A 138,411-nucleotide genomic window follows, 5' to 3' on the forward strand; every position below is an offset into this window, starting at 1 on the left:
GGGGCTGCCGTCCGTGCCTTACAACCTCCTCGCCGCTTTCCTTCGCCTGGCTCTCTCTCTCTCCCCCCCTCCCCTCTGCCTCCCCCCCTCCCTTTCTCCATCGCCTTTGCCTAAATAAGGGCGCTGCGCCCGCGGGCCGGACTCAGCCCGTCCCGTCGGGCTAGAGACCCCCACCCCGGGCTCGGGGGTCTTGGGGGGGTCTTGGGGGGAGAGCCCCCCTCCTTGCGGACCCCTCCCCTCCTCCGCCCCGGCGCGCCCGGGTTCCGACCGGGCTGCCCCAGAGGAGAGGGGTGGGTGGGGGTGGGGGGCGTCGGGGGGGAGGAGGAGGGGGTCTTGCCTTCCTCCTCCCCTCGGGGTCCCTCGCCCCCCCCTTCCCCTCCTCCTCCTCCTCCTCCCCCTCCCTCCCGCTCGACCTTGCGCTGCCTTGAAGGGCCCCAGCGCTGGGCCGTCCGGGGGTCGCCGCTGTCGGGGGGCCTGGCGGGGAGGGGGCGCCGGGCGACCCTCCCCCATGGGCTGGCAGCATGCCGGTCCGGCGCGGGCACGTGGCCCCCCCGAACACCTTCCTGGACGTCATCATCCGCAAGTTTGAAGGGCAGAGTAAGTGGGGGGGGGACGGGGGTCGGCGGAGGGGGCGGGGCGGGAGACCACCCCCCCCGGAGGAGGAGGAGGAAGGCTGGGGCAGGGGCGCAGGAGGGGCGGGGGCGCCCTCTGGAGGGAGGGGGCCCTGGGGTGAGATAACGGTTCTGGGGTGGGGGTCAGGAGGAGGCCTAAAAGATCAAAGCCGGGAGGGGGGGGTCGGGGGTCCCAGGAGAGGAGGGGAGGCTGAGAAGCCGGGCGTAGGGGGTCTCCTCCGAAAGGGGGGGGGTGAGAGCAGGAAAAGTGAGGAGGGGGGATGTTTGCTTTGGCGAGGGAGGGGCGAATGGCGGGGGGGGGTGAGAGGCTCGGCGGATCCATCCCTTCTTCTCTCGCCCCCCCTCCCGTGGTCATCCGAGGGGCAGGGGGCTGCAAGGGGGGGGGAAGGCAGCCGAGGGAGAGAAGGGGGGCAGGCAGGCTGGGGGGGGGGACGACCACCGACCCTAGACTTGGAGAGGGGGGCTGGCCAGAGAATAGAGGAAGGGGGGGCGGGGGAGCAAGGCGCAGGGGGGGCTAGCCGGCCACTCGGGTTGGGGAGGGGTCTTTTGGCCCAGGGGAGCCCGCTGGGTTGGGGGGGATAGTGGGGGGGGGGAGTATAGGGGAAGGAGTTTGGGATTGAGGCCGTTGAGCTGGGGGCGAAGTAGCCCCTGCCCGCCCTGTCCCCTAAGCCTTCATGGGTTGTGTGTGTGTGTTTGTGTGTCTACGCACCCGCAAACACACACAAGGGGGTCTTAACTCCCCGCCTCATCGCTCCATGACTGGGGTGGGGGTGGGAGAATCAGAAGGGACGGGGGAGCTTGGCTCACCCCTGTGATGGGGGGGGGCTGGGCCAGAACCGGCTCCCCTGCTCGTCCGGACTTTGGGGACGGGGACTCTGCTTCAACCCTTTGGGGGTCAACCCCCCCCAGACTAAGGGGGGTGCAGTTAGGACTTCACAAGGTCCTTTTGATGCCCACCTGCCCAGAGGGAAAGCTGAGAGGAGAGGAAGCTTCCGGAGGAGGAAGCGGCGGTCAGGATTCGAATCCGAGACCGGGGGCCCAAACGTGAGCCTCCACCTGAACGCCTGTCCTCTCTCCATCCTGCCGATCCCAGCGGGAGGGCAGGCGACCCACAGCCGAGGCACCCGTGGGATGGCTCAGGTGGGCGAGGGGAAGCCGGTCCCTGCGGGGAGAGGTAGACTAGATGACCGTCCAGGTCCCTTCCGGCTCTGTGATTCTGTCATCCTGTCAGGGTCTTCTGCTTGAGCGAGGGGGTTACACTAGATGACCTCCAAGGTCCCTTCCTACTGTATCATTCTATGATTTTATAAGCGTCTCCTGCTCAAGCAGGAGGCTGGACTAGATGACCTCCAAAGTCCCTTCCAGCTCAGCCCTTCTGGGATTCTGTAAGGCTCTCCTGCTCGAGCAGGGGGTTGGACTAGATGACTGCTGAGGTACCCTTCAGCTCAGTCATCCTATGAGTCTGTCATGGTCTCCTGCTCGAGCAGGAGGCTGGACTAGATGACCTCCGAGGTCCCATCCAACTCAGTCATTCTATGACTCTGTAAGGCTCTTTTCCTCCGGCAGGGGGCTGGACTAGATGACCTCCGAGGTCCCCTCCAGCTCAGTCATTCTATGACTGTCAGGCTCTCCTGCTCGAGCAAGGGGCTGGAGTAGATGACCTCCGAGGTCCCATCCAACTCAGTCATTCTATGACTCTGTAAGGCTCTTCTCTGGCAGGGGCTGGACTAGATGACCTCCAAGGTCCCGTATAACTCAGTCATTTTATGACTCTGTAAGGCTCTTCTCCTCCGGCAGGGGGCTGGACTAGATGACCTCCGAGGTCCCCTCCAGCTCAGTCATTCTATGACTCTGTAAGGCTCTTCCCCTCCAGCAGGGGGTGAAGAGAAGGGGGGGTCCTTCCAACTGACACCCCCCCTTTTTTTTTTCCCCCGCGGCAGGCCGTAAGTTCATCATCGCCAACGCCCGGGTGGAGAACTGCGCCATCATCTACTGCAATGATGGATTTTGTGATCTCTGCGGCTACAGCCGGGCCGAGGTCATGCAGAAGCCGTGCACCTGTGACTTCCTCTACGGCCCTCGAACGCAGAGCAGCGCCAGCGCTCAGATCGCCCAGGCCCTGCTGGGCTCCGAGGAGCGAAAGGTGGAGATTTCCTTCTACCGGAAGGACGGTGAGTCCGACTCCGGGCGGGGGGGGTGTAGGCCCACCTGGGGGGGTTGGACTAGATGATCTCTGAGGTGGCGTCCAGCTCTTTGATACTGGAAGGGTCTCTTTGATTGAGAAGGGGGTTGGACTAGATGACCTCCGAGGTCCCTTCCAGCTCTGTCATTCTGTAAGGTTGGACTAGATGACCTCCGAGGTCCCTTCCAGCTGTGTGATTCTGTAAGGGTCTCCTGCTTGAGCAGGGGGTTGGACTAGATGACCTCCGAGGTCCCTTCCAGCTGTGTGATTCTGTAAGGGTCTCCTGCTTGAGCAGGGGGTTGGGCTAGATGACCTCCGAGGTCACTTCTAGCTGTGTGATTCTGTAAGGGTCTCCTGCTTGAGCAGGGGGTTGGGCTAGATGACCTCCAAGGTCCCTTCCAGCTGTGTGATTCTGTAAGCAGGGGGTTGGCCTGGATGACCTCCCGAGGTCCCTTCCAGCTGTGTGATTCTGTAAGGGTCTCCTGCTTGAGCAGGGGGTTGGGCTACATGACCTCCGAGGTCTCTTCCCGCTGTGTGATTCTGTAAGGGTCTCCTGCTTGAGCAGGGGGTTGGGCTAGATGACCTCCGAGGTCCCGTCCAACTCTGTCATTCTGTAAATGTTTCCTCCTTGAGCAGGGGGTTGGACTGGATGACCTCCCAGGTCCCTTCCAACTCAGTTTGAGGTAGTTCACTTTGTGACCCTCCAAAGGTACAACGGCCCTGGAAAAAAGTGACTTTTGACTTACGACTAGGAAACTCAGAGGCTCATCCACCGACTCACCTTTACGACGGTCGACGTGTCCAGGGGTCACGTGACCCCCCCACCCCCTTTGACCACCTTCTGGCCCGCAAAGTCCAAGGGGAAGCTGGGTTTGCTTAAGAACGGGGGGGGGGACTAAATTTAACAACGGTGGCGATTCCCTTTGTGACGGTGTGCCGGAACGGTCGTAAAACGGGTCGTAAAATCGCCTGTCAGAAATGTCAGGAATTTGAGGCTCCGTTGTGGTCGCCAATTGATGGCACTCTCTGTACCCCCTTGTCGAGGGCTGTTGTGACACAAATTGCCAGCGTCGAGGGGCGGAGGGTTGGTCTAGATGACCTCGGGTGAGGATGTGGGTCCGTCCTGGCAAGCCCTATGGAACAGACCGCAAAGCCTCCATACAGGAAGTCCTCCATTTACGACCAGAACCGAGCCCATTTTTGATTGCTAACTGAGACATGGGTCACTAAGTGAGACATTTGTCCCCGTGTTTCGACCGGACTTGCCGCCGTGGTTACGTAGTTACATCCCTTGCAGCTGATCAGTTCACAGCGGCCGGCCTCCACTTACGACACCGAGGGAGCCCAGAATTTCGGTCGCGAAGCGAGACACTTTCCCCCCCTCGTGCGACCTTTCTTGCCCCCGTTGCTGCCGTCGTTAAGCGAGTCAGCTGGTTGTGAAGTGAATCTGGCTTCCTCCCCCCTGCCCCCCTTGACTTTGCCGGTCAGACGGCCGCAAAAGAGGGGGATCGTGGGAGCCCCCCTGCCTCCCCCAGGGACACGGCGACCGTCGTAAATACGAGTCGGTTGCCGAGAGCCTCTGAATTTTGGTCGTTAAGTGTGAAAAAAGGGTAATGGGTGACGTCCAAACTTGGGACGGTCACTAAACGAGGCGTCGTTATGTCGAGGACTTGCCTATGTAGGGGAAGATTGTGGGGAAAAGCCGTCATTTTTAGAACGTTTTGGGGTGTTTTCCGCTTTTCTGCCACATTGTTTTCATTTGCAAAATAGCTGAACTTTCTGCAGGCAGCTGAGCGGTGCTTTTTTTTTTTTTTAAACTCTGTCTGTCAATCATTTCTCAATCCCCCCCCCCCCAAAATGTGTCCAACGGGATTTTTTTCAAGGCTGGACCTTCCCCAGTTTTCCCGACAAATGTTTCTTCTCCGGATCCTCTGGCACATTTGCCATATTTCTTTCTTTTTTTTTTTTTTTAAAGCTTTCTACACAATCTGGAAGTTGCAACATTTGTGCAGAAAAGCAACCCTGGGTTTTTCGCCCCCCCCCCCCAATTCTTTAGTGCTTTTTTTGTGTGTGTGTGTGTGTGAGACAATCCAGAATTATTTCGCGTTCGTCCTTGACATTTTATCCGCTGGGATTGCAGAAGCCGGTTTTGAAGGAGGGAAGTTTTGAGAGAAGAGAAGAAGGAAGGAAGGAAGGAAGGAAGGAAGGAAGGAAGGAAGGAAGGAAGGAAAAAGAGGGAGAAGGGGAGAGAGAGAAATAGAAAAAGAGAAAGAGAGAGAGGGTGAGAGAGAAAGAGACAGGGAGAGAAAGAGGGAGAGAGAAAGAGAAAGAAAGAGAGAGAAAAAGAGAGAGAATGAGGGAGAGAAAGAGAAAGGGAGAAAGAGGGAAGAGAGAGAAAGGGAGAGAGAAAGGGAGAGAGAAGGGCAGAGAGAAAGAGAAAAAGAGAAAAAAGAATGAGGAGAGAGAGAATGAGAGAAAGAAAGAGGGAGAGAGAAGGAAGGAGAAAAAGGGAAGAGAAAGAGGGAGAGAGAATGACAGAGAAAAAAGACAGAACTAGAGAAGGAGAAAAAAGAGAAAGAAAAAAAGAAGAAGGAAGGAAGGGGAGAGACAGAGCGAGGGAAGAGAAAGAGACAGGGAAAGAGATAAAAAGAGAAAGAAAGAAAGGCAGAAAAAGAGAGAGAAAAGAGATAGAGAGAAGAAAGAAAGGGAGAGAGTGAAAGAAAGAAAAAAGAGAAAGAAAAAAAGGAGAGAGAGAAAGAGAAAAAAAAGAAAGAAAGAAAGAAGGGAACAGACAGAAAGAGAAAAAGAGATAGAGAAAAAAGAAAGAAAGAAGGGGGGAAAGAAAAAAGAGAGAAAGAGAAAGAAAGGGAGAGAGAGAGAGAAAGAAAAGAAAGAAAGAAAAAAAGAAAAAAGGACAGAGAGAAAGAGAGAGAAAAGAAAAGAAAGAAAGAGAAAGGAGGGGGACAGAGAGAAAGAGAAAAAAAGAAAGAGAAAGAAAGAAAAAAGAGAAAGGAAAGAAAAGAGGGGGAGAGAAAGAGAAAAAAGAGAAAGAAAGAAAGAAAGAAAGAAAGAAAAAAGGACAGAGAGAAAGAGAGAGAAAAGAAAAGAAAGAAAGAGAAAGGATGGAGACAGAGAGAAAGAGAGAAAAGAAAGAAAGGAAAGAAAGAAAGAAAGAAAGGGGGAGAGAGAAAAAGAAAGAAAAAGATAGAGAGAAAGGGAAAGAAAAAAGAAAGAAAGAAAGGAAGGAAGGAAAGAAAGGAGGGAGAGAGAGAGAAAAGAAAGAAAAGAAAGAAAAAGAAAAGGGGACAGAGAGAAAGAAAGAGAAAGAGAGAGAGAGAGAGAAAAGAAAGAAAGCAAGGAGGGGAGAGAGAGAAAAAAGAGAAAGAAAGAAAGAGGAGGACAGAGAAAGAGAGAGAGAAAGAGAGAGAGAGAGAAAAAAGAAGGAAAAAGAAAAAAGGAAAGAAAGGGGGAGAGAAAGGAAGAGAGAGAAAAGAGAAAGAAAAGAAAGAAAGAAAGAAAGAAAGAAAGAAAGAAAGAGGGAGACAGCGAGAAAGAGAGAGAAAGAGATAGAGACAACAGAAAGAAAAAGAAAGGAAAGAAAGCGGGGGAGAGAGAAAAAAGAAAAGAACGAAGGAAAGAAAGAAAGGCGATCCCCTAGAGCGTAACATTTATTTCCGGGGGGGGGGGAGGGCTGTTGCTGCGCTCTGCACGCGACTTGGCGCCAACCGGGACGCCCGGCCTGGAGTCGCGTGCAGACTTTTCCGCAGCCGAAGGAAAATACTTCAAATTCTTCGGCCCCTGCAGAGGAGAGGGTGTGTGTGTGTGTGTGTGTGTGTGTGTGTGTGTGTGTGTGTGTGTGTGTGTGTTTGTGTCACTCAGCCAGGCACAGCAGCTGATGTGCACACGGGGGAACAGCTCAAGGGTGTGTGTGTGTGGGGGGGGAGCCTGGAGCGGCCACACACAGCGTTGTGCAGTGTGTGTTTGTTGTCGTGTCGTCTCCGTGTCTGCCATTAACCTTGGCCCTTTGCAAGAGGGATCCTTCCCTCCGCTGGGAGAGAGAGAGGGGAACGTTCCCTGCCTGGACTCGCTTCGGCTTCCCAAGACGGATTCCCTCCCGGCCTCGGAATAGAGCCGGGAGGGGCCTCGGAGGTCCTCTAGTCCAGCCCCCTACTCAAGCGATCGATCGAAAGAGACCTGGAAGGGACCTCGGAGGTCCTCTAGTCCAGCCCCCTGCTCCAGCAGGAGATACTTGCAGAGTCATAGAATAACAGACTCGGGAGGGACCTCGGAGGTCATCTAGTCTAGCCCCCTGCTCGAGCAGGAGATCCTTACAGAGTCATAGAATAGCAGACTTGGAAGGGACCTCGGAGGTCATCTAGTCCAGCCCCCTGCTCGAGCAGGAGATCCTTACAGAGTCATAGAATAGCAGACTTGGAAGGGACCTCGGAGGTCATCTAGTCCAGCCCCCTGCTCGAGCAGGAGATCCTTACAGAGTCATAGAATAATAGAATGGAATAATATAATAGGATAAAAGAATAATAGAATAATAGAATAGAATAATACAATAAGAATAGAGAATAGAAAATAGAAAAGAATAGAATATAGAATAGAATAGAATAATAGAATAGAATAAGAATAGACAATAGAATAGAAATAGAGAATAGAATAGAATAATAGTATAATAGAATAAAAGAATAATAGAATAGAGAATAGAAGTAGAGAATAGAATAGGATAGGATAATAGAATAATAGAATAAGAATAGAGAATAGAGAGTAGAATAGAAAAGAATACAAAGTGGAATACAATAGAATAATAGAATAGAATAGTAGATTAAGATTAGAGAATAGAGAATAGAATTGAAATAGAGAATAGAATAGAATAGAATGATAGTATAATAGAATAGAGAATAGAACAGAATAGAATAGAATAATAGGATAATAGAATGAGAATAGAGAATAGAACAGAAATAGAGAATAGAATAGAATAGAATGATAGTATAATAGAATAGAGAATAGAACAGAATAGAATAGAATAATAGGATAATAGAATAATAGAATAAGAATAGAGTATAGAGAATAGAATAGAATAGAATAGAATAGAATAGAATAGAACTGGAAGGGACCTTGGAGGTCTTCTAGTCCAACCCCCTGCTCAGGAAGGAACAGACAAATTGTTTTCCATCTCGTTTTTCCTGCCTCACTCCTTTGGGCCTCTCGGTCCTGACGAAGGGGAGGAGATGGGGGGGGAGCTGATAAGACCACCCCAGACTTCTGGCAGCTGTGCCCAGAAAGCGCCTTGCCCAGCCCTTGACCCCGTTGCCTGAGAGACAAGCCGCTTATAGCTGAATCGGAACGCAGGACCTCAAAGGGGGGGGTCACTCTCCCTTGTCCCAATTTTCTCCCCCCCCCCCATAAACCAGTTCCTGTTTGGCTTCCATGGCTAAAGTTTTGAAAGGGGATGAAGCCGGAGAAGAGTTTGGCTGCTTTTCCTAAATACGTTGGTTGCAATACTCAGCACGGCCCTTAGGGGGCGCGGAAAGAGCTCCGGGGCGCTGCCCTCTGGTGGCTGACTGGATTTTGGCAGTCGGCTTGTCAATCCAAATTCAGATCTCAGCTCACTGAAGGTGTTTAAGAAGAGACTGGACGGCCATTTTTTTTTTTCCGGAATGCTGTAGGCCGGGGTCTCCTGCTTGAGCAGAGGGTTGGGCTAGATGACCTCTGAGGTCCTTTCCAACTCTGTGATTCTGTAAGGGTCTCCTGCTTGAGCAGGGGGTTGGGCTAGATGACCTCCAGGGTTCCGTCTGTTGTAGCATGATTCTGTAAGGGTCTTCTGCTTGAGCAGAGGATTGGGTGAGATGACCTCCCGAGGTCCCTTCCAACTCTTGTTCTTCTGTAAGGGTCTCCTGCTTGACCAGGGGTTGGACTAGATGACCTCCGAGGTCCTTTCCAATTCTGTGGTGCTGTGTCTCCTGCTTGAGCAGGGGGTTGGGCTAGATGACCTCCGAGGTCCCTTCCCACTCTGTGATGCTGTAAGTGTCTCTTGATTGAGCCGGGGGTTGGACTAGAGGACCACCGAGGTCCCTTCCCACTCTGTGATTCTGTGTTTCCTGCTTGAGCAGAGGGTTGGGCTAGATGACCTCCAGGGTTCTGTCTGTTCTAGTATGATTCTGTAAGTGTCTCCTGTTTGAGCAGAAGTTTGGGCTAGATGACCTCCGAGGTCCCTTCCAACTCTAGTTCTTCTGTAAGGGTCTCCTGCTTCAGCAGGGGTTGGACTAGATGACCTCCAAGGTCCCTTCCAATTATGTGGTGCTGTAAGTGTCTCCTGCTTGAGCAGAGGGTTGGACTAGATGACCTCCGAGGTCCCTTCCAACTCTGTGATTCTGTAAATGTCTCTTGCTTGAACCGGGGGTTGGACTAGATGACCACTGAGGTCCCTTCCACATCTGTGATGCTGTAAGTGTCTCTTGCTTGAGCCGGGGGTTGGACTAGAAGATCTCCAAGGTCCCTTCCAATTATGTGGTGCTGTAAATGTCTCTTGCTTGAACCGGGGGTTGGACTAGATGACCACTGAGGTCCCTTCCCACTCTGTGATTCTGTGTTTCCTGCTTGAGCAGAGGGTTGGGCTAGATGGCCTCCAAGATCTCTTCCAACTCTGCGATTCTGTAAGGCTCTCCTGCTTGAGCCGGGGGTTGGGCTAGATGGCCTCCGAGGTCCCTTCCCACCCTGCGATTCTGTACGGCTCTCCTGCTCGAGCAGGGGGTTGGGCTAGATGACCTCCCAAGTCTTGTCATTCTCTAAGGCTCTCCTGCTTGAGCGGGGGCGGGAGGGGAGAGGGTTGGACTAGATGACCTCCGAGGTCCCTCCCCGCCCTGTGATTCTAGGAAGGTGGCGCAGGAGTGTCCCTGGGGAGATTCAAGGAGGTGAACTTTACCGTTGTTCTCCAGGGGGGCTCCGGCTGGTGCCTGCTGTCCTCCTCCCTGTGTGCGTGTGTGTTTGTGTGTATGCACGCGTGTGTGTGTGTGTTTGTGCGTGCTTCTTCTGTAGGAGGGATGGAATTTTCTCCCAGGCCTTGCCGGGAGCCCAGGAAGACGATCAGCAGTCAGGCTGGTGGGCAGCTCTGTTTTTCTCGGCTGCAGGAGGAGGTGCTGCCTTCCCACCCTCCTCCCCTTTACACAAGTCAGCGATTGACTTTCTCTGCTCCCCCATCCGTCGCAGGCTGGGATTGTTTACCGGCTGTTCTCGCCTGGCCGTCCCTGGAGACAGGCTGGTGTGTTGCATCCAGCTGCTTTGTGCGGTTGGCATGGCAAGGAGCGTTGCGGCCTCTCGCCTCCCGCCCCGCCATGCCGGCCTCTGTGACTGAGCCCTTTGTCCGTCTTGTCCCGTCCTCGGCGGCGCCCGTCCTCCTCATCCCTGCGAGCAGCTGCTCTTCTCCATCACCGGGGTGAGGACGGGGACGACGTGCGGCTACCTCTTCTCCATTCCCCCCCCCCCCATTTTCTCTGCCCTGGGTCCTGTGGCTGGACCCCCCCTGTCTCGTCCCCACCCCGTCCCGTAAAGCTTCGGGGTCCGTTCACGAGTCCTCCCTAAGGATAGGGAGGGAAATCGGCCTGTGGCCTTTGAGTCGTCTTTTACTTATTTTTTTTCTTCGTCAATCTTTTATTCATTTCTCGATAGTCCCAGATGCTGAATATTTTATCAGCCACGGATTGTCTGGCTTCCGATATTTAGCCTGTTAAGCTCCTTTCTCTCTGCCTCGTTTTTCCCACCGTCGATAAAAGGTATCCCACGTTCGAAAGGCGGGGTCCCCACCGTGGGCCGCAGGCCGGCATTGGGCCTACTGGCCACCGGGTTGCGGAACAGGCTGGCCAGTGTGCGCGCATGCATGTGTGTGCACTCCCCCTCACCACAGGCCGCTGCTCCCACGCTTCAGAGTGTGAAAATGGGCTACCGCCATGCCTCAGCTGCGAAAACGGGCCGCCACCATGCCTCAAGTTGTCAAAACAGGCCACCACCGCCGGGCCTCAGGGTGTGAAAACGGGCTGCCAGTGCCACGCCTGAGGGTGGGAAAAGGAGCTGCCGTCACCACGCCTCAGCCGTGAAAACGGGCCGCCACCACCACGCCTGAAAGTGTGAAAGCAGGCTGCCACCGCAACGCGTCGGGGTGTGAAAACAGGCCGCCACCACCACGCGTCGGGGTGTGAAAATGGACTGCCACTGCCACGCCTCAGGGTGTGAAAACGGGCCGCCACCATGCCTCAAGATGTGAAAACAGGCCCCCACCGCCAGGCCTCGGGGTGTGAAAATGGGCTGCCACCACCACGCCTCAAGGTGTGAAAACGGGCTGCCACCGCCACGCCTGGGGGTGGGAAAATGGGCCGCCGCCACCACGCCTCAGCCGTGAAAACGGGCCACCACCACCATGCCTCAAGGTGTGAAAACAGGCTGCCACCGCAACGTGTCGGGGTGTGAAAACAGGCCGCCACCACCACGCGTCGGGGGTGTGAAAATGGACTGCCACTGCCACGCCTCAGGGTGTGAAAACAGGCCACCACCGCCACGCCTCAGAGTGTGAAAACGGCCCGCCACCGCCACGCCTGGGGGTGGGAAAAAGGGCCGCCGCTGCCACACCTCAGCTGCGAAAATGGACCATCGTGCCTCAGGGTGTGAACACGGGCCATTGCTGCTGCCCCTCAGGGCATGAAAATGGGACACTGCCACACTGCAAGGCACAAAAATGGACATGGTGTGGAAACGGGCCATTGCCGCACCGCGGGGTGCAAAAATGGGCCGCCACCGCGCTGCACGGTGCAAAAGCAGCCGCCGCCGTGGCGCAGTGTCTTTTCCTCAGTCCTTCAACCGACAAACGTTGGTGACCTCTGTTCTAAAGTATTCCGACTCGTCTTTCTCTTTCATTTTCAGCGTCAGTCTGTCCATTTCTGCACAATCTAAAATGTTCTTCATTATTTCTCCCTCCGCTGGTGATTCTTCGTCCTTCCAATGTTGAGTACACAGAATTCTCACTGCATGTAACGTGAAGTATACACCTTCCTTCTCATCCTTTCCTACAAGTATATGTCACAAAAATAATTCCGGCTTAAAATCTATGTGTTTTTTTTTTAAAGTCGTTTTGCTCTAACCGTAGACGTATTCTCGACCAAAATCGTTTGGCTTTAAGACGCGTCCCCCAAAGACGACAAGATGTCCAACAATCATTTCCAATGATTGCTGGACATAGTTTTAAACATTTTGGTTAACCTCACATGTGTTAAGTGCCCTCTGTAAAACATTTTATGTACTGTATTTTCCGGAATATAAGGCGACTCAGCGTATAAGACGACCCTCAACTTCGGCGCCGATTTCCATGCCTAGAAAGTCGTCTTATACACCGGAAACTACCGTAATTTCTGGCGTATAAGACGACTCGGCGTATAAGACGACCCCCGACTTCGGCGCCAATTTCAACGCTTTAGAAAGTCGTCTTATACGCCGGAAAATACGGTAGGTTATCTTTGCAAGCCACCACCTTTGTTATTCTAGAATTTCTTTCCCAAAGGCTTTGCCAGTTTTCTAACGCTTTTTTTTTGCCCGTATTGCCCGTTTCTTTCACTTGTTCCTCTTCCATCTTTAAACTTCACCTATACAGTTTCTTAATCGATTTTTTCATTGGATGCCCATCATATCTGGTGACATTCTGTCTGCTCTTTGTAAAATCCAGACGTTTTAACCTCTTTTTCGTATCTCGTTTGAATTTGCAAGGGTGGCCCCCCGTGATAGATCCGGGCCCTGTTCTTCCACTTCTCGTCTGGTTTTGAGTTTCCCTCAGGAGTCAAAATGTCTTTATAAGTCACAATTTTCTCACAGTTAATTTAAGTTCGGAGTCTTCTGATTACAGGTAGTTCCTAACTGTAGACCGGTATCACTCACGTCTGCAGCCCGGTGGTTGTGAACCCCCGGTCAAACTGACAACCCAAGAAACGAAGGTTGTTTTCCCACATCAAGTGAACATTTCCAAAACGAGTTCGTGCCAGACGAGGCCCCGTAATCCAGGTCATCCTCGGCTTACGACCGCAATGGGGCCCAGAATTTAGGTCGCTAAGCGAGACATTCGTGAAGTGAGGTTTGACCCCATTGGACGACTCTTCTCGCCACCTGGGCTAAACGAATCGCTGCGGACAGCAATGGGGACGTGCCTCGCTTGCCATCGTTAAGTGGCCGCCTCACTTAACAGTGGATATTCCTCTCCCCATCGGCGTCGTAAACCTGAGGATTCCCTCTAATCAGAGGGCTCCTTCGATTAATTGCCTGTAAATAAGATCCCGTGGCGTCTGATCGGCCGATCCTCATCTGCCCCTCCCCTGCCTCAGATAGTCCTCGACATACGATCCCAACCGAGGCCACCCTTTCTGTCCATCAATGCCCCGTTTTACAATTTTCCTCGACCCCTTGGCGAAGTGAATCCCTGCAGAGGTTCGCTTAGCGACGCAGGTTGTAAAGTGAGTCTGGCTTCCCCCCCCCCCGGATTTTTGCTTGTTGGACGGTCGCAAACGGGGGATCCCGTGACTCCGGGGGATGCTGCGACCGTCGTGTGAGTCAGTTGTGGAGCACCCTAGTGCAAATCGAGCGAGCACGGGGATCCTGATCCAGCGCTATTGTAACTTCAAACGGTTGCTAAGTGAATTATTGTAAGTTGAGGACTACGTAAATTCCTTTTGGATCATCAACCAACGTGTCACCTCTGCCTTTGAACCCGCGTCCCTCACCTTAAAGTCACCCCAATATATTAAGGATAACACGGAGGACAGAGGTACGTTTTTCCCGACTGCCAAATTACCACCTGTGGGTGATCTCAGAACAATTTGGGGTGAATTTTGGGGCGGGCCTTGCCCTTCCCTTCTGGAAAACTCCAAGGAGGCCTAGGAAGACCCCCCCTTTTAGAGGCTGCCTCTTTTTTGTCCCCCCCTCCCTGCCCCCCCATGCCTATCTGGGTCAGTCGAGAGGTTAATCCATAGTTTTGTTTCGATCGTCGAGCATCAAAACATACCGAAGGATGTTATGAAAAGTGGGGTGCGGCCGAATCTGCCCTAAGGGCGGCCTTGCCTGGTTCCCATCGGCGGCACCCCAAAATTGCATCCCGGAGATGGGGGGTTGGGGAGAGAATCTGGCTCGGAGGCTGCCCAGGAATCACCTGTTTTCCCCAGGAACGGACGCTGCCGAAGGGCCATGGCGTCCAATCCCAGCATCCGAGGGGCACCCTTTGGAGCCCCCCAAGGACAGGGGGGCTTGCAGTGTGAGGAGGGGGACCACCAACCCGACTTAGCCTGAGAAAAGGGGAGCATGTATGAAAAGACGCCCCAATTAAGAGGATGTCCTTAAATGGGACTCTCTGTGTGTCCGCCAAGGATTCGCAGTCACTGCCCGGCTAACGTCCGTCCGGCGGACCGCAGCAGCCAGAATCAGGGTGGTTCTGGCCCAACTCCCCCCCCCCCAATATGACAGTGGCAGCTTTCTGGTTATATGTTAGGGGGTGTTAGCCATCTCCTCCCCCCCCCGGTCCAGCTTCGCCCTTTTGGCTCTAGAATCGGGGTCCACAACGTCCGCGCTACGACCCAACATCGGGCTGCAGCCCATTCGGAACCAGGCTGCGGAAGTGGAGTGCGCCCTTGTGCGAATGGAGCTGCGCACACGTGTGCTCAACCGCCGCTTGTGTAGAACCATCCACTCCCCCCCCCGCCACACTAGAAAAGTTTGAGGACCCCTGGTCTAGATCCACTGCGGAACCCGCTCGGAGGGGCGCTGAGAGTTGTAGTAGGGCCTGCCAGCTCCCAAGAAGGGGTGGTGGGCTTCCGTGCATGCAATCCTGCGGTGCCCAGTTCCTCTCTGTTGGGAAGGGGGCCAAACTGGCCAGGATTCTGGGTCGGGGGGGGATCCAGGGGGGTTGATCCTTTTGGAAAAACGAGAGATCTGCGGAAAAACGAGGGACCGTATCTGCCGAAAGGAGTGCAGCCGAAGTCCCCCACCCGCCCACAGGATGGGCTGGGCGGGGGTCTTTCAAGGGCTGGGGGTAAGCGGGCTGAGTGGAGGAGCCTAGTGAGGCTTCAGTGGACCCCTTTGTCTACGTATGTGTGTGTGTGTGTTTGTGTGTCTGTGTGTTTTCCTCCCTCCTTTGCCATTTTGGGGGCAGGGCAAGCGGGCAGCCCCCTCCTCAGCCCCAGTCCCAGCCCCCTCCCCAGTTTCCAGGCAGGGCTGCCTCTCCTTGCCACGTTGGGGGGGGGGGGGAACAGAGGCCAGGCGCTGCAGCGTCTTCCAGGGTGTCAGGTGGCTTTTCTCTCTCAGCCAGCGGGTAAACAAAGGCAGCTGCGCAGGAGCAACGACCGCCTCCCCCCCCTTGAGGGAAATCCTTGCCCCTCCCCAGACACGTCCCTGGCCTCCCGCTCACCCCCCCTCCAGATAGCCGGTTGCCAGGGGCAACGGGTGACAGACAACCGCTGGGCTGCTCTCCGAAAAGAGAGCAAGGAGGGGGCCTTCAGCTTCCTCAAAGGATGACGGAGGCAGGGCTGGTTTTGCCCCACAAATGCCCCCCCCATGATGAGGGCTGCTGGGGGGGGGGGTCTGGCCCGCCTGGGGAGGGGGAGCATTCAGTTTCTTTCCTCCCCGTCTGGAACGGTGCCCATCCCTTTGTCGGATGCCCGGCCAGGACAACAAGGGTGTCGGCTGGAGTCCAGACCTTTGATGCAAATGTTGGGAGGGGCTGGTTTGACCTCTTCCCCCCCCCTCCAGATACCCATTGAGACACAAAGACTCCCCCCCTCTTTCAAAAGACACAAAAGAGGATCTGGAAAAGGGGGGGGGGACTCTCCCAGGGGCAAAGGGCCGTTCAACGCAGCAGCAGACTCTGAATCTCCCCCACAGCAAAAGGGGGTCTCAAGCCCAGCTTCCACAGCCGCCTCCCCCTCCCCTCCCTTCTCTCCACCCCCTCCCCCCCCCGTAAATTGGCCTTGTCACTTGATGTGCAGGTGTGGATATGTGTGGATAAATACGAGTCGGTTGCCCAGCGTCTGAATTGTCGTCACGGAACCCCGGGACGCTGCGACCGTCATCGCTACGATGCGGTTGCCGAGTGTCTGAATTTTGATCACGGGACGCGGCGACCATCATAAATGCGAATAGCTGAGCATTTGAATTTTGATCCCGGGACACTGCGACCGTCATAAATACGAGTCGGTTGCCGAGGGTTTGAATTTTGGTCCTGTGAGCCCGGGATGCTGAGACCGTCATAAATACGAGTCGGTTGCCGAGCGTCTGAATTTTGATCCCGTGAGCCCGGGTTGCTGTGACCGTCATCGCTACGATTCGGTTGCCGAGCATCTGAATTTTGATCCCGGGACCCTGGGGAAGGCTGCCACGGTTGTTCGGCGGGAAACGTGCTCCTAAAGTCCCCCGCCGTAACTTGGAACGGCCACTAAACGAACTTTTATAAGTCGAGGACTCTCAGCGTCCGACGGTGGGGAATCGGGACCTTCTCGCTCTTCGTGCGCGCTCAGAGGCTTTTGAAGTGAAAAACCAGACAGGGCAGGGTGCGAGTCTCGCCCGGGACCCCTGGGTGGGCAGTGAGATGGGGACACCCCCCCTTTTCTTGGCTGGGGCCACGAGGATCCCGTTTTGAGGGGGGGCTCCGGGGCCTGACCGGCATGTTGGAGCAGTGGGGAGGGAGTCTGTCCAGGAGTCCTGGGACCCCAGCCCCACACCACGCCCTCCTGGGGAGGGGGACCCCCTCCCCATGCAGGGGTCCCACCCAGCTGGCTTATTTGGGTCAGCTCTGCCCCCGTCTCCTCCAGCCCCCCCATGGCAAGGGACCCTATTTTGGGGGGGGGCACTGCCCTCTTCCATCTTCTGCCCCCTCCATCTGCCCCCCCAGCGCCGTCTTCTTGTAGGGGGCTGTGCTGAGCAGTGGGGGGGCTGAGCTGGGACCCCCCTCCTTTAAGGGAAAGCCCCCCCCTCTCCCCAGCTTGGGCAGATCGGGGGGGGGGAAGAAGGGAGAAAGCACGGCCCATTAAGTTGTTAATAGGTGCTCCTCCGCCCCCCCCCCGTGGGGAGGGAAAGAGTGGGGGCTGTATGCCTGGGAGGGGACTGGAGGGAGGGGGGAGCGGTGCTTCTGGATCAGAGCCCCCCCCTTCACCATTGCCAGGGAGACCCCCCCAAGGGAAGAGATGGCATGGAAAAAACTCATCCTTAAAAAGAGGCCCCAGTTAAAATTGGTGGGAGGGTTTGCAATGGGGGGGAATGTACCAAGCCTGGAACGGGGGGAGACTTGGGGGGGATGTACCAAGCCTGGAAGGGGAGACTTTGGGGGGGAGACGTACCAAGCCTGGAAGGGGGGGAGATGTACTAAGTGTGGAAGGGGGGAGACTTTTGGAGGGGAATGTACCAAGCCTGGAAGGGGGGGGACTTTGGGGGGGATGTACCAAGCCTGGAAGGGGGGAGACTGGGGGGGATGTACCAAGCCTGGGAGACTTTGAGGGAGGGAGATATACCAAGCCTGGAAGGGGGGAAGACTTTGGGTGGAATGTACCAAGCCTGGAAGGGGGGAGACTTTGAGGGGGGAGATGTACCAAGCCTGGAAATGGGGGAGACTTTGGGGTGGAATGTACCAAGCCTGGAAGGGGGGAGACTTTGAGGGGGGAGATATACCAAGCCTGGAAGGGGGGAGATGTACTAAGCCTGGAAGGGGGGGAGACTTTGGGGTGGAATGTACCAAGCCTGGAAGGGGGGGAGACTTTGAGGGGGGAGATATACCAAGCCTGGAAAGGGGGGAGACTTTCGGGGAGGGAGATATACCAAGCCTGGAAGGGGGGAGATGTACTAAGCCTAGAAGGGGGGGGAGACTTTGGGGGCAACGTACCAAGCCTAGAAGGGGGGAGGCTTTGGGGGAACATACCAAGCCTGGAAGGGGGGGAGACTTTGGGGGGGGGGAGATGTACCAAGCAGGGCGGTGAAGATGGCAGCTCTGAGCATGCACAGAGTTCCCTCCCCTGGCACGCAGGGAAGCTGGGCAGTTCAAAAGAGCTGGGAATGGGAGGGGGGAAGGCTGGGGGTGCAGAGATGGGGGGTCCCCATCGCCTTCTCTGGACACGAATGCGAGGTTGTGCCCGCTGGCGGCGGGGCGCACCCTGGCAGGTTGAAAACCCTGGTCCCCCTTTTCCCTCCTGGGAAGAAAACCGGCATTCGGTCCGCCCAGTTTCTCCTCCGCCAGACTCGGAGGGACTCTGGCCCCGAAGTGGGGTGGGATGGATGACCTCAAAGGCGCCCCTTCCCAGGAGGAGTTTGAGACTGGAGAGAGCGGAAAGTCCCAAGGGAAGAAAGGGATTTGTCCGTTAGGCTGTCTTTGTTTCGTTTGGTGAACCGTTCAAAGTCACGCACAAGGGGGTTGAGGGCCGCATTTCAGAGTTACGACTGTCGCAGGATTCCCGCGATCAACATTCGGACGCTCGTATTTATGACGGTCACGGTGTCCGGGCGGGGGGGGATTCACGCAATCCCCTGTTGCGTGACCATCTGACAGACAATGGGGGAAGCCAGGTTCACTTAACGACCGGGTTACAAAGTTATGACCCGGCAGTGATTCACTTAACAACGAGGGCACGGAAGGTCATCAAACGGGGCCAAACTGACAGACGCCTGCCTTAGTGTCGGCTGGCCCAGTTCTCCCCCTCCCTTCTCAGCCGCGAGAACTACGAGACAAGTGCTCCCTCTGCTGGCCAGAGGTCGCATTGCGCCAGGAGAAGAATTGTGACTTTCCCCCTCCCCGTCTGTGGGAGGGATGATGGGCGTTGTAGTCCCGGGGTTTCCATTGGTCACTAGAGAGTGGGAGGCCAAGCACGCAGCTCTCTCTTTTGCTTGCTTGGGGGGGGGGGAATCGGGAAGGGGGTCTCTGAGCATGTGCAGAGTGCTTACTAACTATCCTACCCTGGGATGGGCAGAGAAGTCATGCTGGCCAGCGGGCGCTTCTCTTCGAAAGCCATGAAGGCTTGTAGGAAACCACGATAGCCATGGCTGTTGGGCAGGGACTGTGCTGCCCAGTGGTTAGAGCACAAGATGGAAGGCAAACAGGAGTTCCTCTTTATGACGGTCGCAGCGTCCCGGGGGGGGTGACGTGATCCCCTTTAGTGACCTTCGGATGAGCAGAGTCAATGGGGAAGCTGGGTTCGCTTAATGACGGTGTGACTAACTTAACAACTGGGACCTCGCAGGTCATCTAGGCCAACCCCCTGCTCGAGCAGGAGACTCTTATAGAATTACACAATTGGAAGGGACCTCGGAGGTCATCTAGTCCAACCCCCTGCCCCAGCAGGAGACAGAGAATCATAGAATGACAGAGTTGGAAGGGACCTCGGAGGTCATCTAGTCCAAACCCTTCCCAAGCAGGAGACCCTTACAGAATCATACAATGATAGAGCTGAAAGGGACCTCAGAGGTCATCTAGCCCAACCCCCTGCTTAAGCAGGAGACCCTTAGCGAATCCTAGAGTGACAGAGTTGAAAAGGGGCCTGGAGGTCATCTAGTCCAACCCCCTGCTCGAGCAGGAGACCCTTGGAGAATCACAGCATGCCAGTTGGAAGGGACCCTGGAGGTCATCTAGCCCAACCCCCTGCTTGAGCAGGAGACCTTTACAGAATGATAGAATGTTGGGAGGGACCTCCGAGGTCATCTAGTCCAACCCCCTGCTCGAGCAGGAGACGCTGACAGATTTACAGGATCACAGAGTCAGAAGGGACCCCGGAAGTCATCTAGTCCAGCCCCTTGCTCAAGCAGGAGACCCTTACAGAATCATAGAATGATAGAGCTGAAAGGGACCTCAGAGGTCATCTAGCCCAACCCCCTGCTTAAGCAGGAGACCCTTAGCGAATCCTAGAATGACAGAGTTGAAAGGGAGCCCGGAGGTCATCTAGTCCAACCCCCTGCTTGAGCAGCAGACCTTTACAGAATGATAGAATGTTGGGAGGGACCTCCGAGGTCATCTAGTCCAACCCGCTGCTCAAGCAGGAGATGCTTACAGAATCATAGAAGGACCGAGTTTGGAAGGGATTTTGGAGGTCATCTAGTCCAGCCCTTGCTCAAGCAGGAGACTTTGCACCGTGTCAGAGCAATGGCTGTCCAGTCTCTTCTTATAAAACCTCCAGTGAGGGAGCGCCCATAAGTTCTGGAGGCCAGGAGTTCCACTGGTGAATTGTCCTCACTGTCAGGAAGTTCCCCCTTTGTTCCAGGTTGCTTCTCTCCGTGTTCAGTTTCCATCTGTTGTTCTTCTCCTGCCTTCAGGCGCTTTGGAGAAGAGATGGACCCCCCCTTTTTGGGGAGGCAGCCCCCTAAATACTGGAAGGCTGCTCTCGTGTTCCCCCTCCCTCCCTAGTCTGACATCTGGGGGGGGGGTGTTTGTGTGTGTGTGGCTGCCTCCCCTTCTGCTTTTGCCAGTTGACATGGTGTGGCCAGCTGTGGTGTCAGCAACTGCCCACAGCCTTATTTGGGCATAAAATCCCCAGTCACTTTGGCTCCTGTGCCAAGTTTCCAGGCCGTCTCTCTCTCTCTTCCCCCCCTCTTTTTTTCTCTCTCTCTCCCTCCCTCCCTTTCTCTCCCCCTTTCTTTCTCCCTTTTTTCTCTCTCTCTGTCTTTCTCTCCCACCCTTTCTTTCTCTCTTTCTCCCTCTCCCTCTCTTCCTCCCTCCCTCTTTCTTTCTCCCATTCTTTCTTTCTCTGTTTTTTTCTTTCTCTCTCTCATTCTGTCTGTCTCTCTCTCTCCCTCCTTCTCTCTCTCCCATTCTCTTTCTTTTTCTCTCTCACTTTCTCTCTTCCTGTCTCATTCTCTCTGTCTTTCTCTCCCTCTTTATCTTTCTATCTTCTCTTTCTCTCTCTTTTTCTTATTCTTATTTCTATTCTATTCTATTCTATTATTCCATTCTATTCTGTTCTCTATATTCTATGTTCTATATTCTATAGTTTATACTATTTATTTTATTCTATTTCTATTTTAATTATTCTCTTCTATTCCATTCCATTCCATATTCTATTCTATTCTATTCTATTCTATTCTATTCCATATTCTATTCTATTCTATTCTATTCTATTCTATTCTATTCTATTCTATTCTATTCTTCCATTCTATTCTGTTCTCTATATTCTATGTTCTATATTCTATAGTTTATACTATTTATTTTATTCTATTTCTATTTTAATTATTCTCGTCTCTTCTATTCCATATTCTATTCTATTCTATTCCATTCCATTCCATATTCTATTCTATTCTATTCTATTCTATTCTATTCTATTCTATTCTTCCATTCCATTCCGTTCTGTTCTGTTCTGTTCTCTATATTCTATGTTCTATATTCTATAGTTTATACTATTTATTTTATTCTATTTCTATTTTAATTATCCTCTTCTATTCCATTCCATATTCTATTCTATTCTATTCTATTCCATTCCCATTTGGTTCCGTTCCGTTCTGTTCTCTATATTCTCTATATTCTATTCTGTTCTATATTCTATAGTCTATCCTATATCCTATATTCTATCCTGCCTGGCCTGAAGGGCGAGGAATTGTGCACCTGGCCGGAACTGCCCAAAAGCAACACAGTCTTGCCCGGGGTGTGTGTGTTTAAGTTGGCCCAAGATGGCACCTCCAATGCAAGCCCCCCCCCCCGAATGACCACAGGTTGGCTGGAGGCAGGCACGGGCCGGACCTCTCCTCGGAGTTGTCTTCCCCCCCCCTACCCCTCGCCCCGTCTCCTGTCCTGAGGAGTGGGGAGCGAAAGGGAGCCCCCCTCTTTTTTTCTCTCTTCTGACCCTCTCCCTCCCCCTTCTCCCCTCCCCCTTTGCAGGCAGCTGCTTCCTCTGCCTGGTGGACGTGGTGCCGGTGAAGAACGAGAGCGGTGCCGTCATCATGTTCATCCTCAACTTCGAGGTGGTGGTGGATCGGGCCCGGCTGACCGGCGCCGCCAAGAACACCAACCACTGGGTCTCTCCGGCCGCCTGGTTGCCCACAGGTAGGAAGAGGAAGCAGGGGGGGAGGGAGGGAGCCTTGGGTGTGCGGGAGGTCTCCTCGCCCGGCTTCGAGTTCGGGTTTCGAAACGTTGCCCCTTGGAAACCGCCTGCGCGAGACGGGCCAGTGTCCCTGCCCTCGCCAGTTTCTCTCACTTCTCCTTCCAACTCAACCCCCTTTCGAGGACGGCTGGTGGCGACTCGGAGGCGGGGGGGGGGGCCCTCGTCGTCCAAACGAGACGGCGTTGCTTCTTTCGATCGACCCATTCGTTTCGGGGTACGTGTATGTGTGTGCTCTGTTTGGCGACCACCGAGGCGCCCCAAATGGCTCTTGTTGAGCAAGGGTAGAGGGGGTTTTGCCCCCTCTTTAATGACCTTCCTGCCCCCCCCCCAGTTGTTAAGTGAATCCCCTCCGGAGTGCCGGTCCCACGGAGGTGAAGGGAATCGGGCTCGGCTTCGCAGAAGGTCGCCAAAGGGGGGGGCGATGTGACCGTCACAGTTGTGAGTCAGCAATCAAGCTCAAATCACAGGCGACCCTGGGGAGGCTGCAAGGGACGGGAGGGCGAAAAACAGGTTGTGAGTCGCTTTTTTCCCAGCGGCGTGGGAACCTGGAAACGGTCGCTAACCCACCTGTCGTAACGAACTGTCAATCAGTCCGAATAGAGCTGGAAGGGACCTTGGAGGTCTTCTAGTCCAGCCCCCGGCTCAAGCGGGAGACCCCATGCCATTTCAGACCGGTGGCTGTCCCCAGTGTTGGGCCACGTGCAAGTTCTAGTGGCAAGCAGTTCCGCCGGTTTATTGTCACCACTGTTAAAAAGGGTCTCCTTAGTTCCAGGTTGCTTCTCTCCTTGATGGGTTTCCATCCGTGGCTTCTTGTCCGGCCTTTGGGCGCTTCTTCCCTTCCCTCCCTCCCTCCCTCCCTCCCTCCCTCCCTCCCTCCCTCCCTTTCTCCCTCCCTCTCCTTCCCGCCTCCTTTCTTTCTTCTTTTCCTTGTTTCTTCCTTCCTCTCTCCCTCTTTCTCCCTATCTCCTTCCCTCCTTTTTCTTTCTTTCCTTCTTTCCTTCCTTTCTCCCTTCCTCCTCCCTCCCTCCCTCCCTCCCCCTTCCTTCCTGTCTCCTTCCTTCCCTCCTCCTTTCTTTCTTCTTTTCCTCGTTCCTTCCTTCCTCTCTCCCTCTCTCCTTTTTTCCTCTTTTTCTTTCTTTCATTCCTTCCTTTCTCCCTTCTCCTCCCTCCCTCCCTCCTTCCTTCCTTCTTTCCTCCCTCCCTACCTCCCTCCCTCCCTTCCTTCCTGTCTCCCTCCTTCCCTCCTTCTTTCTTCTTTTCCTCGTTCCTTCCTTCTTTCCGGTCTCTCTCTCTCTCTCTCCCTCCTTCTTCCCTCCTTCTTTCCTCCCTCCCTCCCTCCCTCCCTCCCCCCTTCCTTCCTTCCTGTCTCCCTCCTTCCCTCCTTTCTTTTCCTCATTTCTTCCTTCTTTCCGGTCTCTCTCTCTCTCTCTCTCTCTCCCTCCTTCCTTCCTCTTTCTTTCGTTCCTCCCTTCCTCCCTCCCTTTTTCCCTCCCTCCCTCCGTTCCTTCTTTCCTCCCTCCCTCCCTCCCTTCCTTCCTCTCTCCCTCTCCTTCCTTCCTTTTTATTTCTTTCCTTCTTTCCTCCCTCCCTCCCTCCTTCCTTCCTGTCTCCCTCCTTCCCTCCTCCTTTCTTTCTTCTTTTCCTCGTTCCTTCCTTCTTTCCGGTCTCTCTCTCTCTCTCTCTCTCCTTCCTTTCTTCCTTTTGTCTCTTTCTCCTGACCAGGAGACCCTCAAGCAGGAGACCCTGTACCATTTCAGACAAGCAGGCTGTCCAGTCTCTTTTCCAAAACCTCCAGTGATGGAGCACCCACGATTTCTGGTGGCCAGCTGTTCCACTGGTTAATCTTCCCCACTGTTAGGAAGTTTCTCCTTCATTCCAGGTTGCTTCTCTCCTTGGCCTGCCTTTGGAGGCTTTGGGGAAGAGGTGGAGCCTCTTCCTTCCCTTCCCTTCCCTTCCCTTCCCTTCCCTTCCCTTCCTTCCTTCCTTCCTTCCTTCCTTCCTTCCTTCCTTCCTCCTTTATTTCTGCTTTTCCTCGTTCCTTCCTCCTGCCCTCCCTCCTCCACTCCTTCCTTCCTTCCTTCCTTCCTTCCTCTCTCTCTCTCTCTCTCTCCCCCCCTCCTTCCTCCTTTCTCTTTCTTTCCTTTCCTTCCTTCCTCTCTCCCTCTCTCTCTCCCTCCTTCCTCCTTTCTCTTTGCTTCCTTCCTTCCTCCCTCCCTTCCTCTCCTCTCCTCCCCTCCTTCCAACTCTGTCATTCCATAAATCTGTAAGGGTATTCAAGCAAGGGGTTGGGCTAGATGACGTCCGAGGACCCTTCCAACTCTGTGATTCTGTCAGGGTCTCCTGCCTGAGCAGGGGGTTGGGCTAGATGACCTCCGAGGTCCCTTCCAACTCTGTCATTCTGGGATATTTTAAGGCTCTCCTGCTTGAGCTGGGGGCTGGACTAGATGACCTCCAAGGTCCCTTCCAACTCTGATTCTATTCTATTCTATTCTATTCTATTCTATTCTATTCTATTCTATTCTATTCTATTCTATTCTATTCTATTCTTCATTCCTATATTCTATTTTGTTCTGTTCTGTTCTATTCTTATTCTGCTCTTAAGAAGAGACTGGACAGCCATTTGTCCGAAATGGTGTAGGGTTTCCTGCCTGAGCAAGGGGTTGGACTAGATGACCTCCAAGGTCCCTTCGAACTTTATTATTATTATTATTATTATTATTATTATTATTATTATTGTTGTTGTTGTTGTTGTTGTTGTTGTTGTTGTTTTGTTGTTGTTATCATCATTATTATTATCGTTATTACTACTACTACTACTATTATTATTATTATTATTAATATTATTACTATATGATCCAAAGGCCCAAAGTCTGTAAGAAAGGGTCCTTAGCAACCTTGGGATCCGACCTTAAGAGCTTAAGTGCCAAACCGGCCAGGTTGGCCCAAGCACAATAAAACTTTCTGTGCCCTCCTCCCTCTTTTTCTCCCAGAACATATTCCTCGTGCAGGCTCTGCCAAACGAGCCGATTAGGGGAGAGTGGGAAAAAAGGAAGAGGCTGTCGGCCAGGCTGGGGTGGCTGGTCCCGCCAGGGACTCCGAGGTCGCCTCGGGTGAAGTCATTCCCACAGCTTGGCCGATGGCCCAAGGAAGAGGAGGAGGTGGGGCGTGTGTGTGTGTGTGTGTGTGTGTGTGCAGAGGAGCAGAACGTGGGGCCTGCGTGGGAGGATGGATGGGGATGACAGGCGGAGGTGACTGTCTCTCTTTCTTTCGGGAACAGCCTGTCCCATCGTGGCTTCTTTGCGTCAATGTCAATGTCGGCTATAAAACCAGCTCTGTTTGTGTATGTGTGTGTGTGTGTGTGTGTGTGTGTGTGTGTGTGTGTTCTGTGAAGGTGCCAGGAGGGGAGAGGTTTCCACTTGCAGGGTCCTGCTTTCCCCCCCCCCTCCTCGCAGAGTTCAGGGCGAGGGGTGCCTTTGAACCCTCGCCCGGGCTATCCGGGTCAAGGTCGTAAAGAGGGCTGCTGACCCCTGATGGCCAAATCATGGCTCTCCCCCCTAGCTGTTCCTGTGGGGAGGGGTCTTTTCTTAGATCAGGCCCAGGAGAGAGAAATGGAGGAGCGGGTGGCACAGGGGCGCGAGACAGGGAGTCCTCGACGTACGACCATCATGGGGCTCCGGGTTCCCGTTGCTAAGCGAGACGCTTGCTCAGGGAGTTTCGCCCCAGTTGACGACCCTCCTGGCCACAGTTGCTAAGTGGGTCCCTGCGGTTGTTCACTTAGTGACACGGTCGTTCATTGAATCGGGCTTCCCCCATTGACTTTGCTCGTCGGAACCTCGGAACGCTGAGACTGTCCTAAATACGAGTCGGTTGCTGAGCGTCTGAGCTTCGATCGCGTAACCTCAGGACGCTGTGACCGTCATAAATATGAGTCGGTTGCTGAGCGTCTGAGCTTTGATTGTGTGACCCCGGGATGCTGGGACCGTCATAAATATGAATCGGTTGCCGAGCGTCTGAGCTTCGATTGTGTGACCCCGGGACACTGCGACCGTCATAAATACGAGTCGGTTACTGAGCGTCTGAGCTTCGATTGCGTGAACCCGGGACACTGCGACTGTCATAAATACGAATCGGTTGCCGAGCATCTGAGCTTTGATTGTGTGACCCTGGGCACTGCGACCGTCATAAATACAAGTCGATTGCCGAGCCTCTGAGCTTTGATCGCGTAACCCCGCCTCGCTGCGACCGTGATAAATACGAGTCCATTGCCGAGCGTCTGAATTTTAATCCGCAGGGAAAAATCGTCCGAGGTGACTTTTTCCATGCACGTTGTCGCTTTGAACGGGCGGTTGTAAGTCAAGGACAGCCTGCGGATGGGGAGGGGGCTCTCTGCACAGCTCTCTCGACACACACACCCACACACACGCAAACACACCCACACACACCTTGCCGGTCCGGTTCTGCCTTCCAGGTCGCGGCAAGTCCTTCCGGCTGAAGCTGCCGGCGCTGCTCGCCCTGGCCGGGAGCAAGCAGTCGCTACCGCAGGACGATCCGGATGAGGCGGTGGTGGTGGACCTGTCCAAGCCGAGCAGCGAGTCCGTGGTGCTGGACGAGGTCACCTCCTCGCTGGAGCCCCCTTGTCTGGGCTGCGAGGAAGAGGAGGAGCCCGAGGACCAGCGAGCCCTGATGGAGCGCCGGGCGGAGGCCGGCGAGGACCCCCCGGTCACCCACTCCTCGCCCCGGACTGAGAAGGCCGCCCACCTCCACCTGGAGGCCTCCTTCTCCAACTGCAGCGTCAGCCGCAGCCGCTCGCGCGAGAGCTGCTACAGCGTGCGCCGGGCCTCCTCCGTGGACGACATCGAGGCCATGAAGGGCGACGGGGAGAAGGGCTGGGCCCACAGCCGTCACGCCAGCACCGGTGGGTGGCCCCGCGCGGCCCCGGGAGGGAGGGCTCTGGTGGGGTCCCGGTCCGGCGGAGGAGAGGGAGGGGGGGCCGGGAGGCCCCGCCGAGAGCGTTACGAGGGGCCTGGGAGGTCATCCAGTCCAGCTCCCTTGCTCAAGCTTAGAGTCGGAGAATGGAAAGGGACCTTGGAGGTCGTCTAGTCCAGCCCCCTGCGGGAGCAGGTGATCCTTACAGAATCCTAGAGTGACAGAGTCAGACGGGACCTCAGAGGACATCTAGTCCAGCCTTGGCTCAAGCAGAGGTCATCTAGTCTAGGAGAGGGGGGGCGGGAGGCACCACCGAGAGCGTTAGTGGGGACCTGGGAGGTCATCCAGTCCCGCTCCCTTGCTCAAGCAGGAGACCCTTAGAGAATAACACAGTTGGAAGGGACCCTAGGGGTCATCTAGTCCAACCCCCTGCTCGAGCAGGAGAACTTTGTAGAAGGACGGCGTTGGAAGGGACCCTAGAGGTCATCTAGTCCAACCCCCTGCTCAAGCAGGAGACCCTGCTTGCACAAGCATTGAGTCGGAGAATGGAAAGGGACCTTGGAGGTCGTCTAGTCCAGCCCCCTGCGGGAGCGGGCGAGCCTTACAGAATCCTAGAGTGACAGAGTCGGATGGGACCTCAGAGGTCATCTAGTCTAGGGGGGGGCGGGAGGCACCACCGAGAGCGTTAGTGGGGACCTGGGAGGTCATCCAGTCCAGCTCCCTTCCTCAAGCAGGGGACACTTAACAGAATAACACAGTTGGAAGGGACCCTAGAGGTCATCTAGTCCAACCCCCTGCTCGAGCAGGAGAACGTTGTAGAAGGACGGCGTTGGAAGGGACCCGAGAGGTCATCTAGTCCAAACCCCTGCTCGAGCAGGAAATCCTTACAGAATCCTAGAGTGACAGAGTTGGAAGGCGCCTCAGAGGTCATCTAGTCCAGCCTTGGCTCAAGCAGAAGACCAATACAGAATTACAGAATCACAGAGAATCCATTCCATATATTCTGTTCTGTTCTGTTCTATTCTATTCAGTTTTATTCTATTCTATCCTGTTCTTATTCTATTCTATTCTATTAAGTTTTATTCTACTCTATTCTATTCTATCCTATTCTTAACCTTATTCTATTCTTAATCTTAATCGTAATCTTATTCTATTCTATTCTATTCCACATTCTATTCTATTAAGTTTTATTCTATTCTGTTTTATTCTATTCTATTCCATATTCTATTCTATTAAGTTTTATTCTATTCTGTTTTATTCTATTCTATTCTATTCTATTCCATATTCTATTCTATTCAGTTCTATTCTATTCTATTCTATTCTACTGTTTTATTCTATTCTATTCTATTCCATATTCTATTCTATTAAGTTTTATTCTATTCTGTTTTATTCTATTCTATTCTATTCTATTCCATATTCTATTCTATTCAGTTCTATTCTATTCTATTCTATTCTACTGTTTTATTCTATTCTATTCTATTCCATATTCTATTCTATTCTATTAAGTTTTATTCTATTCTATTCTATCCTATTCTTAACCTTATTCTATTCTTAATCTTAATCGTAATCTTATTCTATTCTATTCCATATTCTATTCTATTCTATTCTATCCTATCCTATTCTTAATCTTATTCTATTCTATTCTGTTTTATTCTATTCTATTCTATTCCATATTCTATTCTATTCTATTAAGTTTTATTCTATTTTATTCTAAAGTTTTATTCTATTCTATTCTATTGTATTCTATCCTATTCTTAATCTTATTCTATTCTATTCTGTTTTATTCTATTCTATTCTATTCCATATTCTATTCTATTCTAAAGTTTTATTCTATTCTATTCTATTGTATTCTATCCTATTCTTAATCTTATTCTATTCTATTCTGTTTTATTCTATTCTATTCTATTCCATATTCTATTCTATTCTAAAGTTTTATTCTATTCTATTCTATTGTATTCTATCCTATTCTTAATCTTATTCTATTCTATTCTGTTTTATTCTATTCTATTCTATTCCATATTCTATTCTATTCTATTAAGTTTTATTCTATTCTATTCTAAAGTTTTATTCTATTCTATTCTATTGTATTCTATCCTATTCTTAATCTTATTCTATTGTATTCTATTAAGCTTTATTCTATTCTATTCTATCCTATTCTTAACCTTATTCTATTCTATCCTATTCTATTCTTAATCTTAATCTTATTCTATTTTATTCTATTCTATTCCTATTCTATTCCTATTCTATTCTATCCTATCCTATTCTTAATCTTATTCTATTCTATTCTATCCCATCCCATCCCTATTCCAATTCCAATTCCCAATTCCTTGCTACTGAGCAAGTCCAACTCTGGAGGGGCTAGCTCGATCATCTTGGCCAGCCAGACCGCTGGCGAGGTCCCAGTCTCGGGGTCTCCTCGTGCGGGCGGGAGGGTGAGACTGAAGCTCCCCCTTTTGCTGAACCATTGGCTTTCCCAACAGGGGCCATGAACAACGTCCGGAGCCACCTGCTCAACTCCACCTCCGATTCGGACCTCATGCGCTACCGGGCCATCAGCAAGATCCCCCAGATCACCCTCAACTTCGTGGACTTCAAGGCGGAGGCCTTCCTCACCTCGCCCTCCAGCGAGAAGGAGATCATCGCCCCCAGCAAGCTGAAGGACCGGACCCACAACGTGACGGAGAAGGTCACCCAGGTGAGCGCCGGCCGAGCGTCTCTGGCCTCGGGGTGGGGTTCGGCGGGGGAGACTGGCGGGAGCGACGTTCATCCGCTCTTCCTGTCCGCCTGTCGGTGGGTTGCAGGGCGATGGGCTCGGCGCCTCGGTGGTCGCCAATTGCTGGCGGACGTGGGCCGCGGCAGACGCTTGTGGAGAAGGGTGGCACGCTGGCTGCCGGGTGGTCCTTGTTCAGGAGGAATTTATTTGGGTTTGTGAGTGGCTCCTTTACGCTTGTGGGGGATGCCGGCCTTGCTGGACCGATGCCCTCCCTCCCTCCCACAGGAAGAGCCTCCTCCCCACGTGCCAGCAGGCCCTGTGTGTGTATGTGTGTGAGAGAGAGAGAGGAAGAGAGAGAAAGAGAGAGGGAGAAAGAGAGGGAGAGAGACAGAGAGAGAGAAAAAGAGAGGGAGAGAGACAAAGAGAGACAGAGAGGAAGAGAGAGGGAGAGAGAGAGGGAGGGGGAGAGAGACAAAGAGAAAGGGAGAGAGGGAGAGAGAGAAAAAGACAAGGAGAGGTACAGAAAGGGTGGGGAGAAGGAGAGAGGAATAGAGAATGAGAGAAAGAAAGGTAGAGAAAGACAAAGAAACAGAGAAAGAGAAAAAGAGAGAAAGAAAAAATGGGAAAAAGAGAAAAAGGGAGAGAGAGGGGGAGAATGGGAGAAAGAGAGAGAGAGAGAAAGAAAGGTGGGAGGGAGGCAGGGAGGAAGGAAAGAGAAAGAAAGAAAGAAAGAAAGAAAGAAAGAAAGAAAGAAAGAAAGAAAGAAAGAAAGGGAGAGAGAAAGAGGGAGAGACAGAGACAAGGAGAGGGACAGAAAGAGGGGAGAGAAAGAGAGAGACGAAGACAAAGAAAGGGTTCAGAAATAGTGTAGGGTCTCCCGCTTGGGCGGGGGGGAGGAGGGTTGGACTAGATGACCTGTAAGGTCCCTTCCAACTCTTGTCATTCTAGGATGCTGTAAAGATCACCTGAGCAGGGGGTTGGTCTAGATGACCTCCGAGGTCCCTTCCAAGTCTGTGATTCTGTAATTGTGTAAGGGTCTCCTGCTTGAGCAGGGGGTAGAGTAGATGACCTCTGAGTGCCTTTCCAACCCTGTCATTCTGCGAGGGTCGACTGCTTGAGTAGAGGGTTGGACTAGATGAGCTCCGGGGTCCCTTCCAACTCTGTGATTTTGTAATTGTGTAAGGCTCTGCTGCTCGAGCAGGGGGCTGGACTAGATGATCTCCAAAGTCCCTTCCAACTCTGTCATACTGCAATTCTATAAGGGTCTCCTGCATGAGCAGGGGGTTGGACTAGATGTCCTCTGAGTGCATTGCCAACTCTGTCATTCTGTGAGGGTCTCCTGCTCGAGCAGGGGGTTGGACTAGATGACCTCCCAGGTCCCTTCAAGTCTGTGATTCTATGACTCTGTAAGGATCTCTTGCTCGAGCAGGGGGCTGGACTAGATGATTTCCCAGGTCCCTTCAAGTCTGTGATTCTGTAATTGTGTAAGGGTCTCCTGCTTGAGCAGGGGGGGTTGGGCTAGATGACCTCTGAGGGCCTTTCCAAGTCTTGTCATTCTGTGATTCTGTAAGGGTCTGCTACTTGAGCAGGGGGGTTGGGCTAGATGACCTCCGAGTGCCTTTCCCACTGTCGTTCTATAAGGATCTCCTGCTGGAGCAGCGGGTTGGACTAGATGACCTCTGAGTTCATTTCCAACTCTGTCATTAGTTGGGGGGGCTCCTGCTCGACCAGAGGGTCGGGCTAGATGACCTCTGAGTGCCTTTCCAACTCGTCATTCTGTGATGCTCTAAGGGTCTTCTGCTCGAGCGGGGTGGGGGGGGGAGGGGATGGCGGGTCGGGCTAGATGACCTCCCGGGCCCCTCCCAGACCAATCCTCCACCCCTTCCCGGAGACTCTGCCGGCTGCTTTGCTGGGGCTGGGGAGGAAAGACCCCCCCCCGCCCCCGCCTGCAGAGGGGACAGTGGAGGGGGCGTGGCCGGAGCCGGGTGGGCGTGGACCTGGCCCCGCCCCGCCCGCTGCTCTCCCCCCCTCCCCTCCTTCTGGGAAGCTTTGAGTAAGGGGCGGGGCCCGGAGGAGCCAGGCGGAGGGAAGGGAGGGGCCGCTAGGGCGGAGCAGAGGGAGGGGGGGAGAGGGAGGGAGGGAAGGAGCCGGCGGCTGTTCCCTCGGCCAGTCGCCCTCCCGCCGGCGAAGAAGAAGAAGAAGAAGGAGGGGTCCGGCCAGATGTGGCGGCCCGGCTGCTGTTTGGGCCTCGCCCCCCTCCCTTCCCCCTTTCGCCCCCCCCTCGGAACAACAGCCGGACCCCCCCTGCTCGCCCCAGCCGGAATGCCCCGGGCCCGAGACGCGCGTCCGCTCGTCCAGACGACCGCGGAGGGCAAGGACACGCGTGTCCGCCGGGCCGTCCGCATCTCCAGCTTGGTGGCTCAGGAGGTACCTGATTTTGGGGGGGGGGGCGGCGGGCGGGGGTGAGAGGGAAGGAGGGGTTTTGTGGGGGAGGGGGCGGTCTGGATCCCAAGCGGGGTGGAAAGGCACTCTGCCCATGCTCAGAGGCTCTGCTGAGGCTCAGGAGAGGACGGGTCGTGCAGCCGTGAGAGGGAGCCCCGGGGGGGAGGTGGAGAGGAAGGGGGAAGCAGGGGTCTTATGGGGAGGGGGGGCCACGGAGGGGCGGAACGGCACTCTGCCCATGCTCAGAGGCTCTGCTGAGGCTCAGGGAAGCGCCCTGCAGAGAGGAGGGGGGGTGGCGTCAGGGAGCCGGGAGAGGGAGCCCCTTCATGGGGCAAGGAAGAGGGAAGACGGGGTCTTGTGGGCAGGGGGGGGCACAGAGGGGCGGAAAGGCACTTTGCCCATGCTCAGAGGCTCTGCTGAGGCTCAGGGAAGCGCCCTGCAGAGGGAGAAGATGGGGGGGGGCTTTGGCCTCGTGCAGCCGGGAGACGGAGCCCCTCAGCTGGTGGGCGGGTGGGGGAGGCAATCACACACAGCACAACATACACACAACTTGGGACCGTCTCACAACGGATGCTTTTGCTGGGGGGGGCGCCACGGGGAGACCCCCAAAACTGAGGCTGAGCAAAGAGAGGGGAGGGGGGCCACCCTCCTCCCAGACATGTCTTTGCCCCCCCCCAAGTTTGTGTATGTGTCTCTGTGTGTGTGTGTGTGTTGCATTGACTTTCTGCCTTTTCTCAAGGGGCTGAAGAAGGAGAAGTGTGTGTTTGTGTGTGATTTTGTTGCATTAGCTTTCTGCCTTTTCTCAAATGGGAGGGTCTGAGGTAGAAGAAGTGTGTGTGTGTGTGTGTGTGTGTGTGTGTGGTTTTGTTGCATTGACTTTCTGCCTTTTCTCAAATGGGGGGGTCTGAAGAATGAGAATGTGTGTGTCTGTGTGTGTGTGTCTGATTTTGTTGCATTAACTTTCCGTCTTTTCTCAAATGGGGGGGGTCTGAAGTAGAAGAAGTGTGTGTGTGTGTGTGTGTGGTTTTGTTGCATTGACTTTCTGCCTTTTCTCAAATGGGGGGGTCTGAAGTAGAAGAAGTCTGTGTGTGTGTGTGGTTTTGTTGCATTGACTTTCTGCCTTTTCTCAAATGGGGTCTGAAGTAGAAGTGTGTGTGTGTGTCTGTGTGTCTGTGTGGTTTTGTTGCATTAACTTCCTACCCCCCAGCAGGTATCTGGTCTAGAGGATCTCCCCCCTCCTCCTTCCCCACAGGTACCTAGTCTAGGGGATCTCTGGGTGCCCCCCTCCTCCTCCCCAACGGGTACCTGGTCTAGAGGATCTCTGGGTGCCCCCTCCTCCTTCCTCCCCCCCAATGGGTACCTGGTCTACAGCAGGCGCCTTCGGGGGCCCCAAACCCTCATTTTAAAATCCGCCCCTCTGTCCCGACTTTTGCCCGGAAACTCCGAAAAGCCTTCTGGGAATTTCCAAACTCCGGAATTCTCCCCAACGGCATTGATGGACGGACGGTTGACGAGCTGTCAAGTTGATGATATATCCCATCCTGGGCCGTTGTCCAGTCTAAAAGAGATCGTCTCCAAGGAAACACTTGAGTTGTCGGTTTTTGTGTGGGTTGTGTGTTTGGATGTGTGTGTGTGTGTGTGTGTGTGTGTGTGTTGTTTTTGTTGTTTTAAACAAAGGAGCTGCTCCTCGCCTCCTCTCCCACCTCCCCCCCCAATTTGGGGAGGGGCTTCTGTGCCCCTCACCCATAAAACGGAGTATAAAGTTTATTGTAAACTAATCGGCCAATTAAAAGCGGCAGGTGGAAGTGGGGTGGGGGTGGGCGGCGGCCAAGCTGGGATCAAGTGGATCGGAATGTGGGGGGGGTGTCTCTGGAACTACCTGCCACTAGATCGTTGGGAAGTCGGGCAGCCTCCCCCCCCCCTTCCGAAGGACCAGTATGGAAATTTGCCAGCTATCCGAGTCTTGGCTTCGGGTTTTTCTCTGGCAAAGAAGAGTGGCGAAGATTGGTGGACTTCAACTCCCAGAATTCCCTAGCCAGCCTTTGATTGGAGGGGGGGCTGCAGAGGCGGGAGCGGGTCGATTCGTGTCTGGGGTCTTTTCCAGGGCTGTCCAGAGGCTCAGGCGGGGTTTGGGGGTCTCCGAGAGATCCACCATCCGGTCCCTTTAAGACTGGGGGGGGGTCTTAAAAGACTTCTGGACTTCAACTCCCAGAATTCCCCCAGTCAGCCATGTTCCCCCTAAGGCGGGATTCTCCAACCTTGGCCACTGAAAAGACTTGTGGACTTCAACTCCCAGAATTCCCCAGCCAGCTGCTTGGGGTGGGGGTGGAAAACACCCAGGAGTCGGGAGTGGGGAATTCTGGGAGTTGAAGTCCAGAAGTCTTTTAAGTGGCCAAGATTGGACAATCCTGCTTTAGGAGGGGGAACATGGCCGACTAAGGAATTCTGGGAGTTGAAGTTCAGCAGTCTTTTAAGTGGCCGGGGTTGGAGAGCCCTGCCTTAAAAGGACCGGATAGTGGATCTCACGGACACCCCGCAACCCGTTTGAGCTGCAGAACAAGCTAGGAAGATGACCCCACCCCATGCACAGCCCCTCCCTCCAGGGCTGGTGGGACCCACGATGCTTTCAGAAGCAGGCTGAGAAAAGACAGACACACACACACACACACACACACACACACACACACACACACAGACACACGGGGCAATGCCAGTTGTGCCCTGTGGGGGGGGCAGGAAGGAGACCCCCTAAAGGTAGACAGGGCTGCTCTCTGCCCACCCTTCCTCCACGGGAATGGGGAAGCGCGCACGCGCACACACATACACACACACAACACACCCACACGGGGCAATGCCAGTTGTGCCCTGCGGGGGGGGGGCAGGAAGGAGATCCCCCCCCCCCAAAGATAGACAGGGATGTTCACTACCCGTCCTTCTTTCCCGGGAACAGGGGAAACACACACACACACACACACACACACACACACAACAATGCCAGCTGTGCCTTGCGGGGGGGGGGGCAGGAAGGAGACCCCCCCAAAGGTAGACAGGGATGTTCTCTACCCGTCCTTCTTTCCTGGGAAAAGGGGAAACACACACACACACACACACACAGCAATGCCAGCTGTGCCCTTTGGGGGGGGCAGGAAGGAGATTTCCCCCCCCCCAAAGATAGACAGGGATGTTCACTACCCGTCCTTCTTTCCTGGGAACAGGGCAAACACACACACACACACACACACACAGAGCAATGCCAGCTGTGCCTTGCGGGGGGGGGGGCAGGAAGGAGACCCCCCCAAAGGTAGACAGGGATGTTCTCTACCCGTCCTTCCCCCCCCCCAACAGGGGAAACACACACACACACACACACACACACACACACACCCCTTTGCAGGGCACAAATCTTGTCAAGGGGGCGGGGCCTGCCCCAAAGAGCCCCTCCCTCTCGGACCCCCTCTCCCACATCTGGAGACATCCCACCCGGAACGGTGGGGGGGGGGACTGAGCCCCAGGGCCCGGCGGCAGCCTTGGGGGGGGGCACCCCGGAAGGCCCAAGTGGGGGGGGGTCTCTCTGCCGGAGGGAATGGGGTAGGGGGTGCTGGTGGGCGGGGCCTGGGGAGGGGAGGGGCTGGCCTGGCTGGAGCTCACAGGATACGAGGGGAGGCCCCCCCCATCCCCGTCCTCTATTAATCTTGGAATTAATCTGGGCATGGGGGGGGTTTCGGAGGAGAGCCCCCTTTTGGGGGGGGTCTGGGGAGGGGTCTCCCACAGGAGACCGCCCTTCCTAACGGGCACAAATCTGGAAGCTCACACACACACACACACACACACAAACCGACAACCCTGGGTTCTTGGGGGGGGGGGCCCACACAACATTCCCAAGGATTCTGATCTGGGTCCAGTTGTTGTTGTTACTGCGGGTTGCTCTAAAAAAAAACGGGGGGGGGCTCGTCTTTCTGTCTCCCAGGCTGCGAGTGCGAAAGAGGGGCCCCCCTCAGCCTGGGGGCGGGGGGGGGGGGAAGAGCTTGCACACAAGACACACAAACACACACACTCTCCCCCGAGGCCGGCAGTTTCTTTTTTTTGACCCAATTTGGTGCCCTGGCGCAAAGTGGCTAATTTTAGCGCGGGGGGGGGGTGGCGGGGGGGGAGTCAGCTGCAGGCAGAGCGCCCTGGGCCCACTTCCTCCGCCGCTGCGGCCCCCCCCAGCTGAAAAGAGGTCCAGATGGAGACACACAAAGACACACACACACACACCCCGTGTCTGCAAAGGCTACTCTCTTTTGGGGGGGGGAGGGACTTTTCCATCTCTTCTTCTGCCCCCCCCCCAAGCTGCCCCCTCCCAGCTTAAAAAGGGACCTGGGGCATTCCCCCCCCCCAGCTTATCCAGACGGACACACACACACACACACACACACACACACACACACCGTGTCCCTTTTTCACACAGTGTCCCTCTTCAGCGGGGAGGATGCCTCTCACTCTCACTCTCTCACTCTCACTTTCTGGCTCCTCCCCCTTTTTCTCCCTTTCTCTTTCTCTCCCTTTCTCTCCCTCCCTCTCGTTCTCTTTCTTTCTCTTTCTCTCGCTCCCCCTCTCTCCCTCCCCCCCTCCCTCTCTCTTTCTCTCCCTCCCTCTTTCTCTCTTTCTCTGGGTCCTTCTCTCTCTTTCTCCCCCTTTTCCCCTTTCACTTTCTTTCTCTCCCTTTCTATTTCTCCTTTTCTCTCTCTTTCACTTTCTTCTTTCTCTCTTTCCCTCTTTCTTTCCCCCTTTCTCTCCCCCTTTCTCTTTCTTTCTCTCTATGTCTCCCTCCCTCTTTCTCTCTCCCCCTTTCTCTCTTTCTTTCCCTCTCTTTCACTCTCATTTTCTCTTTCCCTCTTTCTCTCTCTCTCTCTCTTTCTCTGCCCCCTTTTCTCTCTCTGCCTCTCTTTTTCTCCTTCCCTCTTTCTCTCTCTCTCTCTCCCTTTCTCTCTCTCCCTCTTTCTTTCCCTCTCTTTCTCTTTCTTTCTCTCTGTGTCTCTCTCACTCCCTCTTTCTCTCTCCTCCTTTCTCTCTTTCTTTCCCTCTCTTTCACTCTCCCTCTCTTTCTTTCACTCTCATTTTCTCTCTTTCCCTCTTTCTCTGTCTTTCTGTCTTTCTCTGCCCCTTTCTCTCTCTCTCTCTCTCTCTCTCTCTCTCTCTCTCTCGGCCTCTCTTTCACTCTCTTTTTCTCCTTCCCTCTTTCTTTCACTCCCTCTTTCTCTCCCCCTTTCTCTTTCTCTCTCCCCCTCTTTCTTTCCCTCTCTCTTGCTCCTTCTCTTCCTCCCTCTTTCTCTCTCTCTCTCTTTCTCTCCCTGTCTCTTTCCCTCTGTCTCTCTCCCTTTCTCTCTCTGCCTCTCTCTCTTTCACTCTCTTTTTCTCTCACTCCCTCTTTCTCTCCCCCCTTTCTCTCTCTTTCTCTCCCTCTCTCTTTCTCTCTCTGCCTCTCACTCCCTCTTTCTCTCTCTTTCCCTCTGTCTCTGTCCCTTTCTCTCTCTGCCTCTCTCTCTTTCACTCTCTTTTTCTCTCACTCCCTCTTTCTCTCCCCCCTTTCTCTCCCTCTCTCTTTCTCTCCTTCCCTCTCTCTTCCTCTCACTCCCTCTTTCTCTCTCTCTTTCTCTCCATCTCCCTTTCTCTCTCTGCCTCTCTCTCTTTCACTCTCTTTTTCTCTCACTCCCTCTTTCTCTCCCCCCTTTCTCTCTCTTTCTCTCCTTCCCTCTCTCTCTCTCTCTTCCTCTCACTCCCTCTTTCTCTACCCCCTTTCTCTCTCTCTCTCTCCCTTTCTCTTTCTCTCCCTTTCTATATTTTTCTTTCCCTCCCTCTCTCTCTTTCTCTCCCTCTCTCTTTCTCTCTCTTTTTCTTTCTCTCCCTCTCTCTCTTTCTCTGTCTCTTTCTCTCTGTCCCTCATTCTTTCTGTCTCTTTCTCTCCTTCCCTCTTTCCCTCTCTCTCTCTTCCTCTCACTCCCTCTTTCTCTCTCTTTCTCTCCCTGTCTCCCCTTCTCTCTCTCTCTCTCTCCCTTTCTCTTTCTCCCCCTTTCTATATTTTTCTTTCCCTCCCTCTCTCTCTCTTTCTCTCCCTCTCTTTCTCTCCTTCCCTCTCTCTCTCTCTCTTCCTCTCACTCCCTCTTTCTCTCTCTCTTTCTCTCCATCTCCCTTTCTCTCTCTGCCTCTCTCTCTTTCACTCTCTTTTTCTCTCACTCCTTCTTTCTCTCCCCCCTTTCTCTCTCTCCCTTTCTCTTTCTCCCCCTTTCTATATTTTTCTTTCCCTCCCTCTCTCTCTTTCTCTCCCTCTCTTTCTCTCCTTCCCTCTCTCTCTCTCTCTTCCTCTCACTCCCTCTTTCTCTCTCTCTTTCTCTCCATCTCCCTTTCTCTCTCTGCCTCTCTCTCTTTCACTCTCTTTTTCTCTCACTCCTTCTTTCTCTCCCCCCTTTCTCTCTCTCTCTCTCCCTTTCTCTTTCTCTCCCTTTCTATATTTTTCTTTCCCTCCCTCTCCCTTTCTCTTTCTTTCCTTCTCTTTCTCTCCTTCCCTCCCTCTCTCTTCCTCTCACTCCCTCTTTCTCTCTCTCTCTCCCAATTGGGGGTCTGACCTGGGGGAGGCCATCTTTGGCCTTGGGCTTTGGGACCCTCCCGGCCATGCTCGCCTCCCCCCCCCCCATTCCTGGCGTGTTTTCCCAGCCCGTCTGGCGCCAAAATCACCGGGCCCAGCCGGGCTCTGTTGCTCCAGGAGAGGGAGGGGGGAGTGGGAGGGGGGGCAACTGCCCCCGTGCTCCCTCCCTCTGTCCGACTGGCGGGGAGGGGGGTGAGTTGGGGGGGGCTGCCTCTTTTGAGAGCAGAGCAGGATGGGTAAGATTTCCCCCCCCCTAATAATTTGCTCGCTCCCCACTTCCTGGCCAGTTGCTTCTGGCTCGGGGGGGGGGGGGCCAAACATGGCCGATGGTAAGCGGGGACCCCTGGGAGGAATCGTGAAATAAGAGAGTGGGAAGGGGCCTGGGAGGTCATCTAGCCCAACCCCCTGCTCCAGCAGGAGACCCTGACAGAATCGTTTGGAAGGGGCCTGGGAGGTCATCTAGTCCAACCCCCTGCTCCAGCAGGAGACCCTGACAGAATCATAGAATGACAGAGTTTGAAGGGACCTTGGAGGTCATCTAGTCCAACCCCCTGCTCCAGCAGGAGACCCTGACAGAATCATTTAGAAGGGACCTGGGAGATCATCTAGCCCAACCCCCTGCTTCAGCAGGACACATTTACAGAATCATTTAGAAGGGGCCTGGGAGGTCATCTAGTCCAACCCCCTGCTCCAGCAGGAGACCCTGACAGAGTCATAGAATGACAGAGTTGGAAGGGACCTTGAAGGTCATCTAGTCCAACCCCCAGCTCGAGCATACATCCCTGACAGAATCATAGAATGGCCAAGTTCGAAGGGGCCTCAGAGGTCATCTGGACCAACCCCAAGCTCAAGCATTGGAACGTGACAGAATCACAGAATGACAAGAGTCGGAAGAGGCCTCCGAGGTCATCTAGTCCAACCCCCTGCTCAAGCAGGAGACCCTTACAGAATCATAGAATGACAGAGTTGGAAGGGACCTGGGAGGTCATCTAGTCCAACCCCCTACTCCAGCAGGAGACCCTGACAGAATCGTTTGGAAGGGACTTTGGAGATCATCCAGTCCAACCCCCTGCTCCAGCAGGAGACCCTGACAGAATCATAGAATGACAGAGTTGGAAGGGTCCTCGGAGGTCATCTAGTCCAACCTGAGGGAGGCACATCCAGAAAGGGGAGCTAGCGCAGAGTTGGGGTGTGGCTGGAAAGGACGGGGCTGTGACCCTGGGGGAGGGGGCTGAATTTGAAGTTGCTCACGTTGCCTCCTCCCCCCCCCTCCGCACCAGGTGCTGTCCCTGGGCGCCGATGTGCTCCCCGAGTACAAGCTGCAGGCCCCCCGCATCCATAAGTGGACCATCCTGCACTACAGCCCCTTCAAGGCGGTCTGGGATTGGCTAATCCTGCTGCTGGTCATCTACACGGCCATCTTCACCCCCTACTCGGCCGCCTTCCTGCTGAACAACCAGGATGGGCGGGACCACCGGGCCTGCGGCTACTCCTGCAGCCCACTCAATGTGGTGGACTTGATTGTGGACATCATGTTCATCATTGACATCCTGATCAACTTCCGCACCACGTACGTCAACTCCAACGAGGAGGTGGTCAGCCACCCGGCCAAGATCGCCATCCACTACTTCCAGGGCTGGTTCCTGATCGACATGGTGGCCGCCATCCCCTTCGACCTGCTCATCTTCGGCTCCGGCTCGGAAGAGGTAACCGGGTGTGTGGATGGAGGGATGTGTGTGGACGGGCGGGCGGTGTGTCTACACACTCGGGGCAGCTGAGGGGAGAGGGCCCTACGGCGAGGAAGTCTCAACCTGCTCGGGGTGAGGAGCAACCTTTGATGGCCGGCCACGTTTGCCACTTCTTACAAAAAGCGTACAGTGTACGAACAGTCCTCGACGTACGGCGTAAAGCGGAGCCCTGCTTTTCCGCGGCTAAGCGAAACGTCGGCGAAGCGAATTTGGCCCCCTTGTACGACACTTTCTTACCACAGTGGTTAAGTCGCCCACTTGGTAAGTGAATCTAGCTTCCCCATTGGCTTCGCCGGTCCGGCGGTCACCAAAGGAGGATCGCGTGACCTTAGGATACGGCAACGGTCCGTAACCGAGTTTCCTCCCGTTTTCTTTACGACCTCTCTTTTGCCACTTTTCGGACGGGAATCCACGCAGTTGTTAAGCGAGCGACACGGTCGCTGAGTGACTTCCGGCTTCCCCGTTGACTTTGTCAGAGGGTCGCGGAAGGGGAATCACGTGACCCTCCCGGGACGCCACGACCCGTCATAAAGTGGCTGAATCTTGATCCCGCGGGGATGCTACGACGAAAAACGGTCCTAAATCACTTTTTTCCCAGCGCCGTTGTAACTTTGAACAGTCACGAAATAAGCTGTCGTGAATTGAGCGTTAACTATACGGCGTCAAGTTAGGAAAAATTGAGAAAGTCTTGGCTTTTTAAAAGTTATTTTTAGGATCCTGGAGAGCTTCCGGGCAAGGCTTTGACTTTCAGGGACTCCGAAAGGGCGAAGGCGGCGAGACGGAGGCTGTGGTTTTGGCACGCCAGATGTTCCCTTTTTGTTCTTCCTGACAACAGGTGCTTGGCTTTCCGACGGCAAGCGGTTTTTATATTGATCGAGCCAAAATGGATCGGTTGGATGCCTGCCTGCAACGAGAAAGGGGAGACGAGATTGAAGCTGGCAAGCGAGAGGGCAGGAAGGGGGGGGCGACCTTGTTGGTACGGCTGGCCGTCTAGACCAGGGGTCCACAGCCCCCGGTACCGGGCCGCGGCATGTCAGCAACCGGTCCGCACAAACCAGCAAAGCCCCATCCGTGGGATGCAGGCAACACACGAAGCCGCGCACCCTCCGGTCTGCGGAAAAACCGCTCTCCGCAAAACGGGTCCTTGGCGCCAAACGATTCCTTCGCTGAAGCTGGCATCGCTGCCTCCGCCCCCCCCCCCGCAGGCTCCCCTTGGCTGTGGGGAGAAACTAGGCCAGTCCCAGAGGGAGAACGGAGGAAGCCGTGCTAGTAGAGAGGCGTCACGGTTCCCTCGGGCAGCCTGCACGGAGGAGCCGGGTTGCCCGGAGAGACGGCAAGGATCGGCTGCACTCACGGGCGGTTCGGCTCTTCGCCTGCCTCCCCTTCTGGCCAGCAGCGAGTGGTTTTGCCCTCGGGGGGGGGGATGAGAGAGCCACTGTTGTCAGCTGGAGGGGAGACAGGGGGGGTGGCTGGCGGTGGGAGGAGCTGCATCACCGGTGGGAGAAGCCGCAGATGTCCTGTGGCTCAGACAAGGCTCCCCGGACGAAGGTGTAGCTTCACAATTTGCCTCCTCTTTGCCAGGGGTCCCCAACCCCCCCCCCCCGCGGGTCGTGGCCCACTCCCGGCCCTTGACACATTTGGAACCGGTCTGCAGAAGTGGCAAGTGAGCATGCAGGCACACCTCCGTGCGCTAATGGAGCGGGCGAGCGCGTGAACGCGCTCCGTTTGCACCAGCGGCGGGCGCACGTGTCTGCCGCTCGGGCCAGACCATCCCCACCCCCCACCCCGCCGGTCCACAAAGCCAGAAAACGTGGGGAATTCCCCTCTGTGCAACCTCGGAGAATCCCCCACTTACAGTCTGCTTGCCACCACCACCCCAAACCTAGTGGGGCGGAAACAGCTGCGAAAAAAGGGGTCGAGGACACTGTGGGTGGACCCGTCGAAGACCGGGACCCTGGGAGGGGTCTGTGACAACTCGCCACAGGTTGTTACACTAATCTCAACGAAACTATGGAAAAGAATCATTATGTAAATATATATAAAAGAGAATAGAGCTGGAAGGGACCTTGGAGGTCTTCTAGTCCAGCCCCCTGCTCAAGCGGGAGAACCTATACCATCTCAGACAGGTGACTGTCTAGCCTCTTCTTAAAAACCTCCAGCGATGGAGCGCCCACGATTTCTGGTGGCAAGCTGTTCCACTGGTTAATTGTCCTCATTGTCAAGAAGTTTCTTCTTAATTCTACGTTGCTTCTCTCTTTGGTCAGTTTCTAACCGTTGTTTCTCGTCCTGCCTTCAGGCGCTTTGGAGAATAACATGACCCCCTCTTCTTTGGGGCAGCCCCTCAGATACCAGAACAATGCTATCCTGTCTCCCCTACTTCTTCTTTTCTTTAGACCGGCCAAACCCAAATCCCGCAGCCGTTCTTCGTATGTTTTAGTCTCCGGGCCTCGGATCCTCTTAGTTGCTCTTCTCCGATTTTGTTTTTACAAACGCTCCACATCTTTTTTGTGATGTGGGGACCAACACTGGCTGCGGGATTCCAGGTGTGGCCTTACTAGGGCAGTGGTTCTCAACCTGTGGGTCGGGACCCCATTTGGGGTCGAATGACCATTTCACGGGGGTCGCCAAACAAGGCTGTCCGCCATTTTTTCCCCCTTTTCTTTGGCCACGCCCCTGGCACCCAGTGATGTATAAGTGGTTGGGGGTCACCACAACATGGGGAACTGTATTATGGGGTCGCGGCATTAGAAAGGTTGAGAACCACTGTACTAGGGGGTTTTGCAAAGCGGGACGAAGACTTTGCGCCATCTTGATCCTAGGCCTCTGTTTACACACCCCGGGATTGTGTTGGCTTTTTTTGGGCGGCTGCTGCATGTGGCTGGTTCAGGGTTGAGAGATCGCCCACTAGGACTCCGAGGTTCATCTCCCAGTTGCTGTTTTTAAGCCAGGTCTCGCCCAATCTGCATTATTTGTATCTTTGGGGTTTCCGGCCTAAGTGTAAAAACTTTGCTTTTCTCCACCGTGAAACTCATCGTGTTGGACGGGGCCTGTTGTTCATGTTTGTCGAGTATCTTTTTGGAGCCCGGTGGTACCCCCACTGCTTACTCCTCTCCGTGTGGATGTAGTGCCGTTGAGAGCTACTCGCTGAGTACGGTTTGGCAGCCAGCTACAGATCCATCCGGTGGGATGTTGTCTACTCCACCTTTTTCTAGCTTATCCAGGAGTAGGGTTGCGGTCTACCTTGTCAAAGGCCTTACTTGAAGTCTTACGCCTACTACGTCCACGGCGTTTCGCTGGTCTACTAGTGCAGTCTCTTTCTCGGAGAATGAAATAAGGTCGGTTTTGGCGTGATCTCTTTTTGACAAACCCGTGCCGGCTACCGGTTATGACTTGGTTTGCGTCTCGTCGTTCGGAGGCAGAAGGAAGGACCGAGTGCAGTGTGAACGGTCAACGTTAAAATCGTTTCTTCGCGCGTTTTAAATCATTAAACGGAATTGATAAATTTTCCCGTGGCGAGTTATTATAACAACAACAATATAATCATGATGATGATGATAATAATACTAATAACAAAACAACAATGATAATAATGATAACGATAATAATAATATAATGATAATGATAATAATAACAACAATAATGATGTGAAGATAATATAATGATGATGATGATGATAATACTAATACTAATACTAATACTAATAATAATAAAAGTTGGAAGGGACCTTGGAGGTCATCTAGTCCAACCCCCTGCTCAGGCTGGAAACCCTATCCCATTTTGGATAAATGGCTATCCAGTCTCTTCTTAAGAATAGAGTAAGAATAAGAATAAGAATAAGAATTACAATAGAATAGGAATAGAATAGAATAGAATAGAATAGAATAGAATAGAATAGAATAGAATAGAATAGAATAGAATAGAATAGAAGAATGAAAAATAATAATAGAAGAACAGAATAGAATAGAATAGAAGAATGAAGAATAATAATAGAAGAATAGAATAGAATAGAATCAGAGTTGGAAGGCTTTGGAGGTCATCTAGTCCAACCCCCTGGTCAGGCAGAAAACCCCGTTTCCATTTCAGACAAATGGCTGTCCAGTCTCTTCTTAAAAACCTCCAGTGTGGAAGGTGGAAGGGACCTTGGAGGTCATTTAGTCCAACCCCCTGCTCAGGCAGGAAAGCCTATCCCGTTTCAGACAAATGGCTGTCCAGTCTCTTCTTGAACACTTCCAGTGTTGGAGCATTCACCGCTCCTGGAGGCAAGGAGTTCCACTGGTTAAGTGTTCTCACTGTCAGGGAGTTTATCCTTAGTTCCAGGTTGCTTCTCTCCTTGGTGAGTTTCCATCCGTTGCTTCTCGTCCGGCCTTCAGGCGCTTTGGAGAACAGCTTGACTCCCTCTTCTTTGGGGCAGCCCCTGAGATACTGGAACGCTGCTATCCTGTCCCCCCTCGTCCTTCTCTTCATTAAACTAGACATACCCAATTCCAGCAACCATTCCTTACATGCTTTAGCCTCCATCCCCTAACCATTTTTGTTGCTCTTCTCTGTACTCTTTCTAGAATCTCAACATCTTTTTTACATGGTGGGGACCAAAACTGGATGCCGTATTCCAAGTGTGGCCTTACCAAGGCCTTGTAAAGTGGTAGCAACCCTTCACCTGATCTTGATTCTATCCCTCTGTTAATGCAGCCTAGCACGGTGTTGGCTTTTTGGGCAGCTGCAGCCCACGGCTGGCTCCTATTTACCATGGCCAATTGGCCGCGGTGCGTTCGCCGTGGTGACTTGTCGCGGGAGATTCACACCCTCCCCGCCTCTTCTCCCCACGCAGACCACCACCCTGATTGGGCTGCTGAAGACGGCCCGCCTGCTGCGCCTGGTGCGTGTGGCCCGCAAGCTGGACCGCTACTCGGAGTACGGGGCGGCCGTGCTCTTCCTGCTGATGTGCACCTTCGCTCTGATCGCCCACTGGCTGGCCTGCATCTGGTACGCCATCGGCAACATGGAGGGCAAGACCATCGGTTGGCTCCACTCGCTGGGCGGGCAGATCGGGAAGCCCTTCAACGCGAGCACCTCGCACCTGGGTCCCAGCATCAAGGACAAGTACATCACCGCCCTCTACTTCACCTTCAGCAGCCTGACCAGCGTCGGCTTCGGCAACGTCTCGCCCAACACGAACCCGGAGAAGATCTTCTCCATCTGCGTCATGCTGATTGGCTGTGAGTGCTGCCCGTCGGGAGGGGCGGGGCCCAGTTGGGGAGGCGGCGTCCACTTAAAAATGGGTGCCATCTCTGCTTCGCGTCCGCGGCGGGCGGGACGAGCTGGGATTAAGCGCATACAACGCACAGCCTTCCCGAACCGTGCCCGGGGTTACCGGGCGGCGGGCTGCGTGTCACCCCTTGGATTGGGAAGGAGTGTTCCTACCCCGATGTGCCACGTAGTAGGGAGCTGAGGGGAGCCTGGGAACGGAGAGTAGCAGTGGGCGAGGCAGAACCCGTTCCAGGCACTGGGAGTGTTAGCCACAGACGGGTGTCTCCCTTCCTTCTCGCCAGCCCTGATGTACGCCAGCATCTTTGGGAACGTGTCGGCCATCATCCAGCGGCTGTACTCCGGCACCGCCCGCTACCACACCCAGATGCTGCGGGTGCGAGAGTTCATCCGCTTCCACCAGATCCCCAACCCCCTGCGCCAGCGCCTAGAAGAGTATTTCCAGCACGCCTGGTCTTACACCAACGGCATCGACATGAACGCGGTGAGTTATCGGTGCCTTCCCCCCCTTCTCGCGATCCTGGTGGGTCTCTGCTCCCCGGGTGACCGGGGAGCTGCGGGTCGAGGTCTCCCCTCCCCATGGGGCGTTGAACTGCCTGTGCCACTAGGGTCTCTCCCCTTAGCACCCCCCAAGGAGTGTAGAACAGGTCCCCAAGCCCTGGGCCTTGAGATGTTCAGAATCGGGCTACGGAAGCGATGGGTCGGCATGCACGTGCACGCATCCTCCCCCCGTTGCCCGGGTAGCAGGCAGCACAGGGGTACGCCCTCCGTTTGCGCGCACCCGCTGGTCACACCAATCCCTCCCCCAGCTAAAAAATTGGACCTCTGGCGTAGGATACACTACATTTTTGGGGGGATGGCCCAAATCGTTTCCGAGAACGGGATCCGCCTCTCCTTTGTCGGATCGGTCCTCGCGGGCGGACGTTCCTCAGGATGAGAAACTTCCAGGGACTCGATTCGACCTCTCTCCTCTCCCTCCCTCTTTCTCTCCCCCACCCCTGCAGGTGCTGAAGGGATTCCCCGAGTGCCTGCAAGCCGACATCTGCCTGCACCTGAACCGTACCTTACTGCAAAACTGCCGTCCCTTCCGGGGCGCCAGCAAGGGCTGCCTGCGCGCCTTGGCCATGAAGTTCAAAACCACCCACGCCCCGCCGGGGGACACCTTGGTGCACGCCGGGGACGTGCTGACCGCCCTCTACTTCATCTCCCGCGGTTCCATCGAGATCCTCCGGGGGGACGTGGTGGTCGCCATTCTAGGTGAGGAAGGGGCTGCCGCCAGTCTCTGCTCCGTCTCTGATCTTACGGAAAGGACGCCCCCTCCCCAAAGCATCCCTAGAACGGCCCTTGAGAAGGTGGCAGGATCCCGGAGGAATACAGGGAATCCTCTGTCAGTGCGTACACACACAGATAATCCAGGAGTAAATACAGTAAACAGTGGTCTATATTAAATGATGGTTTATCTTACGCTACCTTCAATATCTTACCCCAGGAACAATATACATACACGTGCTGGTACCACAGGATCCAACACACAGCAGTTGCAGCGGGAAACGGATAAGAGAGAGAGAGAGAGACCCCAGCAAAGCCTTCCCTTTTATACTCAGGCTCTTAAAGGGATACAGACCCTGCTTGTTCTCAAAGAGACACAGACCTTGCTGGATCAATCCTGTCCTTGCCTCATCCACCTTACCTTACATCAGCTGGTTAACCTTTAAGTCATTGCCCAGTTCCTTTAGCGACCGTTCAAAGTTACGATGGCACTGGGAAAAGTGGCTTACGACCGCACACTTGCGACTGTCGTGGCATCCCCCAGGGTCATGTGATCAAAATTCGGCCGCTTGGCAACTGGCTCGTATTTAGGACGGGTGCAGTGTCCCAGGGTCATGTGATCCCCTTTTGCAATCTTCCGACAAGCTCATATTTATGACGGTCGCAGTGTCCCAGGATCGTGTGATCCCCTTTTATGACCTGCCGACAAGCTCGTATTTATGACGGTCGCAGTGTCCCGGGATCATGTGATCCCCGTTTGCGATTTTCCGACTTGCTCGTATTTATGACAGTCGCAGTGTCCCGGGATCGTGTGATCCCCTTTTGCGACCTACTCTGGTATTCTGTAAAGGTCTCCTGCCGGTCGGACTAGAAGACCTCCAAGGTCCCCTTCCAACTCTGTTATTCCATGAGTCCGTAAAGGTCCCCTGCTTAAACGGGGTTGGGCTAGAAGACCTCCAAAGTCCCTTCCAGAATTATGTCGGGTCTCCTGCTTCATCGGGCGGTTCCACTGAAACCTCTGGATAGAAACAATCCTTGGCTTCATTTTTGGAGGACGGTATATTATTATTGACCGCTAACAATTGCAAAGCCCGAACTGAGACTCGCGCGCCCAAGTTCCTAAGTTGTACTTTTCCCTCTCTCAACGTTGCCCTCCATTCCGCCCTGAGTGCTCCCCCCAGTATGACCAGTCCATTGCCCTCCCCCCTCAGTATGACCAACCAGGTTCAGACATACTGGTCAGTCCTAGAGCAGGTTGGTACGTGGCTCCCTTCTTCTGCACGCTGGGTGACCTTGAGGCAGCATCTCTGGGAGAAACCGCGTTTATGTCCGTTTCCCCAAGCATCCCCCACTCGTCTCCCGCTCTCCGCGGCGCGTGGCGGTCTGTCCCTGCAACGAAGCTTGACGCGGGTCTTCCGGCTGGTGTCCCACCGCCCTTGTGCATTCTTTGTCCACTCTCCCCGCCCCCCACCCCAGGGAAGAACGACATCTTTGGGGAGCCGCTCAACCTGTACGCGCGACCCGGCAAGTCCAACGCGGACGTGCGAGCCCTGACGTACTGCGACCTGCACAAGATCCACCGGGAAGATCTGCTGGAGGTGCTGGACATGTACCCGGAGTTCTCGGACCATTTCTGGTCCAACCTGGAGATCACCTTCAACCTGCGAGATGTGAGTGGCTCGGGATGGGCTCCCAGGGTCCGGGCTAGCCCCGCCCTCCCTCCCCACCCACCCACGCTGCTCCCCCGTCCCAGACCCGTTCTTCCTCTGGAGTCTTGCCTTCTCCCCGAGTGAGAAAGAGCTGCTTGGCCTTGCAGACCAACATGATCCCAGGCTCCCCTGGCAGCGACGAGATGAACGGGGGCTTCAACCGGCTGCGACGGCGCAAGCTCTCCTTCCGACGGCGCACCGAGAAAGGTGAGTCTTGGCCGGAGGAAACCGCCTCTCTCCGTGGTCCTCCGAGGGCTCCGTGAAGTTTGATTAAACCTTTCTCACTGCTCCCTTCGGAGACCCCTCAGCCTCTCCCCCACGTGTCTGTCGTCGCAGATCCCGGCGAGCAAACAGTGAAGGTTCAAGACCCTGGACCCGCCTAGCTTGCAATCCTGGCATGGAACCGCTGCGAGGCTACGACAGGCACACCCTGTGCTCCCGAGACACACGTAGAGTGCTTTTTTTTTTCCCCTACATGTCCCTCAGACGAGCTACTGGGGGAAGCGAGGTCCCAGCCCAAGGCCCTGCACCTCGGCCAGAACTGTCCGTCGCCAGCCTCTCCCAGGTGGGAAGCGTGCCTCAGCAGCTCGGCAGCCTCCAGCCCGCCCTCCAGCGACGAGGAGGAGATCCCCGTCCCCGTCTCCAGGGTCACGGAGCTGTCGCCTTTCCACCGGGCCGTGGCGCCCCTCGCCGTGCCTCCCTCCGCAGCCCCCCCTGAGCAGCAGAGCAGCGACTCCTGCAACCCGCTCTCCGGTAAGGCCTGCTTCAGAGGGGTTGTGTATTGCTCACCATCCGTAGCGCAATGGGGGGACAGAAAGAGGAGGCGGGCTTGGCGTCCGCACGACATGGGACCGTCCTTCGTTTGGGCCACCCACTCCGCTGCTGGGACCCGGGAGGGGGCTGACCTGCCCATCTCGCAGGGACCCCCCCCTCAGAGGAGTGCCTGGGACTGACCCCTCCTCCCTGCTGTGTCCCTCAGGGGCCTTTTCCGGCATGTCGAACATCTTCAGCTTCTGGACGGAGAGCCGAGAACGGCAGTACCAGGAGCTGCCGAGCTGCCCCCCTGCTGCCCGCCCCACCCTCAACCTCCCTCTGGCCGCCAGCGGCAGCCTCCCCTCCAGCAGGCGGCACCGCGCCGAGCTGGAGGGCCGCCTGGACCTGCTCCAGAAGCAGCTCAACAGGTAAGAGCAGACGGGCACGGGGTGCGTTCGTGTGCGTGTGTAATCGGATTGTGCCCTGCAAACTCAGCCGAATCACCCCTGGGCATTAGCCGGTGAAGAGAAGTCGCCGGGCTGAAGGTTGTTCTCCCCTCCCCATTGCTTTTTTTGGGTGAGGGGCTGTCCTCTTCGTTCTTCCAAGCCCCCAACCCCTCCTGGAGAAAGAGCTGGCTAGAAGCAGGGAAGGGGGAAGCAGGAGAGGGTCCTTCCTGCCCGGAGGAGGCACAATCGGACGGGTGCCCCAAGGAAGGGGCCTTGTTCTGGCCTGTGGTGGTGGGGGGGTCCCTTCCTTGCACAAAGGCACTGCAGACCATTTTCCTAAGGCGGATGGACGGGGAGACGGGTGTATTCCACACAAAGGTGCGTGGAAGAGATGCTTTATTGCCTGTCTGGGCCTACCCCGGCCACCCACCCGTCGTTTCCCTCCAGGCTGGAGAACCGCCTGACTGCGGACGTGGGCTCCATCCTGCAGCTGCTGCAGCGCCAGGCGGTCCTGGTGCCCCCCACCTACAGCGCCGTCTCCTCGCCGCAGCCTCCGCCGAACGCCGAGCCCTCCTTGGGAGAACACCCCCTGCCCTTGGCCCCCATCCTGGCCCAGACACTCTGCACCCGGACACAGGTGAGTGTCCCCTCGTAGACTGGGCCCTGTCCTCAAGGCCTGCAGCACCCCCCCAAAACCCGCGGAACCCCCACCTGGTGCTCTGTGCTCAGACAGACGGGCGGACGTGGCATCGGGGGTTGCCGTTGCGGGTGCTGCCCCTTCCTCCCCCTTTGAAGCAGGTTTGGATGGGGTTTTGGACCCCCAGCCCCGCAAACCGCTCACGCTTTCTCGTCCCTTCTCAGATGCCCCTTTTCCCGGCTCCCCGTGTGGACGCCGCCGAGTCCAGCGACGAGGTGGTGCTGCTGATGGAGCCGCCCTACGTGGCCCCGCGACGCCTTTCGCTTCCGGGACAGCTGGCCGCCACGGAGGACCCGGACTTGCCCCCAGATTTGCACAGACACTGCTCGGATCCCGGCAGTTAATGGACTCAGACAAGGGTCTCTCCGCACGATGGGGAGAGCAGACGGTGGAGAAGGATCGCCGGGGGCCCCCACAGCCCAGGCGAGGGGCAGCCTCCTGGCACGGCCGGCCCATACGACGTTAGCTGGCCTAACGGGCGGGCTGGTCCCGGGGAACCGGCAGGAGGGCTGCAGGAACCGTGGCGTCAACGAGGATGACGACGGCGGAGCAGGCAGGACGCTGACCGCGAGGATCGGAGCGCCGTTTGGGACCCTGAACGTTGGGGTGTTATCGTCCTCCTTCGATCACCCCCAAGTGGCTGAGCAGGAAGAAGGGGGGGGCGCTCCTGCAGGGACCTCACGCTGGACCCCCTGAGGAGGGCAGCTCGGCCCAGCAGCGGGACGCTCCCCCTTCGTCTCACTCTGGGGAGCTGTGATCTTTGCGGTACTCGGACGAGAGCAACACGGGGCCCACGGGGCCCACTTCCTTATTTTGAGAGACCCCCCTCCCCAGATCTTTCATGAGCCCCCTTGCTTCACCAAAGCGATTTCTCCATGGGGGGGGGGAGGCTCCAGCTGTGCAATAATTTAAACGCTCCTTGAATCCATTCGGGGGGGGGGGTGGTTGGTGCGTCGTAGCAGCAACTGGTACGGAAAAGCGGAGACCAGCCCGGAGATCGTAAGGATTGAGGAAAGACAGGTGTAGGTCACTTACTGCTGGGTCACTCCACCCTCCCTTTAGAATCCAGGCTGTCTCCACAGCCACCACCACCCCCCAACTACACATGCGGCTACACATCTCTGTAAGGGGGTGCTTTCTCTCTACACAGGCGCACCCCACTCTCTTCGCTACTTCTTCCTCTGCTGGCGTTGCGGCGAAACGGTCCCGCTGAGAAAAAAAAACGGGGTGCGGGGAGGGGACGTGGCAGAGAACGGGGGGAGGTCCCTGCTCCTTCCCACACCCCCATTGCATAAGCATCCCCCCCACCCATTAAAGCAGCAACCCGCTGCGTGCAAAAGCCTTTCTCTCCCTCCCCCCAACTCTCACGGGTGGGTCCTGCCCCTCTCACTTGGGTAAAGGTGGCTTCGTTCCATCAAGGGGGGGCGATGATTCCCCCCAAACAGGGCAGGTCTCCAGACTCCCCCTCCCAGCTTGTCCCACACATCTGAAGGACGCACAAGATATTCCCCCACCCCACCCCGCATGCTGTCCTCGGCAGTAGCAACCGATGCCCAATAAATTTGGACTGGATGACTACACCGCTCCCCCGTCTCCGTCTGTTTCGGGGGGGGTCCTGTGTGGGTCAGCCTGGGGGTTGCCAAGATTGCCGGGAAAAGAGGAGAGCAAAGGCTTCGGGCTAGTTGACGTACGGCGTCAGTGGAGCCCCCAAATTTACAGTTTCTAAGTGAGACGGCTGTTCAGGGACTTTTGCTCCGTTTTATGACCGTTGGTGAGCGAGCCGCCGCGGTTCTTAAGGGAGTCGCACAGTGGTGGAACGAATTTGTCTTCCCCATTGATAGACGGTCGCCAAAGGGGAGTACGGGACCCACCCCGGGACACCGCAACCGTCGTAAGTACGCGATAGGTGCCGAGCGTCTGGATTTTGATCGTTGAGGATGCCGCAGCGGTTGTAAATGTGACAAACGGCCGTTTTTTTCCCAGTGCCGTTGCAACTTCGAACAGTCACTAACTGAGCTGTCGTAAGCCGAGGAAAGGGAGGAAGGGGAGGAGAGACAAAGCATCCAGGAGTGCCCCTCCCCGCTTTGGACGGCCATCATTGTCAAGGGCTTGTCGTGGCGGGAAAGGACAACACAACCCATCGGTCTACCCAGGGCTGTGGGACCTGGTTCCTTGGGTGTGGGCAGCCGAAAAGGACCCCTTCGGCCACGCTGGTCCTCCACTTACGACCGTTCGTTTAGCGACCGTTGGAACTTAAAACGGCGCCGGAAAACAGGGACGGACGACCGCCTTCACCCTGACACCCGTTGGCAGCGTCCCTTTTACGACGTGATGTAGACTGGATAACTGACCCACAGTTACGACGGTCGCAGGGTCCCCAGGGGGGTGGGGGGGCACGCGGTCGCCTTTTTATGACCTTCTGACAAACGGAGCCAGGCTACACTTAACAACCTGCGGGCATTCGTTTCATAAACGTGGCCGGAAAACCGTATCATGAGAAAACTCAACCTGTTGCTCCTTTAGCGACATAAATTTGGGGCCGTAAGTTGAGGACCCCCTGTATGTCGAAGGGAGGGAGGGGACATAATCCTGGGTCACCTGGCTCAGGTGAGAAAGAAGGCAAGAAGCTGACCGTCCCAGGACAAGAGACGGGCGTCTCGCTCTGTGACTAGCGCAGCGAGTCCTCAATTTACGACGGTTCCTTCAGTGACCGAAATGGCAACAGCACTGGAAACAAAATGCTTTTCACGCTTAAGGACCGTTCTGGCATCCCCAGGGGTCATGGGTGGTAAAATCCAGACAACTGACTCGTCTTTATGACGGTCTCAACGTCCCAGGATCTCCTTTTGCGACCGGACGAGCAACGTCAAGGAGACTTGCAGAGTGACTTCCCAGGCAGGGGCCATTGAGGGTTTTGTGGTCGTGAGGAGGGGGGCACATGGGGCGGGGAGTGGCTGTTGATTGGCGCTTTGGGTGGGGCCTTTGGTGGCACATGGGTCTTGGGGCTCAGCATTCTCGGCCCTTCCAAACGACCAGCCTTCCAGAGTGTGCTTGGCGCTCTCCTTCCGGGCCTAAAAGATTGGAGGTGGCTTTGAAAGAGTTGATCTCATTTATTTTCACAACAGCCCTGCCGGGTAGGACAGTGGATTCACGTGGCCCATGGGGGGGGGAGCCCTGCTCCAAAAGCTACCCTCTGGGGAAACACAACTGGGGGGGGGGAAGGGGAGGAAAATAACCTTGGACCCCCGAGTTGCCAAGTTTGCGTCCTGGAATCCAAATTGTGCCCTTGGCTGCAGTGTCAGTAATGGGCCAGGAGGGGGTGCAAGTGAGGCAGGACTTGGGGCCCCCTGCTGGCGGTCGAGGATTTGGAACCGGGGTAACGCCGAGGCGGAGGACAGCGTGGCCAAGTTCCTCCCCGGTTTTTCTGCCCGTAGACCCTCTGCCCGGCCACGGGCACCGCTGGAGGAGGTCCTCCCGGGCGCGATTCGAACTGGTGACGGCTGCGTTCCAAGGTCGGAAGGTCCCAGCTGAGCTAGACGGGGTGGTACGTGCCGTTGTAGCTGAAGGACTCGTTCGTCACGCACTGCCCGGGGCTGTCCGGCGTCCAGCGCTGAATTCGCACGCCGTCCCGGCTCCCGGCCTCGGCGGGACGCACGATGACCGTCCGACGGGACGCCACCGAGGGGTCTTCGTCGAAGAAGTTGAAGGGGCGCAACAAGAAGCCCACCACGGTGCCGGGCGTGGCCGTGTTGGGGACGTCTTCCGAGTGGGGAATGTGGAGGAAGCCCACCGTCACCCAGGCCACGAGGTCCTACCGGACAGAAGTTGGTCAGGAAGGAGTGCGTCACACACACACACACACACACACACACAAATACACGGAGACACCACACACACGTACACCCCTCTACCTCAGCGGTTCTCCACCTGTGGGTCGGGACCCCATTTGGGGTCGAACGGCCATTTCACGGGGGTCGCCAAACAACGCCGTCCGCCATTTCCCCCCCCCTTTTCCTTGGCTGTGCTCCTCCCTTTTATTCTATTGGCTTTCGAAAGCCAATCGAAGAGACTCTCTTGAACAGAGTCTCATTCTATTGGCTTTCCAAAGCCAATAGGAATGGTCCAGGCTATCTCTGCCTGGCTGAGCCCGCCAAAAGTCCCATTCTGCAAACGGTGCTGCACCAGTCGAGTAGTCCTCAACTTACGACCGGCTGAGTAGTCCTCGACTTAACGACCGGTTGGGGGGGGGTCGCGGCATTAAAAAGTTTGAGAACCCCTGCTCTTACCTGCTTGTCGATGCTCTCGTCCTTCCGGAGGAAGTGTTCGAAGCTCACGCTGGGATTCCAAGGATCGTTCTGGATGTACAAGCTGCTGCTGACGCCTTCGTTCTCGTGGTGTTGTGTCACCGCCAAGTGGTACCTGCGGGGGGGGGGGAAATGCCCTGTGTCAGCTTCCGAGCATGGCCGGGGTGACCCCACCCCACGTGTCTACACCAGTGATTCTCAACCTGTGGGTCGGGACCCCATTTGGGGGTCGAACGACCATTTCACGGCGGACGCCAAACAACGCAGTCCGCCATTTTTCCCCCTTTTCCTTAGCTGTGCTACTCCCTTTTATTCTATTGGCCTTGGAAAGCCAATAGAAGAGACTCTCTTGAATAAAGTCTCATTCTATTGGCTTTCCAAAGCCAATGGGAATGGTCCAGGCTGTCTCTGCCCTGCTGAGCCCGCCAAAAGTCCAAGTCGGCAAATGGTGCTGCGAGTTGTCTGCGGCGAAGGCGAGCTGTCTGGAAGTTTCCACCCATCCCTGCTGAGCAACTACTAACAATGGAAGGAAAAGAGGGCTAGGGGTGGGAGGTGGGAGGCCGGCGGGCGCAGGGAGGGTTGCTGGCGCGCGGGGGGCCCGGCGGGCGCCTTACCTCCCTTGGGCTGGGCCAGCTGGTGGCCCAGCCGGTGGTCGGCCTGCACCGTCTCTGCCCCTTGCCAGCTACGCCTCGGCCGGCGCAGGGGGCGGCACCACGCATGCACGGCATTCCCGGCCAGGGAAAGTCCTCGACCTACTACCGGTTGGGTGGTCCTCGACTTACGACCGGTTGGGGGTCGCGGCATTAAAAAGGTTGAGAACCACTGGTGTAGAGGGACAGGCCTGTGTCCGAGGACCTAACTCCCTCTCCCTCCGTCCCTTATGGTGATACCTTCCTCCGGAAAACACAATTGTAGAGCTGCTAGCGACCCAGAACCCGCTGTGGACCTGCCTCGTGTATCTACTACAGGCTCCCCCTCCGTCTTCTGATACTCCCTCTCCTTATTTTATGCCCAGCAAGGACTGGGGTGTGTGTGTGTGCTGCCTTGGTTATTTCCCTAAATCCCACTCTGCTTTTGTGGGCCCAGGCTGCCCTTCGCCCCAATTTTGTATCCGAAGCGCCTCTCCATCTTTCTGCTGACCCCCTTGAAGAGAACGCTAGGCCGAGACCCCTTATTCTTCTACTCTCAAGTAGGGGCTGGGGCCCACCACTGGACAGCGGTGTGTTGAAAACCGGGCAGTGGAAGAAACGGACAAGCCTGTGCACCGGAGGTTTCACTTGCGCGCGCAGCGGGCAAGCGTGCGCAGGGAGGCGAAGCTCCGCTCCGGCGAGAGGAGGACACTGGTGTTCTCGCACGCGAAGCTCCACTCATGCTCCGTTTGTGTATCAGCGCCCTCGCAGTTGCACGAGTGAAGCTTTGGGTGTGAGCACAAGTGCCCTCCGTTCAAGCATCCCCGCTCCCCCACTGGAGCATACGGGGCTTTCTGCGGGAGCGCCAGTGCCTGCCTCTCTCAACTGGAGATTTTTAAGAAGCAGCTGGACAGTCCCTTGTCGGAGATGGTGTAGGTTCTCCTGCTTGAGCAGGGGGGGCTGGACTAGAAGACCTCCAGGGTCCCTTCCCAGCTCTCTTCTCTTCTGTCCCAGCTCACCTGCTCCAGGTGACCCCGTTCTCCTCCTTCCAGTTACGAGGCAGGACTAGGCCGGCGTGGGAGTTGAGCTGGAGGCGGTAGCTGCGCAGGTGATCCCAGCGGTTCTTCTGGGTGGGGTTGGTAAACAGGAAGTAGCGAGGCATGAGTTTGCCGATGGGAAAGGCCGCCTGGCGCTCCCGCAGGCGTGGCTCGGGCTTCAAGCGAGGCTGCACCAGCCGGTGGCTCGGTTCCCAGGGAAGGGAGATGTTCTCAAAGGCGATGTCCAGCGTCTCGAAGCTGTTGGCGGTCCCTGCGCATAAGAAAAAGACCGGAACGCTTTTTTTAATCAGGTTCACCGTCGGTTTTGGGGTGAAAGAGGATCAGGGGACTGGAGGCTAAAACATGTCGGGAACGGTTGCCGGAATTGGGGATGTCCAGTTTAATGACGAGAAGGATGAGGGGGGGACAGGATAGTAGCCTTCCAGTATCTCAGGGGCTGCCCCAAAGAAGAGGGAGTCAAGCTGTTCTCCAAAGCCCCTGAAGGCAGGACAAGAAGCAACGGGTGGAAACTCATCAAGGAGAGAAGCAACCCAGAACTAAGGAGAAACTTCCTGACAGTCAGAACGATTAACCAGGGGAACAGCCTGCCTCCAGAAGGGGTGAATGCTCCAACACTGGAAGTTCTTAAGAAGAGACTGGACAGCCATTTGTCCAAAATGGTGTAGGGTTTCCTGCCTGAGTAAGGGGATGGACTAGATGACCTCCAAGGTCCCTTCCACACTGGACGTTTGTACCATTTTGTCTGAAATGATATAGCGGGTCCTGCCTGAGCAGGGGATTGCACTAGATGACCTCCAAGGTTCCTTCCAACATTATTCTATTCTATTCTATTCTATTCTATTCTATTCTAGTCTAGTCTAGTCTAGTCTAGTCTAGTCTCTATTCTATTCTATTCTACACTTTATTCTATTCTATTCTATTCTTTATTCTATTCTACTCTTTATTCTATTCTTTTATTTATTCTACTTTATTCTATTCTGTTCTATTCTTTATTCTATTCTAGTCTTTATTCTAGTCTACTCTTTATTCTATTCTACTCTTTATTCTATTCTTTATTCTATTCTATTCTTTATTCTACTTTATTCTATTCTATTCTTTATTCTAGTCTTTATTCTAGTCTATTCTTTTCTATTCTATTCTTTATTCGATTCTATTCTATTCTTTATTCTTTATTCTATTTATTCTATTTTCTATTCTATTCTATTCTATTCTTTATTCTATTCTATTATTTATTCTATTCTATTCTTTATTCTACTTTATTCTATTCTATTCTTTATTCTAGTCTTTATTTTCTATTCTAATCTTTATCCTTTATTCTATTCTATTCTTATTTCTGTTCTATTCTTCTATTCTACTCTTTATTCTGTTCTATTCTTTATTCTACTTTATTCTATTCTATTCTTTATTCTATTCTATTCTTTATTTTATTCTATTCTTTATTCTATTCTATTCTTTATTCTATTCTATTCCATTCTTTATTCTATTTTATTTATTCTTTATTCTATTCTTTATTCTATTCTTTATTCTGTTCTATTCTTTATTCTATTCTATTCTATTCTATTCTATTATTTATTCTATTCTACTTCTATTCCATTCTTTATTCTATTTTATTTATTCTTTATTCTATTCTTTATTCTATTCTTTATTCTGTTCTATTCTTTATTCTATTCTTTATTCTATTCTATTCTATTCTATTCTTTATTCTATTCTACTTCTATTCCATTCTTTATTCTATTTTATTTATTCTTTATTCTATTCTTTATTCTGTTCTATTCTTTATTCTATTCTATTCTATTCTTTATTCTATTCTACTTCTATTCCATTCTTTATTCTATTTTATTTATTCTTTATTCTATTCTTTATTCTATTCTTTATTCTGTTCTATTCTTTATTCTATTCTTTATTCTATTCTATTCTATTCTATTCTATTCTATTCTATTCCATTCTTTATTCTATTTTATTTATTCTTTATTCTATTCTTTATTCTATTCTTTATTCTGTTCTATTCTTTATAGAATAGAACGGGGCTGGACTAGAAGACCTCCAAGGTCCCTTCCAGGTCTATTCTGATGGACTGATTGATCCCCAAGCAGCAGGAGCAACTCCCAGTCACCTGGGCTTTGAAGGGGGAACGGGGGGGGGGACTTGGGCAAAACCACCTGGGTTCCTGTGACGGAGGGGGTGGTCACAGGTGGAAGACAATGCCTGTCCCCCCCAAAAAATGAGCTTTGGCTCAGAATTGGTGACCCCAATTCTTGAAGGCGAGATGGCTGGAAAGGTAGCTAGATGGGGACCCCAGAATTCTTGGACGTCAAGGCTGGGTCCAGCTGGACCTCAGCCCGAGCGCACGCTACCTTTTGCCTCGGAGGTGTCCCGGGACTCTGGACAGCATTCAAACTGCACGCTCTTCAGAGCAGGGGTCCCCAAACCCCCAGTCGTCCTGGGCCACGGCACGCCAGCCACCGGTCCGCACAAACCCGCAAAGGCCCATCCGCGGGGTGCAGGCCGCACACCAAACCACACGCTCTGTGGTCGGTGGGAAAAAAAACCCTTTCTCCACGGAATCGGCCCCTGGTGCCCCAAAGATCAGGTGAACCTCTTTCTCAGAGTATGGATAAACTTTTTTTTATATATATAGAAAGGAGTTTTTGGAGACGGGTCCCTGGTAAAGGAACCGCTGTAGAGCAGCACTTCTCCGCCTGTGGGTCAGGACCCCATTTGGGGGTCGAACGACCATTTCATGGGGGTCACCAAACAACGCCGTCCCCCCTTTTCCTTAGCTGTGCTACTCCCTTTTCTTCTATTGGCTTTCGAAAGCCAATAGGAGAGACTCTCTTGAATAGAGTCTAATTCTATTGGCTTTCAAAAGCCAAGAGGAATTGTCCAGGCTGTCTCTGCCCTGCTGAGCCCGCCAAAAGTCCCATTCGGCAAACGGTGCTGCACCAGTAGAGTAGTCCTCGACTTACGACCGGTGGAGTAGTCCTCGACCTACGACCGGTTGGGGGTCGCGGCCTTAAAAAGGTTGAGAACCACTGCTTTAGAGGCTACTTCGGGGAAAGCGATGTCGTTTCCACGGACATAGCCAACCGGACGAGAAAGCTTCCGTCCCAAAGAGTTTGGCCACAACCGTGGAAATTCGGACCGGAGGGGAGGGGTTCCCCAATCGCTCCATATCGGTCTCCGCCCTGGACGAGCGAACCCACCTGCTACATCCAGGTCAACCTTGTAGTGCACCAGGTGGGTATGGATGTTGCCCAGCAGGTGTGTGTGGAGACGGGTGCCGTAAGAGAGCCCCTCCGGCGTGTAGAAGGAGGCGTGGACGTAGCCCGTGGCGTGGACCTTGGTCTCCAGCACCCCGTTCGGGAAGAGCAGGAAGTCCCAAATGTAGTCGTAGTTGTAGACGGTGGAGGTGGTCCGGATGACCAGGGCGTGGCCCTCCAGCCCGGCGTAGAAGGTGGACCCCCCCTGGAAGTTGCTGTCGAAGTGGCGCCGCAGGGGCACGCCGGTGGGCAGCTCAAAGACGCAGATGGCCCGGGGGTAGCGCACCGGTCCGTCGGCATCGTAGTGGTGGTAGGCGTCCAGGAAGGTTGCCGATTCCGGACAGTCGATGCCCGGCGCCAGTTCGTGGGTGACGCTGCCCATGCCCCAGCCCACGTCGATGTACTTGGTCTGCATGGCGGCCGGGGAGTTGCCGCCGTAGAAGGCGATGGCCTCCTGCACGCTCAGCTCGTAGGCCACCCGCTCGCCGTTGAAGCGCACGTCGAAGAGCTGCAGGCCGGTGGAGGTGCGCAGGCGGAACGCCAGGCTCCACCCGGCATACTTCACCAGGTTCCCGCTCACCGAGTACTGGCGTCCTTGCGGCTCACACACCTTGGCGCCATGGGTGTTGCTCGGGGGCTCGGCGCCGAACTGCCCGCGCGGCACGAAGCTGGAGAAACGGGTCTGCTCCGGATGGGACACCAGCTTGACGGCGGGCACCTTGCCCTGGGCGTAGAGCTGCGCCAGCTCCTGCGGCGTGCCGAAATACTTCCCGTTGTACCACACCTTCTCGATGGACCAGCGGGCCGGGTCCAGCTGCCGGTGGTTGATGAGGACTTCCAGCCCCACCGGGTGGAGGAAGAAGCCCTCGACGGCGCGCTGCAGTATGATCCAGGTCCGCCGTTCCCCGGAGGCGAGGCCCCGCGGGGCGATGTCGGTGAAGGTCAGGCAGCGCTCGCCGCAGTTCCGGAAGCCGAAGCCGGAGACGTCGGTCAGGAGCTGCGTCAAGGGGGCCAGGAGGTCCGCCAGCTTGTCGAAGAGCAGCTGGTACTCCAGCTGGGTCATGGGCCTGGGGGAGAAGGCCACCGGCTGGCCCGACGGGCGGTAGAACGTGGGCCCGGGCAGCGGGCCCACCACGTACTCGGTGACATTGGGCTTGGGCCCGGCGCCGAAGAAGACCACCGCTCGGGCCCGTCGACGCGGGGGCTGCGTGCCGGAGGCGAGGTAGCACAAGGCCTGGCTCTTTTTGGGGGGCAGCGCTTCGATCAGAAAGAGGCTGTTCTTGGCCAGGGAGCCCCCCTTGCTGGGCTGGAGACCCAGTTCCGGACGGCTCATCAAGAACGTCCGGACCGCCCGGAGCTCGGCGGGGCTCAAGTCAGCAAAGATGGAGGCCTTGTCTTGGCTCAGCGGCGGCATCGTAGCCGGGCCGGCCTGGACGAGGAGAGTGAGCATCGCCACAGCGCAGGTGATGGGTATCCACATCGTGAGGGGCCTGTCGGGGGAAGCAGAGGCACTGAGCAGGGAAAGGCAGGCGACAGACAGAAGGGGGGCACACACACACACACACACACACACACACACACACACACACGTGTGCGCACACACCAAGTGTTTCTCTACAGCAGTGGTTCTCCACCTGTGGGTCGGGACCCCATTTGGGGTCGAACGACCACTTCACGGGGGTCGCCAAACAACGCAGTCCGCCATTTTTTCCCCCCTTTTCCTTAGCTGTGCTCCTCCCTTTTATTCTATTGGCTTTTGAAAGCCAATCGAATAGACTCTCTTGAATAGAGTCTCATTCTATTGGCTTTCCAAAGCCAATAGGAATGGTCCAGGCTGACTCTGCCCTGCTGAGCCCGCCAAAAGTCCCAGTCTGCAAACGGTGCTGCACCCGTTGAGTAGTCCTCGACTTACGACCGGTTGAGTAGTCCTCGACTTACGACCGGTTGGGGGTCGCGGCATTAAAAAGGTTGAGAACCACTGGTCTACGGGCTCTGAACCGCGCCGGCTCGGAGGGAACTCGGCTGCTCCGGAGGTGGGAAAGATCTGGAGGACGGAGTGGATGGAGCCAAGGGGAAGGAGGGGAGGGGAGGGGAATATAGGGAGTGGGGAAGGAGGGAGGGTGGGGAGAAAGAAAGATAGAAAGAAAAGAAAGAAAGAAAGAGAGAGAGAGAGAGAGAGAGAGAGAGAAAGAAAGAAAGAAAGAAAGAAAGAAAGGGAGAGGGAGAAGGAGGGAGGGACGGACGGACGGAAGGAAGGAAGGAAGAAGGAAAAGGAGGAAAGGGAAGGAAGGAAAGAGAAAAAGAAAGAAAGAAAGGGATAGGGAGAGAGAAAGAGAGAGAGAAAGAAAGAAAGAGGGAGAGGGAGAGGGAGGGATGGAAGGAAGGAAGGAAGGAAAGAAGGAAAAGAAAGAAGGAGGAAAGGAAAGAAAGCAAGGAAAGAAAAAAAAGAAAGAGAAAGGAAGGAAGGGAGAGGGAGAGAGAGTGAGAGAGAAAGAAAAGGAAGGAAGGAAGGAGAGGGAGAGGGAGGGAAGGAAGGAAGGAAAAGAAAGGAGGAGGGAGGAAAAGAAAGAAAGAAAGAAAGAAAAGAAAGAAAGAAAGAAAGAAAGAAAGAAAGAAAGAAAGAAAGAGAAAAAAAGGGAGGGAAGGAGAGGGAAGGACGGGAGGGAGGCAAGGGCAGAGACTGTGCCCCCCCCCACCAGCCTTCCTCGCCTTGCAGGCCTCCTGCTGACACACACAGACACACACACAGACACACACACACACACACAAACACACACACACACACACACACAAACACACACACACACACACACACACACACACACACACACACACACACACACGGCGTTCCCCTTCCACCTGCCAGGCCTTTGCCCTGGGCTTCTTTTGCAATCCACACACACACACACACACACACACACACACACACACAGACACACACACACAGTGATTCCTGCCCGTGGAGCAGCCGGGAAAGAGCTGAGCCTGGTCAAAAGTCCTGCGAGGCTCCCCACTGGGGGGGGGTGGTGGAAAGATGGAATATCCTTCCTTCCTTCCTTCCTTCCTTCGTTGTTTCTTTCCTTCCGTTGTTCCCTCATTCTCCTTCCTCCCTCCCCTCTCTTCCTTTCCTTCCTTTCCTCCTCCTCCTTCCTCCTTCTTCCCTACTCTCCTTCCTTCCCTTCTCCCACCCCTCCCTTCCTTCTTCCCTTCTTCCCTACTCCTTCCTTCTTTCCTCTCTTCTTTCCTCCCTCCCTTCCTTCCTCCCTCCCTCCTTCCCTCCCCTCTCTTCCTTCTTTTCTTCTTCCCTACTCCTTCTTTCCTTTCTTTCCTCCCTCCCTCCCTTCCTTTCCTCCTTCTTCCTTCTTTCCTTCTTCCCTACTCCTTCCTTCCCTCCCTCCCTTTCTTCCTTCCTTCCTTCCCTCCCTCATTCTGCTCCGTCCCTCCTTCCCCACCTTCCTTCTTTCCTTCTTCCCTACTCCTTCCTTCTCTCCTTTCCTCCCTCCCTCCCTCCCCTCTCTTCCTTCTTTCCTACTCCTTCCTTCTTTCCTCTCTTCTTTCCTCCCTCCCTCCCTCCCTTCCTTTCCTCATTCTCCTTCCTTCTTTCCTTCTTCCCTACTCCTTCCTTCTTTCCTCTCTTCTTTCCTCCCTCCCTTCCTTCCTCCCTCCCTCCCTCCTTCCCTCCCCTCTCTTCCTTCTTTTCTTCTTCCCTACTCCTTCTTTCCTTTCTTTCCTCCCTCCCTCCCTTCCTTTCCTCATTCTTCCTTCTTTCCTTCTTCCCTACTCCTTCCTTCCCTCCCTCATTCTGCTCCGTCCCTCCTTCCCCACCTTCCTTCTTTCCTTCTTCCCTACTCCTTCTCTCCTTCTTTCTCTCCTCCCTCCCTCCCTCCCTCCCTTCCTTTCCACCTTCTCCTTCCTTCTCTCCTCCCTCCCTCCCTCCCTCCCCACCTTCCTTCTTCCCTAATCCTTCTCTCCCTTCTTTCCTCCCTCCCTCCCTTCCTCCTTCCCCACCTTCCTTCTTTCCTTCTTCCCTACTCCTTCCTTCCCTCCCTCCCTCCCTTCCTTCCTTCCCTCCCTCATTCTGCTCCGTCCCTCCTTCCCCACCTTCCTTCTTTCCTTCTTCCCTACTCCTTCTCTCCTTCTTTCTCTCCTCCCTCCCTCCCTCCCTCCCTTCCTTTCCACCTTCTCCTTCCTTCTCTCCTCCCTCCCTCCCTCCCTCCCCACCTTCCTTCTTCCCTAATCCTTCTCTCCCTTCTTTCCTCCCTCCCTCCCTTCCTCCTTCCCCACCTTCCTTCTTTCCTTCTTCCCTACTCCTTCCTTCCCTCCCTCCCTCCCTTCCTTCCTTCCCTCCCTCATTCTGCTCCGTCCCTCCTTCCCCACCTTCCTTCTTTCCTTCTTCCCTACTGCTTCTCTCCTTCCTTCCTTCCCTCCTTCTCCTTCTCCTTCCTTCTCTCCCCCCTCCCTTCCAGCCTGCCCCCGGAGGGCCACTCACTTCGGGGCTGGCCGTGCCGTGCCTGGGGGGGGGGGTGCTGCCTCCTCTTCCACACACCTTCCTTCGGCTGGGGCTGCCCCTATATATCTCCCCACTGGGGGGGGGGAGGGAGGGCTGCAAGTGGGCCGGTCCCCGGCAGAGCAGAGCCGTTGGCTGGCCCTGGGCATGGGGCGGGGTGGGGGGCTGCCATGGCTGGCAGGGCGGAGGGGCCGGGCCGGGCTTGGCCAGGCCCAGGGGGGGCAAAGTCCCTTCCAGGCCTGGCCTGGCCCGGCTCCTAGCCGGAGAAGGGGGGGGCAGCAGGGGGGCAGGGAGGGAGGGGAGGAGGAGGGAGGGAGGGGGGGCAGGGAGCTCCCCCTGCCCCCACCCCCCCCTTAGCAGAGTCTTGCAGGGCCCAGGAGGCCGGTGGGGGGGGCTCAGAGACCCATTGGGCAAGCTTGTTTTTTTTCCAAGTCATGGGTGCGGATCCTGGTGGGCCCGCTTGGATATGGAGGAGGAGGAGGAGGATGAAGAAGAGAGGGAGGGAGGGAGGGAGGGAGGGAGGGAGGGAGGTGGTGGGAGGGAGAGGCGAGAGGAGCGGAGCAGGAGGAGGAGGAGGAGAAGAAGGGTGAGATCTAGATCTAGATCCATTTAGATATAGATCTATCTCTAGATAGATCTATAGTTAGATATACAGATATAGAAGGCAGACGAGAAGCAAAGGATGGGAACCAATCAAGGAGAGAAGCAACCTGGAACTAAGGAGAAATTTCCTGACAGTGAGAACAATTAACCAGTGGAACAACCTGCCTCCAGAAGCGGTGAATGCTCCAACCCTGGAAGTTTTTAAGAAGAGACTGGACAGCCATTTGTCCAAAGTGGTATAGGGTTTCCTGTCTGAGCAGGGGGCTGGACTAGATGACCTCCAAGATCCCTTCTAAATTTATTATTATTATTCTATCTATCTATCTATCTATCTATCTATCTATCTATCATCTGTCTATCTATTTATCTATCTATCTTTTATCTATCATCTCTGTCTATCTATCTATCTTTCAATATCTATCATCTATCCATCTATATCATATCTATCTACCTACCTACCTATCTCTCTGTATGTATGTACGTATGTACGTATCTATCTATCTATCTATCTATCTATCTATCTATCTATCTATCTATCATCCATCCATCCATCTATCCACCTACCTACCTATCTAATCTATGTATGTATGTACGTATGTACGTATCTATCTAGCTATCTAGCTATCATCTATCCATCCATCCATCCGTCCATCCACCCACCTACCTATCTAATCTATGTATGTATGTATGTATGTATGTACGTATCTATCTATCTATCATCCATCTACCTACCTACCTACCTATCTCTCTTTATCTATCTAATCTATGTATGTACGTATGTACATATCTATCTATCATCCATCCATCCATCCACCTACCTACCTATTTATCTATCTAATCTATGTATGTATGTACGTATGTACGTATCTATCTATCTATCTATCTATCTATCATCTATCCATCCATCCATCCACCCACCTACCTACCTACCTACCTACCTACCTACCTATCTAATCTATGTATGTATGTACGTATGTACGTATCTATCTATCTATCTATCTATCTATTTATCTATCTATCATCCACCCACCCACCTACCTACCTACCTACCTGCCTACCTACCTACCTACCTACCTACCTACCTACCTACCTATCTGTCTAATCTATGTATGTATGTATGTACGTATGTACATATCTATCTATCTATCTATCTATCTATCTATCTATCTATCTATCTATCTATCTATCTATCTATCTATCTATCTATCTATCTATCTATCCACCATCCGGGGGGGATGGACGTTCCCTTCTTTTAAAATTTCCCCCCCCCATCTCTCCCGAAGGAAGAGGAATCGTTGGGCGCACTGGATCCAGACCAGACGTGTCCTGGCGCAGGTCGAAAGGCCACCGAAGCCCATCGGGGTCGGTGAAGCAATACGGGAGATTATCTATATCTCTATATTTCTCCCTCCAACCGGATTCAATGGGGCGTCCATCGCTCGGCTGGGCAAATGGACCGAACGGCCGTTAAGCAGGATAATAAGGGAGAGCCGCAGGACGGACGGGATGAGGTCACTGCGGCAGCCGCCAGCAGTCCTCAACTTACGACACTCGGTTTAGTGACCGTTCGAAGTTACAACAGCACCGAAAACAGGGACGTACCGCCTTTGTTTACACTTTACGACCGTCGCAGCGTCCCGGGGTCCCTTTGTACGACTTCCTGACCAGCAAAGTCAACGGGGAAGCTCGAGCAGTGGGTTGGACTAGATGACCTCCCAGACCCCTTCTAGCTCTGTCATTCTATGATTCTGGAAGGGTCTCCTGCTCGAGCGGGGGGGGGGATGGGGGCGGACTAGATGACCTCCGGGGCCCCTTCCAGCTCTGTCATTCCATGATTCGGGAAGGGTCTCCTGCCTGAGCAGGGGGCTGGACTAGATGACCTCTGAGGTCCCTTCCAGCTCTGTCCTTCTATGATTCTGGCTCGAGCGGGGGGGGTGGGGGGGGACTAGATGACCTCTGAGGCCCCTTCCAGCTCTGTCATTCCATGATTCCGGAAGGGTCTCCTGCTTGAGCAGGGGGCTGGACTAGACGACCTCCGAGGTCCCTTCCCACTCTGTGATTCTGTAAGGGTCTCTTGCTCGAGCAGGTGGCTGGACTAGATGACCTCCGAGCTCCCCTCCAACTTTCATGTGTTCCCAGGGCTTCCCCCCCCCCCGCCACAGGAAGAGTTACTCATTAACCACAAAAAAACCACAATGTACACAAGGAAGGAGAGATAAAACACTGTGGGAGACAACAATAAGATTCGGAACAGAGAGAGAGAGAAATTGAAAAGTAGATCACGTTCCAAGGAGCTCTGTGTGTTGTGTATGTGTGTGTTGTGTGTTTTGTGTGTGTGTGTGTGTGTGTGTGTGTGTGTGTGTGTGACTTTGTTTGGGTGGATCTGTCTCCTTTCACACATACTTCCTGACCTGGAAGTTCACTGAGTGGAGCACAACTCCAAGGGCAAAATTCCCAGGGCTTATTTGGTGATCGGTCGATCCATTGGGGGTGGGGGTGGGGGGGTCCCTCCTTCCCCCAACAGCAGAGATTCCCGAGAGACCTTGGGTGGAGAGGTGGGAGATCTGGGGATCCCATCCGCCAGTGGGTTTTGGGGGAACGACGAAAAATGCCTGGAGACTAAAACGTGCGAAGAGCAGTTGCAGGAATTGGGTGTGGGGGGGACACGATACGGGGTCTTCCGCAATTTGGGGGAGCTGCCCCAAAGAAGAGTGTAGGGGAGGGTCCCACCTCCAAAGTCCCAAAGAAGGCAGGACAAGAAACAACGGATGAGAAGGAAAGAAGGAGAGAAGCAACCTGGAACAAAGGAGAAACTTCCGAACATTAGCCCGTGGAACTGCTTGCCACTAGAAGCAGTGGGGGCTCCATCCCTGGAGGTTTTGAAGAAGGGACGGGACAAGCTTCTCTCCAGAATGGCGTAGGCAGGGTCTCCTGCTCGAGCAGGGGGTTGGACTAGATGACCTCCGAGGTCCCTTCACACTCTGTGATTCTGTAAGGGTCTCCTGCTTGAGCAGGGGGTTGGGCTAGATGACCTCCGAGTTCCCTTTCAACTCTGTTATCCTATGATTGTGTAAGGGGGGGCTGGACTAGATGACCTCCGAGGTCCCTTCCACCTCTGTCCTTCTAGGATTCTGCAAGCATCTCCTGCTTGAGCAGGGGGTTGGACTAGATGACCTCTGAGGTCCCTTCCAAGTCTGTCTTTCTGTAAGGATCTCCTGCTTGAGTAGGGGATTGGACTAGATGACCTCCGAGGTCCCTTCCCACTCTGTGATTCTGTAAGGGTCTCCTGCTTGAGCAGGGGGTTGGGCTAGATGACCTCCGAGTTCCCTTTCAACTCTGTTATCCTATGATTGTGTAAGGGGGGGCTGGACTAGATGACCTCCGAGGTCCCTTCCACCTCTGTCCTTCTAGGATTCTGCAAGCATCTCCTGCTTGAGCAGGGGGTTGGACTAGATGACCTCTGAGGTCCCTTCCAAGTCTGTCTTTCTGTAAGGATCTCCTGCTTGAGTAGGGGATTGGACTAGATGACCTCCGAGGTCCCTTCCCACTCTGTGATTCTGTAAGGGTCTCCTGCTTGAGCAGGGGGCTGGACTAGATGACCTCTGAGTTCCCTTGCAACACTGTTATCCTATGATTGTGTAAAGGGGGGCTGGACTAGATGACCTCCATGGTCCCTTCCACCTTCTATGATACTGCAAGTGTCTCCTGCTTGAGCAGGGGGTTGGACTAGATGACCTCTGAAGTCCCTTCCCACTCTGTGATTCTGTAAGGGTCTCCTGCTTGAGCAGGGGGTTGGACTAGATGACCTCTGAGGTCCCTTCCCACTCTGTCATTCTATAAGGGTCTCCTGCTTGAGCAGGGGGTTGGACTAGATGACCTCCAAGGTCCCTTCCACCTCATGTCCTTCTAGGATTCTGCAAGCGTCTCCTTCTCGAGCAGGGGGTTGGACTAGATGATCTCCGAGGTCCCTTCCGACTCTGTGATTCTATCATTGGGTAAGGATCTCCTGCTCGAGCAGGGGGTCGGACTAGGTGACCTCTGAGGTCCCTTCCAACGACGTCATTTGGCCTTCGCTTGCGTTATACAATCCGCAGGGCTTCCCGTTGCTTCATCTTTCGACGAGGTCACACAATGTTCCCGGGACACGCAATCTGTTGAGCAGACGCAACCCCGTCAGATGTGTCCCGGACCTTCGCGGACGCAACTCTGCTGACTGGCAGCTTTGCGTTGCCTCCCTAAACTTCCAATCTGGGAGTGTAGTCTTCCCGTTGGGAGCCAAGTCCACAGCTGGCAAAGCAGAAAATGTGACTTGTGTGTTTGTGTGTGTGTGTGTGTTGTGTGTGTGTGTTTTTCCAGGCTGTACCTCTGGCCGCATCTGCCTGCCGTAAACCTGGAATTCTCTCCAGATTTCTTTCAAGTGGATCGCCACGTTGCCTTCGGCTTTAATATGCCACTGTTCTTGGGTGTGTGTTTTGTGTGTTTGTGCCTGTGTGTGTGTGGGTGTGTGCGTGCACGCACCTGTGCGGCACTGAATGGCTTGACCCACAAAAGAGAATATTGGTGGGTCCAGTTTGAAAGCAAGGGGGGGCTCCTTAGTGCTCTCCATGCTTTCGAGGATTGGAAGGAGAGCGTGGGACGGGACCGAGAGGTCATCTAGTCCAACCCTGTGCCGCCATCACCCCGCCGCGGCCCAGCTTGGTGGTTTTCTTGCAGACGTTGCTTCATGACCCAGCTAGGGAAGGTCATTGGTGCTACAAGGGGGGGGGAGGAGGAGGAGGAGGAGGAGGAGATGGACTAGATGACCTCCAGGATCCCTTCCAACTTGATGATGATGATGATGAAGTAGGTTGTGGCCTCCTTTGCCGAATGCCTCGCGGAAGTCCAAGTATATACACCCCAGAGTGGCCTTTGACATATTCACGCAACCCCCCCCCCCTCAATGAGGTCTAGTCTGCTGTGGGCCGTTAAATGGAGGCCTTGCTCGGTGGCCCAGGACAATATAATCAATTTAATTGGCCGTTTAGAATGGGACCAAGCCAGGAAGTAGAAGAAAGCAGGAATTTAATGGGGACAGGACAGTCTTTGTCCGAACTTCCTTACCGCAACTCATGGAGTTACTGCCTCCAGCTCAGCCGACCGGAGAGGCCCCTGCTGCCCCTGGTGGCGATCCGGAGTTTTGCAACCCACACCGGATAGGATAATAGGAATAGAATAGAATAGAATAGAATAGAATAGAATAGAATAGAATAGAATAGAATAGAATATGGAATAAATAGAATAGAAGTAGAGTAGAATAAGAATAGAATAGAATAGAATAGAATAGAATAGAATAGAATAGAATAGAATAGAATAGAATAGAATAGAATAGAATAGAATAGAATAGAATAGAATAGAATAGAATAGAATAATAGAATAGAATAGAATAAAATAGGAATAGAATAGAATAGAATAGAATAGAATAGAATAGAATAGAATAGAATAGAATAGAATAGAATAGATAGTGGAATATAGAATAGAATAGAATTATAGAATATAGAATTATAGAATAGAATAGAATTATAGAATGACAAAATGATAGAATGATAGAATTATAGAATATAGAATTATAGAATAGAATAGAATATAGAAGTATGGATTTATAGTATAGAAGTATAGTAGAATTATAGAATAGAATAGAATATAGAATTATAGAACAGAATACAGAATTATAGAAGAGAATAGAATTACGAATAGAATTAAGAATAGAATAGAATAATACATAGAATTATAGAACTATAGAGTGATAAAATGATATAATGATATGATAGAATTATAGAATGATAAAATGGTACAATTATAGAATTATAGAACATAGAATTATAGAATAGAATAGAATATAGTAGATTTATAGTATAGATTATAGTATAGAATTGTAGAATAAAATAGAATATAGAATAATAGAATAGAATACAGAATTATAGAAGAGAATTACGAATAGAATTAAGAATAGAGTAGAATAGAATTATAGAACTATAGAATAGAATTAGAATAGAATAGAATAGAATAGAATAGAATCTGGAAGGGACCTTGGAGGTCATCTAGTCCAACCCCCTGCTCAGGCAGGAAACCCTACACCATTTCGGACAAATGGCTGTCCCGTCTCTTCTTAAAAACTTCCAGTGTTGGAGCATTTACTGCTTCTGGAGGCAGGTAGTTCCACTGGTTAATTGTCCTCACTGTCAGGAAGTTTCTCCTTAGTTCCAGGTTGCTTCTCTCCTGGGTCAGTTCCCACCCGTTGCTCCGTTGTCCTGCCTTCTTCAGGCGCTTCATAAAGGTCTCGCTTTGCGACGGAAACTTTAGGCTCCGTCGTGGACGCTATGGCGAGGACTGCCTGTCTTTTTTCCAGGAATATTTCGATTTTAAAAATAAAGAAAGAAACGAGAGGGTTTTGTATTTTAAAGGCAGGAAAAGCTGCTTGTTTTGTGTTCCGGTCAATGAGTAACTCGGAAGAATTTGGACTTGGCTCACCTTTGCTCCGGCGGATAATCGGGAAGGCTTAGGGCCATAGTTGGGTTCCCACCCGGAGCGAGGTTGCCTAGGACGTGGTTCAAAGGGACTCCCGGTGTGTTGAAACGGCTTCCAGATCAAAAAGGGTTGCACAACTTTCCCTTGCCCCCCCCCATTACAAAGTCAACAACACAGGGTGGATTGTGCAAAAGCCCGACAATCCACCTGCCGAACGGGTGACCGAGGAATGGCAGGGCCCGGCGCCCAGATATCGGTGGGACTCTCGGATTTTTCTGGATTTAAACACACATAAACACACACACACACACACACACACACACACACACACACACACTAGGAGACAGTTTGATGGGGCAGGAGGCCAGGGATTCAACAGATCTGAGAATCTGGACTTGGGTGATGGTGGTTTGATTTTATACGTATAAAAAGTCGTGTCGGAGGAGAGAACGGATGGGACGTCAAGCAGGACGGTCCGAGCGACAGATAGATAGATATAGATAGACAGACAGACAGACAGAGATAGACAGAGAGAGAGATAGGCAGGCAGGCAGGCAGACAGACAGAAAGACAGACAGGATGGATGGATGGATGGATGGATGGATGGATGGATGGATGGATAGAAAGATAGATGATAGATACATATACATAGAAATATAAATAGATAGATATATAGATAGATAGATAGATGAGATAGATAGATAGATAGATAGATAGACAGACAGACAGACAGGAAGACAGATACATAGATAGGAGATAGATGATAGAGAAAGCGATAGACAGACACACAGAGATAGATAAAGAGATAGATTAGATTAGATAGTTTGGATAGATAGATTATAGATAGGAGATAGAGGATAGAGAAAGAGATAGATAGATAGATTGATAGAGAGAGAGAGAGAGTGACAGACAGAAAGACAGGATGGATGGATGGATATGATGGATGGATGGATAGATAGAAAGATGATAGATACATATACATAGATACATAAATAGATGATAGATAGATAGATAGATAGATAGATAGACAGATAGATGACAGATAGACAGAGATACATAGATAAATAGATGATAGATAGATAGATAGATAGATAGATAGATAGATAGATAGATATAGATAGATAGATAGATAGATAGATAGATGATAGGATTGAAAGAAAGAAAGATGATAGATACATATACATAGATACATAAATAGATGATAGATGATATAGATAGATAGATAGATAGATAAATAGATACAGTAAATAGACCGATGATAGATAGAAAGATAGATAAATAGATAAATAGATGATAAATAGATAGATAGGTAGATAGATAAATAGATAGGATGGAAAGAAAGAAAGAAAGAAAAGAAAAGAAAGAAAGAAAGAAAGAAAGATGATAGATACATATACATAGATACATAAATAGATGCTAGATGGATAGATGATAAGATGGAGCAGAGGGGGGGGGGGACCTGGGACTCCAGAATTCATCCGGGGGTCTCCGGCCGCAGGCGGCCCTTCCCTCTCCTGCAGGCAAACGGATGACAGCGATTGGACTCAGAGAGTCTCCTCCCTTGAGCAGGGGGTTGGACTAGATGACCTCCAAGGTCCCTTCCAGCTCTGTCATTCCATGATTTTGTAAGGGTCTCCTGCTGGAGCGGGGGGGGTTGAACAGATGATCTCCAGGGTCCCTTCCAACTCTGTCATTCTATGATTCCGTAACGCTCTCCTGCTCGAGTGGGGGGGTGTTGGACTAGATGATCTCCGAGGCCCCTTCCAGCTCCGTTGCTCCGCGAAGGAGCATGTGCAGAGCCCTTATATCACATAACCTGCCTATACTCTAATGCTCATGTTGTCATTCTCCGTCCTGTCTCTCTCCTTCCCCTTTTCCCAGCATCCCAGGGCTTTTCCAGGGAGAGGACGATGGGGCCTCAGAGGTCTCTGTCCTCACGCGCAGCGACGGCCATTCCGGGACTCCTTACCTTGATCTTTCCCTATTCAGATAGTCCTCAATTTACAACAATTCATTTAGCGACCCTGCAGAGTGATTTAGGACCCCTTTTCGCACTTATGACCGTTGGGCAACCGGGACTTCAACTCCCAGAATCCCTCAGCCAGGATGCTTTAAGACAGGGGTCTTCTGACTGGGCCCTTTGGGGACTGGGGGACTTCAACTCCCAGAATCCCTCAGCCAGATGCTTCAAGACGGGGGTCTTCCGACTGGGCCCTTTGGGGACTGGTGGACTTCAACTCCCAGAATCCCTCAGCCTGGATGCTTTCAGACAGGCCTTCAAACTGGGCCCTTTGGGGACTGGTGGACTTCAACTCCCAGAATCCCTCAGCCAGGATGCCTTAAGACAGGGGCCTTCCGACTGGGCCTTTTGGCGACTGGGGGACTTCGACTCCCAGAATCCCTCAGCCGGATGCTTCAAGACAGGGGTCTTCTGACTGGGCCCTTTGGGGACTGGTGGACTACAACTCCCAGAATCCCTCAGCTGGATGCTTCAAGACAGGGGTCTTCCAACTGGGCCCTTTGGGGACTGGTGGACTTCAACTCCCAGAATCCCTCAGCCAGCATTGCTGGCTGAGGAATTCTGGGAGTTGAAGTCCCACAAGTCTTAAAGTGGCCAGGTTTAAAGATCCCCTGCCCTTAATAAACGTCTCATTTAGCCACAGATACGTCGTAACTCGAGGACTGCTTGGTATTTATATACTTTAGCCCCATTTTGGAAAACTGCTCCCCGACTTTCACCTTCCAGAATCGGCAGAGAGCTGGATAGCAATTCCCAGGATAATGGGATCCGGAATGCATCTGCAAGGAAGGGGATTGGGGGGGCCCTTGGGTGGCATAGAATAACAGAGGTAGCAGTAGTAGTAGTAGTAGCAGTAGTAGTAGTAGTAGTAGTAGTAGTAGTAGTAGTAGTAATAAAGTTGGAAGGTACCTCAGAGGTCATCTAGTCCAACCCCCCTAATCAGGCAGAAAACCCTTACAGAATCATGGAAGGACAGAGTTGGAAAGGGCCTCGGAGGTCATCTAGTCCACCCCCCCCCAGCAAGAGACCCTTACAGAATCATAGAATGACAAGAGTTGGAAGGGACCACGGAGGTCATCTAGTCCAACCCCCGGCCGAGCAAGAGACTCTTACAGAATCATAGAATGATAAGAGTCAGAAGGTCATCTAGCCCAGCCCCCTGCTCGAGCAGGAGGCCCTTACGGAATCCTGGAATGAGAGAGCTGGAAGGTACCTCAGAGGTCATCTAGACCCACCCGGTGCTGAAGCAGGAGACCCTTAACAGCACCACAGCCAGACATACCGAGACGGAAGGCACCTCGGGAGGTCATCTAGCCCAACCCCCCTCATCAACCCTCTTACCATTTCAGACCAGTGGCTGTCCAGTCCCTTCTGAACAGCTTCCAGTGTGGAAGCTGGGAGGGATCTACGAGGTCATCTAGTCCAACGCTCCCCCCCCCCCCGCGCCGCCCTGCTTGACTTCCAGCGACTCCCCTGCAGAGCTGAAGGGGAGGGGGCAAGGCAAAAAAAGGAAAGGGGAGGGGGCGTCTCCTCTCCGCCAGCGCTCTCCCCGCTCTTGGGGGGGCGGGGTCCTGGCGGGTGGGGGGGGCGGGGTCCTGGCGGGTGGGGGGGGGCGGAGCCCGCTCTGGGCCAATGGGAGGAGGCGGCGCTTCCTCTTCCGTATCGCTGCCCGAGCATGGAGCCCGCGGTGGGTGGCGGCGCTGCTGGGGAAAGTGGAGATTGGGGGGAGTTGGGGCGAGGGATGGGCAGCCCTTCCATCGGTGGAGCTGCCGTCCGGCCGCGCTGCCGTCTCCCCCTAGCTGCCTCTTCTTCCCTTGCAGACTACGGTGGGGGAGTTGCTGCGGACCCTCCGCCAAATGGGCTTCAGCGAGGGCCAGGCGGGGGCCGCCCTCCGCGCCGGCTGCCTGAGCGCCCCGGAGGCGGCCGACTGGTAATTGGGGGGGGGTCGCATGGGTGGGGGTCCCCCCCCACCGCCTGCCGCCCCCCCCCCGCCGACCGTCTCTCCTTCCCCAGGCTGCTGCGCGAGGGGGCGGACCGTCAGCCCCCGTCGCCCCGGCTGCGGCTCCTCCCGCCGATCTCGCAGCCCAGCCTCGCCGACGTCTTTCAGCCCCGCCGGCAGCCCTCGGAAGACGGGACGGGGGCGGCGGAGTCCCCCGCCCTGGGGGACGTCCGGGACTTTGCGGACCGGCAGCGGCGGGAGCAGCTGGCCCAGCAGCTGAAAGTCGAACGGGGGGCCCGGCAGCGGGTGAGCACCCCCTGGGGGGGAGGGGATGCGGGGGGGGGAGTGGAGGTGAGGGGGTGGGCCGATCCAACCCGGCCGCCCCAGATGTGCCGGTGGGGGCTGTTGGTGCCGCAGGGCAGCCCCCCCCCTCCCGGGCGTCCCAGATGTGCCGGTTGGTGCAGCAGCTGAAATCCCCACAGAGCAGCCGGCAGCGGCTGAGCTCCGCCTGGGGAGGGGGGGGAGGGGAGGGGGATGCGGGGTGGTGGGGGTGTCGACCGATCCAACTCGGACGCCCCCCGAGGACGGGTGCAGGTGAGCCGCCTCCCCCCCCCCGGGCGTCCCAGATGTGCCGATGGGAGCTGTTGGTGCAGCGGCTGAAAACCCCACGGAGCAGCCGGCAGCTGCTGACTTCAGCCTGGTGTGTGTGTGGGGGGGGGGGGAGTGTCGACCAATCCAAGCCCGGCTGGAGGGGTGGGTGGGCGAGAGATCCGGACCACACGGCAACCTGGCCCCGACTGCCTTCCCCAGGAGCGCGAGTTGGCCCTGCAGAGGATCGCCGACGACCGCCGGCAGCACCGGGCCGGGACGGCAACCCCTCGGCCCGGCCCGGGCCGCCCGCCGCCAGACGGGACGGAGACCCCCGGAGAGGCGCAATGCCTGCTCGTGGTGAGGAGACGCAACGAACACACACACACACGCTCTTCCTTTTTCTCTTTTTCCATTCATTCTTTTCCTCATTCTCGTTCTTTTTTTCTCATTCTCTTTCCCTCTTTTTCTGTCTTTTCTGTTTTCCCTTTCACTTTCTTGTTCTTTCTTTTTTCTCTTTCCCTTCTCTCTTTCTCATTCAATTTCTGTCTTGTTCTCCTTCTCTTTCTCATTCTTTACTCATTCATGTTCTTTTTTCTCTTTCCTTTTTTCTCTCTTTCTCATTCTCTTTTGTTTTCTTTTTCTTTCATTTGCTTTCTCTTTCTTTTTCATTCTTTTTCTCATTCTTTCCCTCTTTTTCTCTTTCTCTTTCCTCACTTTTTTCCTTTTCTCTTTTTTTCATTCTTTTTTCCGTTTCGCTTTTCCATCTCTTTTTTTCTCCTTTCACTTTCTGTCTTTTTCTCATTCACTCTCCTTTTCTCCTCTTTCCTTTCTCTCTTTCTCTTTCTCTTTCTTTTTCTCATTCACGTTCTTTTTTCTTTCCTTTTTTCTCTTTGTCTTTCTCATTCTCTTTCGTTTTTTCTTTCATTCACTTTCTCTTTCTTTTTCATTCTTTTTCTCATTCCCTCTCCTTTTCTCCTTCTCTTTCCTTTCTCTCTTTCCCTTTCTCTCTTACTTTTTCTCATTCTTTTTTCCCTTTCCCTTTTCCATCTCTTTTTTCTCCTTTCACTTTCTATGTCTTTTTCTCCTTTCCTCTCCTTTCCTTCTTTCCTTTCTCTCTTTCCCTTTCTCTTTCTTTTTCTCATTCTCGTTCTTTTTTTCTCATTCTCTTTCCCTCTTTTTCTGTCTTTTCTCTGTTTTCCCTTTCACTTTCTTGTTCTTTCTTTTTTCTCTGTTTCCCTTCTCTCTCTTTCTCTCTTTCTCATTCAATTTCTGTCTTGTTCTCCTCTTTCTCTTATTCTTTTTCTCATTCACGTTCTTTTTTCTCTTTCCTTTTTTCTCTTTGTCTTTCTCATTCTCTTTCGTTTTCTTTCTCTTCTTTCATTTACTTTTTCTTTTTCATTCTTTTTCTCATTCATTCCCTCTTTTTCTCTTTCCTCACTTTTTTCCTTTTTTCCTTTTCTCTTTTTCTCATTCTTTTTTCCGTTTCCCTTTTCCATCTCTCTTTTTTCTCACTTTCTATGTCTTTTTCTCATTCGCTCTCCTTTTCTCCTCTTTCCTTTCTCTCTTTCTCTTTCTCATTCTTTTTCTCATTCACATTCTTTTTTCTCTTTCCTTTTTTCTCTGTCTTTCTCATTCTCTTCTTTCGTTTTCTTTCTCTTTCATTCACTTTTTCTTTTTCATTCTTTTTCTCCTTCCCCTTTTCTTCTTCTCTTTCCTTTCTCTCTTTTTTCTCATTCTCATTCTTTTTTCCCTTTCCCTTTTCCATCTCTCTTTTTTCTCCTTTCACTGTCTTTTTCTCATTCCCTCTCCTTTTCTCCTCTTTCCTTTCTCTCTTTCCCTTTCCCTTTCTCTCTTTCTTTTTTCTTATTCTCATTCTTTTTTCTCTTTCTCTTCCTTTTTCATTCTCTCTCTTTTTTCCTCTTTCTCGTTCTCTTTCTCTCATTCTCTTTTTTCCCCCTTTCTCTCTTTCCACCCAGATCCGCCTGCCCAACGGGAAGTCTGTCCGCAGGAGCTTCCCGGCCGAGACCGCCCTGCAGAGTGTCCGGCGGTTCGTCTTGACCCAGAACCCGGAGCTCTCGCCCGCCTGCTGCTTCCTGCAGGGCATCCCCAAACGGCGCTTCGGGCCGGCTGACCTGCCCCGCTCGCTGCTGGCCCTGGGCCTGGCCCCGGGGGCCACCCTCTGCATCGTCGACCCGGCCCCGGGGGCCCCTTTGCCCTGCCCCGCCGCAGCGGTGCAGCTCACCGTGGACGCACACTCCTGCACGCAGGGGGCTGGGCAGCTGGCGGAATACGCCCCTGCTCCCCCGCCGGAGGGTCTCCCAAGCCGGCACCAGGGCGGGAAGCCTGCCATCCTGGCCCCCCATCATTGGGGTGAGTGAGCTGCCAGCAACGAGGCCTAGTAAACGCCGGGGGTCGCCCCTCAATTGTGGGGACCCTTTGCCCCTCGTCTGTGCAGTGAAGGGGGTCTGGCGGAGGGTTGCAGGGAGGATGGAGGTGGGGGCTGCAGGGCCCCCCTCCGCTGGGCTTGCAGCCGTGAGAGACTGGGGGGGTCTCTGCCTTCCCCTACTCCCCCCCCTCTCCCCCTGCCAGGGTAGGAGCCCCCCCATCTCTGTGGCGTCGAGAATGGTGGGGGCGGCTGCAGATGCGCTCTGCCTCTCGTGACCTCCACTTTTGGGGTGGGTGGGGGTCTCCCTGACAGGCCGGGGGCAGAAGCTGGACTCCGAGGAGCCCATGGAGCAGGACCATCCGGCTGCCCCCCGGGGGGAAGAGCAGGAAGGGCCAGGTCAGTCCGGGGGTTCCGGGAGGGCAAAACGGGGGCCCGCCGGGAAAGCGGGCCAAAGAGAGGGAGGATGCCCAGAAGTCCCCCCCTCCCCTTGGAAGAGGCAACAGCCTTGGGAGGAGTGGCGAGGCTGCTTGGGGGGGGTCTCTCACCCACTCCTCTCCTTCCCGTTCGAAGGGGTGCCGCCCACCGGCCCGGACGACGCTGCGGGGTACCGGCATCCGTGGCCGCAGGAAGGCAACCGGCTGCGGTAGGCGTTTTCAGCCGTGGGGTCGGGCCGGGGTGCAGGAGAGGGGGCTGGGGGGGGGCTGCCTGAAGGATCTGTTCTCTTCTGCCCCCCCCCCCAGGGAAGCCGAGGGAAGCCACCCTGGACCCCCAGATTTGCCGCTGGCGGTTGCCCGGGCGGCCGAGCAGCGCCGCTTCCTCCAAACGGCCGTCCGGAGGGAGAGCAACGAGCTTGGATCGGCCCTCCCCACAGCCACCGTGGCCCCCTCGGTGCCGTCGTCGCTGTTCCGGCTGTCCCTGCAGGCCGCTGCCGCCCTCCTCTCAGGTAGAGGGGGACCCCTCCCTCTGCTCAAGCAGGGGGCTGGACTAGAAGACCTCCGAGGTCCCTTCCAGCTCCACTCTATTCTATTCTCCCCCCCCCAAGATTCTGAGTGGTCCACCCGCCTCTCTGCCCCTCCAGCTCCCAGCAAGCAGTACTGTGGCAGCCTGGCCTCGCTGCCCCCCGGCCTGGCCCGGCTGCTGCTGGAGCACCTGGTGCGAAAGGCGCTGCTCCACCCGCGCAGCCTGCGGCTCTTCTCCGGCTGCCCCCTGCAGACCCTCTGCCTCGACTGCTACCCGTACGCCACCAACCAGCTGCTGGCCGGGCTGCCGGCCTTCCCCGGCCTGCGCCAGCTGAGCTTGTTCTCCTGCGCCCTCATCACAGGTGAGAAACGCTGGCCACTGACCGGGAAGCGGTCTGCGCGGCCTTTCCATCCCCCTCGGGAGGGCAATTGAGGGGAAGCGGAAGGGGGGGGGATTTACAGGTTCCTCGCCTCCCCAAGGAACAGATGTTGGGCTCGGGATAATAATAATAAATAATAATAAGGGTGGAAGGGACCTTGGAGGTCATCTAGTCCAACCCCCTGGGGGTGCAGGCTGAGTTGAGCAGCCTCCCCCCCCTTTCCCTCCTCCCAGACCAGGGCCTCTCCGTCGTGCAGCGTCTCCCGCGCCTGCAGCACCTGAACCTCTCGGCCTGCGTTAAGCTGACCGACAACTGCCTGCAGTTCCTGAAAGGTTCGTCTGATACACAAACACACACGCACACGCACACAGAGTCTCAATCAGTCAATCAGAATAGAGCTGGAAGGGACCTCGGTGGTCATCTAGCCCGACCCCCTGCTCGAGCAGGAGATCCTGACAGAAGCGTAGAATGGCAGAGCTGGGAAGGGACTTTCAAGGTCATCTAGTCCGACCCCCTGCTCAAGCAGGAGACCCTGACAGAATGATAGCATGACAGAGTTAGAAGGTACCTCAGAGGTCATCTAGTCCGACCCCCTGCTCGAGCAGGAGACCCTGACAGAATGATAGAATGGCAGAGTTAGAAGGTACCTCAGAGGTCATCTAGTCTGACCCCCTGCTCGAGCAGGACCCTGATAGAATCACAGAATGACCAGAGTTGGGAAGAGACCTCGGAGGTCATCTAATCTGACCCCCTGCTCAAACAGGAGATCCTGACAGAATCATAGAATGGCAGAGTTGGAGGGAACCTTGGAGGTCATCTAGTCCAACCCTATGTCAATTCAGACAAGTGGCTGCCCGTTCTCTTCTGGATGAATGAAGCAGCCACAACGTCTGGTGGGAAGGAGTTCCACTGGTTAATGGTCCTGATTGTTTGGAAGTTTCTCCTTAATCCCAGGTTGCTTCTCTCCCTTGATTGGTTTCCCTCCGTTGTTTCTCGTCTCGCCTTCTGGGGCTCTGGAAAATAAATCGACCCCCTCCTCCACTTTGGGCACCCCCTCAAATACTGGAAGACGGCTATCTTGTCCCCCCCCCAATCCTTTTCTCCAGACCGGCCGTTCCCAGTTCCCGCAGCCGTTCTCCCTATGTTTTAGTCTCCAGGCCTTTAATCGTCTGACTTGCGCTTCTCTGCGCTTTTTCCAACGTCTCAACGTCTATTTTGTGTGATGTGGGGACCCAAACTGGGAGCAGGTATTCCAGGTGTGGCCTTACTAAGGCTTTACGAAGCGGTGCTAATAAACCACTTGACGTGGTTTTGATCTTATGCCTCTGTTTATACCCCCAAGGATTGTATTTACCTTTTTGGCTGCCGTCGCGCACGGCCGGCTCATGTTTCAGTAATCGTCCACTGGGACTCCGAGGTCCCTCTTACAGTGGCGGTTTTTGAGCTAGACCAGTGGTTCTCCACCTGTGGGTCGGGACCCCATTTGAGGTCGAATCACCATTTCACGGGGGTCACCGAACAATGCAGTCCGCTATTTTTCTCCCCTTTTCCTTAGCTGTGCTACTCCCTTTTATTCTATTGGCTTTCGAAAGCCAATAGAAGAGACTCTCTTGAATAGAGTCTAATTCTATTGGCTTTTCAAAGCCAACAGGAATTGTCCAGGCTGTCTCTGCCCTGCTGAGCCCGCCAAAAGTCCCATTCTGCACACGGTGCTGCACCAGTTGAGTAGTCCTCGACTTACGACCGGTTGGGGGTCGCGGCATTAAAAAGGTTGAGAACCATTGAGCTAGACGCTACTTCAGCCTTTTGTTTTTCCCCGCCCAGGTGTAAAACATGCTTTTCTCCACCTGAAATGTCACTTTTGTTGGGGAGGATCCCCTTTTCTCTCCAATCCAGAGATTTGCGCTTTCGTTGGCACCATTTATCGCAGGATGGTGCCATTGCACTCCGTGCGACCGGCCAGTATCCGGAACTGCAGATAGGAGAGGAGGGAGGGGCTTGTGAAGGAGCTTAGGGGGGGCCCCTCCCACCCCATCTAGCCCCTCCCATCCCATCTAGCCCCTCCCACCCTATCCAGCCCCTCCCCTTTCCACAGGGCTGCCGGAGTTGTCCCACCTGGCCCTGGACCAGACCCACGTCTCCGACGCCGGCCTGGCGGACTTCCTCCTGGGGGCTCCCCCGACCCTCTCCCACCTGAGTCTCAACTGGACGGGGGTCGCGGAGCGTACCCTCCACCTCCTGCCCCAGTGCGCCCCCCGGCTCTGCGAGCTGAGCCTGAAGCAGACGGGCGTAAGTGGGGGCAGCCTTGCGGGGGGCTGGAACGGAGGAGGGGGTGAGCGGGACGGGCCGAGGCCTCTCCAACCGCATCGGGTGGTGTCCCCAGATCAGCGACGTGTCTCCCCTGCGGCATTCGGAAGCCCTGCAGAGGCTGTTCCTGGACGGCACCCGCGTGAGCGAAGCCTCCCTCCAGGCCCTGTCCTCCCATCCGGCCTTGGGCTGCTTGACCCTCTCTGGCGTCCACTCGGTCGACGGCAACCGGGCTCTGGAGCTAGTCTCAGGTACAGGCCGGAGTTGGTCTTAGCCGGCCGCGCAGGGGGGCAATCGGGGGTCTCGGTTCCAGCTTGGCTGAGCTGGGCTGGCCCTGCAGAGCTCCTGTGGCTGCTCTCCCGAGTGGCCAGCAGAGGGCGGCAGCTTCCATCTGTGGTGTCCCCCCCCAAGTGGCCAGCAGAGGGCGGCGGCTTTCATCTGTGGTGTCCTCCCCCAAGTGGCCAGCAGAGGGCGGCAGCTTCCATCTGTGGTGTCCCCCCAAGTCAGCAGTTCTCAACCTGTCGGTGGGGACCCCATTTGGGGGTCGAACGACCATTTCACGGGGGTCGCCAAACAACACAGTCCGCCATTTTTTCCCCCTTTTCCTTAGCTGTGCTACTCCCTTTTATTCTATTGGCTTTTGAAAGCCAATAGAAGAGAGTCTCTTGAATAGAGTCTAATTCTATTGGCTTTCCAAAGCCAATAGGAATGGTCCAGGCTGTCTCTGCCCTGCTGAGCCCGCCAAAAGTCCCATTCTGCAAACGGTGCTGCACCAGTTGAGTAGTCCTCGACTTATGACCGGTTTAGTCCTCGACGTACGACCGGTTGGGGGGTCGCGGCATTAAAAAGGTTGAGAACCACTGCCCCAAGTGGCCAGCAGAGGGTGGCGGCTTCCATCTGTGGTGTCCCTCCCCCAAGTGGCCAGCAGACGGCGCTAAGCCTCACCAAGCTGAGAAGTGTCGCTCAGTTGAAGGCGGAGCCATTGCAGCAGCCCCCCCTCCCGGCGCTTCAGTAGTGAGGTGGGAGAAAGAATGGGAAGAAAGAAGGGAAGAAAGAAAAAAAAGAGGGAGGGAGGGATAGCTTGGAGGAAAGGACGAAAGGAAGAGAGGGAGAAGGAAGGAAAGGAAAGGAAGGAAGGAAGGAAGGAAGGAAGGAAGGAAGGAAGGAAGGAAGGAAGGAGCCAGAGAAGAGGGAGAAGGAAGGAAGGAAGGAGCCAGAGAAGAGGGAGAAGGAAGGAAGGAAGGAAGGAAGGAAGGAAGGAGCCAGAGAAAGAATGAAGAAGAGGGAGAAGGAAGAAAGGAAGGAAGGAAGGAAGGAAGGATGGAGCCAGAGAAAGAATGAAGAAGAGGGAGAAGGAAGGAAGGAAGGAAGGAAGGAAGGAAGAAAGGAGAGAAGAGGGAGAAGGAAGGAAGGAAGGAGCCAGAGAAGAGGGAGAAGGAAGGAAGGAAGGAAGGAAGGAAGGAAGGAGCCAGAGAAAGAATGAAGAAGAGGGAGAAGGAAGAAAGGAAGGAAGGAAGAAGGAAGGAAGGATGGAGCCAGAGAAAGAATGAAGAAGAGGGAGAAGGAAGGAAGGAAGGAAGGAAGGAAGGAAGAAAGGAAGTTTGGAGGTAGGGAGGGAGAAAGGAAAGGCTGGGAGGGAGAGAAATAAGGAAGGAAGGGATAAGGTGGAGGAAGAAAGGAAAGAGGGAGAAAAGGAGGGGAGGAAGGAAGGAAAGAAGGAAAGTAATGAAAGAAAAAGAAAGGGAGGGAGAAAGGAAGATAATGAAAGAAGAGGAAGAAAGGTCGATTGGAGGAAAGGAAGGAAGGAAAGTAATGAAAGAAAAGAGGAAGGGAGGAAGGAAGGTAAATGAAAGAAGGAGGGACGGAGAAAGGTTGATTGGAGGAACGAAGGAAGGAAAGTAATGAAAGAAAAAGAGGAAGGGAGGAAGGAAGGAAGGTAATGAAAGAAGAGGAAGGAAGGAAGGAAGAAGATGGATTGGAGGAAGGAGGTAAAGAGGAAAGAAGGAAGGAAACTAATGAAAGAAAAGAGAAAGGGAGGAAGGAAGGTAATGAAAAGGAGGGAGGGAGGAAGGAAGGAGGTGGATTGGAGGAAAGAAGGAAGGAAGGAAAGCAACAAAAGAAAAGAAGGAGGGAGGCAGGAGATAGATTGGAGGAAGAAAGGAAGGAGGTGGACTGGAGGAAGGAAGGAAGGAGATTGGAGGAAAAGAAGGAAAGTAATGAAAGAAAAGAGAAAGGGAGGGCGGGAGGAAGAAAGGAGACGAGGAGAAGGGAAGGAAAGTAATGAAAGAAAAGAGAGAGAGGGAGGGGAAAAAAGAAGGAAGGAAGGAAAGGCAAGAGAAGAGAAAGGAGGTCTGCCCAGGTCTGCTAAAGCGCCAGGGAAACTGTTCCGGAGGCCGCCCATCCTCTTCCCGAGTGGTGGTTTGTGGGGGGGGGGATGAGGGTCGAGGGGGGGGGAAACGGGGCCTGGGGCCAGCTGAGGCATCTGGGGACCCCCTCTTCCAGCCCTCCCCCTGACCCGGCTGGGGCTGCCCGACCGGCACACAGTCACCGACGTCGGCCTGGCTGCCGTCTGTCGCCTGGCCGGCCTGCAGGAGCTGGACCTGACGGACTACATCCACATCACCGACGAGGGGCTGCGGCCGCTGCCTGGGCTGTGCAGGTGAGCCCTTCCCCTCCCCTCCCCTGGCTGCCCCCTCCCCCGCCTGGGCACAAAGGGGGGGAGGGGAGGGCTCTCCTCCGAAAGACCGCCAGGGGGGGCCATGAAGCTGCCCTTCTCCCCTATTGGATGCCGGTGACTGGAACCCAGGGCCAGAAGGGCGCCCTCTGCCTTCTCCGGGCGGGAAGAGGGAAGGGAAGGGAAGGGATATGGATGGAGAGGAGAGGGGAGGGGAGGGAGAAGGAAGGAAGAAAAGAAAGGGAGGGAGGGAGGGAGGGAAAGAAGAGACAAGAAAGAAGGAAACAGTAGAGGATAGAAGGAAAGCAGAAAAGGACAAAAACAGAAAGGAGGGTGAAAGGAAGGGGAAAAGCCAGACAGAGAAGAAAAAGAAAGGGAGCAAGGGAAAGAAAGGGAGGAGGAAGAAAGGAAAGAAAGAGGGAAGAAGGAAAGCAGAAAGGAACAAAGAAAGGAAATGGAAAAGCAAGAAAGAAAATAGAAAGAGAAGGGAAAGGGAGCGAGAGAAAGAAAGGAAAAGAGAAAGAAAGCGAGGGAAGGAAAGAAAGGAAAAGAAAGAAAAAGTGAGGAAAAGAAAAAGTAAAGAAGGGAGGAAGGAAGGGAAGGAAAGAAAGGAAAAGAAAGAAAAAGTGAGGAAAAGAAAAAGTAAAGAAGGGAGGAAGGAAGGAAGAAGGAAGGAAAGAAAAAGGGAAGGAGGGAAGCAGAAAGGAAGGAGGGAAAGCAAGAAAGAAAATAGAAAGGGAGCGAAAGAAAAAGAAAGGGAGGGAGGGAGGGAGAGAAAGAAAAGAAAGGAAAAGGTAGGAAGAAAGGAAAGAAAGAGGGAAGAAGGAAAGCAGAAAGGAACAAAGAAAGGAAGGTGGGAAAAGCAAGAAAGAAAATAGAAAGGGAGGGGAGGGAGAGAGGGAAAGAAAAAGAAAGAAAGAAAGCGAGGGAAAGAAAAAGGAAAAGAAAGAAAAAGTGAGGGAAAGAAAAAGTAAAGAAGGGAGGAAGGGAAGGAAAAGAAAGGAAAGAGGACGAAGGAAAGAAAGGGAAGAAGGAAAGCAGAAAGGAAGGGGGGAAAGCAAGAAAGAAAATAGAAAGGGAACGAAAGAAAAAGAAAGAAAGAGCAAGGGAAAGAAAGAAGGGAAAGGGAGCAAGGGAAAGAAAGAAAGGAAACGAACGAAAAAGCGAGGGAAAGAAAAAGTAAAGAAGGGAAGGAAAAGAAAGGAAAGAGGAGGAGGGAAGGAAGGAAAGAGGAAAGAAGAAAGGAGGGAGAAAGGAAGGGAAAAAGCCAGACAGAAAAGAAAAAGAAAGGGAACAAGGGAAAGGGAGGGAGAGAAAGAAGAGAAAGGAAAAGAAAGGGAGGAGGAAGAAAGGAAAGAAAGAGGGAAGAAGGAAAGCAGAAGGGAAGCAAGAAAGAAAACAGAAAGAGGAGGGAGCGAGGGAAAGAAAGAAAAACAAAGAAAGAAAGAAAGCGAGGGAAAGAAAGAAGAGAAAGGAAGCTAGGGAAAGAGGAAAAGAAAGAAAAAGCGAGGGAAAGAAAAAGTAAAGAAGAGAGGAAGGAAGGGAAGGAAAAGAAAGGAGGAAGGAAGGAAAGAAAGAGGAAAGAAGAAAGGAGGGAGAAAGGAAGGGAAAAAAGAAAGAAAAAAGAAAGGAAAGAAAGAACAGTCCTTCCGAGAGCCCCCCCCCCCCGTTGAGGGTGCCCACTGCTCGCCCGCCCAACCTGCCCCCCCCGCCTCTCAGACTGGGGGGGCGTCCTGGCTCTCTTCCAGGCTGCGGCGCCTCTCGCTGGCGCACACGCGGGTGACAGACGAGGGCCTGGCCCACCTCCGCGCCCTCCGGCTTCTGGAGCAGCTGCACCTGGACCGCCTGTCCGTCTCCAGCGCCCCGGTGGCCCACTGCCTGACCGGCCTCCCTCACCTGCAGGTACCGCCGGGGATACGGGGGGGGGGGTCCCTCACGGCCGGCCCTTCAAGGCGGGCCAGCACACCGACTCTGCCGGGAAGAGGGCAGAGAGGCCTCCTCTTACGACGCTTTGCTTAGTGGCCGCCTGACGTTAGAACGGCACCAAAAAAAGGACCCTTTTTCACACTCGTATTTACGACGGTCTCGCGGCGTCCCGGGATCCAAATTTGGACACTCGGCAACCGACTCATATTTGTGACGGTTGCAGCGTCCCAAAGTCACGTGATCAAAATTCAGACGCTCAGCAACCGACTCGTATTTATGACGGTTGCAGCGTCTCAGGGTCTCGGGATCAAAATTCGGACGCTCGGCAACCGACTCGTATTTATGACGGTCCCAGCATCCCGGGGTCCCGTGAACAAAGTTAGGATACTCGGCAACCGACTCGTATTTATGACAGTTTCAGCGTCTCAGGGTCTCGGGATCAAAATTCGGTCGCTTGGCAACCAACTCGTATTTGTGACGGTCGCAGCGTCCCGGGGTCCCGTGATCAAAATTCAGACACTCGGCAACCGACTCGTATTTATGACGGTCGCAGCGTCTCGGGGTGCCGTGACCAAAATTCAGACGCTCGGCAACCGACTCGTATTTATGACGGTTGCAGGGTCCTGGGCTCCCGTGATCAAAATTCAGATGCTCGGCAACCGACTCGTATTTGTGACGGTCGCAGTGTCTCAGGGTCCCGGGATCAAAATTCGGAGGCTCGGCAACCGACTCGTATTTGTGATGGTCGAAGCGTCCCAGGATCCCGTGATCAAAATTTGGACGCTCGGTAACCGATTCGTATTTGTGACGGTCGCAGCGTCCCGGGGTCCCATGATCAAAATTCAGACGGTCAGCACCCGACTCGTATTTGTGATGGTCGCAGCATGTCAGGGTCCCAGGATCAAAATTTGGACGCTCGGCAACCGAGTCGTATTTCTGACGGTCGCAGCGTCCCGGGGTCCCGTGATCAAAATTTGGACGCTCGGCAACCGACTCGTATTTGTGACGGTCGCAGCGTCCCAGAGTCATGTGATCAAAATTCAGACGGTCAGCAACTGACTCGGATTTATGACGGTCGCAGCGTCCCTGGGCCACCACCATCGCTCTCTAGGCCAGTCAGTCTGGAGGAATTGCCTAAGAGCCCACAGAGCAGTGGAAGGGGGTTCTGGGCCCGCTGACAAAGTGGTTTTGCCTGCTCTTTTCTAGGTGCTGTCTCTTGCCGGCACGGCCGTTGGCGACCCCGTGGCCAGGCTGGGCCTCGCTGGGTGCCGGCACCTGCTGAAGCTCAACCTGAGCAACACCCGCCTGACTGACCGAGGTAAGGGCTGGGGGTGGACCCCCCCCAAAAGCATCGGGGGGCTCCTTCCTTCGGCCTGCCTCCCTCATCCCCCCTATCTTCGGCAGGGCTCCGCTTCCTGGCACACCTGCCCCTCGTCCAGCTCAACCTGGACGGCTCGGGGGTGACGGCTGCCGGCGTGGCTGAGCTCGTGGCTGCCTGCCCCTCCCTCACCCGCGTCCGGAGCAGCCGCCTGAGGGTCTTGTCCCCGGAAGAGTCGCCGGACGAGGAAGAGCCCGGCCACTAGGCGGCCAGTCGGTCCTGGTGCTCACCGGGGAGATGTTTGAACCCCGACCAGCTTCTCCTGGAACAAAAGCTGGAAGGGAGCTGGGAGGTCATCTAGTCCAACCCTCTGCTCGAGCGAGAAGCCTTTAAAGAATCGGAATGACAGCTGGAAGGGAGCTGGGAGGTCATCTAGTCCAGCCCCCTGCTCGAGCGAGAAGCCCTCAAAGAATCGGAATGACAGCTGGAAGGGAGCTGGGAGGTCATCTAGTCCAACCCCCTGGTCGAGCAGGAGACACTTACATAATCATAGAATAACAGAGCTGGAAGGGTCCTCGGAGGTCATCTAGTCCAACTCACCAACCAAGCAAGAGACCCTTACAGAATCACAGCATGACCGAGGTGGAAGGGACCTTGGGGGTCATCTAGTCCAGCCCCCAGCTCGAGCAGGAGACCCTCACAGAATTACAGAATGACAGAGCTGGAAAGGACCTTGGAGGTCATCTAGTCCAACCCCCCTGCCCGAGCAAGAGACCCTTACAGAATCGTGGCATCAGAGAGGTGGAAGGGACCTCGGAGGTCATCTAGTCCAACCCCCCTGCCCGAGCAAGAGACCCTTACAGAATCGTGGCATCACAGAGGTGGAAGGGACCTCGGAGGTCATCTAGTCCAACCCCCCTGCCCGAGCAAGAGACCCTTACAGAATCGTGGCATCACAGAGGTGGAAGGGACCTCGGAGGTCATCTAGTCCAACCCCCTGCTCGCTTTTCTCAGGAGAAATTGCAACGGGGGGAGGGGGGCGGCCTGGCTGCAGACCCCCGCTCGGCCTTTGGAGGATCAGCAGAAAAGAGGGGAGGGTTGGCAGCACGTTTGCTGGGGGGATCGTAGGGGGGGGGTAGTAAGGAACCCTCCCCCCCCCCGGACTTCAGGGGTGTGTGCAACCTTTGTGCCTTTAAGCGCGGTGTCCAATAAAACAGTGCCTTGTTTGAACTCTTGTGTTGAACTGGATGTGGCCTTTCCTTCCCCCCTCCCTGTGTGGGGGGAATGGGGGGGGGGCTTTCTGAAGAGGTCAAGGACAGGATCTCCCCCCCCTCCCCACAGAGCCACACGCCCTGGCCTTCCTCACACCAAGGGGCCAGGAGGAAGGAGGGGAGGGGAGCCCCCCCCCCAAACCTTAGCCCTGCTCTGGTGGTCATTCCCCCCGCCCGGGGGGGGGCTCTCCTCCCGGGCAGGCCCCAAGGAGGAGGCTGCCCCCCCCAGAGTCGAATGTTGCTCCTGGTTTAGTGCGGGGGGGGGGACCTCGTGGAGGAGGGGGGGAGGAAGAGGAGGAGGAGGAGGATGACGACTGTGGGGTCCTTGGTGCTCTCTGAGCTGGCTGGTTTCCTTGCAGACATTTCATGACCCAGCTAGGGAACATCATCAGTGTTGGAAGGGAGGAGGGAGAGGAGGAGGAGCAGGAGGGGACACACACACACACACACACACAGACAGAAAAACACACAGAGACAGACAGACACACAAAGACACACACAAAGACACAGACATACACAGACACACACACACAGACACAAGAAACAGACACAGACATACAGACACACACAGACACATAGAGATAGACCGACAGACACACACACACACAGACACGTACACGGACACGCAGAGAAAGACAGACACACAGAGACACAGACAGACAGACAGACACATAGACACAGACACACAGAGACAGACACACACAGATACACAGACACACGCAGACACACACAGACACACAGACATAGAGACACACACACAGAGAGACGCAGACACAGACACACACATAGACACAGACGGACACACCGAGATAGACACACACACACACACACACACACACCTTGGCTCTTCCGCAAGCGCGCGCGCGGACACGCACACACACACACACATACAAAAAAACCCTTGGCTCTTCCGCAAGTAAGCGCGCGGACACACACACACACAAAACTCTTGGCTCTTCCGCAAGTAAGCGCGCGGACACACACACACACACACACACACACACACACACACACACACACACACACACACACACAAAAAAACTCTTGGCTCTTCCGCAAGTCCCGGCTGGACCCGGGATCCGCTTCCTCCTTCCTAACCGCAGATAAACCTAGTTTCTTGCGTCGCGCGGCCAACTTCCCCACAGCGGATGCAACGGGCGCCCAAGCCTCCGCCAGGTTGGTTGCGACCCCTGGATTCGGGGGAAGGGGGGGGGTCCTGCTTGCAAAAAAAAAAAAAAAACCTCCACTCCGCTCTAATTAAATACGAATCACAACCACTTAAATCAGATTAACAGATTAATTCCGGGAGGAGCGCGAGTGGCTGGCCGGCCGGAGCCAAAATTAACTGGGTTGGTTTGTTTGGGGTTTGCTGAAGGCGGCGGCGGAGGGGGGGGGCGGTTGGCTAAAACGGGGGCTGTTCAGAGGTTGGGGAGGGGGTGTCCGGTCTCTCGGGGGGGTTCTCCCCTCCTCTTTTGGGGGCGCCACCGGCGCAAGACCCCTCTCTGCAACTGGGGGGGGGACTGGGAAGCAGGACTGGAAGGGAGAAGTAGGTTAAGAGTAAGGCTCTGAATTTGGGGAGGGGGCGGGTGGGAAATTGAGGACGCCCGGAAATCCCCCCTCCCGCCCGCGAAGGGGCTTTGGGGGGGTCGCCTTCGGAAGAGCCACGGGGGCGCTTTGGGCGTGGGGATGGGGCTTTGCTGGAGGGCCCGGGGAGGAGGGGCCACGGCGAGACCCCCACCCCCCCACCTATACCTGAAATGGTACTATAGAGTTTCCTGCCTGGGCAGGGGGTTGGACTAGATGACCTCCCAGGTCCCTTCCAACTTGATGATGATGATGATGATAATGAAGAAGAGACAGGACAGCCATTTGTCTGAAATGGTCTAGGGTTTCCTGCCTGAGCAGGGGGTCGGACTAGATGACCTCCCAGGTCTCTTGCAACTGATGATGATGATGATGATGATGATGATGATGATGATGATGAAGAGACTGGACAGCCATTTGTCTGAAATGGGATAGGGTTTCCTGCCTGGGCAGGGGGTTGGACTAGATGATCTCCGAGGTCCCTTCCAACTTTATTATTATGATAATGAAGAGACTGGAAGCCATTTGTCTGAAATGGTATATAGGGTTTCCTGCCTGGGCAGGGGGTTGGACTAGATGACCTCGCAGATCCCTTCCAACTTTTTAATGATGATGATGATGATAATGAAGAGACTGGAAGCCATTTGTCTGAAATGGTATATAGGGTTTCCTGCCTGGGCAGGGGGTCGGACTAGATGACCTCCCAGGTCCCTTCCAACTTTATTATTATTATGGATCATCGCACAGTCAGCCAGATGTTCAGACTTATTATTATTATTATCGATCATCGCACAGTCAGCCAGATGTTCAGACTGGATTTGGCATTTTGTCTACCTATCGAGTCCTTACCCAGGACCTGGGAGAGGCAGATGTGGATGTTTGATGGTGTTACAGATATCGTCGCAGGATGGAAGCAGTTCCTAATAAGGCCGCCTTTTGCAATTGACTAATAGCGAATTTGTCAATGCCAATTGTGTTCAAGTGGTGCTCCAGTTGTTTTGGGATTGCACCCAAGGAGCCTATGACTATTGGTACTACCCTTGCTTGCTTTTGCCACAGTCTTTCTATTTCTATTTGTAGGTCTTTGTATTTTGTTATCTTCTCCAGTTCTTTCTCTTCTATTCTGCTGTCTCCAGGCACTGCCACGTCCACTATCCAGACTTTTTTGTCTTTCTTATCGACAATTGTTAAGTCCGGGGTGTTATGTTGCAGGTGCTTGTCTGTTTGAATTCTGAAGTCCCAGAGCAGTTTAATTTTATCATTTTCTATGACTTTCTCTATTTTATGATCCCACCAGTTTTTGCTTACAGGCAAATGATATTTTTTGCAGATCTTCCAATGCACCATTGTTGCTACTTTGTCATGCCGCTGCTTGTAATCAGTCTGTGCAATCTTCTTGCAACAGCTTACCAAGTGGTCCACTGTTTCTTCAGCTTCTTTGCATAGGCGGCACTTACTGTCTGTTGCTGTCTTCTCAATTTTGACTTTGTATGCATTTGTCCTCAAGGCTTGGTCTTGTGCAGCCAGAATTAGTCCCTCGGTCTCTTTCTTCAATTTTCCTGCTCTTAGCCATTGCCAGGTTTTATTGTTATCTGCTTTCCCAGCTATTTTTTTCATGTATTGGCCATGTAGTGCTTTGTCTTCCCATGCCTCTATTCTGTTCTTCATTTGGTCTTTCTTGTAGGCCAGTTTGGTCTCTCCAGTAGTTAGTAAGCCTTCCTGATATACTAATTTCAGTGCATCTTCATCATTGTTCTTCAGATATTCTTCCAAAGCCATTTTTTCTTCTTCAACCATCTGATGTACTTGTAGCATTCCACGCCCACCTATTTGCCTTGGTAGATAAAGTCTATCAATGTCACTGCGTGGATGAAGGGCATGATTCATTGTCATTATTTTTCTGGTCTGCCTATCCATTGCTTTTAGTTCTGCTTGAGTCCAGTCCACTATTCCAGCTGTGTACCTAATGACTGGGATTGCCCAGGTGTTGATTGCCTTTATGGTATTTCCTCCATTGAGTTTGGATTTTAAGATCTTCTTCACTCTCTTGATGTATTCACCTCTAATCTTTTTCTTGACTTCAGTGTGCTTGATGTTGTCAGCTTGAAGGATACCCAAGTATTTGTAGTATCTTCCTCATCCAGACTCTTAATGTTATTTTCGTGGGGCATCTTGATTCCTTCAGTTTTCACTATTTTTCCTTGTTTGATAGTAAGTGTGGCACATTTGTCCAAGCCAAACTCCATTACAATATCTTGGCTATATATACGGACAGTGTTGAGCAGCGATTCTATTTCAGATGATGTTTTTCCATACAGCTTCAGATCATCCATATAAAGGAGGTGGGATAGTCTGGCAGATGTTTTTGATGTTTGATAGCCATGTCCTGAGTTATTCAGTATTGTTGACAGAGGAAACAGTGCAATAACAAATAGTAATGGTGATAATGAATCTCCTTGAAATATTCCTCTCTTGATATAACCTCTCCCAGCCTCTCACCATTGATCTGCAACTGTGTCTTCCATTGTGCCATCGATCTTTGCACAAATTTTCTGATGTTTCTACTGACTCCTGTTATTTCTAGGCACTTTATTATCCAATCATGTGGCAGAGAGTCAAATGCCTTTTTGTAGTCAATCCATGCCACATTCAGGTTGGTCTTCCTTCTCTTGCAGTTTTCCAAGATCATTTTGTCTATTAGGAGTTGATCTTTTGTTCCTCTGCTATTGGGGCGGTTTCCTTTCTGCTCAGGTGGAAAGAGATTGTTTTCAACTAGATGCTGTTGCACTGCATCAGCTACTACACCAGTTAGTAATTTGAAAGTTGTTGGTAAGCAGGTAATTGGCCTGTAGTTACCTGGTGTTGCCCCTTTTGCTGGATTTTTCATTATTAGGTAGGTTTTCCCAGTTGTTAGCCACTTTTCAATTTCTCCTCCTTGTAGTATATTGTTGAACTGCTTGGCAATGAGTGGGTGTATAACAGTTAGATGTTTCAACCAAAACCCATGCAGTTCATCTTCACCTGGTGCTGACCAATTTTTGATTTTCTTTGCTCTTTTTTCTACCATTTTTGTTGTTATTACTAGTTCTTTCATTTCAACTTCTGTTTTATTTGCATCCACCTCTTTTAACCAAGCCGCATCCTTGTTGTATTTCTTTGGGTTATCCCATATCTGCTTCCAGAACTGCACTGTTTCTTCCTTGTCAGGTACTGACTGATTCCTTGCAGTTTCTCCATTGATGGATTGGTAGAAACGTTTCTGATTGGATTGAAATTGGAGGTTCTGCCTATAGTTTGCAATTCGAGCTTCATATCTACTGATTTTCCTGGCTATAGCTGTTATTTGTTGCTTTATTATTTCCAGTGCTTCCTGATCTTCCTTGTTTCTAAGTGGTATTTCTTGATTAGGTATTCTTTGGTCTTCTTGTTCTTCAGCTTCTTTTCTTTCATCTGTTCTAGCTTGCTTGCATGTGATCTTAACTGGCTGATCTTATTTTCTAGTCTAACCTTCCATTTTTCTGGTGCACTGTTTGTTTGTTTTTCTTCTTTGTTGATTTTGCATCCCAGGTATTCTGTTATAACTGCAGCGGTGCTGTACATTAGGTGGTTTGTTTCTTGCAATGAATTGGTGCTTATACTTGATATTGCAATATTTGCATCTTTTAATGCTTGTGCTAGCTGTTTCTTTGGAACAAGCTTCAATGCAGGTAGCCTTATTCTGTTGTTTTTGTGCTGTTCTGTTCTAGATGCTCAGTGCTGTTCTAGATGCTCAATTATTATTATTGTTGTTGTTGTTGTTATTGTTATTGTTATTATTATTATTATTATTATTATTATTATTATTATTATTATTATTATTATTATTATTATTATTACTATTACTACCTCTCGGAGTCCGCCCCCTTTCCAGAGGGGTTTGGGCAGCCTTGGAGAGGGGAAGGGGCGTCCGAGGAAGAAGAGGAGGAGAAAGACGGCGCAGGGGCTGAGAGACCCCCCCATTTGCTGGGGAGGGGTCGCCCCTTTACTACAAGGGGGGCTGCTTCGCTGCGACCCCCACCCACCCACCCATTCCAAGGGGCGGGGGGGGGAAGCCTCCGCGAAGGGCGCCGCCCGTCGGCACTTTCGCTTTCACTTTCCCTTTCAAGGGCGAGCCACGTTCCGCGGTCCGGGCAGGGAAGGAAACGGGCGCGGGCTCCGGATCGGCCAGGTCGGAAAGCGAGACGGGGCAAGTGAGTAGGGAGGAGGGTCTAGGGCGGGGGGGGGGCGGTGAGGAGAGAGACCACCCCCCCTCCAGATCTGCGGAAAGACCCCACCCACTCCTCTCCCCCCCGGGTTGTGCTCTCAGACACCCCCCCCTCACCCTACCCCGATTGACCTCCAGGACCCCCCCACCCGGACGAAGGAAGAGGAGGGGGCGCCCACCTCCCCACCCCGGGATCGGAGGGCCCATGAGGCGCAGCCGGAGCAGGAGAAGAGGATGGAGGGAACACAACTGTTTTTACCTTTCCGTGGGGCTGGGGAGGGGGGAGGGGGCTGGCAGTGCCCCTCCCTTTTCTGGGGGGGGCGCAGGGGGTCCCCCAGCTCCTCAGAGGGGGGGTTGGCTTCAAAAGCGTCGGGGGTCTCTGGAAGGTGGGGAGGGGGGCGCGGCCTCCCCCTGCTCCCCACACGTTTCCCCCCCCCGCCGCGGGTGGGCCGATTCCTGGATTCAAAAGATGAATTAAAATTTTTTTTTAAATTGGCTGTTTTTTTTCCCCAAGGCAAGGCGGGGGGGAGGGGAGGGGCGGCGCTCCAGTTCCCCCCTGCTCATCCCCCCCCCAAGAAAGGTCCTCCCTCTCCACGGGACGGGTGGGGGGGTCTCCCCCATCTCGAACCTTGCAATTAAGAAAAAACGTTTCTAATCGGGAGTTAAGAAGAGTTAAGCTGGCCTCTCTCTGGGCTAGGACACTTTTGAGGAACTTGTCTGGAATGGTGGAGGGTCTCCTGCTTGAGCTGGGGGCCGGACTAGATGACCTCCCGAGGTCCCTTTCAACTCTTGTCATTCGGTGATTCTGTAAGGGTCTCCTGCGGGCTGGACTAGATGACCTCTGAGGTCCCTCCCATCCCTGCGATTCTGTAATTCTGCAAGGGTCTCCTGATTGAGCCGCGGGTTGGACTAGCTGACCTCTGAGGTCCCTTCCAACCCTGTAATTCTGTAAGGGTCTCCTGCTTGAGCAAGGGGTTGGACTAGATGACCTCTGAGGTATCTTCCAAGTCTTGTGATTCTGTAAGGGTCTCCTGCTTGAGCAGGGGGCTGGACTAGATGACCTCTGAGGTCCCTCCCAACCCTGTAATTCTGTAAGGGTCTCCTGATTGAGCCACGGGTTGGACTAGATGACCCCGAGGTCCCTTGCAACTTGTCATTCTGTGATTCTGCGGGCTTGAGCAGGGGACTGGACTAGATGACCTCTGAGATCCCTTCCAACTCTTGTCATTCTGTAAGGGTCTCCTGCTTGAGCAGGGGGCTGGACTAGATGACCCCTGAGGTCCCTTCAAACTCTTGTCATTCAGTGACTCTGCAGGGGTCTCCTGCTTCAGCAAGGGGCTGGACTAGATGACCCCTGAGGTCCCTTCAAACTCTTGTCATTCGGTGATTCTGCAGGGGTCTCCTGCTCGAGCAGGGGGCTGGACTAGATGACCTGTGATGTCTGTTCCAACTCCAGTGATTCTGTGATTCTGCAAGGGTCTCCTGTTTGAGCCATGGGTTGGACTAGATGACCCCCGAGTCCCTTCCAACTCTTGTCATTCTGTGATTCTGCGGGCTTGAGCAGGGGACTGGACTAGATGACCTCTGAGATCCCTTCCAACCCTGTAATTCTGTAAGGGTCTCCTGCTTGAGCCGCAGGTTGGACTAGATGACCTCTGAGGTCCCTTCCAACTCTTGTCATTCTGGAAGGGTCTCCTGCTCGAGCAGGGGGTTGGACTAGATGACCTCTGAGGTCCATTCTGTGGGGGGAAAAGGGTCTATTTTTTTGTTTGTTTGTTTGTTTTCCAGAAACTGCAGAAGGCTTCGCAGTCTGGGAGGCAAATACGGGGTATATATTTTAATCCCCCCAGCCCTGCTGGAAGCTTGAGAATAGGAGCTAGGAGGGTGTGATTGCGACTCCAGAGACACAACCCCTAGGAACTCACAACCATAAAAGGTAATTTGTCAATAAGGGGGGGCGGGGGCAATAGCATTCGGGAAGTGGGGGATGTAACGGGGGGGGGCGGAGATAATGTATTCAGTTTAGAACAGTGGTTCTCAACCTTTTTAATGCTGCAATCCCCCACCAACCGGTCGTAAGTCGAGGACTACTCAGCCGGTCGTAAGTCGAGGACTACTCAACTGGTGCAGCACCGTTTGCAGAATGGGACTTTTGGCGGGCTCAGCAGGGCAGAGACAGCCTGGACAATTCCTATTGGCTTTTGAAAGCCAATGGAATTAGACTCTATTCAAGAGAGTCCATTCTATTGGCTTTCAAAACCCAATAGAATAAAAGGGAGGAGCACAGCTAAGGAAAAGGGGGAAAAAAATGGCGGACGGCGTTGTTTGGCGACCCCCGTGAAATGGTCGTTCGACCCCAAATGGGGTCCCCACCCACAGGTGGAGAACCACTGGTTTAGAAGCTTTGGGATAGGTTGGGCTGGCCAATGGGGAGAGGCGGAAGGTAAATGTGCACAAGGAGCGGACAAAGAAATAAATGACAATAGTTTTCTCTTGGAAGTTTCGGCTGTGGTGAGGATTTTTTCTTTTTTTTTTCTTTTTATTTCAACTAGACGAATCCGCACACACTTCCCGTGATTCTGTTAATTCTGTGAAGGTCTCCTCTTGCAACCGCGGGTTGGACTAGATGACCTCTGTGGTCCCTTCCGACTCTGTCATTCTGTAAGGGTCTCCTGCTCGAGCTGGGGGTTGGGCTAGATGACCTCTGAGGTCCCTTCCGACTGTTATTCTGTAAGGATCTCCTGATTGAGCCGGGGATTGGGCTAGATGACTTCGGAGGTCCCTTCCAACTCTGTGATTCTGTAAGGGTCTCCTGCTGGAGCAGGGGGCTGGACTAGATGACCTCGGAGGTCCCGTCCAACTGTGTTCTGCTTCTCTCTCTCTCTCTCTCTCTCTCTCTCTCTCTCTCTCTCTCTCTCTCTCTCTCTCTCTCTCTCTCGTTTCCTCGCAGGCTGAGGGAATCGCTCTGCAACCACCAGCAGCTGAGAATGACCTACCAATCGACTGGGCAGACGCTCCTGGTAGGTCTGAGTGGGGTCTCGGAAAAGGATGGGTTGGGGGGCAGGTTTTAGAACGGGGAAGATGCAGAATAGAAGAAAATAGAATAGAATAGAATAGAATAGAATAGAATAGAATAGAATAGAATAGAATAGAATAGAATAGAATAGAAAATATAGAATAGAATAGAATAATAGAAAATAGAATAGAAATATAGAATAGAATAGAAATATAGAATAGAATAGAATAGAATAGAATATAGAATAGAATAGAATAATAGAAAATAGAATAGAAATATAGAATAGAATAGAAATATAGAATAGAATAGAATAGAAATATAGAATAGAATAGAATAGAATAGAATAGAATAGAATAGAAAAAGAATAGAATAGAATAGAAATATCAAATCGAATAGAATAGAAAAATAGAATAGAATAGAATAGAAATATAGAATAGAATAGAAATATAGAATAGAATAGAATAGAAATATAGAATAGAATAGAAATATCAAATAGAATAGAATAGAAATATAGAATAAAATAAGAATAGAATAGAATAGAAATATAGAATAGAATAGAAATATAGAATAGAATAGAAATATAGAATAAAATAAGAATAGAATAGAATAGAAATATAGAATAGAATAGAATAGAAATATAGAATAGAATAGAAAAAGAATAGAATAGAATAGAAATATCAAATCGAATAGAATAGAAATATCAAATCGAATAGAAAAATAGAATAGAATAGAATAGAAATATAGAATAGAATAGAAATATAGAATAGAATAGAATAGAATAGAAATGTAGAATAGAATAAGAATAGAATAGAATAGAAATATAGAATAGAATAGAAATATCAAATCGAATAGAATAGAAATATAGAATAGAATAAGAATAGAATAGAATAGAAAAATAGAATAGAATAGAAATATAGAATAGAATAAGAATAGAATAGAATAGAAATATAGAATAGAAATATAGAATAGAATAGAAATATAAAATAGAATAAGAATAGAATAGAATAGAAATATCAAATCGAATAGAATAGAAATATCAAATCGAATAGAATAGAAATATAGAATAGAATAGAAATATAGAATAGAATAATAGAATAGAATAGAAATATAGAATAGAAATATAGAATAAAATAGAGTAGAATAGAAATGTAGAATAGAATAGAATAGAGTTGGAAGGGACCTCGGAGGTCATCTAGTCTAGCCCCCTGCTCTAACAGGAGGACCTATACTATCTCAGACAGGGCCCGTCCAAGTACCTGGGGCCCTCCAGCTCCAGACCAGCCCCGTCCACTTCAGGTAAAACGATAGGCAGCAAGGGAGGGTCTGCTGCTGCCAAACTATGCAATGCCCGCCCCCCCCCACAAAGAAAGGGTGCCCCCCACCCCACTCCCCTCTTCCCCCTTTTCTCCTCCACCTGGTTCCCTTCCCTCTTCCTTCTCTGTCCCTCCCTGCCTTTCCTTCCTTCCTGGGTCCCCTTCCGAGCATCCCAACCCCTCCTTAGCTTGAGGGCGGGGCTCCAGAGCCGCTATGGGGCGGGGCCTTGAATGGGGTGGGGGACCCGGCTGCAATTTCTGGGCACGAAGAGGAGGGGGGGCGAGAGTCACGTCTGACCGGTTTTCCCTTTCCACTCTCCCAGGGAGCGACGGATGAGGAGGCCGCGCTGGGTAAGTGAGGAAGCCCTGCCTAGTGAGGGCGAGCGGATGCCAGGGCAGAGGAAGAGCTGCGCCGGATGGGTCTCTCCCGTGTAGCAAATAGCCCGAATCTTGGTGGCCGGCCCAGAGGAGGGATGCGCTTCCTTCACCCCTTCCCCACTCCTGAGCACGGCTGCCCCCCCTTCCCTCTCTGCTGTCCACGGAGGGTCCACTCCGGCCGCCTTCCACAGTCTTGGAGACCCACCTCGGACAGGGTCTGGAGACGTGGGGGGGGAACGCAGGATAGCCGCAGAAGGAAGGCGGCAGGCGCACCGGTGGGCTGGGAGGAAGGGGCTGGCATGGGGCAGTTGTGGGGGGGGCAGTGAGACCCTGGACGACCCTCCGGACCGATTTCGACCGTCAAAAAGGCACCTCGGGATTCCCGCGCGCCACGCGGATCGTCCTTCCGGCGGGTCTGTCCGACACAAACCAAGCTGGAAGCCGGCTTGCAAATTTTGGGGAGGGGGGGGCAGGAGGGTCATTCCTGGTTGGTCCAACCTGCCTCTGTATCCTGCCCCCCCCAGCCCAGTGGGTCAGGCGTCCTCCCCCAGCCCTTTGCCGACAGTCCTGAGCCTCTTCTGAGTCGTCGACTCACTTGGACCCAGGTTTACTGGATTGGGGGTAGGGCTATTTGGACATCAGGTGTGTGTGGGGGGGGGTGAAGCGGGGTTCAAGGGGGTGCTGGGACCCCGGTTGTCCTCTGAAACCAGAGAGTCATTTCCTTGTTTTTATCAGCGGAGCTTTGCTAAAGTGGGGTTTGCAGGTCGTGGGCATCTGCGCGGCCGAGCACACCCCAATTTAGCAACTCTGGGAGAGTCCCCGAAACGCATCCCGGAAGCGCTTCCGGGCAGGGGGGTGACCCTTTTTCCAAAGGGATCCCTATTTCCAGCCTGCTCCACGACACCCCGACCTGGCACAAGAAATATATCTGGATTCCATTTTGTAACGTCGTCGTCTTCTTCCAAACCCGCAGGGGAGGACGACGAATTCCGGCTGATCCTGGTGGGGAAGTCCGGAGGCGGGAAGAGCGCCACGGGCAACACCATCCTCGGCCGGGGAGAGTTTGAGTCCCACCTGGGAGTGAAGGCCACCACCTTGAAGTGCGAAAGGGGGGAGGGAAACTGGCAGGGCAGGAGGATCTGCGTGGTGGACACGCCCGACATTTTCGACTCGGAGACCTGCCGCGAGATTCTGCAACAGGAGATCGCGTCTTGCGTCGCCCTCTCCTGGCCCGGCCCCCACGCCCTGATCTTGGTGACCCAGGTGGGGCGCTTCACCGCCGAAGACGTGGCCGCCGCAAAGCGGGTCTGGGATATCTTTGGGCCCAAGTCCGCCAGGCGCACCATCGTCCTCTTCACCTGCCTGGAGGATTTGGGAGGGACCTCCCTCCAGCAGTACGTCCGAAGGTCCGACAACCAGGACCTGCGGAAGCTGATCCGGAAGTGCAGGAACCGTTTCTGCGGCTTCAACAACAAGGCCAAGGGCGCCGAGCGGGAGAGGCAGGTCTCGGAGCTGATGGAGTTGGTGGAGAGGATCTTTGCGGAGAACCGGGGGAGATACTACGTCATCCAGCTGAACAAGGCGCCCAGCAACGTACGGGAGGAGAACGCCCGATCTTTCACGGCCATCGTTCGGGAAAGGCTGTTACCGAGGCCCTTGACCTGCACAGAAATTGTGGCCCTGTCTGTCTTGATTTCCTTCTTGCTGGCAATTGTGATTGCGGTTGTTCTCATGTTCTACTTTAAGTGAGTGGACTGTTTTGTTCGTAACTGGATAACGGCCCGGTTTAGCCAATGAGGCGGACGGCCGACTTCGACGGAGAGCTAGGACTGCAGGAAAAAAAATAATAATAACGATCGCAACCAGCGGGGGCCTTCCATGGAGCGCCTGTGTATTGCGGGTGTGTGTGTGTGTGTCAGAAGGAAGCCTGTGAATATATAATCACAAGTGCCTAATATTTTATCAGCAACGTATTCACTGGGATCCCACATTTAACTTGCTCGTTTTTTTTTTTGTAGCCAACGCTCTAAAACAGTGGTTCTCAACCTGTGGGTCGCGACCCCATTTGGGGTCGAACGACCATTTCACGGGGGTCGCCAAACAACGCAGTCCGCCATTTTTTTCCCCCTTTTCCTTAGCTGTGCTACTCCCTTTTATTCTATTGGCTTTTGAAAGCCAATCGAATAGACTCTCTTGAATAGAGTCTAATTCTATTGGCTTTTCAAAGCCAATAGGAATTGTCCAGGCTGTCTCTGCCCTGCTGAGCCCGCCAAAAGTCCCATTCTGCAAACGGTGCTGCACCAGTTGAGTACTCCTCGACTTACAACGGTTGAGTAGTTCTCGACATACGACCGGTTGGGGGTCGCGGCATTAAAAAGGTTGAGAACCACTGCTCTAAAATCAATTGAGTCTTGTTTCGCTTTTGTTTTCAATGTCAATCTGTCCATTTCTGCACACGCTTTAAAAGATTTTTTTTTAACGAATAGGAAACGAGAATGTTCTACTTGTATGATCGATTAGTTGATGTAAGATAGCGAGAAATAGAATGATATCTCAATGGCTCAGACGTGTATTCTGAACGTTAAGACTTCGTGACGAATTGTGAAAATGGGAACTTCGGTTAACTCAAATTTCCCTTGGAAATTATAAATATTAAAATGTGGAAAGTTCAAGGTCAATAGGAAATTAAAAATTGGGGGGAACTCATTAGGACGTGGATTGTTTATAAAGACTGTATGTTAAAGTGCAAAGGATATGTGTAAGGCAAAAATGATTGATAAATCTTAAGAATGTCGTTTTTATTTAATTGGTTTAATAAGAATTGTATTAGTTTAAACTGAAGGCAGTAAATGTTAGGGGGGAAAAGATAGGAACAATTAAATGTAGGCTTGTACTAAGGATACTTGTATGTTATCGTATTATCCATTAACCCAGCCGCCACCTTGCTTTTTAAATACTGAAATGTACACCTAGAAAATCAATAAAACTTTTTTTTTAATTTTAATTCTTCCTCTGTTGGTAAATCATCTGTGTTTCTATTCTGTTCTATTCTATTTCATTCCATTTTGAATTCTACAATATTCCATTCCATTCTGTTCTATTTTGAATTCTATTCTATTCTCTATTCTATTCTATTCTATTAATTCTATTCTATTCTATAATTCTAATTCTGTATTCTACTCTATTCTCTATTGTATTCTATCCTGTAATTCTATTCTATTCTATTCCATTTCATATTTTCTATTCTGTTTATTCTGTTCTGTTCTGTTCTATTCTGAATTCTATTCTATTCCATTCCATTTCATATTTTCTATTCTATTCTATTCTATTCTATTCTATTCTATTCTATATTCTGTTTTATTCTATTCTGAATTCTATTCCATTCCATTTCATATTTTCTCTTCTATATTCTCTTCTATATTCTCTTCTATATTCTATTCTATTCCATTTCATATTTTCTATTCTATTCTATTCTATTCTATTCTATTCTGAATTCTATTCCATTCCATTTCATATTTTCTATTCTATATTCTATTATATTCTATTCTGAATTCTATTCCATTCCATTTCATATTTTCTATTCTATTCTATTCCATGTTCTATATTCTAGTCTATTCTGTAGACTGCTGATTGTGGTGAACATGCTGGGGGGATCCGGGGGGGAGGGGGGAAACAGGTGGGACGCTGGGAGAGCCAGCAGTGCCTGCCCTTCGGAGCCCAGCTGTGTCCCCAGCCCCCTTTGCTGGTCTCCAGCCTACGGGACCTCTTCCCCCCGACAGATCCCAAAAGCTGGGGAGCTGGAGAAGGGATCCCCATGGGGAGGGGCTGGTCTGTCCATGGGGGGGGGGGTGGCACAGCTCACCCAGAAAATGAACCCAAGCCCCACTCGACCGACACGGCCCGTCTTCACGATCCCGGTCCACCACGTTCTGTCCATACTGCGGCTGGCCTAGAAGAGGGGTCCCCAACCCCGTGGGCCACAGACCGGTCCCGGTCCACAGCTGGTTAGGAACTGGGCCGCACAGCTGGAGGTGAGCTAAAAGAGGGTCTTCCATGGGGTGAGTCTCTGGGGAGGGGGGGCTGGGGTGGGAACAAACCCAATGGAAAAGACGAGAGACAGCGGCAGAAAACAATTCTTGCTTTTCAGATCCCAGAGGTTGATTTTGCTAATCATTTGGAAGGTAGCAAGCGTAACGAGGCCGCCTCGCTTGCGTTAGTAACCCCTTGCGGTGCGGGCCACGGGGCGTCGATTCCAAAAGGACAGCCGTAGGCCGATGGCCAATCAGTCGGGTCCAGTCCCAAGCCCTTTACGCCCTTTTCTCGTTCTGAGACTGTAGTCGGATAACTTTTGCTGACTTCGGCTGACTGTCTGCTGACCTCCTGCTGTACACTGGAACCCACGTCCACAAGCGAGTTTCCGTTCCTCTTTTCCCAGGAGTACACTACTCCCGTTCCAAATACACACAGGACTACCGACGTTGCAATTTCTGATTGCACAGAGCTCAGCAGATTGCACGTAGTGTGTCCTCGTCCGAGGAGCAGCGTAAACGGTCGAGTGGAAAGCTTCAACTCCCTTCGGTGGGGGGCGGTTTTTAACAACCGACTGGACCACCCTTTGTGTGAAAGGGTCGAGGGTTTCCTCCCTGAGCAGGGGGTTGGACTAGATGACCTCCGAGGCCCCTTCCAACTTTTTTATTATTTTTATTTTATTATTGTTGTTGTTGTTGTTGTTGTTGTTATTATTTCAGGTTTGTTCTATTTAGCCTGATCTTATTATATGAGAAGGGGCTATATTTTCATCACACACACACACACACACACACACACACACACACTGCCCCGGGTCCTCCTCTTCCCCCTTCCGGGAATTTGCAAGCAGGCCCTGGCCCAGCTTACAACCAAGGCCCCCCCCAAAGCCTTGTGCTTTTTCATCAGGGGTGCAAGTGGGCAGGGGTCTTCCAACTGGACCTTTTGGGGACTGGGGGACTTCAACTCCCAGAATCCCTCAGCCAGGATGCTTCAAGACGGGGGTCTTCCGACTGGGCCCTTTGGTGACTGGTGGACTTCAACTCGCAGAATCCCTCAGCCAGGATTCTTTAAGACAGGGGTCTTCCAACTGGGCCCTTTGGGGACTGGTGGACTTCAACTCCCAGAATTCCTCAGCCAGGGGCCTTCAAACTGGGCCCTTTGGTGACTAGTGGACTTCAACTCCCAGAATGCCTCAGCCAGGGGCCTTCAAACTCTGCCCTTTGGGGACTGGTGGACTTCAACTCCCAGAATCCCTCAGCCAGGATGCTTTAAGACGGGGGTCTTCCAACTGGGCCCTTTGGGGACTGGTGGACTTCAACTCCCAGAATTCCTCAGCCAGGGGCCTTCAAACTGGGCCCTTTGGTGACTAGTGGACTTCAACTCCCAGAATCCCTCAGCCAGGGGCCTTCAAACTCTGCCCTTTGGGGACTGGTGGACTTCAACTCCCAGAATCCCTCAGCCAGGATGCTTTAAGACGGGGGTCTTCCAACTGGGCCCTTTGGGGACTGTGTACTTCAACCTCCCAGAATTCCTCAACCAGGGGCCTTCAACTGCCCTTTGGTGACTAGTGGACTTCAACTCCCAGAATCCCTCAGCCAGGGGCCTTCCAACTGGGCCCTTTGGGACTGGTGGACTTCAACTCCCAGAATCCTCAGACCAGTATGCCTTTAAGCCGGGGTCTTTCCAACTGGCCCTTTGGAACTGGTGGACTTCACTTCCCACTAACTCCTCAGCCAGGGGCCTTCAAACTGGGCCCTTTGGTGACTAGTGGACTTCAACTCCCAGAATCCCTCAGCCAGGGGCCTTTCAACTGGGCCCTTTGGTGACTGGTGGACTTCAACTCCCAGAATCCCTCAGCCAGGATTCTTTAAGACAGGGGTCTTCCAACTGGGCCCTTTGGGGACTGGTGGACTTCAACTCCCAGAATTCCTCAGCCAGGGGCCTTCAAACTGGGCCCTTTGGTGACTAGTGGACTTCAACTCCCAGAATGCCTCAGCCAGGGGCCTTCAAACTCTGCCCTTTGGGGACTGGTGGACTTCAACTCCCAGAATCCCTCAGCCAGGATGCTTTAAGACGGGGGTCTTCCAACTGGGCCCTTTGGGGACTGGTGGACTTCAACTCCCAGAATTCCTCAGCCAGGGGCCTTCAAACTGGGCCCTTTGGTGACTAGTGGACTTCAACTCCCAGAATCCCTCAGCCAGGGGCCTTCAAACTCTGCCCTTTGGGGACTGGTGGACTTCAACTCCCAGAATCCCTCAGCCAGGATGCTTTAAGACGGGGGTCTTCCAACTGGGCCCTTTGGGGACTGGGGGACTTCAACTCCCAGAATTCCTCAGCCAGGATGGCCAGACTCAGCTGGGCTTCAACTTGGCACTTTTCTATGTGTGTGTGTGTGTGTGTGTGTGTGTGTGTGTGTGTGTGTGTGTGTGTGCTTTTGTTTTGATATTCGAAGATGCCTGGTGTGTTCTGGCCACATCCTGCCTGCTTCTTGCAGCCTGGTTTGGGGTGTGTGTGTGATTGTCTCTGTGTTTGTGGGTGTGGGTGTTGACAAGGCTTGGAAACCGAGGCTTTGCAGCTGAGGGAGCTGCAGGCTTCGGCCTTCTTGGCAAAATGGCTGATGCTCTGCAGAGTTGGTTTCCCCTCTCTCTCTCTCTCTTTCATTCTCTCCTTCTTTCTTCTCATTCTCATTCTCTTCTCTCTCATTCTCTCTATCTCTCATTTTTTTTCTCTTCTCATTCTCTCATTCTTTCTCTCCTCTCTCTTCTCTCTCTCTATCATTCTCTCCCTCTCATTGTCTCCCCCTCTCTCTAATCTCTCTCATTCTTTCTTCATTCTCTCTCATCTTTCTCTTTCATTCTTTCTTCTCATTCTCTTTCTCCCTTATTCTTTCTCTCCTCTCTCCCTCTTCTCACTCTTTCATTCTCTTTCTCCCTCTCATTGTCTTCCTCTTTCTCTCTCTAATCCTCTCATTCTTTCATTCTTCTCATTCTCTTTTCTTTCTTTCCTCTTCTCTCATTCTTTCTCTTCCTTTCTCACTCTCATTCTCTCTGTCTCCCTCATTCTCTTTCTTCTCATTCCTTCATTCTCTTTTTATTCTTTCTCTCCCTTTTTTCTTTCTAATCATCTCTCATTTTCTCATTCTGTTTCTCCATTCTTTCTCTCTTCTCATTCTTTCATTTTCTCTTCTCATTCTTTCGTTCTTTCTCTCATTCTCTATCTCTCCTTCTCAGTCTCTCCCTTTCTCTCTCTAATCCTCTCTCTCTCTATTTTCTCAGTCTTTCTCTCTTCTCATTCTTTCTCTTTCACTCTTCTCATTCTCTCAGTCATTCTTTCTCTTTCTCTATCTCTCTCTGTCTCTTTTTTCTTTCTAATCTCTCATTTTCTCATTCTTTCTCTCCATTCTCTCTCCTCGTTCTCTCTTTCATTCTTTCTCCCTTCTCATTCTTTCATTCTCTTTCTCTCTCATTCTCTCTCTTTCTTCTTAGTCTCTCCCTTTCTCTAATCCCCTCTCTCATTTTCTCATTCTTTCTCTCTTTTCATTCTTTCTCTCCTTTCTATCTTTCTCTATCTCTCCTTCTCAGTCTCTCCTTCTTTCTCTAATCCTCTCATTTTCTCAGTCTTTCTCTTCTCATTCTTTCATTCTTTCTTTCATTCTCTTCTCTCGTTCATTCTTTCTCTTTCACTCTTTCTCTCTCTCATTCTCTCCCTCGGTCTCTCCTTTTTTTTCTTTCTAATCTCTCATTTTCTCATTCTTTCTTTCATTGTCTCTTCTCATTCTTTCATTCTTTCTCTTTCATTCTCTTCTCATTCTCTCGTTCATTCTTTCTCTTTCACTCTCTTCCTCTATCCCTCATTCTCTCCCTCAGTCTCTCCTTTTTTTTCTTTCTAATCCTCATATTTTCTCATTCTTTCTCCTCATTCTTTCTCTCTTCTCATTCTTTCTCTCCTTTCTCATTCTCTATCTCTCATTCTTCTTAGTCTCTCCCTTTCTCTAATCTTCTCTCTCTCTCTCTCATTTTCTCATTCTTTCTCTCTTTTCATTCTCTCTCTCTCTCTCTCTCTCTCTCTCTCTCTCACACACACACACACACACACACACACACACACACAGTTTTCTCAGCCCTTCTTGAACACGCTGGTCTTTGGCTGGTTTTGCCGGAGGACTGTTAAGCACCCTCTCTTCTCCCTCACTTCCCAATTTCTGAGAAACCAAAAGTCACTGGGGGAATCTGAAAGGGAAGCGCCCTGCTGAGCCATCAGAAAAAATTGAGATTTGCGCCTCTTTCTGCTTCCCTGTGTGGTCAGAACTTTCCACTAGCCCCCCCCCCTCAAATTTACAAGAATAAAACTCAGGAGAAGAAATACGGAAGCAACGTTTCACTCACGAAACCGCTGAAACTTTGTTTTTTGTTTTTTTTTTAATAAGGATTTTATTAGTTTTTCTCTTACACACATACGTTCGTTTTTCAACCAGCCTGCTGTCTGGATTAAAAAAAAACCAAACAAATGCTAAGACATAATTAATTCTGAATCCTTGGCTCTTTCCTCCAGCCATTTGTAGAACGGCTCCCAGTTTTGGGAATATTCTGTTTCTCCTTTATCGTTCAATCTCATCGTTAATCTGTCCATTGCGGCCCATTCCAGTATTTTTTTTTTTGAATGACTTCTTCCTCTGAGTGTACTGCTTCATTTTTCCAGTACTGCCCGAAGATTATTCTTGCCGCTGTTATGACGTGTAAAGCCAAATATCAACTTTGTTTACTAGTCTTTTTCTGGCCTTGCACCTAGTAGAAAACGTTCAGGTTTAAAGTCCAACATTTTTTTCTAACCACGCCTGTATCTTATTCCAATAGGCCTTTGCTTTACCACATGTCCACCAAACACGAGAAGACAGTGGTTCTTCACCTGTGGGTCGGGATCCCATTTGGGGTCGAACGACCATTTCACGGGGGTCGCCAAACAACGCCGTCCGCCATTTTTTTCCCCCCTTTTCCTTAGCTGTGCTACTCCCTTTTCTTCTATTGGCTTTTGAAAGCCAATAGAAGAGACTCTCTTGAATAGAGTCTCATTCTATTGGCTTTCCAAAGCCAATAGGAATTGCCCAGGCTGTCTCTGCCCTGCTGAGCCCGCCAAAAGTCCCAGTCTGCAAACGGTGCTGCACCAGTTGAGTAGTCCTCGACTTACGACCGGTTGAGTAGTCCTCGACTTACGAGATGGCTTACGGGTAATGTAGTTTAGCTATTCAGTGAATCCCATGTTAACACGTCAGTAGGATCACAGGATATCCTGGCTACGTGCCACTTTGGAATGTCTTTGTCTGAGATAAGCATGGGATCACCGGAGGACACACGCACGGTCTGAACCCACGCTAGAAATTGATGTGAAGGAATGATTGATTTTTTTTTCCCCAAAAGGCAACTGGATTTTTCTCGTTTTTCCTTTGAGGATGTTTCACTTCCCATCTAAGAAGCTTCTTCAGCTCGGAACGGATGGTGGGGAATGGAAGGATTTATCCTCCTTGCAGACAGATGGCCATTTGCCTCCTTTTAGAGAAGCGTTGAGGCCGCTTGGAGGCTTATCTGTGTCCTCGGAGTCACCCGAGTGGTGCAAACAGGTGTGTGGGGGCCTTCTTGGAACTGCCGAAAGGACCGTGTTCTGGAGCTGTGCCTTCTAGCACGAGGGTTACTGCAAGCACTGTGGGCAGTCGCAGCCTCCCTTGCGCGTGCCTTGTGGGCGGTTGCGGCCCCCACTCACGCGAGCCTCATGGTGAGCACTCGTGGTCCCACTCACGAATGTGTCACATGAGCGTTGTTGCCCGTGCTTGTGGTCCCACTCACACGAGCCTCATTGTGAGCACTCGTGATCACACTCACGAGTGTGTCCCATGAGCATTGTTGCCGATGCTTGTGGTCCCACGTGCGCGTGCCTTATGAGCACTCATGGTCCCACTCACGAGTGTGTCCCACGAGTCTTGTTGTCCGTGCTTGTTGTCCCACTCGCACGAGCCTCCTCACGCGTGCTCCCAGCTCCGCTCGCCCGAGTGTCGCGGCGAACGTTGCGGGCACTCGTGCTGTGCACACACCTGCCCCTCCCGCAAACTTACCCCCACTTTCTCTCCTCCCCTCACATCTGGGCTGCCAACCTGGAAAAGAATGGGGCGTTGTGCATCCAGGAATCATCTGTGCTTCAGTTTGAGAGGCCGCATTCTCTCCCAGCCCACGTGAGTCCTTCTTACGCTCACAAGGAGTAACCCCTCTTCCAACAAGCAAGGGACCGCAGAAAAAAAAAACCAATCCCCTTTTATTATTCACAGACCTGAGTCCGCGTCCAAGGCAAACAAAGCACAATTCACACAGAAACTCGATTCCTCAACACGAACGGTGGCCTTCGGCCACCAGCAACTCCCACCCCTCCCCTTTTATTATGCAGCCCAGGCGTGGCTTCCTAATGCCTTCTCGTTTGCCTTTGGAGCCACCCCATCGCATCCCTCTGTCCTACTCGCTTTGCCTGCCAGCGCATTCGTGCATCCGAGATTTGTCCCAGCTGTTCTTCATCACTGTCTCAACTCAGGCTGCATCTCAGCCTGCGTGCGAGTAGAGGGGCCAGGCTCCTCGTCCGACTGTTAAGTCTTGGAGCTCCTCAGAGCCTTCCTCTTGACTCTGATGTCACGCCAGGACCCTCCTCCTCCTCTTCTGATTCCTCAGATTCAGCTGCCGGGTCCACTGGATGGCGAGGAATCGCAACGTGCAGACCGCATGGACTCACCCCACCAGCGGCCTGCGCCCGTCTTCAGCAGCGATGGGACCCAGGGCAGGAAAACGTCCTGCTGAATTAGTGCCATCCGGGGGGGGGAGCCTTTTGCAAACAATTTGTTGAGCCCTTTGCGTAGGGTTCCCCCCCCCACGGTTTCGCCTGTGCAAATTTCCACCAAGTTTGTAAAAGTAATTTGCCTTATGAGTGCATTGTGGTAGGGTGGGGTGGGGTGGGGTGTGTGGGTAGGGGGGACCCCTCAGACCCCACGGGGCTGAAGGTCCAAATATCCCTCAAGAAACATCCACCCACGATCCAGCCCTGGAATAGGGCGGAAGAAATAGAAATGGAAATAAATGGAAATAATAGAAATAGAAATAAATAGAAATAGAAATAATAGAAATAATAGAAATAAATAGAAATAATAGCAATAAAAATAAATAGAAATAATAGAAATAGAAATAATAGAAACAAATAGAAATAAAAATAAATAGAAATAGAAATAATAGAAATAAATAGAAATAGAAATAAATAGAAATAGAAATAGAAATAGAAATAAATAGAAATAGAAATAATAGAAATAAATAGAAATAGAAATAAATAGAAATAGAAATAAATAGAAATAGAAATAGAAATAAATAGAAATAGAAATAATAGAAATAAATAGAAATAGAAATAAATAGAAATAGAAATAATAGAAATAAATAGAAATAAAAATAATAGAAATAGAAATAGAAATAATAGAAATAGAAATAATAGCAATAGAAATAAATAGAAATAATAGAAATAGAAATAAATAGAAATAGAAATAAATAGAAATAGAAATAATAGAAATAGAAATAATAGAAATAAATAGAAATAGAAATAATAGCAATAGAAATAAATAGAAATAGAAAGAAATAGAAAAAGAAAAGGAAGGAAATAGAAATATAGAAATAACAGAAATAAAAATAGAAATAACAGACTAGAAATAATAGAAATAGTAATAAATAGATATACAAATAAATAAAAATAGAAATAAAAATAAATAGAATTATTAATAATAGAAATAGAAATAAATAGAAACAGAAATAATACAAATAGAAATCAATACAAATAGAAATCAATGGAAATAGAAATGATAAAATTCTTTATTGGCCTCGTGTGATTGGACATACAAGGAATTTGTCTCCGGTGCTTAAGCTCTCACTGTGCGTACAAGCAAGAAGTGGTAAATCATGATCGTAAATCATACAACGCGATCATCCTAAATCATAAGATACAACATTTAGTGATAGCCATAGGGTACGAAATAAAAAGCAATCAACATAAATCAAAATAGGATACTAAATGAAAAGCAATCGACGTAATCATGAGATACAAACAGCAAAGTTACAGTTATACGAAGCTAAGGAAATCGGTAATAGCAAAGAGGGGCTGCCCCAAAGAAGAGGGAGTCAAGCTCTTCTCCAAAGTGCCTAAAGGCAGGACAAGAAGCAATGGATGGAAACTAAATCAAGGAAACAAGCCACCCGGAACTAAGGAGAAAGTTGCTAACTGTGAGGACAATTCACCAGTGGAACTGCTTGCCACTGGAAGCTGCGGGCGCTCCTTCAATGGAGGTTTTTCAGAAGAGACTAGACAGCAAGTCCCCTCTCTATTAAAAACAAAAGTCTCAAATTGTATGGGGCCTCCTGCTCGAGTAGGGGAGTGGACTAGATGACCTCCGAGATCCCTTCCTGTTCTATTCTGACAGAATCTCTGGAGATTCTCAGTCATCCAAGCCCGGGCTATCCCAAAGGTGCTTTGCCAGAAGGCCACTGGACTTTCTCGATCTTTTTCCTCGGAAGACATTACGCTTCTCCTCCCAAGAAGCTTCTTCGGTCGGCACCAAAGACCCGTCAGAACCGAGGAAGCTTCTGGGCCGTGAAGCTTCCTTGGGGAAAAACGCAGTCCAGTGGCCTTTTGGAGAAGACGAGAAAACCGCGCCTTTGGGATAATGGCGCAGCCCAAGGGATCCAGGACCACCTTCTCCGGTCCAGACGTGCCAGAAGGGCGTGTCCATCCGGAGCTCCGGATCACAGGATGTTGCACAGCCATCCGGGGGCGTTTTTTTTGTCCTCCTCCATCATCTCCTTGGTGTAAAAGGGGCTGGATTCGTTCTGGCGCACGAGCTCGTCCACCATCCGGATCAGCTCGTCGACCTGATCCTGCTGTTCCTGCCCCACCGCCTTGTTGTTGAAGGCCAGGCACCGGTTCCCACAACTCTGAATCTGATCCCTCAGCGCCTGCAAGCCCTCGTCATCCCCGGACAGCATTTCGTGAAGAGAGCGCCCCTCCAGGTCCTCCTTCCGGGTGAATAAGACGATCATGTAACTCTTAGCTTTGAGGCTGAAGATGTCTTTGAGGAGTTTAGCAACCTCCTTCTCCTCCTGGCTGAAATGGCCCAGACGGATGACCTGGATGATGACATGGGGACCCGGGGAGCAGAAGGTCAAGCATCTTTTCACTTCCGCAACGATCACCGGCGTCCGGTATTTGGTATCGAAAAAGCCCGGCGTGTCGATCACACCCAGAGTCCTTCCATCCGGGAGGGTCCCCGTGGCCATTTTACATCTGGCAGTGACGGACCTGGCCGCCATCTTGGACGTGAAGGCTTTCTTCCTTAAAATGGTGTTGCCGGTGGCACTTTTCCCGTTGCCTGTTTTGCCGACCAGGACGATCCTCAGGTCTGGAATTGGAAGGGGGAAGAGAGGGAGAAATCGGTCAGTGGCGTCCCGTCGTGCGCACAGGAGAGAACTGAGGGGAGAAAACGGCAAAAAGAAAGCGACGCGCAACAGGGAGAAAGCACAGCTGCTTCACTCGAGTCCAAATAGGCGAGAAGAAACAGTCCCGCTTCTCAACAACGGCACCCTAAAAAACAGATTCGGAATACGAGTCAAAATACGTGAGAATATACAGGCCCGCCTCTCAAGAACTGCACTGTAAAAAACAGATTAGGAATACGAGTCAAAATACGTGAGAATAAATAGCCCTGCGTCTCAAAAACGACACCGTAAAAAACAGATTAGGAATACGAGTCAAAATACGCGAGAATAAACAGCCCTGCGTCTCAAAAACGACACCGTAAAAAACAGATTAGGCACAGGCGAGAATAAATAATCCCACCTCTCAAAAACGGCACCGTTTTTGACCCAGGAAACTACGGGCCTATCAGTCATACAGCATTCCCCGGAAAGATTCTGGAAAAGATAATCAAGCGACGATGATCTGACAAATACCTAGAGGTAAACAAGATCATAACCAAAAGCCAACATGGCTTTGTGCAAAACAGACACACTTTTGTGCCTTCTTTGATGAGGTGAAAAAAATTAGCGGATCAGAGAGATGCTGTGGATACACATACCTGGGTTTCAGCAAAGCATTCGAGAGACTAGACCACAACCTACTTCTTGGTAAGCTAGAAAAAAAATGTGGGACACGCAGCATCGCCACCCGACGGATTTGTAGCGGGCTGACGAAGCCGTACTCAAAACGAGTCCTCCTTAAGGGTGCTATGTCCACTTGGAGGGAAGTAAGCAGTGTTGGTACCATACGTTTCTGTCTTTGGCCCCAAATGCCTGCGACACTTGCGCAATTTGAGGCCCTGAACGCCCGCGATGCCATGAGTGGGAATGTGCACACACACACACACACACACACACACATGCACCAGCCAGCCTCTCAAGGGCCCGGTTGTTTACGCAAGTGGGGCCGAGAGTGCCTGTGAGGCTTACGCAAGTGAGGCCCTTGGCGCCTGCGAGACTCGTGCGAGTGAGGCCCTTAGCACCTGTGAGACTCGCACGAGGCCCTTAGCGCCTGCGAGACTCACCTGAGTGGAGCTGTGTGCCTGCATACACACTCACAAACCAGCCAGCCCCTCAAGGGCCCGGTTCCTTGTGCAAGTGGGGCCCAGAGGGCGACACACGAGTGAGGCCCAGAACGCCCGCAACACTTGCGTGAGCAAGGCCCCAAATACCCCCGCAACATTCGCGTGAGTGGGGCTGTGCCAGCAAGCACACGCGGGCGCACCAGCCAGCCACTCATGGGGCCCAATTGTGAATCGGCCACGGACCGGTAGCAGGCTGCAGCCGAGACCCCCCTCCCGAAGGGCAGCATCAGAAGACAGCACCTCCCACCCTTCTCCTAACCGAGATTCACCTGATTCAGCCGCACCCATCTTGCCAGCAGCTGGAGTCTCTTCCGCCGATCTTCAGGGTCTCTGAAGGAAAGAGCAAAGCGAGAAGGGAGTGAGTGCTTCAAGAGTGAGCGAGTGAGTGCATCTTTCGGAAGCAAGGGAAGGCGCAGCAGCACGGGAGAAAGAGCAGAGAAGAAAGAAAGGGGAGGAGAGATGAGGCCAAAGACCGCCCGTTGGCAAACCTAAATACAGGCAGTCCTTGAGTTACAACCACTGCGGCGTTCCACAGTTCTGTCATTAAGCGAGGCGTCGCTTAAGTATGTCTGGACCCATTTTACCGCCTTCATCGCTGTAGTTCTTAAGTGGATCACCGTTTGTCACCCGGTCGTTAAGCGAATCCGGATTTTCCCCATTGACGTGGCTCGGCGGAAGGCCGCAAAAGGAGCCACGGCCACAGTCACAAATACGAAGCCATTGCCAGGTGCCTTACGACTGCACTGGAAAAAAACCGACTCACGCTTACGACCGTTGCCACATGCCCCGTTAATTAGGTTAATGGAGGGGGAAGGGAATAAGGGAGTCTATGACTTACGATTATTTATCTCTCTCTATATCTATCTATCTATCTATCTATCTATCTATCTATTTACCTATTTCTATCATCTATCTATCTTACTATTTCTATCTCTATCTATCATATCTATCTATTTTGAACTATCACCTATCTATATATAATAATAATAATAATAATAATAATAATAATAATAATAATATATAATAATAGTTAAAGTTGGACAGGGACCTGGAGCAGTCATTCTCTGTCCAACCCCCTGCTCGGCAGGAAACCCTACACCATTTCGGACAAATGACGTCCAGTCTCTTCTTAAAAACTTCCAGTGTTGGAGAATTTACTGCTTTGGAGGGCAGGTTGTTCCACTGATTAATTGTTCTTAACTGTCAGAAGGTAATGTAAGGACCCACCCCACTTTGCATCTTAAGAAGACAGAACTCTTGGAATAATTCTTCCAACAGGAATCCTTTAGTAAGAGAAAATGGTTGCAGGCATGCTAGACAGGACTTGGGGTTCAAGCTCTTTCATTCAAGGTTTTAAGGGGTTCCCCAGTAGTCCCACCCAATCAACCCCCCTTCCAGTGATAGTTTCAAGTATCACAATTCCACCCCCTTTCTTCTTTCTTCCGTCTGGATGGAGACTTCAGATAACTACATGAAAGGCAAATACTCTCCTTTGGTATGCTAACACTTCGAGGTTACAATAAACACACATTCAACATTCAGCCCTTTGAAGTGTACTGAAGGAAGTGAGGGCCATAAAGCCCCTTTGTTATCCCCCTTCTCTCCCTCTTATGGCAGAATCCAGAGATGGCAGAATTGGGAGTTTCTATATTTGATAATTAAAGATGAAATATAATTGGATTCTGACAGGAAGATTCTCATCGAGTTATAGGTGCCTTCTCTCCTTGATTAGTTTCCACCCAGTGCTTCGTGTCCTGCCTTCAGGTGCTTTGGCAAATAGCTTGATTCCCTCTTCTTTATGGCAGCCCCTGAGATATTGGACTACTGCTATCATGTCCCCCCTTGTCCTTCTCTTCGTTAAACTAGACATACCCAATTCCAGCAGCCGTTCCTTATATGTTTTAGCCTCCAGTCCCCTAATCATATTTGTTGCTCTTCTCTGTACTCTTTCTAGAGTCTCAACACCTTTTTTACATCGTGGTGACCAAAACTGGATGCAGTATTCCAAGTGTGGCCTTACCAAGGCATTGTAAAGTGGTATCAACACTTCACGTGATCTTGATTCTATCCCTCTCTTAATGCAGCTCAGCACTGTGTTGGCTTTTTTGGCAGCTGCAGCACACGGCTGACTCCTATTTAAGTGATTGTCTACTAGGACTGGATGGTCCCTCTCACAGTTACTACTATTGAGCATGTGCAACCTATTGATGTGCATTTGGTTTTTCTTGCCTAAAATGTAGAACTTTGCTTTGTTCCACCATGATTTCATTTGTTAGTTAGTGCCCAGTGTTCAAGTCTGTCCAGATCCTTCTGTATCTGAAGCCTGTCTTCTGGAGTGTTGGCTATTCCTGCCAGCTTGGTGTCGTCTGCAAATAATAATAATAATAATAATAATAATAATAATAATAATAATAATAATAAGGGACCTTGGAGGTCATCTAGTCCAACCCCCTGCTCAGGCAGGATACCCCGGACCATTTTGGACAGAAATAGAGATATATCTATCTCTTTTTCTGTCTTTCTATCTCTATCTATATCAATTTATCTCTATCTATCTATCTATCTATCTATCTATCTCTCTCTCTCTCTCTCTCTCTCTCTCTCTATATATATATATATATATATATATATATATATATATATATATATATATCCATCTCTATTTATATCTCTATCTCTATATCATATCTATATCTATCTATCTCTATCTATCATCCATCTATCTCTATCATATCTATCTGTCTATCTCTCTATCATCTATCTATCATCTATCTCTATCTATCTATTTCTATCATCTATCTGTCTATCTCTATTTCTATCTCTGTATCTATCATATCTATGTATCTATCTATCTATCTATCTATCTATCTATCTATCTATCCTATCATCTATCTATCTATCTATCTATCTATCTATCTATCTATCCTTTTTTTGTATAAAAAAAAGAGTGCCGGAACTCACACACGTCATACCAGATGAAATAATTACAATCATTCCTTTTAATATTATTATAAATTAATTATTATGCATAATACACATTGGAAAGAGGAAGCTTGAGAATTCACACGGTTGAAATTGAGGATGTTGTAGGCTCAGATCTTTTTCTCTATACAAAATAATGGTCATAATAGTAATAATAATAATAATAATAATAATAAGCAGGGGCATGACAAAGTAGCAACAATGGTGCATTGGAAGATCTGCAAAAAATATCATTTGCCTGTAAGCAAAAACTGGTGGGATCATAAAATAGAGAAAGTCATAGAAAATGATAAAATTAAACTGCTCTGGGACTTCAGAATTCAAACAGAAAAGCACCTGCAACATAACACCCCAGACTTAACAATTGTCGATAAGAAAGACAAAAAAGTCTGGATAGTGGACGTGGCAGTGCCTGGAGACAGCAGAATAGAGAGAAAGAACTGGAGAAGATAACAAAATACAAAGACCTACAAATAGAAATAGAAAGACTGTGGCAAAAGCAAGCAAGGGTAGTACCAATAGTCATAGGCTCCTTGGGTTCAATCCCAAAACAACTGGAGCACCACTTGAACACCATTGGCATTGACAAATTCGCTATTAGTCAATTGCAAAAGGCAGCCTTGCTAGGAACTGCTTCCATCCTGCAACGATACTTGTAATACCATCAAACATCCACATCTGCCTATCCCAGGTCCTGGGTAAGGACTCGATAGGTAGACAAAATGCCAAATCCAGTCTGAACATCTGGCTGACTGTGCGATGATCGATAATAATAATAATAAAGTTGTAAGGGATCTTGGAGGTCATCTAGTCCAACCCCCTTGCTCAGGCAGGAAACCCTATTCGATTCCAGACAAATGGCTGTCCAATAATAATCATCATCATCATCATCATCATCATTGATATCTGTAATACCATCAAACATCCACATCTGCCTATCCCAGGTCCTGGGTAAGGACTCCATAGGTAGACAAAATGCCAAATCCAGTCTGAACATCTGGCTGACTGTGCAATGATCCATAATAATAATAATAATAATAATAATAATAATAATAATCCCCCAGTGAGGCACTACCTTGACGTGGTTGTGGGGCTTGTGTACTCTGAGGAAGATGAGAGCTATGCCAGAGGTTCAACCATACTGGACAGGTCTCATCAGAGGAGTCAGACAAAGAGTGTCTCTCCCATAAAAAATATGGTGAGACGTAAATTTCAGAATGCCATACCGGCTCGGATGTCGCCCGGGTTAACAAGGTCCGCACTAGATATTGGAGTTCCTGGATATCTGGTGAAAAATGGGTTACAGGACTCAGGACTGTTGGCTGAGCAACCAGGGCCAGCAGCTGCAGAACTACTGGAAGAAAAGGTGTTTACCCGTCGCAGATACACAGTGATGGAAAACAAAGAAATAATGATCTGTTACTACAGATCAAGTCCAACAAGAAGAGGATATCTAAAACAAATGCACCAGTTCTGGAAAGAACAACATCCAGAATCAGAAATAACAGAACAGAGACTAGCAGATCAACGCCGATTTATAACAAGAAATAAAGTATTCACACAAACAGAATTGGACGAACTGCAAAGGTTTACCCAGGGCAAAGAAATCAAAGCCTTACCAGAAGTAATTCAGAATGTAGAGGCAAACCAGGGGGAGTTTGCAGTGAAGGAATCCAGCAGAGATATACAACTGTTCTCATTTGGAAACCAGGCACCTCTTCCTCAGGAAGAACAAAACCCTCTAACTACAGAAATAAAAGAATTGAAACAAAGAATAATTGAGCATCTAGAACAGCACAAAAACAACAGAATAAGGCTGCCTGCATTGAAGCTTGTTCCAAAGAAACAGCTAGCACAAGCATTAAAAGATGCAAGTACTGCAATATCAAGTATAAGCACCAATTCACTGCAAGAAACAAACCAACTAATGTACAGCACAGCTGCAGTTATAACTGAATACCTGGGATGCAAAATCAACAAAGAAAAAAAACAAACAGTGCACCAGAAAAATGGAAGGTTTAGAACTAGAAAAATAAGATCAGCAAGTTTAAGATCACATGCAGCACGCTAGGACCAGGATGAAAGAAAGAAGCTGAAGAACAAGAAAACCAAGAAACCTAATCAAGAAAATACCACTTAGAAACAAGGAAGATCCAAGGAAGGCACTGGAAATAATAAAGCAACAATTAACAGTCTATAGCCAGAACATCAGTAGATATGAATCTCAATTGCAAACTAATAGGCCAGAACCTACATTTCCAATCCAATCAGAAACGTTTCTACCAATCCATCAATGGAGAAACTGCAAAGAATCAGTCAGTACCTGACAAGGAAGAAACAGTGCATTTCTGGAAGCAGATATGGGATAACCCAAAGAAATACAACAAGGATGCGGCTTGGTTAAAAGAGGTGGATGCAAATAAAACAGAAGTTGAAATGAAAGAACTAGTACTAACAACAAAAATGGTAGAAAAAAGAGCAAAGAAAATCAAAAATTGGTCAGCACCAGTGAAGATGAACTGCATGGGTTTTGGTTGAAACATCTAACTGTTATACACCCACTCATTGCCAAACAGTTCAACAATATACTACAAGGAGGAGAAATTGAAAAGTGGCTAACAACTGGGAAAACCTACCTAATAATGAAAAATCCAGCAAAAGGGGCAACACCATGTAACTACAGGCCAATTACCTGCTTACCAACAACTTTCAAATTACTAACTGGTGTAGTAGCTGATGCAGTGCAACAGCATCTAGTTGAAAACAATCTCTTTCCACCTGAGCAGAAAGGAAACCGCCCCAACAGCAGAGGAACAAAAGATCAACTCCTAATAGACAAAAGGATCTTGGAAAACTGCAAGAGAAGGAAGACCAACCTGAATGTTGCATGGATTGACTACAAAAAGGCATTTGACTCTCTGCCACATGATTGGATAATACAGTGCCTAGAAATAACAGGAGTCAGTAGAAACATCAGAAAATTTTTGCAAAGATCGATGGCACAATGGAAGACACAGTTGCAGATCAATGGTGAGAGGCTGGGAGAGGTTAATATCAAGAGAGGAATATTTCAAGGAGATTCATTATCACCATTACTATTTGTTATTGCACTGTTTCCTCTGTCAACAATACTGAATAACTCAGGACATGGATATCAAACATCAAAAACATCTACCAAACTATCCCATCTCCTTTACATGGATGATCTGAAGCTGTATGGAAAAACATCATCTGAAATAGAATCGCTGCTCAAACTGTCCGTATATATAGCCAAGATATTGTTATGGAGTTTGGCTTGGACAAATGTGCCACACTTACTATCAAACAAGGAAAAGTAGTGAAAACTGAAGGAATCAAGATCCCCACGAAAATAACATAGAGTCTGGAACGAGGATAATACTACAAATACTTGGGTACTCTCAAGTCTGACAGCCAATCAAGCACACTGAAGTCAAGAAAAAGATTAGAGATGAATACATCAAGAGAGTAAAGAAGATCTTAAAGTCCAAACTCAATGGAGGAAATACCATAAAGGCAATCAACACCTGGGCAATTCCAGTCATTAGGTACACAGCTGGAATAGTGGAATGGACTCAAGCAGAACTAAAAGCAATCTTTGGATATTTAGGTTTAGAGTTTTTAGGCTAACCAGAAAAATAATGACAATAGAATCATGCCCTTCAATCCACGCATGACATTGATAGACTTTATCTACCAAGGCAAATAGATGGGCGTGGATGCTACAAGTACATCAGATGGTTGAAGAGGAAAAAATGGCTTTGGAAGAATATCTGAAGAACAATGATGAAGATGCACTGAAATTAGTATATCAGGAAGGCTTACTAACTACTGGAGAGACCAAACTGGCCTGCAAGAAAGACCAAATGAAGAACAGAATAGAGGCATGGGAAGACAAAGCACTACGTGGCCAATACATGAAAAAAATAGCTGGGAAAGCAGATAATAATAAAACCTGGCAATGGCTAAGAGCAGAAAATTGAAGAAAGAGACCGAGGGACTAATTCTGGCTGCACAAGACCAAGCCTTAAGGACAAATGCATACAAAGTCAAAATTGAGAAGACAGCAACAGACAGTAGTGCCCCGCCTATGCAAAGAAGCTTAAGAAACAGTGGACCACTTGGTAAGCTGTTGCAAGAAGATTGCACAGACTGATTACAAGCAGCTGCATGACAAAGTAGCAACAATGGTGCATTTGAAGATCTGCAAAAAATATCATTTGCCTGTAAGCAAAAACTGGTGGGATCATAAAATAGAGAAAGTCATAGAAATTGATAAAATTAAACTGCTCTGGGACTTCAGAATTCAAACAGACAAGCACCTGCAACATAACACCCCAGACTTAACAATTGTCGATAAGAAAGACAAAAAAGTCTGGATAATGGACGTGGCAGTGCCTGGAGATAGCAGAATAGAAGAGAAAGAACTGGAGAAGATAACAAAATACAAGACCTACAAATAGAAAGAGAAAGATTGTGGCAAAAGCAAGCAAGGGTAGTACCAATAGTCATAGGCGCCTTGGGTGCAATCCCAAAACAACTGGAGCACCACTTGAACACCATTGGCATTGACAAATTTGCTATTAGTCAAGTACAAAAGGCGGCCTTACTAGGAATTGCTTCATCCTGCCCACGATATCTGTAATACCAGCAACACCCATCTGCCATCCCAGGTCCTGGGTAGGGGCTCGATAGGTAGACAAAATGCCAAATCCATCGAACCTCTGGCTGACTGTGCGATGATCGATAATAATAATAATAGTAAAATTGGAAGGGAACCTTGGAGGTCATCTTATAGTCCAACGCCCCTTGCTCGGGCAGGAAACTCTCTTCCATTCGGACAAATGGCTGTCCAATAATATAATAATAATATAATCTCATCATCATCATCGATTCTGTAATACCATCACATCCCCTCTTCCTATCCCAGGTCCTGGGTAAGGACTCGATAGGTAGACAAACTGCCAAATCCAGTCTGAACATCTGGCTGACTGTGCGATGATCGATAATAATAATAATAAAGTTGTAAGGGATCTTGGAGGTCATCTAGTCCAACCCCCTTGCTCAGGCAGGAAACCCTATTCCATTCCAGACAAATGGCTGTCCAATAATAATAATAATAATAATAATAATCATCATCATCATCATCATCGATATCTGTAATACCATCAAACATCCACATCTGCCTATCCCAGGTCCTGGGTAAGGACTCCATAGGTAGACAAAATGCCAAATCCAGTCTGAACATCTGGCTGACTGTGCGATGATCCATAATAATAATAATAATAATAATAATAATAATAATAATAATAATAATAGTAAAATTGGAAGGGACCTTGGAGGTCATCTAGTCCAACCCCCTTGCTCAGGCAGGAAACTCTATTCCATTCCGGACAAATGGCTGTCCAATATAATAATAATAATAATAATAATAATAATAATAATAATAATAATAATAATAATAATAATAGTATCCTGTTTGGGGGGGAGTTGAACCACTTGGGGGCCCAGGGAGATTTATATTCACTTGGTTTCTTCTGTTGTCAAACGGAGGAGCGGACTGGAAGACTAACCCACAACTTTGGAAAAGGAGCTGGACCTCAGGAGGACCCCGGGCAGAGGAACCCCCCCTCCCCCCCTCTTCTCTCTCCAAGGGGGACCCCTCCCACAAGGAAAGAAAAGGAGCCCCCCCCCAAAGCTACAGACGTCCCCCCCCCGCTGCCCACCCTGGAAGGAGGACTCCTCCCACCAGCCTTTCCTCCCCCCCTCCCCAATTTCCCTGACCCCCCCCCGACGCCCCCCTGGATGGGAGGGGAAGGAGGGACCTGCCCCCCCCCGCTGGCGACCCCCGTCCAGGAGAAGCAGCCGACTTGGGGACCCACCTGAGTCGAGAGGGGATCCGGGCAGAAGAAAGGACGACCGCGCTCTGCCTGCCTGCTCCTCCGCCCTTTCGGTTTCGCTTTGAGACGGCCGCTAAAAAGAGCAGGGGGCGACCGGAAGGAAAGAAGGGCGGGTCTCGTCCTCCCTCCAGCTCTCCCCCCCCACCCGTCTGGGCCACCGGCCTCAGAGAGCCAAGCGGGGAGGGGAGGTCGATGGAGCCATCAGAAGAAGAAGAGCTGGCAGGGGCCTCGGAGGTCATCCAGTCCAGCCCCCTGCTGGAGCAGCAGACCTTTACAGTATGATAGAATGAGGGAGTGGGAAGGGACCTCGGAGGTCATCTCGTCCGACCCCCCCCCCCTTGTTCAGGCAGGAGACCCATGCAGAATTACAGGAAACAGTTGGAAGAGACCTTGGAGATCATCTAGTCAAGCTGCCAGCTCAAGCAGGAGACTCTTACGGAATTATAGAAGGAGGGAGTTGAAAGGGACCTTGAAGGTCATCTAGTCCAACCCGCTGCTCAGGCAGGAGAACCCTACGGAATTGCAGAATCACACAGTTGGAAGGGACCTTGGAGATTAGTAGTAGTAGTAAAGTTGAAAGGGACTTTGGAGGTCATCTAGTCCAACCCCCTGCTCAGGCAGGAAACCTTACACCATTTCAGACAAATGGCTGTCCAGTCTCTTCTTAAAAACTTCCAGTGTTGGAGCATTTACTGCTTCTGGAGGCAGGTTGTTCCACTGGTTAATTGTCCTCACTGTTAGGAAGTTTCTCCTTAGTTCCAGGTTGCTTCTCTCCTTGGTTGGTTTCCATCCGTTGCTTCTTGTCCTGCCTTCAGGCGCTTTGGAATATAGCTTGACTGCCTCTTCTTTAGGACAGCCCCTGAGATATTGGAAGGCTGCTATCCTGTCCCCCCCTTGTCCTTCTCTTCGTTAAACTAGACATACCCAATTCTCGCAACCGTTCCTTAGATGTTTTAGCCTCCAGTCCCCTGATCCTCTTTGTTGCTCTTCTCTGTACTCTTTCTAAAGTCTCAACATCTTTTTTATATCGTGGTGACTAGAGATCATCTAGTCAAGCCGCCAGCTCAAGCAGGAGAACCTTACAGAATTATAGAAGAAGGGAGTTGAAAGGGACCTCGGAGGTCATCTAGTCCAACCCCCTGCTCAAGTAGGAGAACCCTACGGAATTGCTTCAGATTCAGTTCCTCGGAGTGGATCCATTTTGCCTTCCGTTCCCACTTAGAACTGCCATACACATCAAAATTCAGATTTACCTTGAATTTCTTCATCTACATCAGTGGTTCTCAACCTTTTTAATGCCACGACCCCCAACTGGTCGTAAGTCGAGGACTACTCAACCGGTTGTAAGTCGAGGACTACTCAACGGGTGCAGCACCACTTGCAAAATGGGACTTTTGGCGGGCTCAGCAGGGCAGAGACAGCCTGGACCATTCCTATTGGCTTTGGAAAGCCAATAGAATTAGACTCTATTCAAGAGAGTCCATTCTATTGGCTTTCCAAAGCCAATAGAATAAAAGGGAGTAGCACAGCTAAGGAAAGGGGGGAAAAAATGGCGGACTGCGTTGTTTGGCGACCCCCGTGAAATGGTCGTTCGACCCCAAATGGGATCCCGACCCACAGATTGAGAACCACCGCTTTAAAGTAATTTTCTACTCTAGCGACATAAGACTCCCATCTTTCTGGGTGAGTAACGTCGAAGTCAGACAATCTCCCTATCTTCGCCATCCTTGCTTCTTACTCTAGGAAGGTGTCTATCAGCCATCTTACCTCCAGCGACGCTGTACGGGCAGGCCAGATGCTGAGTTTAACGCCGTCTTCCTCTCTCGAGGACTCTCGGGGTAAGCTTACAAGTCTTCTTCCTTAATCTTGTAAGCGATCCCACCCTCGTTGCCAGTGTTGTGTCCTCGAGAACCTCCAAGGTTCCTTCCAACTTTACTACTATTATTATTATTATTATTATTATTATTATTATTATTATTATTATTATTATTATTATTATTATTATTATTATCTTGTTGAGTCTAACAGCCCATATTCTCAGCAGCTCTCTCCGACACAACTCAGAGGCTCGCAGGCCTCTCTGCCTCCTTTAAGAGAATCCCCGGGCAAAAAGGTAACAAACTGGCGCGCTTCCGTGCCTTGTGCATGCGCGCAGGCTGGCGCCACTCAGTCCGGTCCCGGGCAGCTTGCAACAACCCGGGACCATTGCAACGTCCCGAGCCTGCTTTTGCAGGCTCGGGACACAACAGTGACCCTTACAGAATCATAGACTAACAGAGTCGGACGAGACGTCGGAGGTCATCTAGTCCAGCCCCCGGCTCCAGCAGGAGACCCTTACAGAATCATAGAATGAAAGAACTTGGAAGAGACCTCGGAGGTCATCTAGTCCAACCCCCTGCTCCAGCAGGAAGGAGACACAGAATCATAGAATAACAGAGTTGGACGACACCTCGGAGGTCATCTAGTCCAACCCCTGCTCCAGCAGGAGACCCTGAATCATAGAATGAAAGAGCTGGAAGGGACCTCGGAGGTTATCTAGTCCAACCCCCTGCTCAAGCAGGAGACCTTACGAAGCATGATAGAACTGGAAGGGACCTTGGAGGTCATCTAGTCCAACCCCCTGCTCAAACAGGAGACCCTGACAGAATCATAGAATGAAAGAGCTGGAAGGGATCCCGGAGGTCATCTAGTCCAACCCCCTGCTCGAGCAGGACACCCTTACAGAATCAGAGTTGGGAGGGACCTCGGAGGTCATCTAGTCTAACCCCCTGCTCAAGCAGGAGACCCTACGCAGCATGATAGACTTGCAAGAGTCCTCGGAGGTCATCTAGTCCCACTGAAGCAGCAGACCCTACACAGCACAATAGAGCTTGGAAGGGACCTCGGAGGTCATCTAGTCCAACCCCTGCTCCAGCAGGAGACCCTACACAGGATCGTAGAGTGACAGAGCTGGAAGGGACCTCAAAGGTCATCTAGTCCACCCCCCCCCCAGGCAGGAAATCTTATAAGGGCGATCTCCGCAGGCGGACAACAATCTCGCCCCCCCTCCCCAAGCAGGACCAACAGACCTTCTGGGCGGAACCTGCCCCCCTCCCCACTTTGGACAAAGGAAGCGCTGGGGGGGAGGGGCCAGCTTGGAAAAAGGGGGGGGGAAGGACGCCCATAACGTCCCATAAGAGACCGGAAATAAACAGCCTCCTTATGGGAAGTGACTCCACCTTTTCCTGAGGGGGGGGGCGCTGAGAGTCATTTTCCCCTCAATCACGTGGTTTCCAAGCAGCAGCGCCGCCCGGAGACTTTCGCTTTCCTTCGCTTTCACTTTCGGCTGGCTCAAGGCCTGGGAGACGGGGAGGGGGGGCAACGACCCCCTCCCGCCCCCACTTAAGCAGGGGACCCTTATAGAGTCGCACAATAAGAGAGTGGGAAGGGACCTTGGAGGTCATCTAGTCCAACCCCCTGCTCAAGCAGGAGACCCTACGCAGCATGAGAGAGCTGGAAGGGACTTTGGAGGTCACCAATCCAATCCCCTGCTCATACAGGAGACCCTGACAGAATCATAGAATGAAAGAGCTGGAAGGGACCTCGGAGGTTATCTAGTCCAACCCTCTACTGAAGCAGAGACCCTTAGAGAATCAAAGAATGACAAGTTGGAAGGGACCTCAGAGGTCATCTAGTCTAATCCCCATTTCAGGCAAGTGACTGCCCAGTCTCTTCTTATTGGGCCAGTAGAATCTGTGCCTTCTCCTTACAAAGCGTGTAAACCCAGTGAACGATATGCCCAAACGGTGTCACGACAGGGAAAACCACTCCGCAAAATGTAGAGGAAGAAATTCAAGGTAAATCTGAATTTTTGATGTGTATGGCAGTTCTAAGTGGGAACGGAAGGCTTCATCCAGTTGGGGATAAAATGGATCCACTCTGAGGAACTGAATCTGAAGCAATTCCATAGGGTTCTCCTGCTTGAGCAGGGGGTTGGACTAGATGACCTCCGAGGTCCCTTTCAACTCCCTCCTTCTATAATTCTGTAAGGGTCTCCTGCTTGAGCTGGCGGCTTGACTAGATGATCTCTAGTCACCACGATATAAAAAAGATGTTGAGACTCTAGAAAGAGTACAGAGAAGAGCAACAAAGAGGATCAGGGGACTGGAGGCTGAAACTTATAAGGAACGGTTGCTAGAATTGGGGATGTCCAGTTTAACGAAGAGAAGGACGAGGGGGGACAGGATAGCAGCCTTCCAATATCTCAGGGGCTGCCCCAAAGAAGAGGGAGTCAAGCCGTTCTCCAAAGCCCCTGAAGGGAGGACAAGAAGCAACGGGTGGAAACTAACCAAGGAGAGAAGCAACCTAGAACTAAGGAGAAACTTCCTGACAGTTAAAACAATTAACCAGTGGAACAACCTGCCTCCAGAAGCAGTAAATGCTCCAACACTGGAAGTTTTTAAGAAGAGACTGGACAGCCATTTGTCCAAAATGGTGTAAGGTTTCCTGCCTGATCAGGGGGTTGGACTAGATGACCTCCATGGTCCCTTCCAACTTTACTACTACTACTACTATCTCCAAGGTCCCTTCCAGCTGTGTGATTCTGCAATTCTGTATGGGTGTCCTGCTTGAGCAGGGGGTTGGACTAAATGACCTCTGAGGTTCCTTCCCACTCTGTGATTCTGCAATTCTGTGTGGGTCTCCTGCCTGAGCAGCAGGTTGGACTAGATGACCTCTAAGGTCCCTTTCAACTCCCTCCTTCTATAATTCCGTAAGAGTCTCCTGCTTGAGCTGGCAGCTTGACTAGATGATCTCCAAGGTCTCTTCCAACTGTGTCCTGTAATTCTGCATGGGTCTCCTGTCTGAACGGGGGGGGGGGGGTCGGACGAGATGACCTCCGCGGTCCCACTCCCTCATTCTATCATAATGTAAAGGTCTGCTGCTCCAGCAGGGGGCTGGATTGGATGACCTCCGAGGCCCCTGCCAGCTCTTCTTCTTCTTCTTCTGATGGCTCCATCGACCTCCCCTCCCCGCTTGGCTCTCTGAGGCCGGTGGCCCAGACGGGTGGGGGGGGAGAGCTGGAGGGAGGACGAGACCCGCCCTTCTTTCCTTCCGGTCGGGCCCTGCTCTTTTTAGCGGCCGTCTCAAAGCGAAACCGAAAGGGCGGAGGAGCAGGCAGGCAGAGCGCGGTCGTCCTTTCTTCTGCCCGGATCCCCTCCCGACTCAGGTGGGTCCCCAAGTCGGCTGCTTCTCCTGGACGGGGGTCGCCAGCGGGGGGGGGCAGGTCCCTCCTTCCCCTCCCATCCAGGGGGGCGTCGGGGGGGGGTCAGGGAAATTGGGGAGGGGGGGAGGAAAGGCTGGTGGGAGGAGTCCTCCTTCCAGACTGGGCAGCGGGGGGGGGACGTTTGTAGCTTTGGGGGGGGGCTCCTTTTCTTTCCTTGTGGGAGGGGTCCCCCTTGGAGAGAGAAGAGGGGAGAGGAGGGTGGGGGTTCCTCTGCCCGGGGTCCTCCTGAGGTCCAGCTCCTTTTCCAAAGTTGTGGGTTAGTCTTCCAGTCCGCTCCTCCGTTTGACAACAGAAGAAACCAAGTGAATATAAATCTCCCTGGGCCCCCAAGTGGTTAAACTCCCCCCCAAACAGGACACTATTATTATTATTAATAATAATAATAATATTATGGATTATCGCACAGTCAGCCAGATGTTCAGACTGGGTTTGGCATTTTGTCTACCTATCGAGTCCTTACCCAGGACCTGGGATAGGCAGATGTGGATGTTTGATGGTATTACAGGTATCGTCGCAGGATGGAAGCAGTTCCTAGTAAGGCTGCCTTTTGCAATTGACTAATAGCGAATTTGTCAATGCCAATGGTGTTCAAGTGGTGCTCCAGTTGTTTTGGGATTGCACCCAAGGAGCCTATGACTATTGGTACTACCCTTGCTTGCTTTTGCCACAGTCTTTCTATTTGTAGGTCTTTGTTTTTGTTATCTTCTCCAGTTATTATTGTTGTTGTTGTTGTTTTTATTTTTATTGTTTTGTTTTTCTTTTTTATTGTTGTTATTGTTATTATTTTTGTTTGTTTGTTTGGTTTGTTGTTCTTATTATTATTACTATTATAACCATTATTTTGTATCGAGAAAAAGATATGAGCCCACAACATCCTCAATTTCAACCGTGTGAATTCACAAGCTTCCTCTTTCCAATGTGTATTATGCATAATAATTAATTTATAATAATATTAAAAGGAATGATTGTAATTATTTCATCTGGTATGACGTGTGTGAGTTCCGGCACCCTTTTTTTATATACAAAAAAAGGATAGATAGATAGATAGATAGATAGATAGATAGATAGATAGATGATAGGATAGATAGATAGATAGATAGATGATAGGATAGATAGATAGATAGATAGATAGATAGATAGATAGATAGATAGATAGATAGATAGATAGAGGTAGAGATAAATTGATATAGATAGAGATAGATATGATATAGAGATATAGACAGAAATAGAGATGGATAGATAGAGAGATACATAGATAGATAGATAGATACATAGATAGATAGATAGATAGATAGATAGATAGATAGATAGATAGATAGATGTAGAGATAAATTGATATAGATAGAGATAGATAGAGATAGATAGACAGAAACAGAGATAGATATATCTCTGTTTCTGTCCGAAATGGTCTAGGGTTTCCTGCCCGAGCAGGGGATTGGACTAGATGACCTCCAAGGTCCCTTCCAACTTTATTATTATTATTATTATTATTATTATTATTATTATTATTATTATTATTATTATACAGAGATATAGATAGATGATAGTTCAAAATAGATATGATAAAGATAGAAATAGATAGATATAGAAATAGTAAGATAGACAGATAGATGATAGAAATAGAGAGAGAGAGAGAGAGAGAGAGAGAGATAAATAATTGTAAGTCATAGACTCCCTTATTGCCTTTCCCCTCCATTAACCTAATTAACAATGGAAACAGAACGTATATAAATAGAACGTGAAGAGATTATTTACATAAATATGCCTGGACCCCAAATGGTTAAACTCCCCCCCCAAACAAAACCCTTTTTTTTAATGGGGGGGGGAATCCACCTGACTTCCCAGCCCATAATATCCTCTTTTCATGGCTGCCCCGGGATTTCCTAAACCGCTCCGCCCTGAGAGAGCAGAGCTGAAACAGCAAAAGGGGAGAAGTCGCTGGGGCTTTTTGGTGAGTGTGTGTGTGTGTGTGTGTGTGTGTGTGTGTGTGTGTGTGTGTGAAGAGGTCCAGGAGGCCCAAGGACCCCCCAGCAATCTGGAAACCCCCCCCCCATTTTTAAGCCCTGCTACTGCAGCCGTTAGCTCAGCCCGGCCATACCTTCCCTAAAGGGACTGGAAATTAGGATTGTTTTTGAAGACAGGCGGGAGTTCCACATTTCAGTCGCTAAATGGGGGTTGTCCCGTGTTAACGACCATTCTTGCCCCCTGTTGTTCGGTGAATCCCTGCAGTTGTTAAGTCAGTCAGCCAGTCGTGAAGTGAATCGGGCTGTCCCCGTCGCAAAAGGGGATCGCGGCGTCCCCCGGACACGACAGGCGTCATAAAGACGAGCTGGTGGCCAAACACTTGAATTTTAGTCACCGGGCCCCAGGGCATGTGGCAACTGTTGTAAGTGTGAGTCGTTTTTTTTTCCCAGTGCAGTTGTAAGGTGCCTGGCAATGGCTTCGTATTTGTGACCGTGGCCGTGGCTCCTTTTGCGGCCTTCCGCCGAGCCATGTCAACGGGGAAAATCCGGGTTCGCTTAACAAGCGGGTGACCAACGGCGATCCACTTAAGAGCTACGGCAAGGAAGGCGGGAAAATGGGGCCCAACGTACTTAAGCGACGCCTCGCTTAATGACAGAACTGTGGAACGCCCCGGTGGTTGTAACTCAAGGACTGCCTGTATTTAGGTTTGCCAACGGGCGGTCTTTGGCCTCATCTCTCCTCCCCTTTCTTTCTTCTCTGCTCTTTCTCCCGTGCTGCTGCGCCTTCCCTTGCTTCCGAAAGATGCACTCACTCGCTCACTCTTGAAGCACTCACTCCCTTCTCGCTTTGCTCGTTCCTTCAGAGACCCTGAAGATCGGCGGAAGAGACTCCAGCTGCTGGCAAGATGGGTGCGGCTGAATCAGGTGAACCTCGGTTAGGAGAAGGGTGGGAGGTGCTGTCTTCTGACGCTGCCCTTCGGGAGGGGGGTCTCGGCTGCAGCCTGCTACCGGTCCGTGGCCGATTCACAACCGGGCCCCGTGAGTGACTGACTGGTGCGCGCGTGTGTGCTCGTGGGCACAGCCCCATTCACGCGAACGTCGCGGGGGTATTTGGGGCCTCACTCACGCAAGTGTTGCGAGTGTTCTGGGCCTCACTCGTATGTCACACTCTTGTGCGAGGAACCAAGCCCTTGAGCGGCTGGCTGGTTCGTGCGTGTGTATGCAGGCACACAGCTCTACTCATGCGAGGCTTGCAGGTGCTAAGGGCCTCGCGCGAGTCTCGCAGGCGCCAAGTGCCTCACTCCCACGAATCTTACAGGCACTAAGGGCCTCACTTGCGCGAGCCTCACAGGCACTCTCAGCCCCAGTAAACAACCGGGCCCTTGAGAGGCTGGCTGGTGCGCATGTGTGTGTGCACATCCCCACTCGTGAGCATCGCGGGCGTTCAGGGCCTCAAATTGCGCAAGCGTCGCAGGCGTTCGGGGCCTAAGACAGAAACGTGTGGTACCAACACTGCTTACTTCCCTCCAAGTGGACATAGCACCCTTAAGGAGAACTCGTTTTGAGTACGGCTTCGTCAGCCCGCTACAAATCCGTCGGGTGGCGATGCTGCGTGTCCCACATTTTTTTTCTAGCTTACCAAGAAGTAGGTTGTGGTTTACTCTCCTGAACGCCTTGCTGAAACCCAGGTATGTGTATCCACAGCATTTCTCTGATCCCCTATTTTCTTTCACCTCGTGGAAGAAGACACAAAAGTGTGTCTGTTTTGCACAAAGCCATGTTGGCTTTTGGTTATGACCTTGTTTACCTCTAGGTATTTGCCAGATCATCGTCGCTTGATTATCTTTTGCAGAATCTTCCCAGGGAATGCTGTATGGCTAATAGGCCTGTAGCTTCCTGGGTCAAAAACGGTGCCGTTTTTGAGAGGTGGGATTATTTATTCTCGCCTATGCCTAATCTGTTTTTTACGGTGCCGTTTTTGAGATGCAGGGCTGTTTATTCTCGCGTATTTTGACTCGTATTCCGATTCTGTTTTTTACGGTGTCGTTTTTGAGAGGCAGGGCTGTTTATTCTCGCGTATTTTGACTCGTATTCCGAATCTGTTTTTTACGGTGCAGTTGTTGAGAGGCGGGACTGTTTCTTCTCGCCTATTTGGACTCGAGTGAAGCAGCTGTGCTTTCTCCCTGTTGCGCATCGCCTTCTTTTTGCCGTTTTCTCCCCTCAGTTCTCTCCCGTGCGAGCAACGGGACGCCGCTGACCGATTTGTCCCTTTCTCCCCCTTCCAGTTCCAGACCTGAGGATCGTCCTGGTCGGCAAAACGGGCAACGGGAAAAGTGCCACCGGCAACACCATTTTAGGGAAGAAAGCCTTCAAGTCCAAGATGGTGGCCAGGTCCGTCACTGCCAGATGTAAAATGGCCACGGGGACCCTCCCGGATGGAAGGACTCTGGGTGTGATTGACACGCCGGGCTTTTTCGATACGACATACCCAACGCCGGTGACCCTTGCGGAAGTGAAAAGATGCTTGACCTTGTGCTCCCCGGGTCCCCACGTCATCATCCAAGTCATCCGTCTGGGCCGTTTCAGCCAGGAGGAGAAGGAGGTGGCTAAACTCCTCAAAGACATCTTCAGCCTGAAAGCTAAGAGTTACATGATCGTCTTATTCACCCGGAAGGAGGACCTGGAGGGGCGCTCTCTTCACGAAATGCTGTCTGGGGATGACGAGAGCTTTCAGGAGCTGAGGGATCAGATTCAGAGTTGTGGGAACCGGTGCCTGGCCTTCAACAACAGGGCGGTGGGGCAGGAACGGCAGGATCAGGTCGACGAGCTGATCCGGATGGTGGACGAGCTTGTGCGCCAGAACAAATCCAGGCCCTTTTACACCAAGGGCATGATGGAGGAGGACAAAGAGAGCGTCCCCGGATGGCTGTGCAACATCCTGTGATCCTGGAGCTCCGAATGGACACGCCCAGGGGTAGGCCACCTCGGCTCTTGGATGACTCGTGGACTTCAACTCCCAGAATTCCTGAGCCAGCCATGCTGAGGGGAAAGGGAGGGGTTTCCAAGCTGAGCCAGCTTGGCTCAGGAATTCTGGGAGTTGAAGTCCACGAGTCATCAAAGAGCCAAGGTTGCCGACCCCTGGACACGCCCTTCTGGCATGTCTGGACCGGAGAAGGTGGCCCTGGATCCCTTGGGCTGCGCCATTATCCCAAAGGCGCGGTTTTCTCGTCTTCCCCAAAAGGCCACCGGACTGTGTTTTTCCCCTGAAGACATTTCGCTTCACGGCCCAGAAGCTTCCTCGGTCCTGGCGGGTGTTCGATTCGGACCGAAGAAGCTTCTTGGGATGAGATGTCTTCTGAGGAAGAACACAGAGAAAATACAGTGGCCTTTTGGAAAAGCACCTTTGGGACAGCCCGGGCTTGGATGACTGAGAATCTCCAGAGGTTCCGTCAGAATAGAACGGGAAGGGACCTCGGAGGTCATCTAGTCCATTCCCCTGCTCGAGCAGGAGGCCCCATACAATTTGAGACAGGTGGCTGTCCGGTCTCTTCTTAAAAACCTCCAATAAGCGCCCGCAGCTTCCGGTGGCAAGCAGTTCCACTGGTGAATTGTCCTCACAGTTAGCAAGTTTCTCCTTAGTTCCAGGTGGCTTCTCTCCTTGATTTAGTATCCATCCGTTCCTTCTTGTCCTGCCCTCAAGTGCTTTGGAGAAGAGCTTGACTGCCTCTTCTTTGGGGCAGCCCCTCTTTGCTATTACCGATTTCCTTAGCTTCGTATAACTGTAACTTTGCTCTTTGTATCTCATGATTATATCACTTGCTTTCTATTTAATATCCTATTTTGATTTATGTTGATTGCTTTTTATTTCGTACCCTCTGGCTATCACTAAGCCTTGTATCTTATGATTTAGGATGATCGCGTTTTATGATTTACGATCATGATTTACCACTTCTTGCTTGTACGCACACTGAGAGCTTAAGCACCGGAGACAAATTCCTTGTATGTCCAATCACACGAGGCCAATAAAGAATTTTATCATTTCTATTTCCATTTATTTCTATTTCCATTTATTTCTATTTGTATTGATTTCTATTTGTATTATTTCTATTTCTATTTATTTCTATTTGTATTTCTGTTTATTTCTATTTCTATTATTTCTGTTTCTATTTATTTCTATTTCTATTATTAATAATTCTATTTATTTTTATTTATTTTTATTTCTATTTTTATTTGTTTGTATATCTATTTATTACTATTTCTATTATTTCTAGTCTGTTATTTCTATTTTTATTTCTGTTATTTCTATATTTCTATTTCTTTTTCTATTTCTATTTCTATTTCTATTTATTTCTATTTGTATAATTTCTATTTCTATTTATTTCTATTTCTATTATTTCTATTTCTATTTATTTCTATTATTTCTATTTCTATTATTTCTATTTCTATTTATTTCTATTTATTTCCATTTCTATTTCTTCCTTCCTATTCCAGGGCTGAATCGTGGGTGTGTGTTTCTTGAGGGATATTTGGACCTTCAGCCCCGCGGGGTCTGAGGGGTCCCCCCTACCCACACACCCCACCCCACCCTACCACAATGCACTCGTAAGACAAATGACTTTTACAAACATGGTGGAAATTCGCATAGGCGAAACCGTGAGGGGGGGAAACCCTACACAAAGGGCTCAGCAAATTGTTTGGAAAAGGCTCCCCCCCACCGGAAGGCACTAATTCAGCAGGATGTTTTCCTGCCCTGGGTCCCGTTGCTGCTGAAGACGGGCGCAGGCCGCTGGTGGGGTGAGTCCGTGCGGTCTGCACGTTGCGATTCCTCACCAGCCAGTGGACCCGGCAGCTGAGTCCAAGGAATCAGAAGAGGAGGAGGAGGAGGGGCCTGGCATGATGTCAGAGTCAAGAGGAAGGGTCTGAGGAGCTCCAAGACTTAACAGTCAGATGAGCCTCTACTCCTCTACTCGCGTGCAGGCTGAGACGCAACCTGAGTTGGACAGTGATGAAGAACAGCTGGGACAAATCTCGGATGCACGAGTGCACCGGCAAGCAAAACGAGTAGGACAGAGGGATGCGATGGGGCAGTTCCAAAGGCAAACGAGAAGGCATTAGGAAGCCATGCCTGGGCTGCATAATAAAAGGGGAGGGGTGGGAGGTGCTGGCGGCCGAAGGCCACCGTTCGTGTTGAGGAATCGAGTTTCTGTGTGAACTGTGCTTTGTTTGCCTTGGACACGGACTCAGGTGTGTGAATAATAAAAGGGGATTGGTTTTTTTCCTGCGGTCCCTTGCTTGTTGGAAGAGGGGTTACTCCTTGTGAGCGTAACAAGGACTCGCGGGGGTTGGGAGAGAATGCGGCCTCTCAACTGAAGCACAGATTATTCCTGGGGGCACAACGCCCCATTCTTTTCCAGGTTGCCAGCCCATATGTGAGGGGAGGAGAAAAAGTGGGGGTAACTTTGCGGGAGGGGCAGGTGTGTGCACAGCACGAGTGCCCGCAATGTTCGCTGCGACGCTCGGGTGATCACGAGTGCTCACAACGAGGCTCGTGTGAGTGGGACCACAAGCACGGGCAACAACGCTCATGTGACACATTTGTGAGTGGGACCACAAGTGCTCACCATGAGGCTCGCGTGAGTGGAGGCAGCAATCGCCCACAAGGCACGCGCAAGGGAGGCTGCGACTGCCCACAATGCTTGCAGTAACCCTTGTGCTAGAAGGCACAGCTCCAGAACACGGTCCTTTCGGCAGTTCCAAGAAGGCCCCCACACACCCGTTTGCACCACTCGGGTGACTCCGAGGACACAGATAAGCCTCCAAGCAGCCTCAACGCTTCTCTAAAAGGAGGCAAATGGCCATCTGTCTGCAAGGAGGATAAATCCTTCCATTCCCCACCATCCGGTCCGAGCTGAAGAAGCTTCTTAGATGGGAAGTGAAACATCCTCAAAGGAAAAACGAGAAAAATCCAGTTGCCTTTTGGGAAAAAAAAAATCAATCATTCCTTCACATCAATTTCTAGCGTGGGTTCAGACCGTGTGTGTGTCCTCCGGTGATCCCATGCTTATCTCAGACAAAGACATTCCAAAGTGGCACGTAGCCAGGTTATCCTGTGATCCTACTGACGTGTTAACATGGGATTCATTGAATAGCTAAACTACATTACCCATAAGCCATCTCGTAAGGAGACAGCGCTTAACCTTAGCATGCCAAACATTCTAACATACAGACCCATCTAACTGGCTGATCCAGCACCACGGCGCTTGCCACCAGCAAGATGAGCGAAAAATGTTTAAAAAATACGTCAGTTAGATGTTGGCAATGTAAACCTAACTCAGGCACGTCTTATCGCAGTAGTTCTCAACCTTTTTAATGCCGTGACACCCAACCGGTCGTAAGTCGAGGACTACTAAACTGGTGCAGCACCGTTTGCAGAATGGGACTTTTGGCGGGCTCAGCAAGGCAGAGACAGCCTGGACCATTCCTATTGGCTTTTGAAAGCCAATAGAATTAGACTCTATTCAAGAGAGTCTCTTCTATTGGCTTTCGAAAGCCAATAGAATAAAAGGGAGGAGCACAGCTAAGGAAAAGGGGAAAAAAATGGCGGACTGCGTTGTTCGGCGACCCCCGTGAAATGGTCGCTCGACCCTAAATGGGGTCCTGACCCACAGGTGGAGAACCACTGGTCTATACTGACCATAAGCCTATGTTGGGCTTGTTTACCACTAACAAGCAAACTCCCCGGGTCATTTGTCCTAGAATGCTGAGATGGTCTATCTTTTTGTCAGCCTGTGGTTTTTCATTGGTTCACAAACCTGACAAGGAAATGGGCCACGCTGATGGCCTAAGTAGATTACCTTTACAAATCGTAGAGGCTGACCCTGCCCCGGCCATCAATATTCTTTCCATTCAGGCGTGGCCGGAGTCTCCCCTAAATGCCAGGGATGTGGTTGCTGAATCAGCCACGGATCTCACGCTTCCTCGTGTGCTGTCTTGGGTTTTGTCTGGATGGCCTGAGAGTTGTCCAGGTATTGAGTTCCAGAGTTTCTGGCTCAAGAAGCATGAGTTATCCACTTTCCAGGGTTGCCTGTTGCGGGGCAGCAGCGTAGTTATTCCCACCTCATTGAGACCTAGAGTCTTAGCTTCCCTCCACGAGGGTCATCCTGGCCTTGTCAGGAATAAAGCGCTTGCGCGCAGCCATTTATGGGGGGCAGGATTAGACAGGGAAATAGGGGCCCAGGCGCATGGATGCCAGTTGTGCCAGCGCTCACACCCTGAAATGCCTCAGGCTCCTGTGCATAGATGGGAGGAGACACAGTCACCTTGGTCGAGGGTGCATGTGGATTACGCTGGGCCCTTTCAGGGTCAATTCTTCTTGGTCCTGGTTGACAGCCATTCACAGTGGCTTGAGGTTGTTTATTTATTTTATTTATTTATTTATTTCTAAAATTTATATGCCGCCCAATCCCGAGGGACTCAGGGCGGCGTACAAAATTAAAACAATAAATATAACAATAAAACAGTAAAATAAGTACATTCATACAGCATGTCCAATCGTATCCCGCCCACCCCCCCCCCCGGGGACATCAGCCCCAGGCCTGCCGGAACAGGAGATTTTTAATGGCTTTCTTAAAGGCCGGCAAGGTAGGAGTAGTTCGAATCTCGGGGGGAAGTTGATTCCACCAGGTCGGAGCCACCACAGAAAAGGCCCTTCCCCGAGGGCCCGCCAGCCGACATTGTCTGGCCGACGGGACCTGAAGGAGGCCCAATCTGTGGGACCTCCGGGGTCTCTGGGAACTATGCGGCAGTATGCGGTCCTGTAAGTAACCTGGTCCTAAGCCATGAAGGGCTTTAAAGGTGATAACCAACACCTTGAATTGCGTCCGGAGACCCACAGGAAGCCAGTGCAGCTCGCGGAGGATAGGTGACA

General features: G+C 51.7%; 6 protein-coding genes across 13 annotated transcripts; 4 read left to right on the forward strand and 2 right to left on the reverse strand.

Moving 5' to 3' along the window:
- The first annotated feature begins 402 nt into the window (after positions 1 to 402).
- Positions 403 to 52,076, forward strand: KCNH2 (potassium voltage-gated channel subfamily H member 2). 3 transcript variants are annotated; one of them, XM_039369851.1, is made up of 15 exons: positions 403 to 597; positions 2,573 to 2,803; positions 21,683 to 21,847; positions 26,374 to 26,820; positions 29,312 to 29,526; positions 39,892 to 40,317; positions 45,188 to 45,575; positions 45,909 to 46,108; positions 46,629 to 46,881; positions 48,370 to 48,563; positions 48,710 to 48,809; positions 49,089 to 49,355; positions 49,582 to 49,783; positions 50,249 to 50,438; positions 50,663 to 52,076. In XM_039369851.1, exons 1-15 carry the CDS (start codon positions 522 to 524, stop codon positions 50,840 to 50,842), a joined length of 3,534 nt encoding a protein of 1,177 aa, XP_039225785.1. In that variant the 5' UTR covers positions 403 to 521; the 3' UTR covers positions 50,843 to 52,076. The 3 variants fall into 3 exon arrangements, with proteins under 3 accessions (XP_039225785.1, XP_039225787.1, XP_039225786.1); XM_039369852.1 differs by lacking the exons at positions 403 to 597; positions 2,573 to 2,803 and adding an exon at positions 21,265 to 21,449; XM_039369853.1 differs by lacking the exons at positions 49,089 to 49,355; positions 49,582 to 49,783; positions 50,249 to 50,438; positions 50,663 to 52,076 and adding an exon at positions 48,939 to 49,077.
- A 1,512-nt stretch (positions 52,077 to 53,588) lies between these two features.
- Positions 53,589 to 64,280, reverse strand: AOC1 (amine oxidase copper containing 1). Its single transcript, XM_039369855.1, has 5 exons — positions 64,239 to 64,280; positions 59,693 to 61,239; positions 56,451 to 56,739; positions 54,785 to 54,917; positions 53,589 to 54,309 (listed from the first exon to the last, which is right to left on the reverse strand). The coding sequence occupies exons 2-5, from the start codon at positions 61,227 to 61,229 to the stop codon at positions 54,031 to 54,033; spliced, it is 2,238 nt and encodes a 745-aa protein (XP_039225789.1). The 5' UTR covers positions 61,230 to 61,239; positions 64,239 to 64,280; the 3' UTR covers positions 53,589 to 54,030.
- A 10,753-nt stretch (positions 64,281 to 75,033) lies between these two features.
- LOC120320275 lies at positions 75,034 to 88,399 on the forward strand. The gene is made up of 16 exons (XM_039369860.1): positions 75,034 to 75,070; positions 75,204 to 75,313; positions 75,397 to 75,628; positions 76,133 to 76,270; positions 77,890 to 78,283; positions 78,612 to 78,695; positions 78,870 to 78,942; positions 79,040 to 79,242; positions 79,378 to 79,620; positions 79,872 to 79,970; positions 81,734 to 81,927; positions 82,022 to 82,196; positions 84,448 to 84,604; positions 86,368 to 86,521; positions 87,752 to 87,863; positions 87,950 to 88,399. The coding sequence occupies exons 1-16, from the start codon at positions 75,059 to 75,061 to the stop codon at positions 88,126 to 88,128; spliced, it is 2,559 nt and encodes an 852-aa protein (XP_039225794.1). The 5' UTR covers positions 75,034 to 75,058; the 3' UTR covers positions 88,129 to 88,399.
- Positions 88,400 to 90,109: 1,710 nt separating this feature from the next.
- On the forward strand, positions 90,110 to 101,693 carry LOC120320276 (GTPase IMAP family member 2-like). 4 transcript variants are annotated; one of them, XM_039369861.1, is made up of 6 exons: positions 90,110 to 90,310; positions 96,750 to 96,897; positions 97,514 to 97,622; positions 97,912 to 97,981; positions 99,614 to 99,641; positions 100,642 to 101,693. In XM_039369861.1, the coding sequence occupies exons 3-6, from the start codon at positions 97,588 to 97,590 to the stop codon at positions 101,415 to 101,417; spliced, it is 909 nt and encodes a 302-aa protein (XP_039225795.1). In that variant the 5' UTR covers positions 90,110 to 90,310; positions 96,750 to 96,897; positions 97,514 to 97,587; the 3' UTR covers positions 101,418 to 101,693. The 4 variants fall into 4 exon arrangements, with proteins under 4 accessions (XP_039225795.1, XP_039225799.1, XP_039225796.1 ...); XM_039369862.1 differs by lacking the exon at positions 90,110 to 90,310 and adding an exon at positions 94,851 to 94,947; XM_039369864.1 differs by lacking the exon at positions 90,110 to 90,310 and adding an exon at positions 94,872 to 94,925.
- Positions 101,694 to 111,559: 9,866 nt separating this feature from the next.
- Positions 111,560 to 125,159, reverse strand: LOC120320278 (GTPase IMAP family member 9-like). Of its 2 annotated transcripts, none has more exons than XM_039369869.1 (3): positions 125,025 to 125,159; positions 114,627 to 114,687; positions 111,560 to 113,157 (listed from the first exon to the last, which is right to left on the reverse strand). In XM_039369869.1, the coding sequence occupies exons 2-3, from the start codon at positions 114,643 to 114,645 to the stop codon at positions 112,505 to 112,507; spliced, it is 672 nt and encodes a 223-aa protein (XP_039225803.1). In that variant the 5' UTR covers positions 114,646 to 114,687; positions 125,025 to 125,159; the 3' UTR covers positions 111,560 to 112,504. The 2 variants fall into 2 exon arrangements, with proteins under 2 accessions (XP_039225803.1, XP_039225802.1); XM_039369868.1 differs by lacking the exon at positions 125,025 to 125,159 and adding an exon at positions 123,240 to 123,290.
- A 3,148-nt stretch (positions 125,160 to 128,307) lies between these two features.
- On the forward strand, positions 128,308 to 133,991 carry LOC120320277 (GTPase IMAP family member 9-like). Of its 2 annotated transcripts, XM_039369866.1 has the most exons (3): positions 128,308 to 128,463; positions 131,348 to 131,408; positions 132,770 to 133,991. In XM_039369866.1, the coding sequence occupies exons 2-3, from the start codon at positions 131,390 to 131,392 to the stop codon at positions 133,426 to 133,428; spliced, it is 678 nt and encodes a 225-aa protein (XP_039225800.1). In that variant the 5' UTR covers positions 128,308 to 128,463; positions 131,348 to 131,389; the 3' UTR covers positions 133,429 to 133,991. The 2 variants fall into 2 exon arrangements, with proteins under 2 accessions (XP_039225800.1, XP_039225801.1); XM_039369867.1 differs by lacking the exon at positions 131,348 to 131,408 and having other exon boundaries at positions 128,309 to 128,463.
- The last annotated feature ends 4,420 nt before the right edge of the window (positions 133,992 to 138,411 follow it).

The sequence above is a fragment of the Crotalus tigris genome, unplaced genomic scaffold, assembly GCF_016545835.1.
Source record: "Crotalus tigris isolate CLP2741 ecotype Arizona unplaced genomic scaffold, ASM1654583v1 scf7180000021287.315228, whole genome shotgun sequence".
NCBI lineage: Eukaryota > Metazoa > Chordata > Lepidosauria > Squamata > Viperidae > Crotalus > Crotalus tigris.

What these genes read in the sequence shown, in the direction of transcription:
- KCNH2 (XM_039369851.1), top strand. Translation starts at nt 522, where the DNA reads ATGCCGGTCCGGCGCGGGCACGTGGCCCCCCCGAACACCTTCCTGGAC. An exon ending in TTCCTTCTACCGGAAGGACG is followed by an intron (nt 2,804 to 21,682) that starts GTGAGTCCGACT and finishes CCCCCTTTGCAG; the next exon opens with GCAGCTGCTTCCTCTGCCTG. An exon ending in CCGACGGCGCACCGAGAAAG is followed by an intron (nt 48,810 to 49,088) that starts GTGAGTCTTGGC and finishes CATGTCCCTCAG; the next exon opens with ACGAGCTACTGGGGGAAGCG.
- LOC120320275 (XM_039369860.1), top strand. An exon ending in GCCCCGGAGGCGGCCGACTG is followed by an intron (nt 75,314 to 75,396) that starts GTAATTGGGGGG and finishes CTCCTTCCCCAG; the next exon opens with GCTGCTGCGCGAGGGGGCGG. An exon ending in AGGCGCAATGCCTGCTCGTG is followed by an intron (nt 76,271 to 77,889) that starts GTGAGGAGACGC and finishes CTTTCCACCCAG; the next exon opens with ATCCGCCTGCCCAACGGGAA.
- LOC120320276 (XM_039369861.1), top strand. Translation starts at nt 97,588, where the DNA reads ATGACCTCTGTGGTCCCTTCCGACTCTGTCATTCT. An exon ending in CCTTCCGACTCTGTCATTCT is followed by an intron (nt 97,623 to 97,911) that starts GTAAGGGTCTCC and finishes GTTTCCTCGCAG; the next exon opens with GCTGAGGGAATCGCTCTGCA. An exon ending in GGATGAGGAGGCCGCGCTGG is followed by an intron (nt 99,642 to 100,641) that starts GTAAGTGAGGAA and finishes CCAAACCCGCAG; the next exon opens with GGGAGGACGACGAATTCCGG.
- AOC1 (XM_039369855.1), bottom strand. Translation starts at nt 61,229, where the DNA reads ATGTGGATACCCATCACCTGCGCTGTGGCGATGCTCACTCTCCTCGTC. An exon ending in AACGGGGTCACCTGGAGCAG is followed by an intron (nt 54,918 to 56,450) that starts GTGAGCTGGGAC and finishes CCCCCCCCGCAG; the next exon opens with GTACCACTTGGCGGTGACAC. An exon ending in ACGAGAGCATCGACAAGCAG is followed by an intron (nt 54,310 to 54,784) that starts GTAAGAGCAGGG and finishes TCTGTCCGGTAG; the next exon opens with GACCTCGTGGCCTGGGTGAC.